At 32.2% G+C, this 144,179-nt stretch overlaps 11 protein-coding genes and 1 long non-coding RNA gene across 25 annotated transcripts in view; 4 read left to right on the top strand and 8 right to left on the bottom strand.

Moving 5' to 3' along the window:
* Nucleotides 1-1,021: 1,021 nt before the first annotated feature.
* Nucleotides 1,022-2,044, bottom strand: LOC146883374 (uncharacterized). The gene is made up of 3 exons (XR_014985034.1): nucleotides 1,633-2,044; nucleotides 1,324-1,376; nucleotides 1,022-1,239 (listed from the first exon to the last, which is right to left on the bottom strand). It is a non-coding gene; the product is annotated as an uncharacterized LOC146883374 (long non-coding RNA).
* A 1,123-nt stretch (nucleotides 2,045-3,167) lies between these two features.
* LOC114166661 (large ribosomal subunit protein uL18-like) lies at nucleotides 3,168-6,072 on the bottom strand. 2 transcript variants are annotated; one of them, XM_028051423.2, is made up of 9 exons: nucleotides 5,941-6,072; nucleotides 5,603-5,672; nucleotides 5,416-5,507; nucleotides 5,165-5,291; nucleotides 5,001-5,080; nucleotides 4,805-4,921; nucleotides 4,583-4,717; nucleotides 4,334-4,503; nucleotides 3,168-3,485 (listed from the first exon to the last, which is right to left on the bottom strand). In XM_028051423.2, the coding sequence occupies exons 1-9, from the start codon at nucleotides 5,941-5,943 to the stop codon at nucleotides 3,377-3,379; spliced, it is 903 nt and encodes a 300-aa protein (XP_027907224.1). In that variant the 5' UTR covers nucleotides 5,944-6,072; the 3' UTR covers nucleotides 3,168-3,376. The 2 variants fall into 2 exon arrangements, with proteins under 2 accessions (XP_027907224.1, XP_085524136.1); XM_085668010.1 differs by lacking the exons at nucleotides 4,583-4,717; nucleotides 4,805-4,921; nucleotides 5,001-5,080; ... (2 more) ...; nucleotides 5,603-5,672; nucleotides 5,941-6,072 and having other exon boundaries at nucleotides 4,334-4,524.
* Nucleotides 6,073-8,481: 2,409 nt separating this feature from the next.
* LOC114166658 (uncharacterized) lies at nucleotides 8,482-10,763 on the bottom strand. The gene is made up of 2 exons (XM_028051421.2): nucleotides 9,637-10,763; nucleotides 8,482-9,564 (listed from the first exon to the last, which is right to left on the bottom strand). Exons 1-2 carry the CDS (start codon nucleotides 10,628-10,630, stop codon nucleotides 8,633-8,635), a joined length of 1,926 nt encoding a protein of 641 aa, XP_027907222.2. The 5' UTR covers nucleotides 10,631-10,763; the 3' UTR covers nucleotides 8,482-8,632.
* Nucleotides 10,764-11,037: 274 nt separating this feature from the next.
* LOC114166660 (large ribosomal subunit protein uL18-like) lies at nucleotides 11,038-13,867 on the bottom strand. 2 transcript variants are annotated; one of them, XM_028051422.2, is made up of 9 exons: nucleotides 13,728-13,867; nucleotides 13,404-13,473; nucleotides 13,208-13,299; nucleotides 12,959-13,085; nucleotides 12,795-12,874; nucleotides 12,588-12,704; nucleotides 12,366-12,500; nucleotides 12,091-12,260; nucleotides 11,038-11,377 (listed from the first exon to the last, which is right to left on the bottom strand). In XM_028051422.2, exons 1-9 carry the CDS (start codon nucleotides 13,728-13,730, stop codon nucleotides 11,269-11,271), a joined length of 903 nt encoding a protein of 300 aa, XP_027907223.2. In that variant the 5' UTR covers nucleotides 13,731-13,867; the 3' UTR covers nucleotides 11,038-11,268. The 2 variants fall into 2 exon arrangements, with proteins under 2 accessions (XP_027907223.2, XP_085524137.1); XM_085668011.1 differs by lacking the exons at nucleotides 12,366-12,500; nucleotides 12,588-12,704; nucleotides 12,795-12,874; ... (2 more) ...; nucleotides 13,404-13,473; nucleotides 13,728-13,867 and having other exon boundaries at nucleotides 12,091-12,281.
* A 12,243-nt stretch (nucleotides 13,868-26,110) lies between these two features.
* On the top strand, nucleotides 26,111-39,178 carry SPPL4 (SIGNAL PEPTIDE PEPTIDASE-LIKE 4). The gene is made up of 14 exons (XM_028052075.2): nucleotides 26,111-26,412; nucleotides 27,358-27,516; nucleotides 27,651-27,762; nucleotides 28,019-28,138; nucleotides 28,311-28,462; nucleotides 28,766-28,948; nucleotides 30,028-30,062; nucleotides 30,623-30,785; nucleotides 31,744-31,797; nucleotides 32,003-32,095; nucleotides 32,208-32,350; nucleotides 32,542-32,612; nucleotides 33,328-33,411; nucleotides 38,438-39,178. The coding sequence occupies exons 1-14, from the start codon at nucleotides 26,278-26,280 to the stop codon at nucleotides 38,557-38,559; spliced, it is 1,626 nt and encodes a 541-aa protein (XP_027907876.2). The 5' UTR covers nucleotides 26,111-26,277; the 3' UTR covers nucleotides 38,560-39,178.
* A 1,571-nt stretch (nucleotides 39,179-40,749) lies between these two features.
* On the bottom strand, nucleotides 40,750-52,174 carry SK21 (SKP1-like 21). Of its 6 annotated transcripts, none has more exons than XR_014985418.1 (11): nucleotides 51,990-52,174; nucleotides 50,688-51,017; nucleotides 49,502-49,726; nucleotides 49,194-49,385; nucleotides 48,997-49,107; nucleotides 47,708-47,786; nucleotides 46,778-46,926; nucleotides 46,478-46,644; nucleotides 42,661-42,788; nucleotides 41,862-41,953; nucleotides 40,750-41,009 (listed from the first exon to the last, which is right to left on the bottom strand). XR_014985418.1 is itself a non-coding variant. In XM_085668193.1 (10 exons), coding segments are annotated over exons 2-10 (1,050 nt in total). In that variant the 5' UTR covers nucleotides 50,724-51,017; nucleotides 51,990-52,174; the 3' UTR covers nucleotides 41,652-41,951. The 6 variants fall into 6 exon arrangements, 4 of the variants coding, with proteins under 4 accessions (XP_085524319.1, XP_085524317.1, XP_027908447.2 ...); XR_014985417.1 differs by having other exon boundaries at nucleotides 40,750-41,125; XM_085668193.1 differs by lacking the exon at nucleotides 40,750-41,009 and having other exon boundaries at nucleotides 41,652-41,953; nucleotides 46,778-46,894; nucleotides 49,004-49,107.
* Nucleotides 52,175-60,955: 8,781 nt separating this feature from the next.
* On the top strand, nucleotides 60,956-64,788 carry LOC114167149 (putative glycerol-3-phosphate acyltransferase 8). Its single transcript, XM_028052125.2, has 3 exons — nucleotides 60,956-61,334; nucleotides 61,429-61,741; nucleotides 63,755-64,788. Exons 1-3 carry the CDS (start codon nucleotides 61,021-61,023, stop codon nucleotides 64,631-64,633), a joined length of 1,506 nt encoding a protein of 501 aa, XP_027907926.2. The 5' UTR covers nucleotides 60,956-61,020; the 3' UTR covers nucleotides 64,634-64,788.
* A 15,541-nt stretch (nucleotides 64,789-80,329) lies between these two features.
* On the top strand, nucleotides 80,330-87,544 carry LOC114166754 (ascorbate transporter, chloroplastic-like). Its single transcript, XM_028051546.2, has 11 exons — nucleotides 80,330-80,617; nucleotides 81,206-81,762; nucleotides 82,370-82,477; nucleotides 82,714-82,869; nucleotides 83,232-83,447; nucleotides 83,817-84,026; nucleotides 84,647-84,784; nucleotides 85,996-86,097; nucleotides 86,281-86,346; nucleotides 86,844-86,928; nucleotides 87,012-87,544. The coding sequence occupies exons 1-11, from the start codon at nucleotides 80,563-80,565 to the stop codon at nucleotides 87,107-87,109; spliced, it is 1,791 nt and encodes a 596-aa protein (XP_027907347.1). The 5' UTR covers nucleotides 80,330-80,562; the 3' UTR covers nucleotides 87,110-87,544.
* Nucleotides 87,545-87,633: 89 nt separating this feature from the next.
* Nucleotides 87,634-90,371, bottom strand: LOC114166755 (cytochrome P450 86A8-like). The gene has a single exon (XM_085667831.1). The coding sequence runs from the start codon at nucleotides 89,648-89,650 to the stop codon at nucleotides 88,052-88,054; it is 1,599 nt and encodes a 532-aa protein (XP_085523957.1). The 5' UTR covers nucleotides 89,651-90,371; the 3' UTR covers nucleotides 87,634-88,051.
* Nucleotides 90,372-110,920: 20,549 nt separating this feature from the next.
* LOC114166285 (chromatin remodeling ATPase BRAHMA-like) lies at nucleotides 110,921-123,310 on the top strand. 2 transcript variants are annotated; one of them, XM_085668255.1, is made up of 15 exons: nucleotides 111,529-111,634; nucleotides 112,191-112,242; nucleotides 112,920-114,239; nucleotides 114,375-115,706; nucleotides 115,869-115,981; nucleotides 116,215-116,302; nucleotides 116,405-116,491; nucleotides 116,705-116,797; nucleotides 116,882-116,965; nucleotides 117,035-117,238; nucleotides 118,437-118,679; nucleotides 118,758-120,308; nucleotides 120,416-120,937; nucleotides 121,353-121,586; nucleotides 122,393-123,310. In XM_085668255.1, the coding sequence occupies exons 3-15, from the start codon at nucleotides 113,031-113,033 to the stop codon at nucleotides 123,014-123,016; spliced, it is 6,384 nt and encodes a 2,127-aa protein (XP_085524381.1). In that variant the 5' UTR covers nucleotides 111,529-111,634; nucleotides 112,191-112,242; nucleotides 112,920-113,030; the 3' UTR covers nucleotides 123,017-123,310. The 2 variants fall into 2 exon arrangements, with proteins under 2 accessions (XP_027906801.2, XP_085524381.1); XM_028051000.2 differs by lacking the exon at nucleotides 112,191-112,242 and having other exon boundaries at nucleotides 110,921-111,634.
* A 4,127-nt stretch (nucleotides 123,311-127,437) lies between these two features.
* On the bottom strand, nucleotides 127,438-130,376 carry LOC114165836 (ubiquitin-conjugating enzyme E2-23 kDa-like). Of its 5 annotated transcripts, none has more exons than XM_028050435.2 (6): nucleotides 130,251-130,376; nucleotides 129,779-129,858; nucleotides 129,125-129,239; nucleotides 128,956-129,008; nucleotides 128,727-128,795; nucleotides 127,438-127,768 (listed from the first exon to the last, which is right to left on the bottom strand). In XM_028050435.2, the coding sequence occupies exons 2-6, from the start codon at nucleotides 129,855-129,857 to the stop codon at nucleotides 127,635-127,637; spliced, it is 450 nt and encodes a 149-aa protein (XP_027906236.1). In that variant the 5' UTR covers nucleotide 129,858; nucleotides 130,251-130,376; the 3' UTR covers nucleotides 127,438-127,634. The 5 variants fall into 5 exon arrangements, with proteins under 5 accessions (XP_027906236.1, XP_027906233.1, XP_027906235.1 ...); XM_028050432.2 differs by having other exon boundaries at nucleotides 128,727-128,855; nucleotides 130,251-130,363; XM_028050434.2 differs by having other exon boundaries at nucleotides 129,994-130,267.
* A 10,964-nt stretch (nucleotides 130,377-141,340) lies between these two features.
* LOC114167175 (AT-rich interactive domain-containing protein 1-like) overlaps nucleotides 141,341-144,179 on the bottom strand; it is a 4,816-nt gene continuing 1,977 nt past the window's right edge. For both annotated transcript variants that reach the window (XM_028052168.2, XM_028052167.2), the window contains one exon: nucleotides 141,341-142,794. In XM_028052168.2, the coding sequence (XP_027907969.2) occupies nucleotides 141,964-142,794 (831 nt within the window). In that variant the 3' untranslated portion in view covers nucleotides 141,341-141,963. The remainder of the gene's footprint in view (nucleotides 142,795-144,179) is intronic.

Here is a 144,179-nt window from a genome sequence, read left to right on the forward strand (position 1 = left end):
CTAAACGGATTTTGAAATCCATTTTGTTTTCTCTTGAAACGGATCATGAAATCCATTTCACATAATAAAAAGGAAAAAAAAATACAAAACTGATATTAACATTCCAACCATTCAAATCAAATTCCAAAACATTTTGGAAGGAAGATAACCTCCCAGCAGAGAAGACAAGAGGAGAGCTTTCCAAAAAAAATAATGAAACTAAACCTCGGATGCATGCTAGGTGTGTGCTGCTAGGTGTGTGTTGCGAGTAGAAAAGCGAGTGTGCACTGTGCATGTGTGTGTATACGTGAAAAGTTTTAGGTGTGAGTGTAATTTAATGTGTTCATGGTGAGTGAAATGTTGTGTGCACCATGAGCGTGAGTGAGTGAAAAAAATGTAAAATCGTGAGTGTTTTGTGCTTGAATTAGGTGAGTGAAGTGAGTGATGAGTGATTTAGGAAGGTGAGTGAATAGTAAGTGAAAAGGGTGAGTAAAGTGAGGTAGGAGAATGGAGTGTAGGTCCTACTACTGAATGTGAGGAGAAAAAGATCATTTTTAGGGGTACAGGAAAATTCTTTAGGGGTGCAAGGAGAACCCTCAGATATTATTAGGCTCAAAGAAAAGGTTAATGAAGGGGGCGCTTCTCCCTACACCTTCAAGACCTCTTCTGCACCCCCAAAATTTATTATTATGCCCTTCATTAATATATAGGTGAAAGTGGGTAGCGACGCAGTAAATTTCATTTACTGCGTCGCCAACTCCTCTGTACCCCAAAAAAAACAATACGGAATCTTTATGAAACGCATGCTGGCCTCCGTTTCACACCATTTTGAAATGGATTATGTAATCCGCTTCGGAAAAAAAATGAAAATTTTTTGGAAACGGAATACGAATTCCGTTTCATAAAAATGTGAAACGGATTCTGTAATCCGTTTCAAAAAAATTTGAATTTTTTTTTTGAAACGGATTACAGAATCCGTTTCACATTTTTATGAAACAAAATTCGTATTCCGTTTCCCAAAAATTTTCAATTTTTTCCCGAAACGGATTACGGCGTAAAGATGTAAAACGGAATTTGAATTCCGTTTCACCAAGTTCCATGTGCTTTTTTGTAAGTTTGCCATGCTAGACTTCTCTAAGTATTCTAAGTCAATTATTTGGCTTCCAATATTAAAAGATATTTTATTGCCAATGTCATCAACAGTCTCTCCTTCAACATAAACAATGTGTGGGTATCTCTATCAATGACAAGAAGATTAGACTAGCACAACACAAGGAACAAGAATTAGTCTCTGACACCAGTTAAAGTATTAAAGTAAACTATTATCAAATGGTTTTTCAATACCTTTGGAAGTTCATGTTGACGACGAATTGATGAGGTACGCCATCCTACCATATCTTAAAGACAAGTCAAGAAATAACTGAACAAGAAAATCATTTCTTTATCCTAGACAATTATCTGCAACATTGTGCCAATATACAGTTTCAGGTAAATTACTAATTAATGGAGAGTCGCTGTCTACAAGTTCTTTATAACAGCATGCAGACTGCTTCCGCTAACTTCTTCATAATGGCTAACTATAGATCCATTAGGCATAATCATCTATTGTCAAAGATGAATTGTTATTCAAAACCTAAATTTTAAAGAGGATACGGTCATAGTTTGCATTTGCATATGCCACTCGACGCTTAAAGGCACATAAAGCTGACCTACACCATCACAAACAATCTTTGACACACATGCTGCTCCTTTATACCTCTCTAAGTATTCTTTCTTTTTCCCATTTCATACACATGCTGCTCCAAATCAAGACTCACTCCTTAATTACATTCAACAACGTAAATCACCTGCTAAAACGGATTTCACACTCCGTTTCGATGAAAAACCAACAAAAAAAAAAAAAAACGGATTCCATATTCTGTTTCAGCGTCCTCCGACACGGATTCCAGAATCCGTTTCAGTAAAAAAAAAAAAAGAAACGGATTGTGTATTCCGTTTCAGCTTTCTGCGAAACGGATTTCACATTCCGTTTCGGACAAAAAAACAAAAAAAAAACTAAACGGAATGTGTGTTCCGTTTCACGCATGTTTGAAACGGATTTGGATAGCCGTTTCGGTGCACTCTTAAAACGAAGACCGTTTCTCAATTTTGATGAAACAGATCTTGTAATCTACTGTTAAAATCAATTAAAATATACAAACAACTATTCCTAAAATCAATTAAAATATAATAACATTACTTAACTGGGCAAATGGAGAAGATGGGGTCTGTGGAGTTGCACGAAAGGAGAAAACGAGAAAAGGGAGGTTGTAGATGCTGGGGAGAAGAACAGTGTGTGGACGGTCCGGAGAAGAAGAGTGGTTGTGTGCGAGAATGTGTGGGAGAAGAGCAGAATGTGGGAGAAGACGGATGAAGAGTGTGTGGAGGCTGTGGGAGAAGAGCAGAATGTAGGAGAAGAGACCTTCACGCGCAGCAGCTAGGTCAAAGATTCTTCTGATGGGGTGCAGGGAATCTGATTCTTATTGCTTTATTGGGGTGCGTTTTGGGGTGCAAAGGGTGAGGGCGGTTTTGGGGTGCAGGGGTATGCGGTGAAAAAGAGATAGTAACTATTATTTTTTACCATGGACAAATATGGAAATAAATTTGATTTTGGAGGTACAGGAGAGATTGTTGAAGAGGAGAGATTGTTGGAGGTGTAGGGAGAAGTCCCCTAATCAAGGCTCAGACTGAGTGCAATGGAAAAACAGTTCAAGTGGGCTTATTTGGCTAAATAGGTTCAAAACAAAAGTGGCCTAGATCATCTCAAAAGAACATCTAAAAACATGTTATGACAAAGAAAGTCGATGTAAGTTCTGAAACGTTAGAACAAAGGAAAAATTAAGCACCAAAAGAAACTTGAAAACAGATATTTAAAACTGCAGACAGTGAGAAAATTGGCAGAAAAGCAAAAATTTGAACCCAACTGGAATCACAAATTGTCCTCAATGTGCAGGGAGTGAACTGTTTATTTAAATTAACTGAGGAACGACATAGAAGTTATTACTGAGTCAACATCAACCTTTCCAACGATTAGTTTGAATTAAAAAAACCAAATCAAATAAGTTCGGATCACAATTTAATTTTCAAGATATCAAATTTAAATTTAAAATATCAAATAAGCTTTCCGTCATTTTCTGAACCTAAACAGATAAGTTCAATCCCCAATAATAATTTAGAATACCACGTAAACAAAGTCTGTTTATATTGTAACAAACCAAAATAAATACAACATATCAATCGATCCCGACCAAAAAATGAAAGGCTAACTCAACTCCAAAATTTGTGATCTCCAAATTATTGCTCATAATGACTACATAGAAGTTAAGACAGCTACTATTACAGCATCAATTATGACCTTTCACTCATCATCACTCTCATCGTCATCACCAGCAGCAGAGTTGAGAGCCTGTAAGCGTGCAACCAATTTAGCCTTTCTCTCCTCATAAGTGAGTTTCTTCAGATTGTACCTGCACAAAGACGCAAATATTCTCAGAAACATCATCCATACTAAAACCTAAATTACCAAAAATCAGAACCAAAAAAGGTTTAAAATGTCAACCAAGCCACAACTTGAAATATAGCAAAAATAGAGTACATAAGTTAAATACAAACAAACTACTATTATTGCGTAATTTTTATGAAGTTTAATAATACAGCAAATCATAATTTAATAATTATTATAATTGAAGCATTTTTTTATGAACTTATTGAATAATGTAAAATCGTAAGTCCATCCTGATATAAATTAATCAGGTCCATGAGTAGTAGGTATGACCATTTTTGTAAAAAACTATGAGTGAATTAAATTAGATCTACTTCATACAATCATAAATAAATATTTATAGGACTGATTAAAATTTTATGTAACTTAAAAAAGAAACATGTGATTCTTATTTCACAATCCCAACATTTCATAACAAGACTTAGTGATTCATAACCATAATAAATATTACTAACAAATAACATTAACATTAGATTTAATAAATTTCAATACTAAACCACACCTATATATCCACGAAATTACATATTTCACAAAACAATTAATGTCATACGGAACTAGTTGCAAAAAGAAGATGAACACAAGCCAGATAAATAGCAGAAACTAGATAAACAGCACAGAATTAGTTAAATATACAGTCAATCCAACAACAGCTCCAATTCAAAATGCCAGATATCAAATGAGAAGAGATATATGCATTTCACTAATTATAAAATTATATAGACATATACATTTTGCTAATTCTAGAATCTATATAGACATGCATTTCACTTATTCTACAATCTATATGCATTAAAAAAATTAACAGTGCTTTGCCTCTTGTGCTCCTTTGGCGCCTGCTTCTCAGATTGTTTGAAAGTAGGATCAGCTCGGATGGCAGCATGAACCTTCTTATACAAATCCTCCAAACCATCAGGCTCTATTCCCCGCTTAATAAAAGCACTAAAGTGTGACTGGTATTTCTCTGGCTCATCCTCATTCAATGTCTGCATAACACGTAAAATAGTCGTGATATAGTACTAAACATTTAAACACAATTGTACTAAATAAAACCTCTGTGCGTACCTTCATATAAGCAGCAACATGTCCACCAAAAACATATTTGCGATGAACATCAGCATCAAGCTCCTTCTTATCCTTATCAAAGCCAGCAAACCTTTTATCACTATGAGGTATATCCAAACCCCCATCGAGAGCTCCCTGTAAACACAGCAGAATTATCCAATTTGTCTATTAATAAACAAAAATCACACTAAATAGCACTGTATCGAAGAAAAAATAGAATACCTTAAGGGCACCAAAGACACGATTGCCTGTTGTGGTCCTAATAAGACCAACATCAAGGAGAGCACGGAATGGTCTCCTGGTATCCGCTGGTTCCACTGAATAATCCTCTCCGGTGGCCTGAAAAGGGAACATCCAAATAACTTAGAAAGATGTGACAAATAAATAAAAAAACAGAGCATAGCAAACTTATAGATACCTCGACATTTCCTTCATACTCCTCGTCCATTTCAAGCTTCTTAAGCACTCGACGGGCCAACAAGAGTCCAGTGCAATAAGCTGATGACAGAGCAAAACAGTAAAAAGATAGACACAAACCGTGGGTAACAAAATGGTTGGGAGCTAGATTTCTTCACAAAGTACCTGCAGCATAGTTTGTAAGGCCTACTTCGAGACCATAGCGTGGTAGCTCATGTGCATATGCTGCAGCAAGAACATTATCACCAGCAATGGTAGCAGATGTTATTTGGGCAATGATGTCCTTGTTAGTCTAATATCAGGTTAAGGTTTATGCCGACAGAAAAACATCAACTGAGTGAAGAAATTCAGTTATTCACATGACGAAACACAACAATTCAAGCACATATAACAAATTCTTCATAAAAGTAGGATACAAATCGAACCACAAATCGATATTTTGGTGTATTGTACTTGTTCTTATCCTGGTTTATCAACCGAATCCTGGCTCGGTAATCGGTTTTTCCCTCTGCAGTGAATAAAATCTCAATTACAAACGAAGATTGCAACGAACAAGACATACATTGAACACAATGAAACAAAACAAACAAACAAACAAAATACCTCTTCTTCTCTTGAACTTCACTTGATATCTCTTGAAGTAGGCCCTTGATTTCTGAGCCTTAACAAACGCCTTTAACATGCACCAAAATTAATGTTGATACAGATTATGTGAGAAAAAAAAAACGAATAAACATAAGAACATAAAGACTGATCCATTACAAGCTAAGCTTCCAAACGTAAAAACTCAACACAAAAACCAAAATGGGTGACACAGATAAAAATTTCGACTTTCCGCTAAGCTCACAAACTATATAAATGCATAACACGAGAACGTAGCTGAAACGAAACACGGATAATCAAAATTCAGAATCTGCAAAGTAATGAGGCGTGATACGCACCATTGTGAAGCTCGCTCCCTTCAAGCGACAGTGGCGGAAGAGGGTGCAGGAGATTAAAGGTTTGCTTATGAGACTTTTTTCAGATGGGTCGGGTCGTTATGGGTTTAGGGCTTTATTGGCCCAATGGTTTCGGTTTTATTATTAGCATGCGAAAGCATAATAATTAAGTTTTATGAACTTGTTTTTCAAGTGAAACCTGCATTATTATATTCTAATTTATTTTTTGATCGGCACAATTATATTCTAATATACTCTTCATTATTTTTTTCAACTGTGATGGGATAAAAAAATCGTACACATTGCATAGTTTATACTGTGTTAGGTAAAGAAGAAAGAATTAAGAATGAAAATAAAAATATATATGACAAAAAAATAAAAAAACTTTATTTTATAAAAAAGGAAATTTAAATTTTTATTATGATTTAACTTAGGAAAATAAGAACCATTACTATATTACCATTAATTTTGTTTAGTATTAATATTGCTTTCTTTAACTATATTTTAATCTGATAAATAGTTTTTCCCTCTGCATATTGTATCTTACTAAATAATCAATTTAACTTTTAAATTAGTTAAGATAATTCGTTATAAACAACATTATTCACTTTAAAATGCAGTTTTTGTTTTATCTATTTATAAGACAGGAGTATCTTTAGGTCTATCAAAGCAAAGTTTTTAAAATAATTACTTTATTTTTAATTTATTATAAACTACCGTACAGGTGTTTGCATTTTTCTTTTCAATGTTTTTTGTGATCATATAGTGTATATTGTTCATGGTGATTGCTTCATGTTTCTTGGCTATGCTGTATAAATTAATGTCATTTTGGTTTGTTGAAGTTCTGGTGGTTCTGTTTTGCATTCTACCACTTCCAACCTTTTTGCAAGTGGTAGAATTGTATGTTGTTTTACAATTTCAAAATTTGTGAATTTTAATTTGTACAGAATATGTGTCGTGTGTTAGAGTTTCTCGAAGAGGGGTTTTGGGATTTTGTGGTGCGATTTCAAGAACACGTAGAGCAGAGGTGTGTGTGTGTGTGTGCGGGAAGGGTTTTGTGGGGCGACGGTTTCGGGAAGAGGTCGAGCAGAGGTGGGTGTGTGTGCAGGAAGGGTTCTTGGCGGAAGAGGTTGAGTGTTCTGTGATGAGTGGCGGGGGAGGGTTGTGGGCACCTTTGGGGAAGCGGTGGAGGAGATAGTTTTTCGAAAACGAAAATAATTTGAACGGAATGTGATGAGTGACAAGTGGCTACACGCGCGAGTGCGTTACCAACCGCTTCACCACTGTCATTTAATTTTTTCAGCTTAAAAAAAAATTTAAATGAAATAACTGATGCCACATCAGGTGGTAACAAAAGTGATCAAATTTGGGTGTCAATGTATCATTTCTCTTTATATTTTCGTGCTTTTCTTATCATCATTTTGCATATTTTTTAAGGTCATGTTTCTTTGTGTAGATGTATTTGAAAGAGTATGTGAAGATGAATTTGTGTGGATTCAAATGAATAAATATGTGTGTTTTTTTGAGCGAATTTAGAAGGTAAAGTGAGTGAATTTGGAGATAAGTTTTATAAAAGTTGGTGAGAGATTTGATTGATATGATAGATAAAATAAAATGTAAAAATAGATAGAATTTGAAATTTACCAAAATACCCTTGATAAAAAAATAGAATAATTTTGTAATTTGATGTGGTAAAAAAAATTAAAATTAAATAATAAGAATTTAAAAACTATTATTTGATAAATTTTAATAAAAAATTAGTAAAAAGATAAATTATATTAATTTATTTTTTAAAATAATTACTATGATTTGAAATTATTATTAATAATTAATAATAATATTATTATTATTATTATTAATTTTATTATTTATTGTTATAATATATATATATATATATATTTATATATTATGTATTATTAATATTATTTAATTATATATTATTTAATATATTAATATTATATATATATATATACATTTAATTATTATTATACATATTTTTATATATTTATTATTATTATATAAACACACACATAGTCGTTGTTCCCTACACCAACATAATATCACACCCACGACACCGGATACATAACCGGTGTTGCTAACCGTATAAACCACTATCACCCATTCACAAAATTACACTCTCCCCTCATTCACAAAGTTGAATTCTCTCTCGTTCACACAACACTCACATGCAGAGGTATAATGGTGAAACCATTCTCCATCCATTCAAATCTCCTTAGTCACAAAAAGATGTGCTTTTCGTAATATATCTTAAATCCGTCTTGGCATTTATTCTTTAATTATAGCATTGGAACACGATTTAACCACAACATCCTTCGCATTTACTCTTTAATCATAATATTGGAACATGATTTAACCACAACATCCGTCACTCCAAATCATTGGGATTCCCCTCATGCGAACAGGCCCTAAGGAAGCTGCAATGTCTTAGATTGTAAGTGTTGCGCTCTGAACTTTTACAGACAAATTGGATTCAGAACGAAAATTAAATGGAAAAGATATTTAGTAAGCTACTTAAGCCTCGTATTTTAACTGAGCAAGGCATAACAAGATCGAACTGAACTCATTTGAGCTCAAGTTAAACTATTGAGTTCAGCTTCAGAAGAGCATATTTCATTCTGTACAGGAACATCCCCAAAATATGGCCCAACAAAAAAATAGTTACAGCAAAATCTTACTAGTAAGTAGCCCCTTCTACCTTGACGGGCTGAACTAGTTGTGTTGCGTCATCGTCAACAATCTCTGCAATGGGAATTAGCTTTCCCTTGTAAAAGTCTTTCCCCACGTCAAAGTTACCCTCGTTAAGGGGTATGTCATAGAAGAATTTCGCTTGGTTCAAGGCCTTCTGGAACCCGAGTTGATGCTGTTCGAATACAAAGCGCTGAGCGTCCTCTAACTCCTTCACCAACTCATCCCTCTCCTCTTTGTCCCTTTGGCGACCGAGGGTGTGATCATCAACACTCCTCTGAAGTCGGAGTACCTCGTCTTTCAACCTTTTCTCCTCAACCTTCAGTGAATCGATTTCAGAAGAAAGGAAAGTTTTGGTCTCAGCACAAGCAGCATGAGCAGAAACAGCCTCCTTAACTTGTGCATTCAGAATGGAGTTAGCCTTCAGAGCCTCCCCCAACTCATGTCGAGAATCCGCAAGTTCAGAATGCACTTTCTCACCATCCAAGCACAGTGTGCGGCATAGCAGAGCAGCACGTGCGTTTAACTCCATTATGGCTTCAACAGCCTCGCCAAAAGATAGCCCCTTGTAAAATTCTTTCTCAGCACCGTTAAGGTCAAATGATAACTTATTCCCCAGGCGTAACTCTACCCCGAAGATTCCACCACCAAGAGGGGCCGAAGTTTCACCACTGACCCTTTTAGGAGAAGATAACTTCTTACCATGATCATGATGACGACGAGAGGACTTGTCCTCTTTTCGTTTCTTGCCGTCACGAGGCGAGAGACCTGAACTTGCAGCGAACACTTGCTGGATAGGGATTGCCTCAGTTATCACCACAACAGGGCTCTCCTCGGCTTTCTCAGCTGAAGGCGGCACAAACTTCTGAAACATTTGCTTGAAGTAAGCCTTGCTATTCGGGTTCATTGACGTCATTATATCTGATATACAAACACAAACTTAGCCAAGTTAACAACCCCACGAAGCATCCTATACACAAGAAACAAACTTACCATACAATTCCTCCCGTAGACGAGGAGATTTATAAGCCTTGAGGAGTTTTCGAGTTGGAAGTTTTCGGGGTAGCCGATTAAGTGTATTTAAAGCTGAGACTTCTTCCGGAGACATCACCGAACGAGGCCAAGAAGTAAACTTGGTAGGACGGCAAGTCCAATACAAGGGGAACTTCGCCTTGTCGCCGTTGAAGAAATACTTTCGACCCTCATCTTTTATCATGACTTTGAAAAATTTGCCCTTGAAGTTTTTATACGACGAAGAAAAAAGACCAAAGAGACTACTCCAAGAGTTACTTATCAAAGAAAGCCACCCGACACGCTTGGTGGGACGGGTGCTGAAGTGATGCAAGAAAAGTGCAGGAGTGGGAGTTATGGCTAAACCTTTACATAAAATCCTGAAAGCTTGGAGCGCTGCCCAACTATTTGGATGGAGTTGCGTGGGTGCCACGTTTAACTCGGTTAGAACACCGGCGATAAAGGCATCAAATGGAAGGCGGATGTGTAAATCTTTGAAGAGACATGCGTAGACGTAGAAGAAGTCTTCCTTCATACCCTCTTGTCCGTGACAGACATTTTCGTTTTCTTTGCAAGCACGAAAACTAATCACGTTGTCTTCTATGTCCTCTTCGAGAACATTCACACTCTCGGCGAAAGATCCAACGGTTTCCCCCGAACGGTATTGAGTGAAATATTGCTTTACAGGAAAATCCACCCAATCATAGCCTGGGCGAACAGGCAAGTTCAACCCGGCACCTTCTTCTATAGCATTTATAGGAACGACATTGCCCTTGGACTGAACACTCCTGTCAGCTAAATGGCTACTCGACGACACTGAACCGCCACCGGTCCTATTTCCACCTCCACTGGCCGTGGTGGAGCCGCTGCGAACGGAAGTTGCGGACATGGACGACGACGTGGCGACATCAACATACCCTTTCCCCTTCCGAACCGAAAACTCCTCCGACGAAATGTTAATAGGGCTTGACATCATTACCTGTGCAGCAAACGACAGAAGAGAAGAGAAGTGAAAGCCTATCGCTGTATATAGGAAGAAAAACAGCCAGTCATCAAACCACTGCAGTCGAGGTCATATCATAACCTCCATTTTTTATATATATATATATTGGGAAAAGGTTTAATTGTAATTATAGTGTTAATAATTTATTTATGATTTTAAACCTGATATTTTGAATTGTTTTATTTAAATTAACATTGACTAAGGAAATGATCTACAATAGAAGTTATTAGTGTTCATATCAAATCACCCTTTCCAATGATCAGTTCGGATTAAAAAAACTAAATCTAATCATATAAGTTTGGATCACAATTTGAATTTCAAGATATCAAATTTAAATTTAAAACCATAAACAAGTTTTCCGCCATTTTCTGAACCCAAACTGATAAGTTCAATCCCCAATAATAATAATAATTTAGAATACCACGTAAACAAAGTCTGATTAAATTGTAAACAACATATCTGTAGTATGAAATAAAATATAACACATTAATCATCCCGCACAAAATGAAAGCCTAACTCAGCTCCAAAATTTGTGATCTACAAAATAAATGCTCATAATGGCTAAATACAAGCTAAGACAGCTCCTATTACAGCATGAATGATGAACTTTTTCACTCGTCATCCTCATCTTCATCATCACCAGCAGCAGAGTTGAGAGCCTGCAAGCGTGCAACCAATTTAGCCTTTCTCTCCTCATAAGTGAGTTTCTTAAGATTGTACCTGCATAAAGATGCAAATATTTTCAGAAACATCCTCCATACTAAAACTTAAATTACCAAAAATCAGAATCAAAAAATGTTCAAAATGTCAACCATGACACAACTTGAAATATAGCCAAAATAGAGTACATAGGTGAAATACAGACAAAACATTATGTGTAAATTTTATGAAGTTTTGACAACAATAATATAATGATAATTTAATAAATTACAATGGAAGCATTTTTTTTGTGAAGTTATTGAATAATGTAGAATGGTAAGTCCAAACTGATATAAATTAATCACATCCATGAGTAGTACACTTGGCTATAACCATTTTTATATAAAACTAAGAGTGAATTAAATTAAATATGCTTCATACAACCATAAATAAATAATTATAGGACTGATTAAAATGATTCTTATTTCACAATCCCAACCTTTCATAACAAGACATAATGATTCATATTTTTAACATAAAGAGAACATGTGCCTCATAAAATAAACTAAACCATAATATATATATATATATATATATAAAACAAGTAGCAAAAATAAGATGAACAAAAGCTAGATAAATAACAGAAACTGGATAAACAGCACAGGTTTACTTCAATATATAGCCAATCCAACAACAGCTCAAATTCAAATTCACAGAATTCAAATGACACAATAGATATATGCATTTCCTTAATTCTAGAATCTACATGCATTCAAAAAATATCAGCCACTTACCTCTTGTGCTCCTTTGGTGCCTGTTTCTCGGATGTCTTGAAAGTAGGGTCAGCTCGGATGGCAGCATGAACCTTCTTATACAGATCTTCCAAACCATCAGGCTCTATTCCCCGCTTGATACAAGCACTAAAGTGTGACTGGTATTTCTCTGGCTCATCCTCATTCAATGTCTGCATAATACATAAAATAGTTTGTCAGAACATATTTTCCTAAATAGTCGTATATAGTATTAAGCATTTCAACACAATTGTACTGAATAAAACCTCTGTCCGTACCTTCATATAAGCAGCAACATGTCCACCAAAGACATATTTGCGATGAACATCAGCATCAAGCTCCTTCTTATCCTTATCAAAGCCAGCAAACCTTTTATCACTATGAGGGATATCCAAACCCCCATCGAGAGCTCCCTAAGAGCACAACAGAATTATTCAATTTGCCTATTAATAAACAACAATCACACTAAATAGCACTGTATTGAAATTGAACTAGAATACCTTAAGAGCACCAAAGACGCGATTGCCTGTTGTGGTCCTAATAAGACCAACATCAAGGAGAGCACGGAATGGTCTCCTGGTGTCGGCTGGTTCCACTGAATAATCCTCTCCGGTGGCCTGAAAAGGGAACATCCAAATAACTCAGAAAGATGTGACAAATAAAAAGAAAAAAAAAAAAAAAACAGACCATAGCAACCATGTAGATACCTCAACATTTCCTTCATACTCCTCATCCATTTCAAGCTTCTTAAGGACTCGACGGGCCAACAAGAGTCCAGTGCAATAAGCTGATGACAGATAAAAAGAGTGAAAAGATAGACACAAACAGTGGGTCACAAAATGGTTGGGAGCTAGATTTCTTCACAAAGTACCTGCAGCATAGTTTGTAAGGCCTACTTCGAGACCATAGCGTGGTAGCTCATGTGCATATGCTGCAGCAAGAACATTATCACCAGCAATGGTAGCAGATGTTATTTGGGCAATGATGTCCTTGTTAGTCTAATTAAAGGTTAAGGTTTATGCTGACAAAAACATCAACTGAGTGAAGAAATTCAGTAATTCACATGACAAAACACAACAATTCAAGCACATATAACAAATTCTTCATAACAGTAGGATACAAATCGAACCACAAAGCGATATTTTGGTGTGTTGTACTTGTTCTTATCCTGGTTAATCAACCGGATCCTGGCTCGGTAATCGGTTTTCCCCTCTGCAGTGAATAAAATCCCAATTACAAACGATGATTGCAATGAACAAGACATACATTGAACACAATGAAACAAAACAAACAAACAAACAAACAAACAAAAATACCTCTTCTTCTCTTGAACTTCACTTGATATCTCTTGAAGTAGGCCCTTGATTTCTGAGCCTTAACAAACGCCTTTAACATGCACCCAAAAAATGTTGATACAGATAATGTAAGAAAAAAACATAAGAACGCAAAAACTGATTCATTACAAACTAAGCTACCAAACGGAAAAACTCAAAAGGAAAACTATAATGGGTAACAAAGATCAAAATTTCGCCTTTCCACTAAACTCAGAAACTGTAAATGTATAACATGAGAACATAGCTAAAACGAAATGTGGATAATCAAGATTCAGAATCTGCAAAATAAGGGGCCATGATACGCACCATTTTTGTGAAGCTCCCGCTAGCTTCAAACGAACTTGGGGGAAGAAAGTGCGGTAGAATAAGGGTTTGCTGATATGATATTTTTCAGATGGGTCGGGTCTCATGGGTTTAGGGCTTTGTCCGCCCAATTATTTGTGTTTTTAGGCTGTTGGGCTTATTGCTTTTGTTTTTGGTATTCTTAATTGGCTGCACTCCAAATATTACTAACTCAAACCCCAACAATAATACGAAAAGACTTAAACTCATTCCAGAGCCGCTTTCATCCTCAACACCTCGTTGCAGAGGAAATCTAAAATATAAGAAAACAATGACTTCTGGAAAAGACTCAAATACCCCAATTTCTTGATAGCTGTCTCATTTTTAGGTTTTTTGGTAAGTTTGCTTCTTCCGTGATCTGGCTATTTACATTTCCGTTTCTGACAAATGTACCCCTATGATCAAGCTTCGATTTCGTTCAATTGTGTGGTCAAAGAAGTCATTTTCAGTTTCCCGCCTTAGATGGAGGAGTACCGCATGATTTGATTGATGTGCATCCATTAATTAATGAGCTCAGTTTCTTTGCGATCAAACTTCATTGTTTTGTATTTTAAAAATTGTTTCAGCTGGATTCTTTCCTTCTTCCACAGTTTTTATTCTTCGTTCTGCAGTATCTTACCCCATCTTCTTAAGGTTTTCCATTTCTTTACTTTTTATGGTTGAGTCTTTAGTTTTTTTGTTTTCTGAGTTCGTTGTGGGTTTGGGATATTGGGATTATTTATGTTTGTTGTCTTTTTAGTTGGTTCAGTTTTGATTTTGTAGTTTCGTTCGCTTTTTTTTCCGGTTTTGTATGGTTTACCAAGTATGTATTCTGTGTTTTTGAGTTTCATGAGTTATGGTTTCCATTTCTTCTTTCCGTTTAAGAATTGTTGTTAGTTTTTTGTCAGATTCTGCAGTTGGTGTTATTTACGTTGTTTGTATGTTAATATTGGGTATTGGGCTCCCTTCCTATGTGGAGAAAAGGCCCAAAATTTGAGAAGCACATGTCTCACTTAACCTAGTGGAGAGGAGGCTATAAAATAAAGAGAGAGACAGAACAATAGAGTCAGAATACACTGAAAGCCCTAACACATAAAGGGAGAGGTAGAGGGAAAATTCTGTTCACGTTTTTCATAGAGCTGTCACAGTAAATTCAGCGCTGCGGATTCGTTCACCATTGGATCGGGCTGAAATTTTTACACCAGGTTTGGAACTCATTGCTCTTCATTCTGACCGGTCGGATCTTTGATACGAGGTCTAAGTTGGGAGATATTAATTTCGCACTGCAGCAGTGATTTGTAGAGGTTTTCCTCTCTTGTTCTTCTCTATTTGAAAGCTTTGTTGCTTTGTTATTTGGTTGGGTGTTGGCACTAATTTGTGCTATTGATTGAGACTCTTTTGTACTCTTGTTGATCATAGTGGAGCTATTTCTTTGGTCTGGACGACTCGTGGTTTTTACCCTTGATTTGAGGGGTTTTCCACGTTAAAAATCTTGGTGCCTTTATTTGTGCTTTTGGTGATTTATTATTGCTGCTCTTTGATTATTGCTCCTCATAGATTCTTGCAAGTTAGGGGAAATTATATCCGCTGCATTCTCTGGTATATTGTTTGTTGTTGTTTTCCCCATCAGAGTGGCATCAGAGCTCTTGGTTGGGTTATATTTACTTGCTTGAATGATGGAGGCAAATGCAAAGATGATTGCTTTGAATGGTACAAATTATCATTTGTGGAAGGGCAAGATGAAAGATTTATTATTTGTCAAGAAATTGCATCTTCCGGTCTTTACTACATAGAAGCCAGATTCTATGTCTGAAGAAGAATGGGACTTTGAGCACCAACAGGTATGTGGTTTTATTCGGCAATATGTTGAAGATAATGTTTATAATCATATTGCTAATGAGACACATGCCAGAGCTTTGTGGGAGAAGATTGAGTCTTTGTATGCTTCTAAGTCGGGCAATAATAAATTGTATTTGTTAAATTGCTTGATGAATTTGAGGTACAGGGAAAATTCTTCTATTTCTGATCACTTAAATGAGTTTCAAGGGCTCCTAGATCAATTGTCAGGAATGGGCATAAAGTTTGATGACGAAGTTATGGGATTATGGTTGCTTAATACTCTACCAGAGTCTTGGGAGGTATTTCGGGTTTCAATTACGAACTCTGCCTCGAATGGTGTTGTTTCTTTTCAGATGGCAAAGAGCGGTGCTCTTAATGAAGAGATGAGGAGGAAGGCACATGGTTCTTCATCTCAGTCTGAGATGCTTGTTACAGAAGTTAGGGGGAGAAGTCAGAAAAAGGAACATAAAGGTGGTAGAGAGAAGAGTAGGAGCAAGTCCAAGTCAAGATACAAGAATTTAGAGTGCCATTTTTGTCATAAAACTGGGCACATTCAGAAATACTGTTTTAAGTGGAAAAAGGAGAACAAAGACAAGAAGGGCAAACAGAGAGACAATGATCATGATGATGATGATCATGTCACTACTGCTACAGATGGTGATCTTGTTCTTCTTCGTGAGTTTGAGTCTGTTAATCTTGTATCCGATGAGAGCATGTGGATTATTGATAGTGGTGTTACACTGCATGTTACACCTAGGAAGGAGTTCTTCACATCTTACACTTCTGGTGATTTTGGAGTGTTGAAGATGGGTAATAATGGTGAGTCTAAAGTGATTGGTGTTGGTGATGTTTGCCTACAAACCAACATGGGAGTGCAGTTGTTGCTTAAAGGAGTCAAACATGCTCCAGATGTTCGTTTTAATTTAATCTCTGTGCAGTTGCTTGATGATTGTGATTATGACAATCACTTTGGTTCTAGTAAATGGAAGCTCACTAAAGGTAACTTGGTTATGGCCAGAGGGGAGAAACAATCTAAATTGTATTGGACTAAAGCTTTGGTTACTAAAGACAGTGTGAATACTATGTATATGGAGGCATCTTTGTGGCACCGGAGGCTTGGTCATATAAGTGAGAAAGGGCTTAACTGCTTAGCTAAAAAGGATGTGCTTATGGGATTGAGAAATGCAGAATTGGAGAAATGTTCTCATTGCATGGCTGGTAAACAAACCAGAGTATCTTTTAAGAAGCATCCTCCCTCAAGGAAGTCAGAATTGCTTGAATTGGTGCATTCTGATGTTTGTGGCCCATTAAAGGTAAAATCATTTAGTGGTGCACTTTACTTTGTTACTTTTATTGATGATTGTTCCAGGAAGCTATGGGTCTATGCTCTTCAGCGGAAAGGTCAAGTACTTGAAAAGTTCAAGGAATTTCATGCTATGGTTGAGAGGCAATCAGGCAAGAAGCTGAAATGCATCCGTAGTGATAATGGTGGTGAGTACCGTGGACCTTTTGATGTTTATTGCAGGCATCGTGGTATTAGACACGAGAAGACCCCTCCTAAAACTTCACAGTTGAATGGTCTAGCTGAGAGGATGAACAGGACCTTGGTTTAAAGGGTTACATGTATGCTTTCAGCAAAGTTGCCTAAGCACTTTTGGGGAGAGGCATTGCTTGCAGCTGTGCATGTTATTAATCTCAATCCCGCAGTTGCTTTGAATACTGAGGTGCCAGACAAAATTTGGTTTGGTAAAAATGTTAGCTATGATCATTTGCGTGTCTTTGGTTGCAGGGCATTTGTTCATGTTCCTAAGGATGAAAGATCCAAGTTAGATAAAAAGACAAGGCAATGTATCTTTATTGGCTATGGTGAGGATGAATTTGGCTACAGGTTTTATGATCCTGTTGAGAAGAAGCTTGTTAGAAGCCGTGATGTACAATTCATGGAAGACCAGACCATTGAAGACATTGATAAGGTGGAGAGGACCACACTCGAGAAAGATAGTAATCTCACTAATGGTAATCTGATGAGGTTGCCCGCTCACAATTTGGAGAATGTTGAAACGGAAGCTCAAGACAATGAGCAACATGGTGATGTTGATGATCAACAGGTTGGAAGTGGAGTAGAGGTTCCAATTGATGATGATCAAGAGGAACATGATGATGATGATGATCTTGGTGATATATCTGAATCACCTCAAGTCCAACTCAGGAGGTCTAATAGACAGAAACAACCGTCTACAAGGTATTCTTGTGATGAGTACATAACCTTGACTGACGGTGGAGAACCTGAGTGTTTTGAAGAGGCTTTGGATAGTGAAGAGAATAAACAGTGGCTGGATGCAATGCAAGATGAGATGAAATCTTTGCATGATAATCACACTTACGACTTAGTGAAATTGTCTAAGGGCAAAAGGGCATTGGAAACTAGGTGGATTTTCAGGGTGAAACAAGATTCAAATTCTACGCTTCCAAGGTACAAGGCCAGATTAGTGGTAAAAGGTTTCAGACAGAAAAAGGGTGTTGATTTCAATGAGATTTTCTCACCTGTGGTGAAAATGTCATCCATCAGAACTGTGCTAAGTTTAGCTGTTACTCTTGATTTGGAGGTTGAGCAGATGGATGTGAAGACAGCTTTCCTTCATGGTAATTTGGAGGAAGAGATATACATGAAGCAACATGATGGTTTTCTTGTTAAAGGCAAGGAAGATTATGTGTGTAGACTAAGGAAGAGTCTATACGGTTTGAAGCAGGCCCCAAGGCAGTGGTATAAGAAGTTTGAGTCTTTTATGTGTGAGCAAGGTTACAAGAAGACTACTTCTGATCATTGTGTCTTTGTTAAAAGTTTTTCTAATGATGACTTTATTATCCTGTTATTATATGTTGATGACATGCTTATTGTTGGAAAAGATATTTCCAAAATTGACAGGTTAAAGAAGACACTTGGCGAGTCTTTTGCCATGAAAGACTTGGGAGCTGCTAAAAGGATTCTTGGCATACATATCTCACGTGATAGGAGAGAAAAGAAGATTTATCTATCACAAGAGCAATACATTAGGAAGGTGTTGCAGAGATTCCAGATGGAAAATGCTAAAGTTGTGAGTACTCCTCTTGCTACTCATTTTAAACTGAGTGTTAAACAGAGTCCTTCAAATGAAGTTGAGAAGACCAATATGAGTAGAGTTCCTTATGCATCTGCGGTGGGCAGTTTGATGTATGCGATGGTGTGTACAAGACCAGATATTGCACATGTTGTTGGTACAGTTAGTCGATTTTTGTCAAACCTAGGTAGAGAGCATTGGAATGCTGTGAAATGGATTTTGAGGTATCTTCATGGTACAGTTGATATGAAGCTTTGTTTTGGAGGTGATAAACCTACTTTGATGGGTTACTCAGACTCAGATATGGCTGGGGATATTGATTCCAGAAAGTCCACTTCGGGCTATTTGATAAAGTTTGCAGGGAGAGTTGTGGCTTGGCAATCAAGACTACAGATGTGTGTAACGTTGTCTACTACAGAGGCAGAGTTCATTGCTATTACTGAAGCATGCAAGGAGTTGTTATGGTTGAAGAAATTCTTGCAGGAGCTTGGTTTTAGGCAAGATAACTATTCATTGTTCGTTGATAGCCAAAGTGCTATCCATCTTGGTAAGAATCCAACTTTTCATTCTAGATCCAAACATATTGTGAGGTATCATTGGATACGTGATGCTTTGGATGCTAAGTTGTTGGAGTTGGAAAAAGTTCATACAGATGATAATGGTGTTGATATGATGACTAAAGCATTGCCAAGAGGAAAGTTTGAAGTTTGTTGTGAGATCGCCGGTTTGGCGGTTATCTCCACATAGTTGTGAGGGGGAGATTTGTTGGGTATTGGGCTCCCTTCCTATGTGGAGAAAAGGCCCACAATGTGAGAAGCCCATGTCTCACTTAACCTAGTGGAGAGGAGGCTATAAAATAAAGAGAGAGGCAGAACAATAGAGTCAGAATACACTGAAAGCCCTAACACATAAAGGGAGAGGTAGAGAGAAAATTCTGTTCACGTTTTTCATAGAGCTGTCGCAGTAAATTCGGCGCTGCGGATTCGTTCACCGTTGGATCGGGCTGAAATTTTTACAGCAGGTTCGGAACTCATTGCTCTTCATTCTGACCGGTCGGATCTTTGATACGAGGTCTAAGTTGGGAGATATTAATTTCGCACTGCAGCAGTGATTTGTAGAGGTTTTCCTCTCTTGTTCTTCTCTATTTGAAAGCTTTGTTGCTTTGTTATTTGGTTGGGTGTTGGCACTAATTTGTGCTATTGATTGAGACTCTTTTGTACTCTTGTTGATCATAGTGGAGCTATTTCTTTGGTCTGGACGACTCGTGGTTTTTACCCTTGATTTGAGGGGTTTTCCACGTTAAAAATCTTGGTGCCTTTATTTGTGCTTTTGGTGATTTATTATTGCTGCTCTTTGATTATTGCTCCTCATAGATTCTTGCAAGTTAGGGGAAATTATATCCGCTGCATTCTCTGGTATATTGTTTGTTGTTGTTTTCCCCATCAGTTAACTTGGTGTAGGTTCTGTTTGTATCTTCTGATGGCAAGCAAACTTGATCTCATCAAAGATATTGATGACAAGAAAGAAAAAAACGTTGAAACTTGTTGTTAGAGTCAAAGATTTGTGGTTTGTTCAAAATCGGGATAACAGTCGTCATATGGAGTTGATTCTTTTGGATCAGAAGGTAATGCAATTGTATTGCTGTTTTATGTGTTGCTATTTTTATGCTTTTTTTTATGGGTGATATGATTCCTGCCATGGTAAAAAAGGAGGATTTATATTTGTGGGAAGAAAAAGTGGTAGAGGGTCACACCTATATATTGCATAACTTTAAGATATAGAAAAATAAAACCTATATCAGGGGCTGAGAAGGTGACCAAGTCTTCGAGCTCATCTGCTTCACCCCACGATATACCGGAACTGTATGAGGAGAAGGGTCAAAATTTGAGGGTCTTCTCCCTCTTAGAGCTCAAGCGTGCACCAAGTGATTTCAACATGCTTTTTAAGATAAGAGAAGGTGGATTTGGAAGTGTGTTTAAAGGTTCAGTGCAGCCTGCTGATGAGAATGGGAATCATGTTGTAGTTGCCATCAAAAGACTTAACAAGGATGCATTACAGGTATGAGATGAGACTCAACAATTTTCTTGGGATGTAATTGGTCAGAGACTTTTGCATACAAATTCTTATGTTTATGGTTCAAAGCATTTAGAGTCCAATGGTTACCATTTCACACGTGTTCTCCTTCAAGCTTCCATGACTTCTTCCTTTCGCGGGCTACACGGGATCCACTACTGTTAGCACAATGACGTTCGCAATCGGAGGCACCAATTCCCATTTAATTATTTTTGTTTTTTTCTGATTAGTTATTCTTCTTGATTTTGGGTTGTAACTCATGAGTGTTGTTATCACTATAATGAAAAGGGGGAAATGAGAATTTGCTTTTGCTTTTGGTTTTGCATAGTGTTGATTGATGGATGGGTGCGTAGGGAGAAGAAGAGGATGAAGGTTGAAAATGGATTATGAAATTTTGTTGTACGTAGTATTCGAGGATGAAGATTCTCTGTGTTGGTTTTGTGAAAATGAAGAAAATGTAGTGTGTTTTGGTGTTTATTGGCATTGATGGAAGAATATGTGGTTGTGTTGGGTGATGGAGACGAAGGGTGAAACTGGTATCAGACGGAGGAGATGTTTTGGAGGAAGGGGAAACAATATTGGAGATCTAGGTGGAGCTGCCCCACGTGTTTAAATAAGATCGTTGACGTAGAATACCGTTTGCCACGTTAAGAAAAATATAAACAGATTCTGAGGACTAATCCCATGAGTTTTGAAAGGATAGAGACCTAGTTAGAGCAAACTTTAGAAGATAGACTAAAATCAAAATCACTTAATAATTCAAAGACCAAAAATATAATTAACCCTTAAATTAGTAATATATATACCTCATTTTAATTTTTATTTTAAAATGTGAACCAATAATATTTTTTCAAAAAAAAAAAAACTATTGATTTTTACAATATTTATGTCTAGAAGTCATATTTAGAACTTTTTTTTATTTTTTAATTCATATACATACGTAACCACGAATATTTTTAAAATTAATATTTAATAGGAATTCACTTCAGGAAAAAATAGTTTTATTCAAAGGAACCATTATACAGTAAAAACTGATGTATAGGTCAAATATATATATATATATATATATATATATATATATATATATATATATATGAATATGAGGTTTTGAATTCACACCGAATATTTTAATTTTATTTAATATTATCATCATGAACATGAACTAATTAATTAAACTTATAATATAATTAATTCAATTACGTGTTTATTATAGTTTTGACAAATTAAAAATAGTTAAAAATTAAAACCTCGTATTAGAATTGATAATCATTACTAGTTTGAAGAGGAGAAGACTGGTTACGAGTGCAGTGAGTGCCATCTTAACTGTACGGTACATACGGCATTTGGAGACCTGTTGAGCCGGTAGCCGGTGACCTGACCGTGTTGTAATAAAAAAGTGGAGAACGAGGTTTTGTCGCAGACACGTGGCATGTGGTAAGTGGAAGAAGCACCGTACGAAAGCATAATAATTAAGCTTTATGAATTTGTTGTTTCATGTGGAACCTCCATTATTATATTCTGATTTATTTTTTAATGGCATTATTATATTCTAATCTAATCTTAACTATTTTTTTCAACTGTGATGTGATAGTGCATAGTGGAAAAGTCGTACTCATTGCATATTTTATACTGTGTTAGGTAGGGAAGAAACAATTCAGAAAAGGAAATAAAAAGTATATGGCAAAATCATAAAATAAACTTTATTTTATTAAAATATAAAATTTAAATTTTTTAATTATTTACGAAAATAAGAAACATTGTTATATTATCATTACTTTTATTTATTTAATATTATTTATTATTGATATTGTTTTCTTTTATTCTATTTTAATGCAATCAATATTTTTAAATAATATTTTTGTCGATATATTATATTTTGACAGATAATTATTTTGTTTCAACTTTAAATTGGCCAAGATAACATTTTTAAAATTTAAAAATATCTTATTCACTTAAAAATTTGGTAGTTTCATCGCAATTTTATCTTAATTATGAAATAGAAGAATTTATACATTGTTTTTAACATCAATTTCTAAATAGTATACATTTTTAAGACTGCTAAAGTAAAGTTTGTGAAAAAATTACTTGAAACTATCTTTTTACTTTCACATACTATCATGATGTTTTTCGATCGATAAAATAGCATTATTGAAGTCATTTATCGTATACAAGGTATTATTCAAAATTAAATGAGTCGGTCATAATTTTATCCTTAAAAATATCTCAAATTATAAAAGAATAAGTTTATAAATTATTTGTACCTTAAGGTTTTCCACGAAGATTTTACCAATTCATAATCCATATATATTTTTTTATTAAGACCACATACAACAATTTATTATACAATAATTATTTTATATTAAGTGATATGGTTGTTGATAGATTTTATACAGGGACGAGAACAGATGAGGTAAGTATAAGGTTTAAATTACTTTTGATCTTTGTATTTTTTAAGTAGGGTTAAATTGTTTTTTTTTTTTCAATTTGGTTCTTAATATTTTTTAATAATTCAATTTGGTCATTATTGTTAGTTTGACTAAACAAGGTTAAAGTTAATTTCATATGTTAATTTATGTTTTTTTTTTATGTTTTACACGTGTCACTTCACAGTTGTCACACTCAAAATTATTTAATTTGATCTCTATATTTATTTTAATTTCAATTTAGTCACAAATTTTGTAAAAATAGATCAATATTGTCCCTCATTGCATTGAGACTCAATTTACATTTTATATAAATCTTATGGTAATATTCTTATTGAATATTTGTAGAAATATTTTTAAACAAACTTTTTAGTTTTAGTTTTATTATTAAACAAAATTAAACCTCAAACCTAATTTTAATAATTAACCATTTTGTTATCATATATAAAGACATTAGTGTACCATATTATACAAACTTAGTAAATATTAAAAATCAAATAACTTGTCACACACAAGTTTATGAACTAAATTTAAAGTTCAAAACAAAAACATAGTTTAAAGTTTCGTATAAAATTTAAAGTTAATTTAAAAATATTTATAGAAATATTTAATAAAATTGTCAATTTTAGTAAGAATATCATCGTAAGATTTATAAATAAAGTAAATTGAGTCTTAATTTAAGAATGAACAATATTGTTTCATTTTTACTAAATTGAAACTAAAAACAAATATAGAAACAAAATTGAATCATGTTGACAAGTGACACAAATGTGAAGTGACATGTGTAAAAAAACAAAAAATAAACTAAAAAAATTTAAAGAATAAATAAATTGACACATGACGTTGACTTTAAGTCATTTTGTCAAAATTGACGACAATGACCAAATTAAATCATTCAAATAAAAAATAAGGACCCCAAATTGAGACAAAAAAAACCAAAAGACTAATTTGACATAACTTGACAAATAAAAAGACCTTAAATATAACTAGTATTTACCCATCGAATTAAAGATTAGAATCCTCCAAAAATATATATACCTATAGATAATTTCATATATATTAATTTTAAATAAAATTATCTAAAAACATATTTAAAATATAAATTTAGATAAAAAATATTTTTAACTACAATTCAAATTAAATTAATCAATAAAATATTATATACAAGTAAATTTCTTCATTCTAGAAAGTAGATTTAAAAAATGTCAAAATATAAATTTTTAAAAATTAATATTTTACAAAAATAACTTTAATTTAATAGATCTGAATAAAAATTATAAATACATGTGTTAAACCATTATTTCATTATTTATTTCTCTTTCACTAATAATTTTTATTTTAATCACTTAAATTAAAAAGAAACTCAAGTAAAATTTACTAATAATAATACTAATTATATGTAGGTTGCATATGTATTCGTGAGTCGTATACCATTATATCCTTGTCCATCCCATCAATATATACATATAATTAAATTTCGGTATCAATTGTCGGCGTGTATTTATTAAAAATATCCATGTTTAACAGTTAAACTTATTTACTCAAAAGTTAGTTAGTTTAAGATGCAACTTTTTATTTTTAATTTATTGTCAAATAATCACTTTATATTTTTCACTAAATTCTCGTATGCTTGTCGGTAGGTTTTATCTATTTTTTTTATTAATGGTTAAACTTAACTATTTAAAAATTGAGTTAGAATCTTCTAAGATGCAACATTTTTTTTTTCTAAATTCAGTGAATAGATTTAGTTGTTAGTTGTTCTCATATTTTTGGACTATATGAGTTTTTATTTTTATGAGGCTTTCAGTTTACATTTTTTCCATTTAAAGTCACAGCATTATCAGTAGAAAAGCGTTTTTCGTATTTAACTCTTAGTTTCTTTCATGTTAACAGTAGTATTAGGAATTATTTTTTAAACAGTAAATAACAAGTAAAAAATATTTGTATAACTAATATTTATGGTTTTTAATGGTTAATATGATCATTGATATATGTTTGAAGGAATTTTTGTTTAGATTAAAGAAGTATAGTAATTGAAACCATTACTAATAGTAAAAGAGAAAACATTTATCATGTATAATACTAAATATGGATTTGTTATAAATTAATACGTAACATGAGCTATAGTAATTTATGCTTATAATAATTGTTTTAAAAATTAATTGGACTGTTTGACATTAAACTTGTTGCGCGTAAAGGAAAAAAATTTAATTACTTACTTCTAAATCAAAACATAAAATAATTACATTGCAGATTTAATTTGGATTTTTTTCCAAAATTACAAAAAAATAAAATTATTGAACCAATACGTATAGTATAAAAATCAATTTTTTTTTATATCAGTCTAACTATATCAGTCAAGCTTTTTCTGATATATCAATCAACCATTTAAAATGTATTTCAAACCTATGTTAGAATATTCAAATGAACTTTTAGTTTTTATTAAATATTGCACTATATTTTTTACAAGTTTGGATTTTTATTAAATTTTCTCTATTATTCTTCTGCTCAGATTTCAAAATACATTTATTACCATTAATTTTAAAATTTTAAAATATAGTATAATTATCTTTAAAGTACTAAAATATTATGTTTTTACACTCTGTTTAAATTCATAAAATTTATCTCAAATTCAAAAGTATAATAAGATAGTTTTCTCTAAATTCAATGAAGATCAATTTAATTTAATTGAAATTAACTAGAATAACATAATCTACTATTGTGTCAGAGGTAAAAACGCCACGACCGAATCACAACACAGAACATGGCACCATGGTGGTCACACTCAACTTAGAACAATCAACATGGCAAGCAAGTTCTAGTTCAACAGTTCCACGCACTTTTTTAGTTTTTTTTTTTTCCTTAGTTTCCACAAACGACAAAACAGAAATTAAGAAAACAAACTGATAATAATGAATAAAATCTACTACCCTTTTCTTTCTCTCTCTTCTTTCTTCCTACCTCCACTTATTCTTCTCCATTTTCCTCTGTCTGTTCTTCATTTTCTATCTGAAAAACAGTAAAAAAGAACATTTTTTTGGCTTTCATTGATACCCCTTTTGTTTCTCTCTGAATTTTGCATCACGAGCCTTAGCTCTAAGCATGGTTTCAGTTGGAGCTGTTCATAGTGTGGTCTATGTGCTCCTGCTTTCAGTCACTCTGGTTTTGGGTGGGGACATAGTTCACCATGATGATGTTGCCCCCATAAGGCCTGGTTGTGACAACAACTTTGTTTTGGTACCAAGTTTTATCCTTTTTCGTGTTCTTCTCATGAATTGTAAAATTGGTTCCGGAATGTCATTCTCGGTGGTTTTCAACTTTTGTTCTTGGCCTTGATGCTTGCTTAGTGGGAAAGTTATACAGGAGGGTTTGGAAACATGGGAAATCCTTTTGTTTTTGGGGAACTGAAAATTGGAGAGTTGGGTTGGGTGGGTTTAATTTAGAAATTCAGAATTATATGTATGTTTGGTATTTGGTTTGAGTTTTCGTCGTGGAAAGATGATCTGTTCCTTCAATGGTGCTTTGGTGCTTGCTCAATGCTTGCTTAAGTTCTAGAGGTTGCGTGTTTAGTTTTTTTGAGTTTCCTTTTTTAGATTCCTTGCCACAGTGCTTAGTTGGGTACTGTAGTAATTAGTTTTTTTCCTCGTAAACATCTCATAGGTGGTGGGTTTCTAGCTTTTTCAGTAGAGATCTAAGTTTGTTATGTGGTGACAGATTGAGAGTTGCTAATTTTTGTGTAATACACTAACATCTTTTATTTGATATGTATGATTTTCTTTATCGTTTTTTTTTTCTGCATATGAGTTTGGTGCAGGGGGTGTTGTTTTTTAGATACTACTGAAAGACCTTAGTTTGTCTATGCTCTTCTTCAAGAGTTTTGTCCTGTAAAATTTCTGCAACTCAGTGCCTTTTTTTTTTTATTGACCTTCTTTGGTGGTTAGGCTAATGGTTATTTGAGTGTACCCAAAAATTAACTAAAACAAATTTGATGGTATGCAACAGATTGGGAGCTATATTTTAATATTGGACTAAGAACGAACTGATTCTGAAAAATCTTTTAGCTTTACGATTCTAGCACCTGCTTTGCAACCTAATTCTATTTTCTTGGGTTGTGTATTGCCATATATACATATGTATGCATTTTTTCAACAGCTTTGATTAATGGCTTCCTTTTTTTTCTAGGTAAAAGTCCCCGCTTGGATTGATGGTGTGGAAAAAAATGAGTATGTTGGTGTTGGTGCAAGATTTGGCCCTACGTTGGAATCAAAAGAAAAACGTGCCAATCTTACCAGAGTTGTCATGGCTGATCCTCCTGATTGTTGTACAAAGCCTAAGAATAAAGTATTTGAATTAATTATTAAGTTTATATCCTGCAAAATGCAACTTTACTTGCATGTGAAGCATAACTGTTCAGATCGAAAGCTCTATTTTTATACATTTACTAATTTATATTTTGTATTACTTTCCACCATTAGCTCACCAGCGAGATAATTTTGGTGCACCGAGGAAAATGCAGTTTCACTACAAAGGCGAATATTGCTGATGAAGCTGGTGCTTCAGCCATCCTCATTATAAACTACCGTACAGGTGTTTGCATTTTCTTTTCAATGCTTTTTGAGATCATATAGTGTATATCTGTTTCTTACTTGTCCATTAGTGGTTTTAATCAGAGGTGATCTTCGGGACATTAGTTGCTTAGATGTTAAATTTTGTTCCTTATTAGTTATCAGAGTATAAAAAAGAAAGTTGCAATGAGCAGTTGAAGTCAATATTTCTTTTATAAATACAAAAAGTATTATTCTGTGGTTGTTTTGATAAACTGTTGTATTTTCTTGCTGCACAGAACTTTTCAAGATGGTTTGTGAAGAAAATGAAACTGATGTTGATATAGGAATACCTGCTGTCATGCTTCCCCAAGATGCTGGATTGACTTTGGAAAGGCATATTAAAAATAACTCCAATGGTATGATTAACTCTCTGTGAGGTGTTTCTTATTATGTAACTAGTTACAACTTTTCTTTTTATGTAACTAGTTACAACTTATGAAATGATCACTTTATATTTTATACTTCTCTGGTAAATGTGTCTTACTTGATATCATTTGCACTGCTGCATGTACAATTCCTGGTCTCTAGTGTCCATACAGTTATACTCTCCATTGCGTCCATTGGTTGATGTTGCGGAAGTGTTTTTGTGGCTTATGGCTGTTGGTACCATTTTATGTGCTTCATATTGGTCTGCCTGGAGTGCTAGAGAAGCAGCTATTGAGCAAGAGAAGCTTTTAAAGGTTACCTAGTTCCATTTTTGTGCCAACTTTATTCAATAGTGAAAAAAACAGGAATACTAAGATGTGGAGGATAAGATCCTACTAACCAAATAGAGCCAAACAAAAAAGTGCAGAAAAGACAAGCACATTAAAACAATAAAGCTTTTGCTTTATTTGCTACCTGTCAAGGAGGCTATATAAAACAGGACTTTATTCTCTTTTAATGTCAGCATGTTTTTCCCCCTTTGTAACAAATTGTTTCCCTCATATTTGGAAATTCATTGATCTAGTTACTAATATATGGTTAAACTTACATACTTGCAGGATGCTTCAGATGACTATACTAATACAGAAAATGTTGGTTCCAGTGGTTATGTGGAAATTAGTACCATAGCAGCAATCTTATTCGTCGTGATTGCTTCATGTTTCTTGGTTATGCTGTATAAATTAATGTCATTCTGGTTTGTTGAAGTTCTGGTGGTTCTGTTTTGCATTGGCGGGGTAGAGGTGCGTTTTTCTTGTTTTTGTTTATCTGAGTATTGTTTCCTCTGATCTAGATTATAATCACTATACTGATGGACCATATTTCCTTGCTTTTGTTATCATTATTTTTCATCTTCTTTAAGGAAGCTGCCATGACTTAGATTGTAAGTGGGGGATCACTTGTGCTGAACTTTTAGTGACAAATTTCTTTCTATCGTGAAAGCAAAAGAAAGGGATTCTGAACTCAAATTAAAAGGAACTCAAGTGGGAGAATGCTATTTCTATAATGGAAAAGATATTTAGTAAGCTACTTTATGAGCTGGTTAAGCATTATCCACCTTATGCTTAAGCCTCATATTCTAATTGAGCTAGATATAACAGATCATACTGAGCTCATTTCATTGCAATCATTTTCCTCCTGCCAGGGACCTGATAATGTGTAGGTCTGAAAGTTACTGAACTTGAATGCTAAGGCTTCAATCTATTTGCTCTTCTAAGCTAATATGGGAAAAGTGGGTTTGATTATTTCATGTCCTGAAATTTATTTTGGTATGACTGGACAATTAACTTATAGCCTCTTTCTCCATTCACATGGACAATGTCGTTTAGAACCTCAATATCCCACATTTACTTCTACCTTTGTGTGATTGAATTCAAGCTTTCAAACTTGTCATTATTGGATGCAAACGAATCCCAACTTGAAAAAGATGGATCAGGGATGAAAATAGTTGTTTGAATTCTTTAGTTTAATATGGCCCACCTTCGCAATCCAAATTTCTAAGGCTACTATGATTAAGTCAAATCCTAGATCTTCAAGCTGAGACAAAAAGGTGTCCCTGGTTGTGGTTATATTGAGTCCTAAATAAGTCATATAACATTGACAACTACACAATATGATGTACAGTTAATCATGAATTCCCTTAGATTGGTGGACATTATTACTTTTGTTATGTAGATTAGAACTAAAATATTTTTTCACTCGTGAATTTTTAGTAATTTTTGCTTTAATTATTACTTGGAGTTAAAAGTATGGTGCTGCAATAACAGCATGATTGTTTAGCTGTCAAACAAGCTAAATCGTTGTATTCTTCATGTGCTTTCAGGGACTGCAAACTTGTTTGGTGGCCCTATTATCATGGTAAGTCTTTTATCCACAATCTGGCGATTTTTCTTTGGTTATGGATTTGTGATTGACCTGTTGGGTTATACATATGTTGTACTTCTAGTAATCAGCATTTTCAACATAACTGAAAGAGGATATAACTACAGATGTTATGGCCCAAAGATCATGTTGTGGTGGAGCATACCGTATTTGTGTTGTTAAATTGTGATTAATTGGTGTGATTATTGTTTATATAACTGGTGGCAAATAAGAGTAAGAATAGATTGACATAGCCAGCAAGTCTTTTTCCGTATACCTATTTCCCGAAAAGTATTAGCATTGAAGTGTTAAGAAACTGATTTTCTTAACCGAATGTAGCAAGACAGACATACAGCTCTGACTGAGAACATTGCTCAAAGATGTATTTTATGTAACTTTTGCATCAGCAAGGATTTTCGGCTTTCTTTTAGTATCAATATTGTCTGAAAAAGAAATTAGCTTAGCTTGAAGCTTGTGGCTTTTTAGATAACATGGTTCATTTTCATTCTATTACATTCTTTAGTTATGGCATGGAATTGACTGTACAATGCTTATAGTTTTAGATGGTTTCGCCAACCTGCCCAGACATTTGTGAAGATACCCTTCTTTGGAGCTGTCTCATATCTGACACTTGCTGTTACTCCATTCTGCATAGTGTTTGCTGTGGTTTGGGCGGTTTGTCGCCATGATTCATGGGCTTGGATCGGTCAGGATATCCTTGTAAGAATAGCTTTATCACTTTTTGCCTATCAAAATGATCTATTTACTTCGTTTCCTGGTTAAATTCTTTCTTTACATTTTCTAGTGTTTTGAACTAACTGGTTGGCATTTCTGATTAATTGTTAAAATAAAGAAAATTATGATACAATCATAAAAAATTCGCTTGCTGGATTTCTTAGATATTGTTTTGTGACATTGGAACATCACTAGTATAAAACTGAAAATATTCTTAAACTAGCATGAAATCCAGTACTTTTCCTTAGGTTGCAGCTGTGACTATAACAATGACTGTAGGATACCGCATCTGTCTCTTGAATTGTATTGTTTTGTTTAATATATGATATGGATCCAATTATAATTATTTATTACATTAACACTATTTGCTAGTATGGAGTCATGAACTGAGTACAAGGAGTACATTCTTTTGCTATTGGTCAATGAAAAAGATGTGAAGAACAATATCAATTTCCTAATCTCTGCTTTTTATATATGAAATTTGGCTGTCACTAGTCATCAAAATGCACCATGGTCTCCCACTCTCAGTACCCTTTAACACACACACACGCACACATATAGGATGTTGAGGTGATAGTTGCTTAATTTCGTTCTGATTCTATAGGTTTACACAAAATATTAATGGTAAATATTTTTTCAAACCTCATTATTTATTAAAAGCAAGAAAGACATTTAAGTAACTGGATGAAAACACTCACCCCCCTTTGATACATTTCTGGATATGACTCTGCTTGCTGTTAGTTTCCAATGCCATGATTTTTATTTTTGTGTGACAACAATATTTTTCCTTTGTTAGGTAAAAATTTTATTTCTCTTGATAATACTTGTTCCCATTCAATGTAGTTTTGGATAGAAATTTAAGTTCTGCCATTTAGGATTGTAAGCATTTATAAATCAAGAGGCTCATTAATATTTATTTATTTGTCTACCATCTATCATTCAGGGTATCACATTGATAATTACAGTTCTTCAGATTGTTCGCATACCAAATCTAAAGGTAATGATTCATTGTTGCTGTTTTCTTCCCACTGTTTTTGGTTTTTAAAATGGTTGTAAGTATCATCTCCTTATATACTTGTTTGTGATACTCTTAGTTTAAGAATAGGAGTCATAAATGGGGCATTTTTAAGAGATAGCTTTGCTGGATCCTGCTGAACTTTAACTATGAACAAAAACAACTTCATAACTTTTTTCTGTATCAGGTTGGGACTGTTCTTCTCAGTTGTGCATTCCTATATGACATCTTCTGGGTGTTTGTCTCTAAATGGTGGTTCCATGAGAGTGTGATGATAGTGGTCAGTCTTTTAAAGAAAGCTCTCCCTCTCCACCATTTTCTGCAAAGCTTGATTTTGGCTTCAATTTTCATTTTGCTTTCCCTTCAAATTAATACAACTTTTCTCTATACAGGTAGCTCGTGGTGATAAGAGTGGAGAAGATGGCATTCCCATGCTTCTCAAGATACCTCGTCTATTTGACCCTTGGGGTGGTTACAGTATCATTGGATTTGGTGACATAATCTTACCAGGACTTATAGTGGCATTTTCACTAAGGTTGAAATGGAATTCTTATGTTGATCATACTATACTTACCTCTTTTACTCTTCTTGTTTTACTGAATTCCTTTTTGTTGTAGAATGCACATGATTTCCACTGCAAAAGTGATTTAGATAGATGAAAAGGAGAATGGTCTTTTATTATGTAACAATTTCAGGAACTTATATTATTGATAACTAATGTTACAGGTATGATTGGTTGGCAAAGACGAACCTTCGTGCTGGATACTTCTTGTGGGCAATGACTGCTTATGGTTTAGGTATAGAATGTTTTTCTCTGGGAATAGTTTTCCAAATAAAATTTGAAAATATGTAGACCTGTTAACTGTAATGCTAGATTCCACTGATATTGTAATACACTTGGCTACTCTTTGATAGTATTATAATAATTTAACCACGGAAAATTCTAGATAACTGGTTAAAATTGCTTAACATTCTAAGTGCATCAAGTTAACAAAAGAAGAAGAGTTCATACGAAATTTTAATGGTGACACTCACAAAACTTTTGGCTTTCTCTCTGATGAAAAACAAAATGACAAGTTGCAAACTTCTAACTTAGGCATGTCTATGGATTTTGGTTGGTAGCGTAATAGGTGAAAGGGTTTAAAGAAAAGGTTTATAACTACTTAATTCTTGACGGTGATGACTTTGTTTTTATGTACAAGTGTTTTCTTAGAGAACTTGACGTGTCCTTTCCTATGTCGGACTTTGAGTGTAGTATGTTATCGGTGATGAATGTGTCTCTGAGTCAACTGCATATTATAGTGCATTGCTAGGCCTATGCATGCAGTGTGCCTCAATCTAATATGTTTTCAAGTTACTAATTGGAATTATAAAGAAGCTATGATACAACACTTTTGCAACATTAAGAATTTCACTATGGATTTGTTTGCTTGCTTCTTCTGTATATTCTTAGCTTCAAATGTGGAAGTGACTGTTTGCTTTGTTCATCATACCTTAAATTTTGATCTGCAGGTCTCCTCATCACATATGTGGCTTTGAACTTGATGGATGGGCATGGTCAGCCAGCTTTGCTTTATATAGTTCCATTTACACTTGGTAAGTACAAGATCCAATGATGGCATGTTGGTCTCTAGTCTTTTACATTTCATTCTTCCCTCTCCATCCACAAAAATGGCTCCTTGGTATCATACTTCAACCTATTCTATTAGCTTTTAAAGTTCCTTTGCTTAAATCATGCCAATTAGTATCACTTCATTTTTGAGCCAAAACTAAGTGAAAAAGGAATCATGTTATAATTTGAGTTTTATGGTGACTGCAAAAGGCCTATCACACAACCTTCTGCCTTTATCTGGGCTTGGGGCTTTCTATGAACTTTGGTCTTTAACCAAGCTGAATCACATCCTGTGTTCCATGTAGTCAAGCTCTCCTAGCTTGCTTGTTCATCTGATTTTGGTGCAAAATTTCATATGTGGATTGGACAAAGAAATAAAGATGATTTTATTGAGAATTGAATTCTGACCTTATGTGGCACGAATATTGAAATGGACACTGGACACCGGACACAACACAAACACAAACACTTTGACACTTGTAGTCTCCAAAATGTAGGACAGGGGACACGAATCAGTATTGTTGAGAATAAAGAAGATAGGGATTGAGATTAATCTCCCCTTGTGTATAAACCACACATAGGGTAATCTATTTATAATAGAGAGAGGTACAAGTAAAAAGAGTAACTGAAAATAAAAAGATTAAATAGAAGATATTGTTTGATATTGTGGTTATCAATATCTAACAATATCTTAATAATATCAAACTATATCTAACACTCCCCCTCAAGCTGGAGCATACAAATCGTATGTGCCAAGCTTGTTACAAATATAATCAATTCTAGGCCCCCGTAAAGACTTCGTAAAAATATCTGCTAACTGATCACTTGAGTTAACAAACTCAGTCTTGATGTCTCCAGACATAACCTTTTCCCGAACGAAATGACAATCAATCTCAATGTGTTTAGTCCTCTCATGAAAAACAGGATTAGAGCTAATATGAAGGGCAGTCTGATTGTCACATACAAGTGTCATTTGAGTAATATCTCCAAATTGTAACTCTTGAAGCAATTGCTTGAGCCAAACAAGTTCACATGCAGCTGAGGCCATAGCTCTATATTCTGCTTCTGCACTAGATCTTGCTACAACACTCTGTTTCTTACTTTTCCACGAGATCAAGTTACCACCAATGGAGACACAATACCCAGATGTAGATCTTCTATCAGAAGGAGATCCTGCCCAATCAGCATCTGAATAGCAAACAACTCTTGTATGGTTATTAGAACCATATAACAATCCTTTTCCAGGAGATTTTTTAATATACTTCAAGATGCGAATGACTGCATTCCAATGATCTTCACATGGAGAATTAAGAAATTGGCTTACCACACTGACTGCAAAGGAAATGTCAGGACGAGTAACGGTAAGATAATTCAATTTCCCAACCAATCGTCTATACTGCTCAGGATCAGATATAGGCTCCCCCTGATTTGGTAGAAGTTTAGTATTGGGATCCATGGGTGTATCAACAGACTTTGAACTCATAAATCCAGTTTCCTCCAGAATATCCATGGCATACTTTCTTTGAGATATAACAATACCATCATTGGACTGTGCCACCTCAATACCCAAGAAATATCTGAGTTTGCCAAGATCTTTGGTCTGAAAATGGTGACAGATATGTTGTTTCAACTGAGAGATGCCATGGTTGTTACTCCCTGTAAGAACGATGTCATCAACATATACTATCAAGTAAACACATCCAGCACTCGAGTGTTGATAAAAAACAGAATGATCTGTTTCACACCGAGTCATACCAAATTGTTGAACAACATTGCTAAACTTTCCAAACCAGGCCCTAGGAGATTGTTTTAGGCCATATAGTGATTTGCGAAGACGACATACCATCCCAGAAGACTCCCCCTGAGCAACAAACCCAGGAGGTTGCTCCATATAAATTTCCTCTTGCAAATCACCATTGAGGAAAGCATTCTTAACATCCAGTTGATAAAGAGGCCATTGTTTAAGAGCGGCCATGGCGATAAATAAACGAACAGAAGCCATCTTTGCCACGGGGGAAAAAGTATCTCCATAATCCAACCCAAAAATTTGAGTATAACCTTCGGCTACAAGACGAGCTTTGAGGCGATCAATAGTACCATCAGGTCCAACTTTGATAGCAAACACCCACCTGCAACCAACAACAGATTTTCCAGACGGCAACGGGACTAGTTCCCAAGTTCCACTATTATGAAGAGCACTTAATTCATCTGCCATGGCCTGACGCCAACCAGGATGGGCTAAAGCGTCACGGACAGTTTTTGGAATGGTCACAGAAGAAAGAGAGGAAAGACATGTATAAAAAGGTAATGACAAGCGATGATAACTCAAAGCAATATAATGGGGAGAGGGATTACGGGTAGAACGCATACCTTTTCGGAGGGCAATGGGAAGGTCAGACTCAGGTGTCAGAGCCGGAGGAGACAGAGTAGTTGGCACTGGAGTGGAGTCACATGGTGGTGGTTGTGATCGATTACGGCGACTATAAACCTGAAGAGGTGGTGGAGGAGCAGGTGACTGTGGAGCAGGAACCGAGGGTGAAGAAGACACAGTAAGAGGGTCACAAACAATAGGAACGTTAAAGGTATTAGAAGAGTTGTCAGGATTGGATGGAGTCAGAGGTGAAGATTGACTCTTAAAATAAAGGGAGAACTCATTAAAGGTGACATCTGCAGACACAAAATAACGGTTAAGAAAAGGAGAAAAACATTTGTATCCTCTTTGTGATCTTGTAAACCCTAAGAAAACACACTTATGTGATCTAGGAGAAAGCTTGTCAAGACCAGGACTAAAATTATGAACAAAACATGTAGACCCGAAAACTCTTAAAGGTAAGGGATGAAGAGGTTCATGAGGGAATAAAATGGAGTGAGGTATGTTATTCTTTAAAACCGAAGAAGGCATACGATTAATGAGATAACAGGCAGTAAGAATGGCATCACCCCAGAAATGTTCAGGAACCTCGCCATGAATTAAAAGAGTGCGAGTGGTTTCCATAAGATGTCTATTTTTACGTTCAGCTACACCATTTTGTTGAGGGGTATAAGCACAAGAAGTTTGATGCAGAATGCCGTGAGAAGCCATAAATTGTTTGAAAGAATGAGAAAGATATTCACGGCCATTATCACTACGCAAAACTCTAATAGAAACACCAAACTGAGTTTTAATTTCATTAAAAAAAGATTGAAAGATATGAAATAATTCCGAACGATGTTTCATTAGAAATAACCAAGTGCATCTGGAGTAATCATCAATGAAAATAACAAAGTATTGAAAACCTAAAGTAGACTTAACGCGGCTAGGACCCCAAATGTCAGAGTGAACCAAGGCAAAAGGGGACGAAGCATCACGTGTGACACTACGAGGAAAAGAAGTACGAGTATGCTTGCCTAATTGACACGACTCACAATCCAAACGAGACAACTTGGACAAGGCAGGGACAAGCTGTTGTAACTTGGCAAGGCTTGGATGACCAAATTGAGCATGAATAAGAGAGGGAGACTCCATAACTGCACCAATGTGTGTAGAGGGACGAAGATGATAAAGACCATGAGACTCATATCCTGTGCCAATCACCTGTTTCGAACTCCGATCCTGTAAACAGACAGAATTGTTGGTAAAAGAAACAACACAATCAAGAGAACGAGTTAGGCGACTGATGGACAACAGGTTAAAAGGAGACCCAGGGACATAAAGAACATTATCAATGGTTAAAGAAGGAAAAAGTTTAACAGTGCCAACACCATGAGATGAGACTCTAGAACCATCAGCGAGTGTAACAAAAGGTAAAGGATTAGTAGAGGATAAAGAAGAGAACAAAGATTTGTTACCAGTAATATGATCAGTGGCTCCTGAATCAAAAACCCAAGGACCAGGAGAAGAAGATTGAGTCAGACCAACAAAAGATGTACCTGTGTGAGCAACAGATGTAGTGGAACTAGAAAACTGTTGATCCTTATACCATTTGAGAAATTTGTTGTACATAACAAGTATATCGGATGAAACAAAAGAGAGTTCAGAACGGAAAGAGGCAGCGGAAGACGCCATAGAGGAACTGGAAGACACGCGGCTTCGAATGCGGCTTCGAATGGCGCGTGAGGGATGATCAAAACTGTATGGTCGCCGGTCGGAACTAACACTCCGGCGACGACAACGGTGGTGGCGACTTCGGCGGCGGCTCCGGCGACGGCTCCGGCAGCGGCTCCGGCAGCGTCTCCGGCGACGGCTCCGGCGACTACTCCGGCGGCAGTGGCGCCGGCGGCTCCGGTGGCAGCAGCGGCGGTGGCGACAGAGGTGGAGGCAGCGATAGCGGAAAAAAAAAAAAAACCTTAAGCTCTAGATACCATGTTGAGAATAAAGAAGATAGGGATTGAGATTAATCTCCCCTTGTGTATAAACCACACATAGGAATAAAAAGAGTAACTGAAAATAAAAAGATTAAATAGAAGATATTGTTTGATATTGTGGTTATCAATATCTAACAATATCTTAATAATATCAAACTATATCTAACAAGTCTATTAGATCATTATGTACCTACATACTCAAAATCATCTACAAACAAGATTAGTTAAATATAATAATTTAAACACATGGTCAGCTAGTAGAAAAATGAATCTTATTTATCTATCTAATATACAAAAAGCGAAAAGTAGTGATTATATTAGATTTGTTCCTTATTTCTATAATCATAATACAAACTTATATAATAAGTTTATAAGTTTATGGGTTTTTTAGAAAATCATTATATATATCATTATTGACATTGTGTTGGAACTAGGTCAAAATCATGTCAAAGACAAAAAAAGTGTATTTCGAATAGACATTTCAACGATACATGTCGTACGAGTGACATACGCTTGGTTGGTGTACACACCATTTATGAGACATGACCGATTCTGCAATAACATTGCGTAGATAAAACTTGATTGTTGTCTTCAGTAGACATTTAGTTACTTCATGATAAGATCTGGCCATTTTTCTGTAACCTTATTCTGGAATCACAAATGCAGGCACCTTTTTGTCATTGGGAAAAAAGAGAGGCGAACTCAAGATTTTATGGACAAGAGGGGAACCAGAAAGGCCTTGCTGTCATATCCAAGAGGATAATCAATCAACTAACAGCCACCATTGAACAGCAGCAGGCTTGTATCCTACTTGGTATATTAATCTATAGGAGAGTGGTAGAAACTCCTAGGACATTGTGTAACTTTGTTGTAACAATTTCAGCCAAATGGTATGATAGCATGCACTTAAATCCTCCTGAGAGATATCACCCAATTGTTCTGATATTGAAGAGGACCATGAATCTGTGTACTGTAACCTTATTTTTTGTGAGATAGCAGATGGAGAATCCATGAGGGTCTGAGCAAAACCATGCCTTTGCCAACCAAAATGTCAAGAAGCAAAGATACATGCATAGAAAATTCCGATCCAAGAGGGGAGGCACTGTTGGAAAGGCTGCTAACACTGAGAAGCTGCTGTCTACTATATAAGCATAACTTATGTTGTATTATTATCATCATTACTATTGTTAATGTTGTATTGTATGGGATTTGAAGTTGAAGTTAGCTAAATTTTTGTTCCTGTAAGATTTTTCATGTTACCAATTTCCTTAAATCTTTCGAGATGAAGAGGAAAGACATTGATCTGTCTAGTCTTTGGTGTTTTGTATATGCCAGTTCTTGCATGAAAAGTTGGCTAGATGAAGACGTGCCATTTATGAAAGTTAAATTAGTACAATTTTAAGTAAAGTTTAAGACATGTTACATAATACTTTGAAAATTGTATTCTCAGAACAATAGCAGAAGACAGTAATTTAATCAACTAAACTCAGTTTCTGAGTTGAATTTAGTTAAATTAAATTCAGTTCATAAACAATCTCATCAACGTATAATTGTAATCTCTAAATTCAAGATTTTGGTAATTGTTTATTTGAATTTAAATCTAATTGTCAGTAAGATCTCATAATATATAACCTAATTGATTTATTGACATTCCAATGGCTCCTTAAAGAGAGGAGCGTCGGTGGAAGAGAGGAAGAAGGGGTGAGGGATGCATTGGTGGAGGAGAGAGGAAGGGAGAAGAGGGCAAATAAGTCCTTTCACAGACCTATGGAGGTGCAGGAAGAAATCTATGAAAACTTAATTGTTATAAATCTTAATCAAACCTAAAAAAATTTAAATGCTTATTTCACTTCAAATTTTCTTGCCATAGTTATAATATAATAACAAGAAGTTGTCAGAAAACGAAATCTAGAGTTTATTAAAAAAATAAACCTTTGAATTACACTTTCCATAAACATTCTAAAAAAGGATAATTTGAAATGTTTGGATTCTATCTGATTATTATTTTTTGCAGGTTTTTCTTCTTTCTCCTCCATACTTTCTTCTGTCCTATAATCTAAAATAGTAGTTAAAACACCTTTATTACAGTATACTTCGAATATTCAAATAGCATAATGTGAGATAGAATTTCATAATCCAAAAAATGATTCTGGATCAAATTACCTAATCCAAAATAATATTTGTAGTTTCGTAATCTAATATAAAATTACTTAATCTAAAACAAGATTACATGTCATAAAACAAGAATATAAGATTCTGAATATGAGACATAATTCTGAATTAGAAAATCCAAAACGAGATAATTCTGAATCTGAGACATAATTTACAATATATTTTATTATGTAAAATGTGGGTCCACACAGGAATCATTTCTTCCTGCACCTCCATAATTTTGATCCACACCCATAAAATTTTATACTCTAAAACATGCCATTTAATATAATTTTTGTATTGTAAAATCTCAATTACAATTTTTTTATTTATTTTGAATTGTGTATTTTAAAATATAAAAAATTATATTTTAGATTATACATTCCAATTCCAAAATATAAATGAAAAAATATATTCTGAATTAGACATTTTGAAATATAAAATTTATATTTCAAATTGTAAAACTGAAATAAAAAATTTATGAATGTGCAAAATGAAAGAGGTATATGAAGCTGCTGTGCATGAGTGAGCAGATGAGTGAATGTTCATTACATGAGTGACCCAAGAAAATTTGTATAAATACCCAACTCTGTAAAATATATTTAAAATTATTTTGAAAATATTATTTTTTGATAAAAAATATATAATCAATCTAAAATAACTATAACTAAAAATTATGCATTGTGAAATTATCTTCCTGAAATACATTTGTCCAGTCGATGAACTTTTAATATAGTTCAGATGGTATCTGTTAGGAAGGGTTGAGATGTAAGGTTTTATTTGTTCAACAAGGGTGATATAAATTATATCAAGAAAATAGGGAAGGGTAAGAAGCAATTGTGAAGGAAGACATATTAATGAAATTCTTCTAAAAACCCTATTCCAGACAATCTGTAAACATATTTCATATGGAAACTAAAAAACTAACTACAACATACATACATCTTCAACCCACAACTCTTAAAAAGAATCTTCCAACACAGTGAACGGTAAAACTTTAAGATGGCACAAAGGTAGGTCTTAGTGTTGATATCAAGCATTAAGCAGTGTGGAGATGTAGGGAGAAGTCAATCTGGATAAGGGTATTCTGTCCATGAAGATGAGGATGCATGTTGAAGAATCAGTTGCCATTTGTATGTCATGAACAAAGATAAAGGATTTGGTTACTTCAAGCTTTCTTGTTCAATAAAATTGATAACAAATCTACATGCAGAAGAATATATTCACAAATAAAACTTAGGAAAAAGTAAAAACAAACACAATGGTGGCCAAATAGTTCAATTATTCAAAGTATTAACAAATTTACTGTCTTATTTCAATTAAGTAGTGTTTAATGACCGTAACAACACATAGATAACAAAATGGACAACTACATAATCAAGGAAAGTAAAACTAGATCCATTGTGAAATGAGATTGATTATGAGTAACCTTATAATATTTCATGTTTCTGATCTTTTCCTGTCCCAAACATTGCATTATTTACAAGGTATTTGAAACATTAATAATAAATCATATTTCAATATTTTCTTACTCACTAGATAAAAAGTTTTAAATGTTTTTTCACAGTTTCAAAGCATTAAATATAAATTTTCATTTAATTCTTATAAGAAGAAAATGTAAGAGAAGAATACATTAATGACAATCAACAGTTTCAAGATCACATGGTTGACTTGCTAAACCGAATTTCATGTAAGTGAATTTTACTCGAAATGAATTTAAGATTAGCTCTTATCCACACCAAAAATGTCTTGACAGAAAATCAATGTATTACAAATTAAAAGTACAAAACTGCGAAGGCTCAACAATAAAGATATACCATTCCATACAAACTATTATTTTTATTTGACAAAGTACAAGAGAGTCCCCAGAATAAAATTACCACCAAAAATGAACTGCAAAGAATAGAATAAAACAAAGGAAATGAAAAAAGGAACTGACATGCAAAACTTTTCTTGCGCTTGCCAGCATCTCTCAAAATTGTTGAAGCCTCTGGGAAGGATTCATTTCCATATTCCATTCTAAGTCCAGTCCTGAAGAGGGAAAGAGATTTAGTCAGTTGTGAATAAACACACGAGAAATGAAAAAAGGAATGAATTACGGGTAAATTTTCTTTTTCTTTCAAAAAGGAAAGAAACTATCTTGAAAAGTGATTTTTTTAAAGAAATTACAACATTAAACGTATCACTTAGCAATGCATCCTGGCAGTGATTTCTAACAAGCTTTTTATTTATTGATTTCTTAATCATTAGCAAAGCCCTATTCACAAACACTGAATGAATTCAAGCACAATTCATATAAAAACAACATTCAAAAACTATTAAACTCTCAAAAGTTGATATCAAGATTTATTAATTGATAGAATATGGCCTAATGCAATTGAGACCCAGCACCACAACGATTAGCTAAAAGAAAAAGAAGCATCACCAAGTATATGAATTGTGCTTGAACAAGAAAATAAATATTTGAAAACAGTGAAACTATAAAACTAAAATCATGCCACCAACACTAACAAAAATTGCAGAATATTCAAAAAGAAACAAGAGTGAAGTTCAAAACGAAAGGGAAATAGAGAGCTGAAGACGCAAAATACATATAAATGACCTAAGTTTCTAAGCAACTAAATAGAAGTGGAGAAAGGGAAAATAAAGGAAAATGTTTTAGCACAAATTATTTTTGAAGTTCAGCTCGGAAATATGGTGGATCAGAGAAAATACTGTAATAAAGGGTGAAATCATACAAGCATGTCGCCTTATAAAACCATCTGCAGTGAAAAGCACCGTCTTTCGTTCTTGACCTGATGATAAAAGTTCTTGCATTCTTTCTGGCCAGTCAGAATTTAATCTTCGGGCAAAATCTTCCACTTCCCTGCATCAAATGATACAATGCAGATAAATTTTAGTGTGCACATGTCATCATCTTAAAAGCACTCCATTGTAACAACCATTCGAACATCTCTTTACATTAAAGAGATATCGTAGGTTACTAAAATGGAATGTTAAAAAAACATGGAAGGTAAATATAAAGAGTGTCATAAACATTGGCAATAGGACTTCAGCGTTCAGAAATCATAGGTTTCACTCTCTTATGAAATTCCTAACAGAGGTAATCTCATTTGTATTCAAAAAGAAAAGGAAAATACAAAGATGAATAGGAGCACGGCTCCCCCAAGTCACAGAAGATCTTTGGACTCCAATCAATCATTTGCCCCCTGTAACAGAATTCTTATCCTCTAACTATCTCTCCAAAAGACTTCTCCCACCCTTTCTAAAATATGCCTTGTCCTCAAGGAAGAATGTGGAAAATTTATTTTGAATGGAAGTAGCAAGCTCCCTTGATGCTTCTTCCACTGGCAGGGACTGCCAAAAGATCAGACATTCCACCACTGTGGAACCATGGCTTCAAATCTCTCTAGTTGCTAAAATAGCCTCAGGGGTGGCAGGTTCCACTTCACCAACTCAACTCGTTGGGATTGAAGAAAAGTCAGCAAAAACCACTCTTCAAGGACTTTTTAAGCTGAGAAACATGGAATATGGAATGAATTCGAGCTGATGAATGTAACTGTAACTTATAGGCCACATTTCCAATGCCGGATACCATCTGGAAGAGGCCAGAGTAGTTTGGGAATAGCTTGGAACAGTTATGGCGAACAAATGATTGCTGCCTTTGGGGACTGACTTGCATACAATAGTTTGCTAGGCATGCTGCAAATGAAATTTCAATTGACTAAGAGCTGCGTCTCAGTCAAGCAACGCCTTTGCCCTCTTGTTACTGAATCATAAAATTTAGTTAACATAGAAATCCAAACAGAAGGGGGGGACAACATGAAACACCCGTTAAAAACAATCAACCCTCACACCAAACATAATTCACCATGGAAGTTGGATAGGGTTGTATCTCATTACAGATGCAAACCAACCTAGGATGTTCTATACCTCATCCCTTAGTTTCGGAAATCAACTCAACACAGACTAATGGAAATGGTATTAAGCTCAGTGATGAATGGTAGAGAGAGCATCCGCTACTTTATATTCTAGACTTGGTTTATAATTTACCTCGACTTCGAAGTCCATTAGTTTGGGTAACCAGCTATGAATGAAGCACAAACACAGACATGAACACAACACAGCATTACCTGTGATCTCCCAAATGAAGGTCACGACAGCACAGGTATACATACACATATATATACACATGCATACATAGATACCCACGCATACTAATCATCATTATGAATTATTTAATACATTCAAAATCATCTAAGAAAAACCCGGTCAAACATAATATTTTGAATACGTTGTTGCCTAAAACAGAAAAGGATACAATTCATTCGTCTAAAATCCAAAATGTGAAAAGAGGGTCTCATTTATTTAAGACATTTCAGCCTTTTGTCATCATTGAAAAAGACACCCTCTAGCTTAGGTTCATCTAAAGACAATTAGCAACTTCAAGAATTGCGTAATCATCAAATGAACCCAAATCATATCCGCCTATATCCACAATTTTGTTTCCTTTTGATAAATTGTGAAGTATTCCTTCAAAGAAGTTGAAGAACTACCAATTCGTCCACTCTATGTGATGCCATCATGTTTCTCTTGAGAGAATGGATAAATGAATAAGTACTCTAATTTCTTCCATAGCATGAAGATGAACAAGGTTGTGCAAGTAACTAAAGGGCAATATTTTGAAGTATAGAAGCACTAATACCATGAGCTAGCTACCTTGTTTTCGGATTCATGTTACCCCTATCACTCAATGAATCAATATCATCTAAAAATTCTCTTCCATATGATAAGTTAACAAACTCTATATTAACTCGTCTCTTGCATCCATATCGAGAAATAATGTCTTAAAACGTTTAGCAAATTCAATGTCTCGATGTGGAGGAACTCAATTACAATCTTCACTTAGCCATAGATGACTATAATACCTACAATTTATATATATATATATATATATATATATATATATATATATATATACACACACACATATATAGCATATCAAATATCATCCATTATGTAATCCTAAAACAATACGTATAAATAAAAGTTAATCACCTTGGATTTAAAGAATAATCTAAGCAATGACGGGCCACTCTTAGATTATCAATCAAATAATGTAGAATTAACCACTGCATAAAAGGTTGAACATTCACTTTCTTCCTTCCTCTCATAATCATATATGGCTCTCTTCACCTTTTCATTCATTGAATCTCACATTTCATACATTGGGTGAAGAGAAGACGCTTCCATATTAGTTCTTCGACAAACATCATAGAAAAGAATGTATGTGATCCACCTTATCCCACCAATTATCATATGGGTAAACAAAATTATTTTCTTTTTAATTCTTAGCTGCACATATGTTCTTCAAAGTAACATTTAGTGTATGAAATACACATGGAGTTCGATAAATAGATTGAAAGTGAGCTTCAATCATTAAACCTGCTACTTTACAAAAAGCTTCACCATCTGTCTTTTACCTAATTTGAACAGTCTATAACTTATAGAAACATATGTCCGTTCTCCATGACAGCCATGAAATTAATAAGGGATCTTTTCTTAGAATAACTCCATTCATCACTAGCAATGTTTTGGCTCCTTGAATTTTTAACTGGATGTAACAATTTCTCTACATGATTCCTCTCATTTTGAAGTAATGTCCCCCATTTACTATAGCTGGAAGGTTTGTAATCACTAAGATAATTGTTGGCAGCATAGAAAATGCTTTCTTTATAGCAAGGATTTCTTGCTAAATGAAATGGCAACCCTAAGAAGAGTGAAATGCTCTAGTAACTTCATGGTCAAGTTGTTCTCTACCTTGCATATTAAATACAACATCTATACTCTTGCTTTTTTCTGGATCAACGACACCAATTCTTTAATCCGTTGATGAGGTAACCGGAGGTAAGGAAATCAATGTTATTTTTGACATGTCCCTTTTCGATGTAGCCTATATTAAAGATCAGCACCTCAAAAGCAAGAAGTAGAAAGAAATGAAGTAAACACTGATGCATGTATTATTTTTATTAATGAAAGCAAAATACAATAGGATAACAAATCCAACTGCCCAAAGCTATGCTCCTCTAGAACAACCAACAGAATACAAATAGGATCTCCACTCCCCCTCCACAATTCATTTTTTTCTCACCAAAATGTTCTTTTCTCTCTCCTCCAACTGCTCTACCCTTAAGTCATGCCACCTCAACCATTCGATTCTTCTTTCTCATATACACTTTTTCCCATCGTGTCTTACTACCTTCATGGGCCAGTGGTTCCTGAAGCCCACTCATTCTAAATTGAGCTTCTTCCTATTAGATTTCTTGAAAACCCAAAAAGAGATAAGGAAAAAGTTCAATCACTCTGCAACCCTGTCCTCTGTATATGCAGTAGTTCATATAAGACATTCAGCAATGCGGATGACTAGGCAGAATAAAAGATATTGACTTGCAAGAGCAACAGAAAATATGCCAGGGATTATAATAACACCCATAAAAATACAATAGATTTTAAAAATAATACAGTAAACAACAATCAGTCAGAAAATAATCCCACCTGTCAATTTTTTCCTTTAAAGCAGGATCAATCTCATCATCTATATCACCATCATCAAACTCAGGCTTAGAAGTAAAAGCATCATCTTCTGCATAGTGTAAATAGGAGGTCTCACTAATTATCTCAGCTTCAGAACTTTGGTGTCTGATATCATGACCATTTACCTCCTATTGTAAGGCAATAAAATAAACACTTCAACATTTTGGTGAGCAGAGACCAAAACCTTTTTCATTCAAAATTGACATAGTGCTAAATGATTTAATGATGTGTAGGTTATATAGCAGAGCATTTCAAAACAACCTTCTTGTTCACTTCAGATGCCTCCTTCAGAGAAGAATTCTTCTGTTGCTCTTTTTTCCTCCTGTTCTTCTTTTTATTCTTTGAAGTTTTAACTCCCTTGGGATCTGTGACAAAATTCTTCACTTCCAGTAAGAAATTCAAAAGGGGAACTGAAGAAAAATATAAAAAGGCTATAGCTCTCAAATAATTCCTCCCTTAAAGCATCTCAAAATAATTTCAAAAAGCAATTAGTAACTACAAATACCAAAAACCATAAAAAATTCTCGTCCTAAATGTTACAAAATGTGCATTTTCACTACTTAATGAAATTTGGCACTAAGAAAATAAAAAAATACACCAATAAAGAAATAAGTTAATTCTGTCAATAGATAACTTCACTTATTTGTTTTTCTGATTAAAATTAGTCCAAAACAATATTCACAGCAATTTCAAAAACTTAAGTCAAAATTTGAAGCCATGTTTAAGTATTTCTTATATCAATTTAAATTAGATTTAGTTGAAGGGTAAAAAATGCTAGCCATGCTCATACAGAAAAAGAGACAGATATTAGCAGTCTTCTTGCCAATACTACTTCAGCTTGGCTGTCATAAATTTTGTTGGAGTAGCAATAATTTATCATCTAAAAAAGCTGCCTGGATATTCTCAAATATAGGGTGCCATCATATTTACGTACACCACAGACCACCCATACTTAACACTTATCTGTGCATCCTATCATTCAGAATTACATTGTCAACATGAAGAAACGTATGCCAAGTTGGATAATGGCCCAAACCAATTCATAAGCACATCTAATGGTTCAGAAGGGCCTTCTTACGACCAATGAGGTCCAAACCAATTAGTAATGAGATAAGTATCCATTTAATCAAGTAATAGACAAAATACATGAAGTGAAGAGAAAGATAAGGAGGATTAGTATGTTTAATTTACCTCCATCATTTCCATTGATAAAAGACAATAAGTCATCAACTGAACGATCATCCACATGTTCTTCTTCAACTTCAACATTCTGAAACATGAAAACAGATTATTTATATCAAACTTATCTACAATTTAGGAATAAAAAATTGAAGCAAGAACAAAAGCACCAGTGTTGTCAATGATTGGTGATGCATCTTTGAAATAAAAGAAACAAATGACATGTTACTCATCTTTCACAGCTTTAGTAGAGGAAAAAATTGTCACACTATGCAACCTATGCTCACTTCTATGGATTTGTTTGGAGAGTAACATCAATATTTTTAAATTTTAAGCTTACATGGCACAGCACTAGGCACAGGGCAAGATAAGGCAAGTGGTGCGGTTTGAACATCGCTGCACAGATTTTCCTTTTTCTTCATTGTTTTATGTTTAGTTGATGATGATAGTTTATTGTCCTTTCTCTTCATAATCTTGGGTTTAAATACAACTTTTATTCCTACAACTTTTAAGTCCCAATACTTCAAAAGTGTAGCTTAAGGTCTATAGTTTCAAAAGTTAGGTTACAGTTCAAACTTATAGCAATATGCCAAAACAACTTGCCCTACATGATGCACCATTTTAATCAATGTTTAATATATTAGATGAAGTAACACCCAAAGATAAAGTCATAGGGACCACTAATGTTTTTAAACCATAAATTTTCTGTTCATATTTATGAAAATCTTTTATCAAAATAAATTTACATTTCTCCAACATTGCTACCTTGCTTCAAAAATGATATTATGCAATCTCATAAAACTATGGAAGTTAATCAAATACACCACAGGCAACACTGATCAGCACTGTTCTGAAATAAAAGTTCAAACACAAATACCTAATTTAGGAATAGAGTTAAACACGTTTTCGGTACTTCCGAAGTTTTCTAGCGATTTTTATGCCTAAAATTTAATAAATATGTCAATTTGGTCCTGACATCAGCTTTGTTACTTTAAAATTAACAATGTTGGTGGTGTGTAATCATCTTAATCAAAAATTTGCAGGTATATTGACAAGTGACATTGCCAAAATTCACATGTTAACACCATTAATTCAAATGTAACACCGTAACTGCTAGGACCAAATTAACATATTTAATAAATGTTGGGTCTCAAAAACACTGAAAATTTTGAAACACCACTCCGATATGGGTCAATTTTGGAGGTACGAACAACTTATTTAACCCAAGGAATAAGGGACACAAGTGACATTGACAACATGACATAAAATGTGTTAAAGATAAAGAAACAATTTGGTGGCACCTTTAACCTTTCGCGCTCTTTTAATTCTTTTCTCTTTTTAGCATACAAACGGTTCAAAAGCCTGATCCTTGGGTCAGCAGTTATATTTCTCAATGGCTCCAGCTTTTCTTCCTGGGTCAATAGAATCTGTGAGAAATGAAAACAGAAAATCCAAGAAGATATAATTGGCATACAGAGTTCTCACAAGCACCAGACACCTCTGTAAGATCATCGGGCAAATGAAATATATCGCGTATCTCCTCTGGTGTCTTCCCTTCAATTATTCGAGCAAGTGCACGGCTGGTTAGATCAACTAATGGTTTTAACTGAAGGCTGTCTGCAGCAGACGTCAACTCACAAAGCCTCTCTGTGTCTATCCTAACAAATTTCTCATCATAAGATTTACGTTCCTATGTAAAAGAACAATCCCTAAGTCAAACACTTTTCACATTTATAGTTCAGACTGGGAATTGTCTTGTCAGGTATATACATAATAACTAAGAGCATTGAAAAAAAGGAGTCAAACCTTGTTTGACCGGCCTGGTACTTGATGAAAACGACAATAATCAAGAATTAAGCTCAACATGGCAGGACTGACTTGTTGAGGAAGACATATTGCACAATTCTTGGAAGATCCCATGCCTTTTTGTATTATTTCTTGACATATAAGTGGGCAAAACATTGCAATTTCTTGTTCCACTTGTTGGATTGAATCATCTGAAGTTTGAAGCCAAACATAAGGCTTCATCATCTGAAAATACAAAAACAGGTATCAGATTCAGTCTCAACTTAAGAAAGTAATCAATGCCAAGTTTTGATTCACTATTAGGGAAGTTTCACTTGATTAAACTAAAAAATACCATTTTTTATTCTCCAGACAAGAAAAGCACACAACTCAACATTAAAAAATCATAGAAAATTGGAATACAAAACCTATTAAAGAGACTATCAGCCCAAACTAAGTTAATTCAGTGATTCAAAGAGAAGATAACACACAGAATTGAATAAGCCACATGCAAGACTAATGCTTTCAAAGAAGTTTAAAAAACATCTCGAAAGAGGGATTCACCCTTGAAACTCCGTTATTTAATTGATGGGTGATGCATGCACATGCTGTTCAATTTTGAATCGGCAGCCCTTTCCTTACAATCTCCATTGTCAAAGAGATTGAGGAGAAAACTAAACCAGAGTCATTTCAAATGCTAAAACAACTCATTAAAACTGAAAACTAAAAGGCAGCTTGTATTCACATAATCAAAATTTCATATCAAATAAACACATAATTCCAGATGCAATGATGGAGGGTGTTGGGATTCAGCTACGTAGAGAAAAAATTGGCAGTTAACTTATAAAAACGGCATGTATGTTTTGAAAAAAGTAACTTAAAAGAGAAAAAACCTCTGTATTGATTATTTTGATGAAGTTACAAGCTTCGTTACAGCATCCATACATAGACTACAGAAACTAAGTTGCTAAAACCTATTGAAATTATTGAACATAGAGTAATTTCAATAATGTATTAAGTATTACAGGAAAAATAGAAATGGATTAACAAATCGTACAGAAGATAGCTGATAAATAAAGGTCAAAGGAATAGGTTAACAATTCAACCAAAAGCAAACAGGCAGCAGTACAACTCAAATGAAACATTGGGCCACAACTTAAATGGTTGAACCAAAAATATATATTCCCTTATACACAAGAAAGCATACCTCAGGTTTAATAACTGCCAAGTCAGTTTCTGACATCTGCCAACAATTTGAAAAGCAACAGGGACACTTGAAGTTTTTTACAATGCAAGGACCTCCTGATTTTAGAAATAAACTACAAACCCAAACAACAACCTAATATCTCCCCCTGTCAAAGGAATTCTTCAAACAGGATGTTGTTACTCGAGCAACATTATTCAAATGCACAAGATCCATGGGAGACTCGGCAGTGTTACGCGGATCTCCATCACAAAAGTCAACCAGTAAGTAAAATAGGTGTGAACTTGCCAAATAGCACAAGCCCAGATTGATGTCTCAAATTCAAGATGAAAGCTGCAATGTTATGGATAAGAAATCAATAACTGCAGCAGTTGACAATATAGAAATGAAGGGCAGACAAATATACTATTCCAATATTAAGCATTGCCAAAATACAAGCATTAGCATACTGTATACGTTAAGACTACATAAATTGAAGCAAATAATAGACTTTCTCCAACTTTATTTTGTACTTAAAATTTTGTAATCGAAGTAAGTCAACAACATAGCTTTGTACAGATACACCAAATGCATACAAAATACAATTGTTTAATTCCATAAACATGTAATAGTCTAGAATTGAGTAATTTTTCTTAAATCAACATCAAATCTCAAGTAAGGTTTTCACTTCTCAGAATACCCTCTAGCAAACTACTTAAAACTAAATAGCTAGTTCCTGCTTTAAAGAACTCAACAAATGCTAGATTAGAAGTATAAGCTTTTCTTTACCTTGTTTATAAACCCACTTCACTGATGACAACCAGTACCAAACCAGCTCTAACACTTACTTTCATGGCATTATCCAACAAATATTCTTTTAAATTCACAACCAAAAAGAGAAAAGAAGTTAAAAAAAAATCAAGGGATAAATCAACTGTAATTCTATTATTTTAAAACATTACTAGCCTAAATATTGAGTGATTTCATCATTATTTTTCAAAGCAAATCAAAAAACAAAAATATATTTTTCGGGGCGTGCAAGACATCCCAGCACACCATAGTACCACAATCAGTCCTGCGCATTCCCAAGCTCATTTCTGAGGTGAGAAATAACTCAACTTTATTATTTCAGAAACCTCCTAATCCTCACACAGATTTCACAGCCAAGCAGAACAAATTAAAGGGACAACAACAGAACAACATAAGAGTGTAAAGCATGTCTTTTTATTGAGAAAAAACACATTCTGAAGAAAACCCACAATTCTCTAGAACAAACTTAGGGGAATGAAACGCTCAAATCAAATGTAAGAATGAATCCGTGTGTACCTGGGAAATGGATTTGCAGAGTGACAAGACAAAGAGAAATATAGACAAGGAGAAAAAGGGAGTTAAGAAATTTTTTGTGACTGAGAAATTTTTCACTTTAGTGGTCTGTAGTTGGAATCGTTGTCAATGTCAATGACAAAGTGAATACGAACGATAGGGAGAAGCAAACGACACCGTTCCCAACTGAACCCGATTAGGTTTGGTTTTGGGATGTCGTGTGAGATCCATGACGAAGGAGAAGTATCCCCTTTCCTCCTGCACCCCTATGATTTTTCTATGCACCTTCAAGTTTTTTTAAAAAGACACATGGTACCCCTCTTTGTTGTACACTAATTAGAGCTTCTCCCTCTTTGATGGTGGATTACATATCTAAGTGTGGATAAGTGTTTTTTCAGAATGTTTTGAAACAAGTTTGGCAGTTATTGAATGTTTTTTCAGAATGTATTTTTTGTATTTACAGATGGTGTGATGTAAAACACAAAATACTGTTTTGAATGGTATAATTTGTAATTATATATAATTACATTTTTCAAATTATATTATTAAAGAAGAAGTATCCATTATTAGTATTATGGACCACTCAGAAAGTATAGTTATTAATTATATCAGTACAGTGCATGTGTGTGTATGGTTTTTTAAATATTTATAAATTTTAAAAGTAGTAAAATATAAAAGGTGTATATAGTTGTAGACATTATAATTAATATTGTGTAAATAATATTAAGTAATTATTTAAATTTGAAAAAGTAGTAACTAAAACTGACATAAATAACTATTTTATAATAAGTAATTATTTGAATTAAAAAAATTATATTCCAGAGGATGAAAAAGATGATGATGATACAAAAGAGTTGTATCTTGTAGATAACATATTACATATTAGGTAAATGCTATGTCTAATCATTATGAAACATGCAATTTTGAAGCGTTGATTTAAAATTACTTTTTGTAAATTTTAAAATGTTTCGAACAATGTGTTTTAAGATATATTATAAATTTTCTTTATATATGTCATATTGTATTTAGAGAGGATGCATAATTCTCTTGGTATTTATGTATGATAATTCGAAAGAAAAAGAGAAACTTTCGAATCAATTATTAAATAAATTTGATATTTTTCCGTATGGATGATTACAAGGTGATCAATTGTCAATTATGATTTAATTATTAATTAAATAATTAAAAAGATGTTAAATTAACGTGTTTACAACATATAAGGTAATACATATTTTTATATTTTTTTTTGTTTTTTCCAAAAAGAGGAGAAGTTATACATAGTTATATTTAAATGTATAGTTATATTTAAATGTAGTTGGATAATTCTTATTATTTACACATGATGACTAACTGGAATAAGATAAATGGATTGTTTAAGTTTCGATTTGTCCTTGTCACGGTGAGATTGGATATAAACATATATGTGGTTAGGTTGCAAAAAAGATGAACAAGTCAACACATGAAAATGTATAAACAACTTATACTAGATTGAGAAAATGTAATTACTCCTTTAGATCTTGAAGAAAACTGGTGAACAATGATAGAGGATGGACTGTGAAGTCATTTTATAAATATCAAAATCATGACTTGGAAAATATATTGGTAGGTTTATACATATGTGGACATGTTAACACTTAACGAGAAGTCGATACTTATGGTTATTTTGATATTTGTTTTGATTTCTACTTAAATTTGTCTGGCAGTTGAAACAACCACCATGTTCTTGAAGTATTGTCCGCTTTGGAGCGTTAAGCTCTGTCATGGTTTTGTTCTTAAAAGACACCTCTAAAGGTAGAGAAAGGTAGAAATATTTAAACTTCGCTTAACCTCGACTCCTAAGCGATATGAGACTTATTGGATGTAGCGGAACAAACCCCCCAATTGAGGGCAAGGGAAATTGAAGGGAAGTTGTCAGTCCCCTGGTGAGCACCAATATTTCGATTCCGACCTGATGAAACAATATTTAAAGAACATGATGAAAAAAGTATGACAACCATAAAATTGTTGTACAAATACAAGGTATGCACATTGAAGAACAAAAAGAGGTCTTAGTACTAGAACAGAACATCTAATAAAGTTACTTAAGCATGACATATATATCCATTGACATATATCAACTAAGAGCTCGGAACATATTTAGATTTAATGAAATTACTCAATGTATTTAACATAGTATTGTTGAAGCATGAGGCATACAAAATTAACCAATATATATTGTCTTTATTTAAGATTGTTGATGTGACTTCCATTATAATGACTTTCTACACTGCGCTTTGTGTTATTAAGATTTGAATGTGAAAATATTTATGTATGGACACTTTGACCTATTTCTAAAAGTTAATTCAATCCTATGTGTTTTGGTCACTAATATGAACTTGGCTTAACAATTGTGTTTCCTGCAGTGTGCAGTATTCTATCTTGTTTTTGTACAAACAAAAATGTTAAAAGCAAAACGTAAATGATTATGAACTCATGGGATGGTGTTATGGCTTGTCCTAGGTGTAGGTTATTTGAAAATCATGTAATTACTATTAAAATTGTTTGTTCATTATGGCTTCTATTTGTTAATTATGTGAGTGATATGTGGGTAATGTAAAATAAAATGACATATGTTGATTTAAAAAGGTATTTGTATAATATTTTAATATGATATGGTTTTATATGATATTTGTTCTCATTTTTCTATTATACTACTTGTGCATGATTTTTTCTAAATATCACTTAAATAAATGGAGGCGCCAAATTACCTAAACATGGTGATCATTACAATTTTTAACAAAACAAGTTGGAACATAAATACTACTGACAATTCCATAACATTTCAAGGGGCGAGTCTTTCGATCCTTGTCCTTGGTTTAGTCATGGATGCCCATGTTATACTAGAAAAAATAATTATAGTCACTTTTTACACGTCTCTCACTTTATATGCTAACTCTCTTATTAATGTGTTCTCAACAATTATATAAGAATACATAATAATATTAGTAAAGGAAGGAATAATAGATAAACTAGATTTCTTTTATTTCTCTAAGGAATAAGAAGAACTTAAAACAAGGAAATAAAATGTAATATATATATATATATATTCTTAAGTTTATATATCTCTTTTATTAGTATTAAATAGAAATTAATTAGCTCTCAAAATATAATTAAATTAAAAAATTAAATTGTGTCATATTTAAAGGGATGTCAATTGGATTTTATGAGAGCAATATTTTATGTGAAAATTGTGAGATGTGTTCATCATGAGATTTTTATTAGTAGTAACTTATGCACTTCCAAATGGGATATGATAAGAAGAAGAATGAATTTATTAAAGCATTACAACATATCAAAGACATGGTTGTTACTTTATCAAGGAACCAAAGACCTGAATGAACCATTGAGTCATAAGGTTTAGTTGAATTTAGGAGAAACAAGCGTCCACAGTTTTCGAAGGTTATAATCCAAACAACTATTTTGAGTTATGAATTATTCTAACAACAAAAAGGTAAATTACGTTGTTAGGAGAGGTTGAATTTAGAAGATTACTAAAAGGAGGAAGAATAACCATTAATTGGAAAGTGTTTAAAACAAAATTTGTATACAAATATTTTCATAATGATATTAGGAGAGAAAAAACAAATAGTTTATGCAATTGAAACAAGGGAATATGATAGTAGGGTAATAAGCTTTTAAGTTTGAAGACTGAAAAATATTCTACCTTTTTTTATCATGTAGAGAAGAGGATGAAGGGTATAAAGTTTGAGAATATACTTAGGTATGAATTTATAAAAGCTATGATGCACCAATACTTCAATTTGAGCTACATACTTGTGTCCGATATTTTAGGATCTTTACCGATACTTATTAATGAAATATCTAATCTATAAAGCAGTAGTAATTTTATGATTGACAAAAAATTATAATTTTTTATGTTGACAACTTTGATGTATGTGATTTTAATCTACATTCACACAATAATAATCATATATTTATCATGTTTTTAAGAATTATTATATATTTTTTAATATGCATATATTATATATTGTGTCTTATTATTTTCAAAATAAATGTATCGACATATCAGATATGTGTTGTATTCAATACATATATCATATCCGTATATCATTGGATAAAAGTAATGGAAATATTGAAAATTTCGATTTTTCCTACACTTATTATTCATGAGTGTAAATTTCTGAAAGATTTTGAAAAAAACTTAAATACAGTAAACTAAATTATTTCATACCTCAGACAAAATTGGATTGACAACTTGGTATAAAAGAATAAAACTTAAGATACATTTAATATATGTTGATATGCTCTCTCAACTATTGAGTTTTATTGAGATCTATCCACATAAGGAAATTGGTGTAGAATGCATTGTTTTGACAAGAGATCAGGAAGAGCAAATTGTTGTATTGTCAAACCTAAAACATTAACATTAGGTTCAAACTAATATAAAATCATTTGAAATAAAAATGTTTTATGATATCATTAGTTTCATATTTGTGTGTGATAAAAGAAATATCCAAGCAAAAGAACTACAATCATCATTCAAGGTTAGAAAAAAATAGTTTATAAGTAGATTTATCATAAGAATATAGTGTCACAATGTAATAGATAATGATTGTGACACCTTGTTGAGTAAAATAGATGATAATCTTTTAAGTCATAACAATAGAATAAACTTGAGAATTAAAAGTAGAAAAATACGTAGAATATAAAAAATAATTTAGTTACTTAAAAGTTTAAGAACTTTATCAAAGACATGTTCAAATCCACAATGTCAAGTAGAAGTAGAAGCATGATTACAAGGATCAATATTTGAAGAGAAAAAATAGTATTTGTACTAAAATTAAAGGAAAAAGAATTACAATCATTATGTGAGAAAAGATGAAGGAGACAACACTACAATCCTTCAATAAGATATTTAATATCTTAATATAGGGAAGCATCTTCAAGATAAAAAATAAAAATAAAAAGTTATTTTTAGGAACACTATCAAACAAGCACAAACAAACAACAAATTCGAATTGAATTGAGGTGGATAGAAAACATAATAAAACACTAACATATGAGAAAGTTGAACAATGTCAATGACTACTACAGGAATAACAAAATTATTGAATAATACAATACTTTTATTTCTGACATACATGTAAGATTGAAAATTACCAGAAATGAGTAACATGAATACTAACACTTGAATCCATGACTTAACTCTAAACAAAGGATTGATATAAATAACATAAAAAGGTTAACATGTAAAGTAGACATAATCGTACAATTAGGAGCAATCAACACAATGGAGTTTTCATCTATGACATCAGTGAACAAAAAAAATATATTAGGATGAAAGTGAAAAAACTCACTTTTGATGTCGTACCAAGAAGAAGACTTTATATTTAACCTAATCTTATAAAGTCATACAATTATATATTTATCAATAAACCTAATAAACTTCACTATAATACTCTAATGCAAAGAAAATATAATTTATTGAAATAAGATGAATTTTACTTATAAGAGAATATTATATATAATAAAAATTTTCTAACAAACTGAATAATAAAAGAAAAATAAATAAAATGTATAATATCTAGAATATATAAAAATAAAATAATTAGTAATATACAATATATGTAATATCAAATTATATTTTATTATATTAAGTAATATAATAAAAGGATCATGCAAAGTTAAAATATTCCATTAGCGTTCTTCTATTTTGTTTTTATAATCTAAATAAAGTATGAAATCTAAGTTTACAAGTACTATTTAATTACTTAAATAAAAAAAGTTAATATATTAAGTTAAAAGATCTATATTAATCGATTGGTGATATTTATATTCTATATAAAATAGTTATATTTCTACCAATTTGTATTCATATACCATAGATATGTCAAAAATTAAACATAATGTAACGTCCACATTATCAAGTGCATTTTATATTCATTCGAACAAACCAGTGTTCTTCTTCTACCATACCATGTGCTATCACTTCATATTTCACGCGTAAATATTAAAGCACCACTAAAAATAGTCAAACATTAATTGAATTTGTATTTAGTACTTAGTATTTTTTAAACGAAAAATTTAGTATTTTATATCCTCTTATTCGGCCATTAATTATTCGGCTACAACACAGGAACTTGTTGCATGCCATCAATGAATATGTCTCATTACATGTTTTTTCTTTTCCAAATAGCATTAAATATATCTTACGTCACTGGATAATTTATAATATATCACCTCTTTTATTCATATATATTGAAATATTTTCTTAATATTTACAAATAAAACTTTTTCAAGCGAAAGAGATACCAATAATTAAATAGATTTAACTCGATTAAACAATAATTCTGGCTAAAAAATGTTTGTATTATAGCCATAAAGTAATAGAAAATAATTTTGTGCGTATTAATAGTAGTACTATTGAATTAATGATTTGTAGTCTATTTAATTTTGTTTATCACGTCTAAAGTTAGAGCTATATTGTCTGTATCTTTTGAGAAATTGAAATATGTCTTTACTTCAAATTTTAATACATTTTCATTTTTAAATTCTAAAATAAATAAATATAATATATTTAATCAACAATATTAATTTTTTAGTCTACTAAACAATAGACTTACATTTATATCGAAAGGTATTGATATGGTGTAAACAATTAAGAAGTCATCTTAAAATGTATTTAACAAGTAAAAAAATAAAAATTAATATAGTTAGATTATAAGAACAATATTTATTAATGTATAAAATTTGAAAACATTAAATTTTGAGATATAAATAAATTATAATTTCGATATTAAAAACATATTTAACTCTTAAATATATATTATGGTTTGTATTATAGAATATATATATATATATATATAAAGGACGTAATAGATAGGGTTGAATTTCATCTTGTTTGCATTCAAAGTTAGATATGGCATTTAAGATTGAAGTTAATTATTCCACGCACTTTATCATTCTGGTTGGTAGATAGATGCACCACCCAAAACAACCTATTATTCTTCTCAAAATTTCAAGTTCTTCAACGACCAATGTGTATCGAAGAAAATTAATAACAATATATTAATAGTCTAATTTTTTTATGTATATATTTTCATGCACAATAACTTTGATTTTGTTAAAACACAAAATTATAATGTTGCTAAAACACAAAATTAATTTATACAACAAACTAACAAACTTGAGTTAGTCTATAAAAAATTTTCAAACCAAATTCACATAAGAGTACGTTAAGTTTAATTAAATTAAGACAATGTTGTGCTAAATTGGGTCATCTAGTTCATAAAAAACAACTCAAACTATTGTGACATTGACGTAGATGTTTTCTTCCTTGTGTGGGAGAAGTAAACATGGAGAGAAATCTTCAGAAAGGTGTGAAATAAAAAAAAATAATGTTTAATGTTTTGCATTATCTTGACACGTTCATGAAGACTTCAACTACTCCAACTAACAAAATTTCAATTGTATCTTACCATTCCCTCATAGTGACCCTATAATATTTAATATTTTATACATGTACGTTTATCTTCACATGGGTGGTTTATTTGGTACACACCACTGTATTTTTTTTATACTTAACCATTCTCTTGTATTTTAATTTTTAAAGGAACCCTGTGCAAGTTATGAAGTAAAAGAGTAATTTTTATATATTAGGAAAAAAAACACTTTATTCAAAAACAAGGTTCCAATTATATTAACACATGATCATCTTTTAAATTGCAGCAGCTTCTGGTTGAAGAAAATATGAGAAACCCAATATCTTAGAGTAAAAACAAAGAAAATATATATTCAGAGAAACAAAGTTTAATAGTTAAAATTGTAGTACATATACTAACATGTTTTTAAGAATTTAATTTATATTTTTCTTAAATAATGTCTATAAAGATAAAAGTCGGATAATATATGTGTAAAAAAAAGTCAATTCATCAGGAATACCTGTTGTTTATTAAGAAAATCACAAAAGAGAAAGTAAATAATTTTTCTAAAACAAATATTTGTATAATAGAAGAAAACAATAAACGGATATGTAAATGGTTCTCCTCTCTTAATACGTTTATCTCTTTTTTGTATGTCTTTCCATTTTAAAGCGTTTGAATTTCGTCACAATTTTGTTTTTAAAAAATAGAATAAAAAGTAAAAGATAGAAAAATGTAGGAGTATTTAAATTTCGTTTAATCTCAACTCTTAAGTGATGTAAGATTTATTGAATATACCAAAAAATATTATTTTCCTTCAAATTGTGCCATATGCAAATTATACTTTTCATTTAATTTATTATTCTTATTTGCTTATTGTGACATGAAATTAGGATATGGTATTTGACAAAAGCAAGATGAAACAACGATTTTCAGTTGAAACCGACCAACTAATGATGGAACGTAATAAAGATTTGGCTGGTCATCCAACACGAACCACAATTTATACTATATTACTTTTGTGGCCCCATCACAACACAGGAGCTACTTCAACCACATTTTATAAAATAAAATACTTTCGTTTAAATCATTTAAAACATAACAATGAAATAGTTATTTATTTTAAAATAATTTACCTTTAATAAATTTACCATAAACGTGAGGACTACACTGTAAACTTTGTAAAGTATATGTAAAATAAACTTTTTGTTTTACTTATTAATTAAAGAAATACTTTGAAGAGGAAAAAATATTAAGATGAAAAGTTTTAGTTTTAATTATGTCAATATAATTTAATGAAAAGATTTTATAAGCACTCGATATTAAATTTATAATCTATGAAAAAACAATACATGTATTTAGTATATGAAACAGTTTTTTTCTTATAATTTCTTAGGTATCATATTCAATAAGTTGAATTATATTTTAAATTAGAAAAATGTAAATACATTTAATTCGTCTTTTTTAACAAGTGATTAATATGAGATATACTCAAGGATATATTCGTAATTCAACGCTGCAAAATCAACATTTAAAACTCAGCGTTACCCACTCTTCGTCATCGTTCTCTCTGCAACTGCAATATTCATTCACAGCTGTCACGCGTAACGAAAATGGCGACAGCAAGACGAAACTTCCCGTCGATAACAGAATGCAACGGGACCAAGTCGTCGCCGCCGGAGTCCGTTGCCGCTGACCTCGACGGCACGCTCCTCATCTCCCGCAGTTCATTCCCGTACTTCATGATGGTCGCCGTCGAGGCCGGCAGCCTCCTCCGCGGCTTCATCCTCCTCCTCGCCGTTCCGCTCATCATCTTCGCGTACCTCTTCATATCCGAATCCCTCGGCATCCAGATCCTCATCTACATCTCCTACTCCGGACTCAAGATCCGTGACATCGAACTCGTCTCACGTGCGGTCCTCCCTAGGTAACAAACTCAGTCACTCATTTGCTCGCATTCTCTGCTTCTCTTCACACGAAGTTCCATCGTGTTGTGTTCTTACGTGTGTGCATGCGTGTAGGTTTTATGCTGCGGACGTGAGAAAGGAGAGCTTCGAGATGTTCGACCGGTGCAAGAGGAAGGTCGTGGTGACGGCGAATCCAACGGTGATGGTGGAGCCGTTCGTGAAGGACTTTCTTGGTGGAGACAAGGTGCTGGGAACGGAGATCGAAGTGAATCCGAAGACGAAGAAGGCTACCGGATTCGTGAAGAAGCCTGGCGTGCTCGTCGGAAAGTGGAAGCGTCTTGCGGTTGCAAAAGAGTTTGGCGAGGAGTCGCCGGATATTGGACTCGGAGATCGTAAAACTGACTTCGATTTCATGTCCATTTGCAAGGTTTGTTTTCTACTTATTATTATTACTTTTGTTTTTTCTTTTACACATTAAAATTTGTTTGTTGGCGATTAATTAGTAGTAGTGTACATGTATATATGCAAATATATATACACAGATATGTGATAATGTTGTATTGAAAATTAATTAATTATATATTATTTTTTTGTTAAAAAATATCGAAAATAATTCTTATGTTTTTAATATAGTTATTTTTACATAAAATATTTAAAAACTAAGAGTGATAATATGTGAGACATCATATTAGGTTTCTTCTTAAATAAAATATGTCTATTTTTTTACAACAACTATACAAACTTATTATACTATTTTATTTGTATTTATTATTATTATTATCTTAATTAATATAATATTTTATTAATAAAACCATTGTAGAGTATATGTTTTGTGAACAAAAGTATATAAATATTCCTCAGATGGAAATGAAAATTTTCCGATATATAAACTGTACTGCCAGTCTCTTATGAGACAAGGCACAAAATATAAAGCAAGGAGATAAAGAAAAAGAAGGAGAAGACTTATTGTCAATTCAGTCAAGTAAAAACTAAAAATAGGAGAGAAGAAAAGAACTGCAAACATTTTTATGTTAAACGAGTAGAAAGAAGAAAGTGAAAGAAATTTTATGACGATAATAGTAAGTAGATGGAGATGGATTGATCCATCATTGAATAATGATGTAGTAGGGTCATTACTTAAAAAGCCTCCCTTTGATTTATTTATGGCGCACCCAAATTATGCTTTAATTACTTGCTTGTTAAGTAAAGGATAACGTAGTTGCAGAAGTTAACGACGTCACGTCGTGTGGTCATGTAATGTTTGTCACCATTAACCTATTAGTTTGGTTTCCTTCCTATAAAACATATAGATCAATTTATTTACATTACGCTACCTAAGAACACTAAGCAGATTCTTTCTTCTCTTGTGTATAATCTATATTTACTGGGTTAACCATGGAGTTGGTGAACCTTGTATAGGCAATGACATATTGGGTGGGATGAGTTAGCATTTGTGGGGGAATATGAAGCCATGCATTTACCTTTATTTTTACAGTTGAGTGTGAGTGTAAATACATGCCATTTTATTCCGGTTCCAGACCCAGTGGGACCCATCGCATTAAGTATTAACCATTCCCAAACAACCACCAATAATGCTTTTTGTGGTCCAGTGACTCAATTCACACTCTCAAAGCATGATGCTTTGCTACAGCCATGATCCAACCATACTGTTTCCCTCTTAACTACTACCTAAAACTTTCTTCTCCATTAATGCAGTAGTCATTCACCGCCCCACCCGCCACTGTTCCCTTAGACCATCTGTATTAAAAGAGGGGGTCTTACATTTAAATTTAAGATTTAGGTTTTATATAAAACAGGAACCATTTAATTGTAAATTAAATCAATTTTTTTAAGTTGTAAAAACCTAAAATATAAATTAAAATGATAAAAGTGCATTTTACAAAATAAAATATGATTTATTAAAAATGTACTGTAAAATTGTTACACTAAAAACACTCTTGTGGATTGAACAAATACATTCTCACTTTCTATTACAGTGAAGTTACCATTTCTGTTGTACGTCTCGTTATCTTATTACTTTTTTCTGTTATTTTCCTTGTTTCTTTCTTAATGTAAAACAGAAGTATAGAAATAAATAATCTAGCGATGTAGTAGAAAAAGGACACTGAATTTATATTTGAGAAACCAGAAAGATGTGAATGATATTATAGGTGGTTTATAGTCTTCAATGGGTGATTAATTTCGTACCATATATATAGTAGGTAGTTATTGTACATTTAATCAAGTGTATATAGATAGTTGGTGAAATGTTGTTATGCAATTATTAAAGGATGTGAGATTGAAAAAGAAAATATATTAAATAATGCTAAATAAGGTTATCATGAATGCATTTATTATCAGCAGATGCAATTTCTCTCGTTTTTCTGAAAAAAAAAAAATACAACTGATCTAACCACAATCAACGAATGATGAATAACAGGAAGGTTACATGGTGCCTCCGAGCAAATCAGCAAAACCAGTCCCACAGGAGCGACTGAAGAGCAGGCTCATCTTCCACGACGGTCGTTTCGTGCAGAAGCCAGACCCACTCAACGCTCTCATCACCTTCCTATGGCTTCCCTTTGGTTTTATCCTCTCCATTATACGGGTCTACTTCAACCTTCCCCTCCCCGAACGCATCGTGCGCTACACCTACGAAATGCTCGGCATCAAGCTCGTCATCCGCGGCCACCGCCCTCCACCACCGTCTCCTGGCACCCCCGGCAACCTCTACGTCTGCAACCACCGCACCGCCCTTGACCCCATCGTCATCGCCATCGCCCTCGGCCGCAAGGTCTCCTGCGTCACCTACAGCGTCAGCAAGCTCTCCCGCTTCCTTTCGCCCATCCCCGCCGTCGCCCTCACTCGCGACCGCGCTGCCGACGCCGCCCGCATCACCGAGATCCTCCAGAAGGGTGACCTGGTGGTCTGCCCCGAAGGCACCACGTGTCGCGAGCCCTTTTTGCTTCGGTTCAGCGCCCTCTTCGCCGAACTGAGCGACAGAATCGTTCCCGTGGCTGTGGACTGCAAGCAGAGCATGTTCTTTGGAACGACTGTTCGTGGTATAAAATTCTGGGATCCTTACTTCTTCTTCATGAACCCTAGGCCAGTTTACGAGGTTACCTTCCTGGACCCATTGCCGGAGGAGATGTCGGTAAAGGCAGGGGGGAAGAGCTCAATTGAGGTGGCGAATCATGTGCAGAAGGTGTTGGGGGATGTGTTAGGGTTCGAGTGCACGGGGTTGACTAGGAAGGATAAGTATATGCTGTTGGGTGGGAATGATGGGAAGGTGGAGTCTCTGTATGGTTCGAAGAAGTGAAAGATGAATGGCATAAGATTTTAGGAGTTAATGTGGTTTGATTCATATAGAAAAAGGTTAGCTAGCAAGCAAATAGCCATTACTACTTTATTATTTTTCCTCATCTTTTCACATGGGATTTTGGCATGGATTTCAGTGTTTTCAGTCTTTTTCAATCTTTCTCCATGTCATTTTTTTTTTTCTGTATTAATGATTTCTTTGAACCATGTTTTGAACCTTGGATAATAGCAAAACGGATATACTACTTATAACTACATCAAATGGAAAACGATGTTAAGACAAATAGAAATAAAAGGGAAAATTATTCTTTTAAGAAAATAATACATTCCACGTTATTAACGGCCAAAATATGCTCTTCACTCTATTTTTTAGCAATTTATTATTTTTATCTTTCTTATATTATAATTTTTTTAAGTAATGCCTCAAATGCAATTTTTATCTTAAACTACTAAAGAAAAAAAAAAAATATATATATATATATATATATATATATATGTCAATTGTTTACAACTTCTTTTACAGATTTTATTGACTGTTATGGTGCGACTCGCTTTATCGAAAATTTCATGGTCACTTAGGAGTGAACTTGTTGAGTATTTTTTTTCTTACAAAAACATTGTCGGAAGTATATGTTTCTACTAGAATATATTTAATTCTTCGGATATGTTTTTGATGGGGTGAAAATTTAAGAAAGAGTGAATGAATGAATTTGAGGAAGAAAGAAAAAAGATTGTGGTGTTGTTTTTATTATGAGAAAAATGATATGATTTAAATAGATTTAAGACAAAAGTTTGTGAAAACTTATGTATAAATATGATATGTATGATAAATTAAAAAAAATATATTTTAATGAATAAAATTAGATGATTACCCTTTTACCTTTATGAATAAATGTGATAAATTTAAATATCATAATAATAATTATTATTATAGAACAATTTTCTAATTTCTTATTGTTTAAACATGAATTTGAAAATTTATTGAATATTGAGCACTCCATTTGTTCTCCCATTTCCGGTGGATTTAATTTTATTAGAGTATAGTGTCAACACCCAATCTTGTCCGGATAAATGCATTTGTTTTGTTAAAAATATAAAAATATAATATATATATATATATATATAATAAAATAAAAAATATGTTTTTTGATTGATCGTAGGTTTTTAATTTTAATTATATTATAAAAAAAAGAGAAGGGAGAATCTAATTTGTTATCACACTTTTGCATGGACGTAAATGTTTAATACATATTTTCACCCCATGTTTGTTGTTTACACGCCAGCCATGACATATAAGTAAAAGACATTTTATAATCTCTGCTTTTTAGAGAAGGGTACGATTTTAATAATTGGAAGAAAATATTTTTGTTATAATTAAAATAATTTATATGAATGATATGTTATGATTTGACAAGGATCTTCATGTATCAGAGAATATATGATTCTAGTAGTTACAGGCAATATTTGGTTAATAATTATAATCAATACCCTGGATATTATGCAACGATCTAATTAGGGATGGCAACGGGTAGGGTCGGGCACGGATAGTATGATACCCGTACCCGACCCGCTAAAAAAAAATCCGCCCGTTACCAGCCCGTTTACCCGCCGGGTATCCGCTTAAAAAATATCCGCGGATATTTTTAAAACCCGCGGGTACCTGTGGATACCCGATACCCGCAAATATTTTAAAAAAAATATGTATTTTATAAATTTTTTAATATAAAATTATAAAAATAAAATATAAATTAAATTAAATTATAATTATAATTAAATTTGACATGATAAAATATATTGTTACTTCTAATTTTAATCAAATTTAGCTTAATAAAATATAAATTAAATTTTAATTTTAATTTTTTGCGGGTAACGGGTACCCGCGGGTACGGATAGTATGATACCCGTACCCGACCCGTTTATAAGCGGATATTAAAATACCCGCTATCCGCTACCCGCGGGTAATAAATACCCGCGGGTAGTAACTATCCGTTACGGATTTTATCTGCGGATATCCGCGGGCACGGGTATTTTTGCTATCCCTAGATCTAATTTCAATAATATGTTTTATTGGGACGAATTCCTTCCTCATATATTTTATTATAATTAAATACTAGGAGTTTAGTGGTATCACAAAGTGTCTATATAAGCACAAAACCTGTCCAATGCAAGACACGAAAAAAAATTCGAAAAACCTCTCTTCTTTTTTATTACCATATCACACACGCAAAAGGGGTCACTTTACTATCCTTTCCGTCGGTTTTTGCTCTATTCGTGACGACCCTGAAAGATAAATTCTCTATGTTCCTAATGTTATTCATGTACTGCTCAGACTTTCTTATAACATCAAATGTATGATTGATTAACCTGTTGTAAGGCTAAATATGTTTGGGATTTGAACGTTAGGTGATTTTTGGGTTTGGGTTCGTCATTGATATGCTTAACCCTTCTGTTTCCTTTTATTTGGGATGCCATTATTTTGGTAATTAGAAAGGTTTTTCGTAGGATTTAATTCTTTTTTTTAAAAAATAATAAAAAAATTATGTTATTTCTTTTATATAAGTATCGAATACCATGTCAAGTCTCATACTTGTTTGATAATCAAAGCACTCCTTCATAGGTTTTTAATTCTTTTTTTTAAATAATAATAATAATAATAATAATAATAATAATAATAATAATAATAATAATAATAATAATAATGTTCCGGTCTCGAATCTTAGGGAGACAAAAACCAAGAATAAATTACCCCTCTGCTCTTACAATGATAGATATGTGTTTTCCCTTGTTTGGAGTTCATTAGTTCTGGTTCCAAAAAAGGTCCCTTATCTCTTCCTCTCTTCTCTTTATATAGGGCTCCTACCTACCTGATTCGTAGGAAGACGTGTTAGTGTGGCAAAATATCAGTAACTAATTCCCATTTTTTCGCTGGATATTAAATCCCTTCCTTTTAGGAACGAACTAACCACCTTGACCCAAATCTCGCTCGGTCCAAATCCTGTTCGGCCCACATCGTACTTGGTTCAAATCTTGCTTGGCTCAAATGCTCGTCACCTCGGCCACCTCGGTCCAAATGCTCGTCACCTCGGCCCGTGACTGAAACTCGTTTTATGATAAATATTTATCGAGTCGAAATTGAAATGATCATGTCGAGGTCGGCCATTCTCCGAACGGTACAAATAATAATAATAATAAATAAAAATTGTAAAATTATTTTTTGAATATCATGTCAAGTCTAAGATTTGCTTGATAACTAAATCTTTTATCACGTGGAATATCAGATTCTCTTGATATTAATTATATATATATATATATATATATATAAATTTTATTTGTGTATACTTAATTAAAGAGGGAACCGTCTTAAGACGTGCGTTGTGGGGTGTTAATATCTTTCCCACATGTAACCGACTCCCGGACCCAAATTTGGTTTCGAAGACTATTCTATTTTAAGGTTTTTCTATAGTTTTCCATAATAAACTATGGTGTCGACTCCTCTGTTTTTTTTTAAATTATTTTCGCCGTCTCGCTGCGATCTTGGTTGCGACATAGTAATTGAATTCTTTAGCTTGATTATCAAATATTTTAATTAAACACAATATCTTCTCATAGAAACACAATATGTTGTTCTCTTTCAGTTTCTTTGTTGCAATCACCTATCACCACTGCATCCCACAACAATCCCCACCAGTACATCATTATCATTATACTTAGAAGTGCTACCCTAAGGACCAAGAGATGTTTCCACCATCACATGTCCACCACAACTAGCACTACACACCACTCTCGATTTCCTAGTATGTGATAATTAAAAAAAGAAAAAAAGAAAATGGACAAGTACTTAAAATGATATTGATGAATATGATTTTCCTTCTTATATCCTCGTATATGTGAGGATCATTTGTCCACTCTCTTCCACAAATCCACTATTGCATATCACTTAAATTTGCTCAAGCAAACAAGTGACGCACTCATTTGTAATAGAAAAAAATATAAAAGGGGCAAATAAGGAAAAACAAATAGAAGAATCATGAAATGTGATGACTAATGAACATGTGGCAATAGATGAGCATAACCAACAAAAGAGAGTAAGTGAGAGAATTAAAACAATCAATCCACGTTTCAAGGATTACGTGTGGGCAGGGTCCAATATATAGTCTTTCTGCTATGGAGAAAGGATGTGGAAAATCTGATTGGAAATCTTTTTTCTGTTGCTAAGCCATGGGTCTATTCTAGATCTTTTATTTTTTTCCTCTGTTTTCATGTGTATGCTACTCTGGTAGCCATCTTTACCATTGTAAGAAATTCATACTTAACATAATAGTGATGAACATATAATATATATATATATATATATAGGTATATTTATGCATTAGTTTAGGGCATTTTTATTCATTTGTGCATTATTGGACTAATTTCATCATGCATTATCTAGTTTCGTATCATACATTTGGATTGATGCATTGTTTGTGTAAATAGGTCTGAAGGGAATTAGACACAATACAGCATGTTCCACAAGTGCCTGGTGGAGTCTTCCATGACTTGTGGATTTGGCTTTAAAGATGCGAGTTTCAAAATAGCTTGTTCCTCAGGTCCTGGTGGATTTTTCCACGACTTGTGGATTTTTTTAACGACCTGTGGTTTTTGCAGCAAATTGGAGGATACAAAACAATGTGTTCCACAGGTGCCTGGTGGGTCTTTCCACGACCTGTGGAATTTGCTTCAGAAGATCATGCGCAAAATAGCGTGTTCCACAGGTGACTTGTGGATTTTTTCACAACATGTGGATTTTTCAGCGAGAAATCTAAAGATTACGTGGACTGACAAAGATTTAAAAGGAAAACAAAATGTAAAGAGGAGAGATAGGGGGAAACAATTAGAGGAGAAAGAAAATCACCTCAGTAAAGGAGAGAACGTGGAAAACATAAAGAGTGTGTTCACATTTTTTCACAATATCCTACTTTTTTTTCACAATTATAAACTAGTGAGAACATAGGCGCGATAGAAGCCTGTGTGTTCGCATTTTTTAATTTTCATAGAAATTTGAATTAAGATAAATAAGAAATATATAACTAATTTTTAAAATAGTTGTTAATAATAACCTCCAGTAAAATACAATATACCAGAGGTTTTAAAAACCCCAGTTAAGTACCAGAGGTTTTTTAAAGAACCCTCGTAAAATTTAAATTTTAATTAATTTTTTCATTTTCATTTTCTTTTGTAAGTTTTAATGTTTTAGAAACACTGTCTCAGGAGGTGTCTGTCGCGTGGTCGTGTTCTTCAGCGGTGGTCGTGTTCTTCAGTAGAGGAGATTGTTTAAAGGTCTCAGGAATCGTCCTCCACCACTGTTGCACATCCTTCTCCACCGTTCTTCCTCATTGTCTCATGGAAACTTCTATGTAATGAAGCTTGAGGTAACAAAGATTGCTCTCCCTTGCTTCCAATTTCGTTTTCATACTTCATCTCCCTATTTCGTCTTTCGATTTTTCTCTTTGGATCTCCCGATTTCATCTTCCAACATTTCAATCTCGGTTTTGTTTTCATTTCATTTGCTACTGTGTTCAATTTTTTCTTTCGATTTTGTCCTAATTTCGTTTCTCTTTTCGATTTTGTCTTTGCGTGTGATTTTGCCACCACCAAGTAATCGTGCCATAGCCATTGCAATTGGAGTGCGTTCGATTTTGCCACTGCCAAGCAATCGTGCCATTGCTACTTTCGTGCTCCTCTTTTCATGTCAGGTTTTCTGCTCTTTCAATATTTTCTTTTTCTACTATTTGCGTATTTCATTGTGCGTGGTAATGTTAATGAGAAGGGTGAAGGGAAGAAGGGGTTTAAAATGATCAGTTTGATAGAGGTTTAATTGTAGGGTGAAGGATTTGTTTGAGATTTTGTGGATGAGAATAGGTGTATGGGTTTTTGTAAGGATTTCACACATAGTAATGCGAAGATTAGCAAGGAGGTTGGGGTGAATTTAGTATTTTTGATGGGTCTGTGACTGGAAGAAATTTGGAGTTGTAGAAAGGGAAGTTGATTATGCAGAGGTGGAGGTTTAGGAGCTGGCTTGAAGGGATTCAATCCACGATCAGGATTGTGTTTGAGGATCCAGAAGGAGGAGTCATAGTTGTTCACGCATAGTGATGTGTCTGAAGAAGACATAGTTGTTCACGCATAGTGAGGAGTTATAGAAATTCAATCCACGATCATAGTGATGTGTTTGATGAATTTTCAATGTGGTCATTCAGTTAAGAAAATTACCGCTGATTAAATTAAATGGTTTTGGTGTATTTAGTTGAAGCAGAAGGCATGCATGCATTCATCTTAAAGGAAACCTCCTTGCCACTAAATTGTTAACGGGAACAATATACAACTGCATTTATGTTATGATTTTCTCTTTAGTTAATGCCCGAATCAGTAAGTTCATGAATTAAAAAAATATTTGCAGACTCTTACAACAAAGATTATAAAGCTACACAAGTAGCTTGCTCTACATGGAACATAAACAGTTGCAGACTGTTATAATTTTTGCACTAAATACACAATAAGAGTAGGTCTAGCAGTAGTTATACATTATTATGCACGACCCACTTAGTTTAGGACTAAAGATTTTGGAAGAATGCCTTAGGTCTTAATAAACAACACATGTTCATATTCACATTACCTTTGTTATGATTTTATCAATCCTATTCTCCTTTATAAAGCTACACAAGTAGCTTGCTCTACATGGAACATAAACAGTTGCAGACTGTTATAATTTTTGCACTAAATACACAATAAGAGTAGGTCTAGCAGTAGTTATACATTATTATGCACGACCCACTTAGTTTAGACTAAAGATTTTGGAAGACTGCCTTAGGTCTTAATAAACAACACATGTTCATATTCACATTACCTTTGTTATGATTTTATCAATCCTATTCTCCTTTGTAATGTATGTTATTCTTGTCTTGAAATAATGTATCAATTAATTAACTTGAACATACCTCATTCTCAATGGACAAATCTTGGATAGAGATGCCTAGAAATACACCTCAACATATAGAAGGATTGAACACATTTTTGGACTTTTCATTTGCCAATAGCAGTGTGAGAGGGGAGATAGTATGTCTGTGTCCGAAATGCAACTTTAACAAGTGGCAATGTCGTGAAATAGTGTATGAACATTTGATTCTCAAACCTTTTCCAAAAGGATATACAATGTGGCTTCTACATGGGGAGAGAAGAGGAACAAATGTGCCAGATGAAATACATGTAATGTCGCAAGAAAACAATGAAGTAATTCCTGCTAATAATCCAATGTGTGACATGATTAATGATGCATTTGGGTATCATCAATACAATGATGACATGGTGGATGATAAGGAAACGGGTGCAGAGTCAAGCCATAATATAAATGATGATCTTGGAGATTTTTTTCAGTTGATGCAAGAAGGTTAAGAGAGTTTATATGAAGGGTGTGATAAATATTCTAAACTTTCTTTCTTGATCAAGTTGTATCACATCAAATGTATGTGCAAAATAACTAACAAGGCAATGTCCATGATACTAGAGTTGTTAGCCGATGCTTTTGAAAATGCTAAAATACCACGCTCATTCTATGAGGCGAAGAAAATCATTAACAAGCTTGGTCTTCATTACACAAAAATCGGTGCTTGTCCAAATGATTGCATGTTGTACTTAGGAGAAGATGCAAATAGGGACTTTTGTAAGAAATGTAAAACATCTAGATGGAAGGCAAAAAAGAAAGGTACAAGTGATAGTGGTACAAGTAATAAAAGAAAAAGGATTCCTACAAAGGTTTTAAGGTATTTTCCTTTCAAGCCACGCTTACAAAGGATGTTTATGTCTTCTAAAATAGCTGAGCATATGTGATGGCATGCATCAAAAAGTACAAATGAAGGCATCTTAAGGTATCCAAGAGATTCTAAGGCATGGAAGACATTTGACCTTAAACATCCTGAATTTGCCTTAAACCCTCGAAATGTGAGACTTGGTTTGGCTACTGATGGGTTTAATCCATATGGCAATCTAAGCACTAGTCATAATATTTGGCCAGTTGTACTCATACCGTACAACCTTCCTCCTTGGATGTGTATGAAACAAAGTTCCTTTATTCTCTCTATGATCATTTCAGGAAAGCGAGCTCCAGGAAATGATATTGATGTATATTTACAACCACTAATAGAAGTGTTGAAAGAGTTATGGAGCACGGAGATCAAAACTTTTGACTCATATGGAAATGAAGTGTTTGATATGCATGCAGCCGTATTGTGGACTATCAATGATTTTCTAGGTCTAGGAACCCTATCTGGATGGAACACACATATTGGGTTGGCATGTCCTAGATGTAATTTTAACACAACTCCTAAGAAGCTTCTTAAAGGTGGTAAATTTTATTTCATGAGTCCTCGTCATTGGTTAGATGGAAGGCATAGATTTAGACTGGCCCGCATGAGATTTGATGGAACTATAGAAAATAGAAATCCACTTGTGGTAGTGTCAAGATATGATGTCTTACAACAAGTTGAAAATTTCAATGTTGAATTTGGGAAAGAACCGGTACTTGAAGAACGAGCAAGACAACGGGGAGTTAATTAAGGTAAGTTAGACACTCAACAATGGCGAAAAAAGAGTATACTTTTTGAACTTCCTTATTGGGTAGACAACTTATTACATCACAATTTGGATGTTATGCATATTGAAAAAAATGTATGTGATAATGTGGTGTTTACCTTGTTGAATGGTAGTTCAAAATGTAAAGACAATCTAAAAGCACGAAAGGATTTACAGCTTTGGGGTATTAGACCTGAACTTTGGCCTGATGAGAATGGTAGATATCTCCCTGTTATATATACATTGACAAATGCAAATAGTGATACCTTTCTCAAAACTTTGAAGAACATGATTGTTCCAAATGGTTACTCTAGTAACATTAGTAGATGCATTGATGTCAAACAACGCAAGCTTGATGGATTAAAAAGTCATGACTCACATGTTTTGATGGAGCAACTTTAACCTTTGGCAATGAGACATACACTTCCTAAAGAAGTATGCTCTATCTTGATTGATTTGTGTATGCTTTTTAGACAATTATGCAATAAAGTTTTAAGAAAGGATGAACTTGACCAACTACAAAGTAGAGTTGTCCTCACATTGTGCCACATGGAGATGTTATTTCCTCCTTCTTTCTTTACAGTCATGATTCATTTAATTGTGCATTTGGTAGAAGATGTCAAGCTTGGAGGACCCGTCCAATATCGATGGATGTATCCCATTAGAGGTATCTAAGAAAGTTAAAGTCTTATGTTCGTAATAAGGCACAAGCATAAGGGTCAATAATTGAAGGATACAATTGTTTTGAAAAGTAAAAACATCAATAAATAATGAATTGCATTACAGGGGTAAATGAAGGACTTTTAGTACTATTACACAGTATAAAGGATTTAAAATTGCATACAAGGAGGAAATACCAGGGATTCCAAAACCGCAGATAGATACTATGGGTTTCAAAACTGCTGGTAATTACCAGGGGTTTCAAAACTGCTGGTAATTACCAGGGGTTTTACAATCGCAGGCAAATACCAGGGGTTTCAAAATCGTAGGTAATTACCAAGGGTTTAAAAACCTCCAGTAAATACCAGGGGTTTGAAACTGCCGGTAAATACCAGGGGTTTCAAAACTGCCGATAAGTGTTATTTTACCAGGGGTTAATCAAAATCACCGGTAATCTATTAACGACGCTACTTTTTCTAGGGGAAAAACAAACCACCGGTAACTCCATTAATGGGGGTTAAAACTCATAAATAACCTATGGTAAAAATTATTTTTTTTGTAATGAAAATTGGAATATTGAAATATGGACACAAAAGAGGGTATATGTTTATACATTGTTATATTATAAAGAGGATACCCTATTTCGTGTCCACATTTCATATTTCCACTTTTATTCTTAATTATTATTTTAAAAATTAATTATTTTATAAATAGTTTATTTTTAACTGTCATTCTAAAAAACTCTTCTCAACCGTTATTTTAAAAACCTCTTTATCTTTAACAATTATTTTAAAAACTTCTTTTATGTATATATTTTATTTTTCTAATTAGCATCAAACAATTACTTTAAAAATTATTTAAATATTATTCATTTTAAAAAAATGCAAACACACAAGCGTGACAGCACAAATCGAATTGAAGCGGACCGGACCGAACCAAACGGGAACGAACTGAATCGTATCGGACCGAACCGAATCGAACCGAACTGAATCGAATCGAATCGGACTGGACTGGATCGGATCAGAACGAACCGTATTGTAACGGATCGGACCGAACCGAACCGAACCGAATAGAATCGAACCAAACTAGACCAGACCTAATTGAACCGAACTAAACCGAACTAAACCGAATCAGACCATGTCGGATCAGGTCGAATTGAATCTGATCGGACCAAAGCGAACCAAACTGAATTGAACCGAATCAGACTGGAGCAGACAGGACTGGACCAGACCTAACCGGACCGAATCAAACCGCACTTGGCCTGACCGAACCAAACTGAACGTAACTGAATTGAACTAAACCGAACCAAATTGAACCGAATCAATCTGAACCAGTCCGTACCATACCAGACTGGATCATACGGAACCAGACCGAGCTGAATCAAACCGAACCGAACCAAACTGCACCGGACAAAACAGAACCAAACTAAACAAAACATAACCGAATCAAACTGAACCGAACTGAACAAAACTGAACTGAACTACTCTTTAGATGTGCTGAATTTTAAAACACCTAGAATAAAAGGAAGAGAAAATTTAAAGGGAAACTTTACAGTTTCATAATTAATTAATATAGAACAATAGGAAAGTCGCTTTGTAATGTGTGTAAAAAAGTCACACCCAAAAGTTTTTTCAGCACCAACACCACAATTGTAAGGCCGTTTTAAAGTAATTGAAACATAATGTTTTTCCCCAAATTAAATATAGCAAGTGTATAAACAATAACATAAACAAACTATGTACTTTCAATAAAAGAACATCAAATGGACGAACTTGAATTGATTTGTATCAACCTTTCACATAAATAACTATTTTGTCAAAGTGGAGAACATAGAGTTCCGAAATTGGTAAAAGTCTAAATATTTAAGAAAAATATTATAAGAAGATGAGAAAAAAAAAAGGTCAAATGGGAGTAATGAAGCATTGAGTGTAAAAAAATGAGAAGAATGAAAAATAAATATAAGAGAAGGATAAAATGTTAGTTAGGGTTAAAATTCAAAAAAAGACATACCAGTTGGGTGGGGTGTGAGATGTTAGAATTGTAGTGAAGGTGATAAGATGGGACGATGAGAGCAAGGGGGAAAGGGTGGCATGGCCTTATATAGTAGTGACGGGGATGAAAAGTTCACAATCAATGTCTCAATGGTGGTGATTGAATTAAAAAATGGAGTGTGCGCTTTGTTTAGCATAATAAGCAATTGAAGTAAAAGGAGAAAATAAAATACATAATTTAATTAATGAGTAGTTAACCAAAAAACAAATCAGTTTTTGAAAAATAAACGAGAAAACAATATTGTTTAATTTTTATTATAAATATATATTTTTACTTTAATATTTAATGTTTATTATAAATAATTTAGTTTTTTTGTTACTTTAATATAATAAAGATAATTTTAGTTAAATTTAGTTAGATTAATTCTGTTCATCCTTAAAAGACAAAATAATTTTATAAAAATGAAATATTCTTAAATATAAAGAGAAAATAGAATAAACAAAAAATTATAAGAAAAAAATAACAGAAATAACGGAAGATATCAAAGATATTCATGACCTATCGTTATTATATTGGTTAAGTCAATTTTACCAATATTTTTTTTTAAAACAACAAATGCTTCCTTTTAATATATATATTTTTTTAATTCCTAGATTATTTTTTAGCCTTTCATTACTTTTCATTTTATTTCAAAAGGTCCAAATTGAACTTTTTATAATTTTGATTTATCTTAATAATTACTTTTAAGAATACATTTTTATATGATTAGGCGTTCACATAATTTCATGCTATAATAAAAGTAATCAAGCCTACTACTACGAGAGATATTAATCTATATCCCAATGCATAAGTTAAATTTTGTCTAAAATAACTACAAATCTCTTCTATAGTGACAAAATATTAAGGATAAAGATCTAAAATTTAGAAATCATTTTGAAAATTTCATTTAACACATCAACTAAATAATCAAATCAGAGAGATGAAGAAGCACATGACAAAGGTTATTTTTTTTATTAGCAAGCATGTGACAAAGTAAATGCAATAAGTACGAAGGAAGGAAATCTCTAATACATTTAAAGGTTAGTCAACCAGTAATTATAAAATATTTACAAGAAGAAATAAAAAAATACATTTTCCACTGTATTAAAATAACATAAATATGATTGATTGTGTCTATTCTTTATACATTGTTATAGATGAATGGATAAGACTTTTTTTTCTGCGGTCCTATGATTTCTAACAACAGTCTCATGTTTCAAAACAACCTTCTACTTCCTAAAGGGACTTCAAGATTACCTATTCAACATGATTTTTGGAACAAGCTTTATGAAATTCTAAGAACATGATTTCCAAAATAGGGTTTTTGGAAGAAGAAATTTGAAATAGAATTTCTGAAACATATGAAATACATTTTATAAAGAGCTTTCTATACCAAAATTTTCAAAATAAGCTTTCCAAAACATATGAGTACTTTTTTAGATGAATTTTTCAGAATAAACTTTTCAAAACTTATAAGATGCATTATGGAATAGGATTTTAAGAACAAAATTTTCGAAACAAATTATTCAGAACAAGTTTTCTTGAACAAGCTTCCTAAAAATCATCACTCGTTTACACTCTCTCTTATTGCTTCCTCTCAAAAGGACTGTAACAACAATGGAGAACAAAGGTGCAGTGACAATGACGACGGATGCGAAGGCGTGGTAGCTACAGTGGCATGGTTCAACGATGAAAGATATTTTAATATTTTTGCTTTTAGCATAGGAGTTAAACTTAACTCAAATTTCTATAAAATATTAAAAGATGCGAACACATTCGCTAGTATATATAATAGTAATAATAATATTAAATAATAAATAATAATAATAATAATATTTAATAATAGTAATAACAATATTAAATAATAATAGTATGTTAATTTTAACTATGAGGGTAAAATAATAATTTTATATTTTAGTCTATTAAAATATGTTTTTTATTTATCATATCACTCACAAGCTTTCATAAATTTCACTCTCAAACTTACTTTACCTTCAAATCCTATAAGAGAAACAACTAAAATTCATTCACTAAAATTCATCCAAATCCATTCAAATCCACTCATTCACCCTCCCTTAAATTCATCCTCTCAAACAAACACATCCTTAATGTTTTGTAACCTTTCGGTGTGCCAAAAGTCGTATAGAGATTTGTATATCCTCAAGTGTGAACTTGTTCCCTTTACAAATCTAATTAGTGGTTATAGGTAGGGTTGAATATAGCTCGTAGGAATATTGAGCTTTAGGAAGGTTGACTAATACAATTCATTAGTCGAGCTTCCTTAGTTAATTAGAATTTTGTTAACGTTTTAGTTAACTATGACAGTTCTGACCACAACTAAATTGTCTTAATCATGATCATGGAATACAAACAACTTTGTCTAAGAAGGAAATGGTTAGTAATGACCAAATAAAAACTGACTTATTGAATTAATAAATTAAATTTTGTGTTCTCAACATATTTTTGCCCATAGAGACCAAAATAATTTTTAAATATTCATTTAAGTGACAATTTTATTGTTCGACAAACTAGATAGTCAGTAAAACAAAATATATAAATATCATTATATAAAAAAAAAAAAAAAGAACTCAACATTTTTTTCAAGAACAAAATTTTTCAAATTAACACGTTCAAAATTTGTTGAACTACAAAAATAAACATTAATTATACCAATTCAAACGACTGCATCACATTAATTATACCAATTCAAGCAACTACATCAAAATTAAACTATTCCATCCACACATTAATAAATAAAAAATTTCACAGATGTATCAATCACATATACCAAAAATGAAAATATGAAATTAACACGAAAAAAAAAACTTTAAAAATATATTTGTAAAAGTATATTTTTTTAAGTAACAGATTAATTGTAACATGTTTCTCACAAAATATATTTTTTACACTAATCATGTGTTATTTTTTGTAGTTGTTTAAGTTATATAAAATTACAATTATGAAATTTTCTTCTTTAAATATTATAAACAAATATAAAAAGTAGTAACCACATGTTAAATTGAAAGTTTACTTCAATTGATTCATGTAAAGATTTTTCTATCTATTAGTTGATTCCCAAAATTGATGTAAGATGAAGAACAATTCAGGGTTAATAATTAAAAACTGCACCATTTCAAAAATACACAAGTCAACAAAACTACCGAAGGACATTCATTGTTTATTTACTATAATTTTTGTTATTAAGATTATCGGTATTCAACATTTTATATTCGTGTAATTATCTTATTAAATGGTTGATAAATATCAATCACAAAAATAAATAACTTAATTATGCAGTTTTTTTTATAAAGTATATAAAACTATAAATGAAGAATATTACAAAAATTCAAGCTACAAATAGACAAATCTCTTCCTTTCACTTCAAGAAGCTAATGACAAAGGACTTTTTGACATTTTATACAAATATCAGTGACCAGCAGAATATTCTAAGCATGACTATGAAAATATCACTATTTTCTAATCACACTAAAAAACTAATAATCACACTCATGGAATAATTATTATGTTAATATTTTCAATTTAATTAGTATTAGCAGTAAAAATTTATATGCACTATCTGTAATTTTTTTATAATAATAAAAATATATTTGTAATTAGAAAATTAATAATATCTTAATTATTAATTGAAAATAATATATGAAAATATTTTTTAATGTTGTAATTACTAAATAAGAATATCTTATTTTTTATTTACTATTAAATTAATAAAATTAGTTTTGTTTAGTGTAAAGGAATTGTACATTAGAAAATGGTTTTACAAAAATGTTGTAGACTAAGACAAAAATAAAAGCTGAAAACTTTCTTCAACCCTACAATATCCTATGTCCAGAGGGTATCTTAGCAATTTCCTCTAACTAATATTTTCTTGACATCATCACATTCCACGTGTAACGCTCTCGACCCTTTCTCTTTTGTTTATTTATTATTAGTATTATTATATTACTTTATTTTATTAAAATAATTACATTGCGTTCTAATCAACACTATATTAAACAGGATTTCAATTTTCACGCCCTTTTACAAGTTAAGTTTTTGGTATACATTTCTATTATTAGATATTTGAATTTTTCTCATATTCACCACATAAGAATCGCAATAACATTTTCTCCAAACACTTTGGGATGAACGATGTCCTTTTAAAAATTATGTCAAATTAGATACATAAGAAAGTACGTGTAAATATATAGCATAATCTCAAAATATTCTTATTTTAAAATTAATAAAAAAGAATAAATGAAGTTATATGAATGGATGCTATAGAGTGAATTAATATTTAATATTCTTACAATATTATCATAATTGGTCGATAAAATGTGTAATAATAATTTAATACTTGGTCGATAAAATGTATAATAATAGCTTAACAAAGTAAAATAAAAGGTGAAGATAGTTGACAGTTGCAAATAGGAACAGAGGAACGTTCTGCGCCGTTGCATCTTCCTTCGCTTATCCTCTCCGCGAGAGGAAGCAGCAAAACAGAGCATAACAGAGCAGAGTTTGTTTGTCTCTACTCGATACGACGACGTTCTGCATCGCTTCGAACTTTCATATCTCTCATGCTTTAACCGTAACACCAACCTTATCTCTCTACAGCTTCACCAAAGTACGATAATGACTATGAGTGGCTTAATTTCAAATCGCAACTTCGGTTCCTTCGTTGCATCAGGTTCACGCTCACTTGATTTCTCATTTCTCAAATTTCGCTGCATTTTCTCAATTGCTTATTTTCTTATATGATTTCGTTAGATTTGTTGCCAATTCTGGATTCATAGTACGGTTGAGAATTTCCTAGTCAGTCTGAATGAGTGCATTTTAGTGGAATCTGGAATTTCATTCAGTTAACTATTATTCTAATTTTCGCTATTTATTCATTTTTTTTTTTGTATTATTTTGCTTGAACATAGCTTGTGAACACTAATAAATCTCGATTATATACATGTGTTGTGTGTGTATGTCCATATCTGTATGTATATAATGAATTTAATTTGAAATGCAGTGATATTGACAGCGATTTTAATACTATATGTAATCACAGATAAGATAACAATGTAGATAACTCTGTTGATTTTGTAATAGTCACCTTATAAGTAATTTTAATGATACTGTAGATTTTTTACGCATGAAAATCAAACTTGTGTATTTTAGTTTAGTTCCATGTATGTTTGGTTTTCTTGAGAGCCGCTAAGCTTGGATTATGTTGATGATGACTGTTGTAAAATATGAGGAAGTTTTAGCCATTGTTTGATATTTGCAGGAAATGTATATAGATCGGGGACGGATATATCCGTTCAAAGAGGGGGTGTTTCGATTTCTGGTGTATCGGTTGCACAGGATCCCTTTTCAAGATGGCAGCATAAGATGCATTTGCCGTCGGAAGAGAGAATTAGGAAACCAATGCGAAAATCTCACTACAAAGGGGAGCTTTGTTCTCTCGTGTCTGGGCAATCCAGTCCGTGCTTAAACTTTAAACTACAGGCTAGCGGAAGAAATGGTTGTTCCTTCGTTTCGTCTGCTCCTTATAGAAGTAACAATGTTGAACAAAGGGAAGTGTATGGTCTTGGTTTGAGCAGAAGGAAGCATGCACAACCTGAGGTTGCAAAAGCAAATAAATTCCGTGTTAGTTATAAGTCTGAGGAATACAACATTTCAGAAACAAAGATAGATCCACTGCAATCAACTGAAGGGACTGGGGAAGCCATTCTTCTGGAAGGAAATCTGCAGCAAGTATCACCTTGGTGGCAGCAGTTTCCTAAGCGCTGGGTTATTGTACTGCTGTGTTTTTCAGCCTTTTTGCTGTGTAACATGGATCGTGTAAGTAATTTTTGTGGTATTTATACTATAAATTATGATCTAGTTTATACATTCATGTTTTCCGTGTCTCATTCCAATTGGTATATTCGTTCTGTCATATTCAATTGATTGTCATCGAAGGGTTTTGCTAGAATAAATCAAAATGTCTTAATTTATCCTCTAGGATTAGTTTTCCTATTTTCTCTTTATGTCTTTGGATTGGTTACCATATTTTCATATGTTTTCATGATTCGTTTCCACTGTCAGTTGGGATCATGACTAATATAAATAAGGGCTAGTGCTCTAGGTTTTATGAACATGTCAGACAAATTAACAGTGTCTAACACTTATCATTGATCCTAGTAGTACACCTTAGTTTGTTTCTTGTTACTTTCAACAAACTAAAAATAGAAAAGATCATATGATATCTTGTAGAAACTTCATCATTGTTTTGCAGAACTTATTTGTTTTTTTAATTTGATAAACTGTTTTGTAGAAATTACTATTAAGCTTTTTCCTCAATGATGTCAATTATTTACTTTAAATTTGATTTCCATATTTTTTGTAACAAAATGTTACTGATGTTCCGTGATTATTATATCCATTATGTTTTCATTATATTTTATAGGTAAATATGAGCATAGCAATACTACCGATGTCTCAAGAATTCAACTGGAACAGTGCAACAGTTGGCCTAATCCAGTCATCTTTTTTCTGGGGCTATCTACTTACTCAGGTGTGGCTGATATGTGCAAAATATGTTTGCATAACAAGAAATTGCTTCATATACTAATCTTCATGTGCGCATTTAAACACCACTGCTGGTTGAACATGCCATAACATGTACTGTTCTTAATAGTGTATGTTAGCAATCTAGCATGATCTTCACACTGTGTTTTCATTACATCCAGTGTGCACAAAAGATTATAGTTACATTCCTTTCATATTGACTGAATGCCTTTTTTGTTTTAGATTGTTGGTGGAATATGGGCAGACAAAATTGGTGGGAAGCTAGTACTAGGTTTTGGAGTTGTCTGGTGGTCAATTGCAACAGTTTTAACACCTATTGCTGCAAAACTTGGGTTGCCATTTCTTCTTATAATGCGTGCCTTTATGGGAATTGGCGAGGTTGGTCTATTCTATAGCCATACTATTATTTCATCGTCTATTTAGTGTCTTTATCATATTGTCACTTGGTACACAAAATAAACTTCCAGTTTTTACCAGGAATTTCAAGTAATCAAGAGTATTAAAAAAAGCTTATATCATTCTAACCATTAAGCAAGAAGAAAAGCCTGAAAAATAATCTGACATCATAGAAAGATGCATATTTGTGATATAGTATCTTTCTCCTTCATTATATTTGCTTTGATCAATGATACAGTAAAATGAAATATATTTTCTCGTTAGAGTAGTCAAGTCCATGCCTAGATTAGAGATGATTTTACCTTCTCCAATTTGCCAACAATTTATGCTGATTTTATTTTCAGGGTGTTGCAATGCCCGCAATGAATAATATACTTTCCAAATGGATTCCAGTATCAGAGAGAAGCAGATCACTTGCGCTAGTATATAGTGGCATGTACCTTGGTTCTGTCACAGGCTTGGCATTCTCACCTGTGCTAATCCAGAAATTTGGGTGGCCATCGGTGTTTTACTCATTTGGATCCCTAGGAAGTATCTGGTTTGTTTTATGGTTGAGTAAAGTAAGCCATCTTTTTAATAAATTCAGTGAAATCTGGTTTATATATCTTTTCCTGATTGTAAAATTGTTGAGAGGAGGCCTTTCTACCTTTCCAACCTGCGGCATGTTTTGTGCTCATTTTTTAGGGGACTCTCATGAAGTGTGGCATAACATGACTTCGTTATTATGATTCTGCAAGAAACAATAAATCAATATTGCATTGACTTGATACAGGAGTAATTTAGTTTTCTAACGGAATATCTTGGGAATTTTATCTTGTAGCAACACCTTAGCTTTGACCATCACATTTATAAATTCGAAGGGGGAACTTTGTAATTCCTTCTGAGAAACTATTCTCATATCTTTTACCTTTTGTCGGGCCCCTTTTCAGGCTTACAGCTCACCTAAAGAAGACCCAGATCTCGGGGTAGAAGAGAAGAAGCTCATACTAGGAGGCAATGTATCAAAAGAACCTGTATCAGTTATTCCTTGGAAATTAATTTTATCAAAGGCACCTGTTTGGGCTTTAATAATCTCTCACTTCTGCCACAACTGGGGGACATTTATTCTTTTAACCTGGATGCCTACATACTACAATCAGGTGCTTTGCTTACTGTTTATTATAAGTTTCTTTTTCCAGAATTCATAATTGCCTTCCGGCTTTTTAGAATGTATGTCCTTGACAAATACTGTATAATATCACAAATCTTTGTGAGAAAGAATGGGATCATATTTATAAATTGGAGTTTTTTTTATCTGTAGATCTATTGCATCATATAATTTTTTCAGATATGGATGTGGGGATCCCATCAAAAACTGTCCACATAACGCTGGTCTTTTTTGCATGAAACTTTTAGGATTTGTATATTGCATTGCCCCATAGTTTTATCAAGTTGTACTTTAATGATTGACTTCTTGATTGTGTCTAAGGATAATGGAACTTCTTGATGTTAAAGTACGTCTTAATATTTACCTGCAACTAAGTTAAACTCAAGTCTTGTGCAGACAACTACTTTTATTTTTTGGTAATTACTATAAAACAAGTGAACTAAATTTTGTTTCTCTCTAACTTCTGATATTATCAAATACATCTGAAATGTGATTGTTGTCTTGATCTGTAGCTTGAATGTTAGGGGATACAATGGAAAATAACTGATGAAGAAAAGATTGCATGAAATATTATGTCCATTGAATGAATTTACTAACAGTTCGTTTTCTCAGGTTCTGAAGTTCAATCTCACTGAATCTGGGCTATTTTGTGTCCTGCCATGGTTAACCATGGCTATTTTTGCAAATATAGGAGGCTGGATTGCTGATACACTTGTGAGCAAAGGCCTTTCCATAACATCCGTTCGAAAGGTAAACAAGCCATGAATTGATAATAAAGCTAATATTGATTAATAATTGCTTTTCGTTGGAACTAGAGGTAAGGTCTAGGGTTGATAAAGTGGGACGGTCGAGTAGGCCGGCCTGCATTATCTATGACCCGCACGGAGCGGGCCAGCCGGCGGCCCTTATACATGAACTTTTTCATATATATATAACTGTGTATGTCCGCAGTGCTAGTTCTCGTCCGTGGGCCTCTTCTAGCGGGTGATGCTGCAAAGTTATCCCTCTACAAACATTAGTCATTTGCTCCATGTGGCAAACAAGTTACGTGTACAGTCAGGCTAATGAAATTCACTTGTGATTATTTGGAGGTCCCAAGCAACGCCATCCAGAATTTGGTGTAAATTAATGTTAGGAAAATTAAAATGATATATTTTGGAATATAAACATATATATTTAAAAACATCAAATTTGACATTGAAAATCAATTCCATAAAACGTAGGCACAGCGTTATCACATGTTTGTGTTTCTCCTGTTCGAGTAGAAACGTAGGCGGTGTGTTATCATAGGAAATTTTGAAAAAAAAATTGTGGGCCGACTTGCAGGCCCAAGGGCCAGGATTTATGGGGCAGGCCAGACTATTGAGTGGACACTCTTCAAAGTAGACCGGTCAGTTCGGTTAGTATTTGGCCAAGTACGGTTTACTTAAAACTGATTTTGTAAAGTTGAGTTAAGCTTAAAGTCCACTTTTTAAGATGGTATTTGAAGCCATGGATTAGAGTTTATCCTAATCAAATCTGTTAGACTTAAAGTTATGGGTGATCCGATAACGGGTGGAATGATTTGTCCAACAAACAATAAATCCGCTAGAATAATCTCTCATCCATGGTTGAAATACCATGTTAAGAGAGGAATTTAAGCCTAATTCAACCTTACAAAACCGGTTTGTAGAGTGAGGTTTACATTCACTTATATTCACTAAACCAACCTTATTATTAGGCAATGTGGGACTTCCAACACTCTTTAATGAAACTTTTAAATCAAATAACAGTACACGAGCATTCATTACCGTAACCAGTATCGACAAATTTATTATGAGAATTTTCAAGTACGTGTCTCGGATAATTAAATAATACTCTGATTAAAACATTGAGTAAAGAAATCGAGACCTGGACTAATTCATTTTCCTTTCTTTAACCTTTAAAATGATTTCGCTTTTTAAAAATGTCTCTTTTGACAGATTATGCAATCAATCGGGTTTCTAGGTCCTGCATTTTTTCTTACACAGCTAAGCCATGTGAGAACACCCGCCATGGCAGTACTTTGCATGGCTTGCAGTCAGGTTTGAGCTAGATTCATATATATCTTCCCCAATTTTAGATTCTTCCCTTCTTCAATTAATTTTGATGCTCTGTTTAAGCTTCATTACTGATTTATAAACCAAATTTGTCTATAGAACATGTCTGTAAGTTTTGAATGTAGGCAAAGTTGATTAATATAAAATAATTTGTTATTTCTTTTACAGGGATCTGATGCATTCTCACAGTCTGGCCTATATTCCAATCATCAAGACATTGGTCCACGCTATGCTGTGAGTTACTGCTATTTTAGTTTCCGTGTACTAAGATCAACAAACTGTCAAGTATAGCTTAAGAGTGTTTGGACTTTTCATACATTTTTTATATAACAAAAGAGATCAGCAAGCCAATAAACTGGTTGATCATTACAGAGAAAAGACTGTTAACTATCTTCTTTGCTTGAATTGTTCTTGGTGCGACATATTGTGAACTGAAACTCAGAATTTTTGGATTATAATTAGCAGAACTGATGCTAAAATTGTTCTACTGTAAGTACCAGGAAGAAACTGTCAAATCACTTCGACGATCTGTGGCAGCTCTAATTTTTTTTTTTTCACGACTAAGTCATTCATGAGTACTGTTAAGTTATTGATCGTCAGTACCCTATACAACTACATTGCCAATATATTTATCTATTGATTTGATATGCTTTCTGTTATACTGCTTTCTACTCGTGTAGATGTTTTATTTAAGATGTTTCCATAAGAATGTTGACTATTTTAAATTTCAGGGAGTATTGCTGGGACTATCAAATACTGCAGGAGTGCTAGCTGGTGTCTTTGGTACAGCTGCAACTGGATACATACTCCAAAGAGGTAAGAATACTACACTTGCACTCTAAAGTCTAAGCCATTTTTTTATGATTATTCACTCATGCCATCCTTTGACTGTTGCACAGGTTCTTGGGATGATGTATTTAAGGTTGCTGTCGTATTGTACATAATTGGCACATTAGTCTGGAATATCTTTTCAACTGGAGAGAAAATTCTTGACTGAAGAATGTAGTGATGTCAATGAAGGAAGGAGTAGGCTATATAAGCCATTGAGTTTACAAGAAAAAGAAAAGAGGGAGGAAAATTAAAGATGAATTTCTCAAGCACTTGGGAGCATAAAAGAAGCCTGCAGAAACCAAAGAGAGCCACCATCGCAATTTTCGATCAAATAGAGGGAATTCTATGTTTTCTCTTGAAATCTTGGATTAACTTGGCACCTTTTGCAAATGCCATGTACCATGATCTAAATGTTTCTGTATAGGAGATAGAGAATAATTTCCACTTCATACTACTTATACTTCAAAGACCTGTTTTATGATCAACTCTGCTTCATCATCATACTGGGCTGAGAAGATTGGTTGTAGTATTCTTTCTGATTCAATGTCCTTAACAAAACACATTAATTATCAATATATCTACTTTTTTACTCTTGATTCAATTCGTACATTTCAACTTCCATTGTCAAGCAATGATCTGAGAACCTACGAAACAGAATCTAAAAGTTTTTAGCTTATCACACAAGCATCATTATAACAGCCAGGGCAGTAAAAACCCGATCATTTATACTTTCATAAAACTTAGGACATTCTTTTATGAACATCGACATTGAACATTGTGAAATGTGAGTTTAGATCTCACTACCAGTAAAATCAAATAGAAACATCAAAACCAACAAGAAATAAAGAATAGGATGAATATTTGCAAGGATTCTACAAGGAAGATGGACTGAGAAAGCAATAATCCACCCCACGACCCTGGAAAAAGAATCCATCCACAATTACCATATGAATGATAAATACTTTGAATATACCCTTTTTCTGAAAAGGAAATTCTGTTCTCTTCCTCTATAAAGCTAAAGCTCCAATGTCTGAATTTTCCTCCTCTGAACTTGATTCCACATTCTGAACCCTCCAACACACTCTGCTCCATCTACTGAAACAACGAACTAACTTTCATTACTTCTAAAACCACCATCTCCCTCCTTTTCTTTTTGTATACCTATAATAACCCCTCTCAAGTCCCTCTCATGCACATTCACCTTCAGTCCATTTTTCATGAACAAAGTGAGTGACATCTTTTGCTCCACCAGGTGTCCCGGCACCAGCACAAGGCGGTGCCGGAGCAGCACCGCCGCAGCAATGGACTTCATCTGAAGGTAAGCCAAATCCTTCCCCAAACATATCCTTGGACCAGCATTGAAAGCAACAAACTTGAAAGAATCATGCATGATGAACCTTGTCCCATCCAACGACAACCACCTCTCAGGTCTAAACTCCATGCAATCCTCACCCCACGTCGACTTCATCCTCCCCGCGGAATAAATCGAATACGTCACCGACGACCCCGCCGGCACAAACGTGCCGTCCGGCAGAACGTCATCGGCCACCACATGTTTCGAATCCTCCGGCACAGAAGGGTACAACCTCAGTGTCTCCGACAACGCTGCCTTCAGATAAACCAAACGGTCAACCTCCTCAAAGGCCAACGGCTCACCCAACCACTCTGCCATGTCATCGCCACGTGTCTCCATCAAGACTGTACAAATTTCGCGTAGAATTTTCTCCTCCACTTTGGGATTCTGCATCACCAACCAGAAAAACCAGCACAGAGCCACCGATGACGTGTCACGTCCAGCGAGGATAAAATTCAACGACACCTGTTGTAGAAACTTGTCTGTGTACGATTCTTTCTTCCTCATAAACCTAGTCAACAAGTCATCGTGAAGAGTCCCATCTTTCTGCTGACTCAGCAATTCCACCTTGCGTTTCTCAATAACATTCGACAAATGGTCGTCCACGTGGACAAGGCTTCGGCTCAAGCTCACCTCCATTCCAAGCCGCAGCCATTTCTTCACTTTCCACAACACCTCAGGCAAAATGAACCTCTGAAGTGAGGCTTCGGTGGCTCGGTCAAAAGCGGTTGCAAAACGGTTATCAGGCAAACCCGACACACATGTTTGTGGGTCTCGTCCAAAAGCTAACCCACAAATGTTGTCGAAAGTAAGACGAAGCATTAGGTCCTGCAGATCAATGGGTTCAGCTTGATCGTGAGCTTTCTTCAGGATGAAGCAGAGGCGGCTGATAGCTCCGCTCACCCATCGAGCCATGGCTTGACGCAATGTCCTGGTGGTGAATTCCAGCGCTGCGGTCTTGCGCTGGAACAGCCACGTGTCGCCGTCGGAGTTAAAGATCCCATCACCCAGAAGATCATGAAAGACAGCATGCCACGTGGGGCCTTTGGGGTAATTGTCGAAACGGGTCTTCAGTATGTGCTCCAAGTTCCTCGGGTCGCATGTCACAGTCACGAGACCTTGCTTCTTGGCGAGGAAAGGGATTGCGCAGATGCAAGTCTGGTAAGTGCCGCCACACGCGCGTAGGTTGTCGCAGATCCAGTCATGCATGCGGTCACAGTTGTCTATGAGGCCCGGGAGGCTGCCCAATAAGGCCCAGACACGTGGACCCTTCAGCGACCGAGAGATGAACGTGAACCATATCAAGTAAGCCGTGACCGCCGTTAACAACAATAGAGCCGTGAAAGTTTCCATATTGCAGAAACCCACCAACCCAAGCTAGAATAATCAAAATGCTGAAAAGCCACGGCAAAAAAAGCAACAAACTTGGCCTTTTGTAGAAGATGGGGTGGCTGGAAAACGAGTAAAAACAGTACCTTTCAGTGAAGGGTGTGTCCAAATAGGAGCATTTTTTATGCAGAGATTTGAGAGTGTGCAAGAGAGGAAAATGGAGGAGTGAAAGAAGAGGGAAGAGGTTGTGTTTATGTAAGAAGAAAGAGAAGTGAGTGTGGTGCAATGAGGGTAGAGAGTGTAATGGTGGAGAGAGATTTATAGGTGAAGTGGTTTAGTGCAGAGTTATTATGGCCAGACTGGTTTTTTGACATTGCACCACCTTCTTCTCTCTCTCACTAAACATGTGAGATGCACCATTATAAATGCTCTCTCAGGGGTTGGTGAAGCTTTTAAAGGTGAAGACAACCACCTGTCTCTCTCTCACTCTACAAGAAGAAACCACACACAATAGACCTTCTTCTTCTTCTATCTCTCTCTTACAGGGTGTTGGCAATAAAGGAAGAGAAATAAATGAGAGTGGTTGAGGAACATGGATAGAAGAAGGAGGAGCCAGAGAAAAATCATCAAACACACAAGGAAAAAACTGTTTTTTCTGTTCACAACTCCCACACCTTTTTCAGTAAATGAGGTTGTTTTTTACAAACCAAGCTGCTACCTAGCTCCTCAACTATATACTAGTATCAGAATTATGCACTACTTGTTGTGTTGTAAGAGAAAGAAAAAGAAAAAAAAACCAGTGTTGCCAAGTGGGGTTTGGTTATGGTTTTGGTGAACAACCTACCAACGATTTATAACATTTATGTTGGGTGAACTGTATTCTTATATATCCCTCATCATCCAATAACCTGCAACATAATTCAGTAAAAAAAAAAAACACATGAAAAGCTTACAAAAGCATGCAAAACAACCATAACAACATCATAGACAATTCTAGGATTCATCACAGTAGCAGAGTTGACCTACCTCTCATTTATGATCGAATTTGAACGACAATAATTATTATTATATACATGGCTGAGCTTCTTTTAAACAAAAGTCAAACAACCTTGGCAGAATATCGAACAACACAAAACCGCATGAGTTTTGAGAGCTCCAACGTCTTCTTCTCTGTCAAATGTTTCTTTTTTTTTCTTTTGCTTTAGCTTTATTTTTTTCACACTCATAAATGGATCATATTCATACTCCTTGACAAATGTAGGTGAGAGCAGGAGGAGAAAGAAAACAAGGGTAGCTCAAGTTAGATTCTGCATCTACTGCTATAATCTATTTAGAGTAATATTTGTAAGCAAAGTTTGTTTATAATTATTATTACCATTTATTGTTTGTTAATTGGAGAAATCTTATTGGAGCATGCAAAATATTGCTATTATTGATTGTACTATGTCAGATCAACTATTATAACTTTATACAAACTTTAGAATAATTGAAAAATGGTGACTGCAAAATGTGTGCTAATGGTACGAACTGCAGAATTAGTCTCAAACTTCACTCTATGTAAGTAACTAAGCACGTGAGTGAGTTACTCATAGTTGAATCTCTACATTATAATGAAATAATATACCTAAATTGTATAGGTGTTTTTGTAGTACCATTTTTAATCAGAACTGAAGTTATTTGTATAGAAAAAACAGGTTTAATGTAAAATATTGTAGTTAAAAAGAAATGACAGAAGATACATATATAATTAGTGCAACTAGGGTTTGTTCATAAGTCATGGTTTTTGCTTCAGAAGTGGAGATTTTGATCCATATTTTGCAAGGACATGGGTTTTTATCTGATAGGATATTGTGGTGAAGTTTAAGTTAAAAATGGGAAATTGTCAAACGCGGAAAGAAGGGTACAGAAATTGATGGATTGAGTAAAACTTAAAAGGGTTGAATTTTGAAGAGATATCTGACCTCAGGAACCAAAGAAAGTCAATGGAGTAATCAGGGAAATGACAGAGACAACTCTGCTGAGAAATTAATACATTTGAGGAAGTGACGGTGAAGATGCTTATCAAATTACACAATTCTTTCATTTTTCAAAAAGAAAAATCATGAAATCATAAATATACTCTTTTTAAAAATAAAAAAAAACTTCACCTTAAAAGGCATTAGCGATACTATGAAAATTTACTATTAAGCCACCACAAACTTCATTTTTAGATGATCTATTACTTTCATATACACAACAAAAAGTGGATGAATATAATATTTTTAACCTAATTTTGTTAATTTTTTTTTTTAGGTTTCAAACGCATTTCTCAATAAATATAGAGTCGGTAATATGTCAAACGGCGTAAACAATTTCAATATTAACATTAAACACTTTCGACATGTTAAAAAAAGTCAACGTAATTGGATTAAAAGGGCTATATTCATTCAATTTTAAAATTTAGAAACCAAAATTTATCAAAATTTTGACCAAAAACAAATTTCAATTTTTGACCAAAATTGAGGAACTAAACGTACTTAACCCATATATATATATATATATATATATATATATATATATATATATATATATATATATATATATATATATATATATATATATATATATTTATATGGTATATGAGACTTGGGACTTAGACATAATTATATTTTGTAATGAAAGGGTTTGATTTCTTAACTCTTTCAGAAAAGATTAATAGATGCTTGTATTTGTCTGAGGTGATACTTCTTGATAATAAAAAATGTTTGATTAAGAGAAGTTTCATTTTAAATGCATAGATAAAAAATAAAGTTGAAACATCTAAGCAATCAATGTGCAGTTATGAGATACGAAAAAATATAGCTTATAAAAGATTAAAAAAAAATGAGTGAAACTATAAAGTGTAGTAACTAATTTTCACATGGTATATGAGTGATAATATAAAGAGAAAAACATACATAAAAGTATAGGTTTTAAATACATTTATATGTTATTTTCTTTATAAATATTGAAAGTATGCATTTTATCATAGAATGTAGGGTTTCTCTTATGATTTTCATCCATTTCCTGAAAATGAAAATGTGACAAAGCAGATTAATTTCAAATATGGTTTATTTTACAATTTTACAATGTAAAACAAATTAAAATTGTTGTAATATAAAAAAAGTCTTAGTGACACTATTTCTCAAATGATAATTTATTGTCACTCTCGATCAAAATTCACCATTAATATCTTCCTTTAAAGGTTGTTTTGAAAGGCATATAGAATGATTGTGACTTTATTCACATCAATTGGGTGCGAAATGCAATGTTTTATTGGTTGTTAGAATGTTGTTAGTCATTTTCAAGATTTATTGTTATGTTTTAGGAAGTATATATGTTGACAATAATTAAGTTTATTATTAATATATATAATTACTTAAAGGAAAAATAACCCAATCGAAATACTTAAGGTTGTTTGATTATGCATGATGAATTTCATTGTCTATCCTTTTGTAATTTTAAAAAATCCTTATATATTAGTATGTGTGAAAGTGAATAAATAGATGTAACAAAATTATGTTGAAAAGTCAAAAATTGAATAATTTATAGTTATATATTGGAAGAGTATAAAAGAGAGTTTTAAAGTTGGGTAGGTTAGTAGGTGAAAACTTGATGAATAATGTAGTTGGAAGTTGTTATTTTTCTCCTAATCATTTCTTGCCCATAACTTTTTTCATCATTTTACCACACTAATATATATAAAGAAAAAAAAAATCATAATGTTAGGCTCCTTAAATAAATTTATTTTTAGGGACTAAAAGTGATTATTAAAAGACATTTTAATTTATTTTCAAATTTAGTAGTTAGAAACTAATAAAAATGTATTATTTTAAATGTAGAGAAATAAAATGTTTTTTTTTAAGTATAATTAAGTGATTTTACATCTTGATGTTGATTTGAGTGAATCAACAAAAAGTAAATAAAACAAGAATAAAAAAAGTCTTAAAACTTAAACATAAAATGAATTAATTCCAAAGGTTATTGATCATTGATTCATATATAACACAGAATTATTTAATTTTGCATGCAACAAAGATATGATTGAATTAGATTGTGACAAGCCATATTAATGAATGATATATTATAAGCATAATTGTGTTCATGCGATCTCAATCTATATATATCACTCCAATTAATTAATATAATTAATATTGAAGTAGATATCACATGGGTTCATTTGGTCAACGATCACATACCTATATTCTTTTCTTTCTTTTTCTTTTTCTTTTTATGCATTTAATTATGTCAACTGGTGGATTCACAAGACATCTCATGTATGCATTGTGTGAAGTAGGTTAATTAATATATTCTCAACCCTAAAACCCCGTGACATATATCGTATTCAAAATTAATTCAAATTTCTATTTTACATTTTTAATTAATTTAATTGGTTAGTTAAATTTGTTTTGACAATAAACAAAAACACAATACTTAATCAATGTCATATTTTAGAACTAAACTATTTCTATTTCTAAAATTTACCATTTAAGTTTTTTACATGTCATAATTGAAATTTTTAACAAAATAATAATGATAGAGAATTAGTCAAAAATATTTGACACATATGAAACATATATCCATTTGTTAGTTTTAATCAATTTACGTTTTAAACTAATATTTAAATTTTCACTAACGAACAAGTAATTTTTTTTTATATATATCATACCTTTTTTAAAACATTGTCGCCATGAATTTCTTTTATTCTTCTTAATTTTTTTTTCATAATTCACATCATTTCATCCAAACTTTGACGAATTTAAAAAAAAAAATGTGTAGAAATTGAAATAGTTGAAAATGACATATATAAAATAAAAATTTTGAAAAATAATAGTGATAATAAAATTATTGAACTGTTTTCTACACCACAAAGAAAGGATAATCTTTAATACGGAAATACACTACATTTTATACTTCAACCATATATATTGTTTTCCCAACACATAAGGGTCAACAAGAAATACTCTTTGACTTTGGGATCTACTTATTCATAACCCTTCGATTTTAAAATGTGACGTTAGAGTTTGGAGTACACAATAAAAGTTTGAAAAGATCTTTACATAATATATTCACCTTTAAAGAACAATTATATTTATTGAGAATGTATAAAATATTACATTCTAAAGAAACAACACTAAAAAATAAATACATTACTAATAAATACTACTAAATACATTAGTAATAAATACTACTATATGCGTTATGCGTATACCACTTCTTTTTACTATGGTCAAAGCTTTAGTAAATTATAAAATAATTTTTAATTTAGGAAATAAAAATAATAATAAATTTTAAAATATTTTTTATAAAAAATCAATTATAAAATTAAATAAATTTTATAATTTTATTAGAGGTAATACTTATATTGTTTAATGGTTTTATATCATAAATAATTATTTTAATTTTAAAAAAGTAGTTATTAAAATGGTAATACAATAAAACTGAAAAAGAAAATGTGTAAATCTAAACGTGAGTACCTTTACAATTAATAACATAAATTATTTAAATTTAAAAACAATAATTCCTAAAAGGGTAAAACTGTAAAAGAAAATGTACACTAAAATTCCGTTATTAATAGTATAGGGCTTTTTTTCTCAGAAAAAATATATATAATAAAGATACTACCTCCAACACTTGGGCAACCTACTATAAACAACAGAGAATAAATTATTCAAGTAATCTATATTTTTATTCATTAATTATCTGTTTGCTTAGTCATATATATATATATATATATATATATATATATATATATATATTGAATTTATGCTTAAATATATTTTATCTGTTCAATATTGTAAACTAATAGATAATTTTGTTATATCTTAAATGTTTAGGGAGAGATATTCATATTTTAGTCAGAGTTTAAGGAAGATGTTTGTTAAAAAAATCAACTTATTAAATAAATCTCAGTATTTTATTGATTAGTCATTGACTTTAATTTGAATCATATGATTGGACAGTTGTCATCTTGGTTTGCTAATAAAAAACTAACATTTATTTATAACAAATATTTTAACTTCTACACTATAAAGGGTAAATGAGTTAAAAGAAATATGGTGTCAAAATAGATAGAGAAATATATAAAAAGAAAAGTGTTGAAAAATAATAGTTTAAAATATCAGATCAAACTACTGAATGCATATCCTCTTTCTTGAATTAATTAAGCAAAACATATAAATAGTTTTATGTGATTCCAATGCTTTCTATATATTGCATAAGAATGAAATATTTATCAGATAGAAAGTAACTTCAAATTCTCTTCTTTTAATTACAAAAAGAAAACTTCTTCATATAATTTTAGACACATGAATGAAACATTTTCCATAATTAGATACAAAAATACACTATATCTATATGTCTATGTAGTGTAGGTATGTATGATGGTAATTCAATCACTGATATATGTGATGATAATTAAAATCAACACATGCATGGCTATAAAAGGGTGCATATATATCATCATCACTATATACCATTTTTAATTTTGTTGTTAACCTAGTGGAATCTTTCACTGAGAGAAAATTTCAGTGTAGATGGTGAAACTAGTGGAATCTCAGCACAAATCATTGCTTCTTTTTCTGCTTCTGCTACTGCTCAGAGAATATCAGAACTTCACCATATGATTTTCTGCAACTAACCTACCATTAATTTGTCTTTATATTTCTGAGTTTTTCTGTTTTCCATTATTGTTCTTATAGTGTTTTTTTTATTCTTCTCAGTTCAACCCTCTAATTTTCATTATATATATATATATATATATATATATATATATATATATATATATATATATATATATATATATGTGTGTGTGTGTAACAACATCATTAAGATATCTGAATTTTGTTTATTGGTAGTTTGCCAGTATTTCTACAAATAATATTTTCGGTTTGGAAGTCTTATTGTAGTAATTGATTTTATGTTTAATTAATATTCTTTTTCATCCACTCTTTAAATGATCTAATTTAAACTTCTACTCAAAAAATTATATTAAAAGTATTTCAAATTTTATTAGTCTCGTCTCAATTTCTAAATTACTTTAGAATTGATACAAATAATTCCCATCTCATTCAAAAGTCAAGACTAGTTTCTAATGAAAAATATATATATATATATATATTAAGGAGGTTTATGCTAAGTATTGTTTGGTTTAAAATAGTGTAAAAGTTTTACATCAATTAGAGATAAGATGAATTTACAGTATATAAATAGATATTTTGACATCTGAAAGTAATTTTGAAAATGTGATGTTCATAATTTTAATTAAATGGTCAAAAGTTTTTTTTTTTTGGATTTAAAGGAATTTCGGAGGTGAAGAAAAAATTTTAGAAGTACAGTAAAAAAAATCCAAATAATTATCATTCTCAAGTTTAAAGGGGTGTTTCTTCCTGCACCCCAGTTAAATCTTCATGCACCCACATAAAATGTGAAGTTACTAAATTATTCCCATGAAAATTATAATAAAAATTAGTATACCTCCTTTTTTAAAAGTATTTTTGGTATTGAATATTCTGAAAAGTATTTCTAAATTTGAAAATGCATTCTGAAATATTTAATTTGGAAGATATAAAAATATATTCTAAGTGTTTCAAAAAGTATTTTAAGATTCAAAAATGTCTTTCGAAATACTTTTATGGATTTCTTTTATATTTCCAAAATATTTTTTGGAATATAAAAGAATTCCAAACCGAAATATTTTTCGTATAGTTGTTCCATAAAGAAGCGGAAGTAGAAGTCATTTTGTTACGCAAATTACAATTGTTCGTAGGACATTTCGCGACGAAAGGAATGCGAAATTAAAGTTCTAGGATTTTTAATATTTTTTTAATAGAGTAAAATGGAAATATTATAATTTATGGGGTGCAGGAAGAAAAAATAAGAGCGCAAAAAGTAGCAGCCAGCTTCAATATGATCAATAGCCCAATTAGTTTAAAAAGAAAATATTCTCTCTGGCATCCATAAAAAAAATTGTTTTTGTTCTTCTATGTAATTTAAAATAAAACTATTTTTTCAAAATGTAATATAAAAAAGTTCATATTATATAATTTCAAAATTATTAACTTTCATATTACACAATTCGAAAGGAAAAAGTAACTTCCAAAATTTATGGAGGATTAAGAAAAAAATTCAATGTTAACCATCCAAAAATGTTTAACTTTTGAATGTTATTTGATTTTCAAATTATATAATTCGAAACTTTTTAATTTTTAAATTATACAGTCTAAATTAATAAAAAACTGAATTATATAGTAAAAAAGATTTACTTTTAACCTGTGAATTGATAATTCGAAAATGAAAAAAAAAATACTTTTATAAGACTGTATAGAGAGAAATTTATGGAAATGCAGGAAGAAATGAAAATATTTTATTTACTCTCTTTCATTCTAGGAGGAATATTAATGAAAGAAAATAATGAATAAATAAAAATTATAATATATAGAAGGTTGGGTCCCACATTTTACTCTAAGTTTTTGACTTTTTCTTTGGCTAGACTCATCATAAAATTAAAATCAATTCTTGGGGACCCATTTTTTTATTATCGATAGCATATATTAATCTTATGAAACAGTTCACTTCCTATAAATATATTTTTTGTCTCTCATCATGACATGATGTATGTTATTTCACTTACACTTCTCTACAGGGCCATAAAATACACTGCACCTACCCTTAACATGTAGGAACATTTCAAAATTTTGTAAAGAATTTTCAATTTTTCAAATGTGTTGTGCAATTTACTCTCCCTATTCTATTCTACCCTGTATTATGTCTTCAAAGAATTATCATTTAAATAATAAAAAACAAATTAAATATATTTGTAATCATAAACTTATACACAAAACTAAAATTTATTTATGATTCAAATTTCAATATATTTCGGTGTTCAAACTTAGAAGAAATAAATATATATATATATATATATATATATATATATATATAATTTTTTTAACTCAATGACATCAATTTTTTTATTTGTTACATGATATTTTAGGATGTAACTTGAAGTTAAATGTATTAAATTATATAAACAAAATATCAATATGAAGCGTTGTTTGACACAACACGTAAAAAAATTTTACACAATTGAATTAAAAAAATTATATTTATTTGAGGACCAGTTAGTATAAAAGATCACCACAAATTTTAATTTTGGGTTCAAATTTTAAAATAAAAAACATATTTAATCCATAATAATAATAATAATATAATTTCTATAATATCATAATTAATATGTTATAAATGTCAATCCTAAAATTAAGATATATAGTTATAAAATAATTAAGCTATCTAATAATAACACAATTTTAACTGTAAAATTATAAAGAATTTTGTATTAGTAATATATGTAATTTATTAAAAAAAATTAAATATTTGACTAAATTAAATATGTTCAGATACCTTTTAATTCATTTTTTGATAGAGTGGATAGGTATATGGAATTGAATTTTCCTCGTATATAAGTCTTAAATTTGAACATGATTAACAAAGGAACAAAATAGGTCATTTAGAAAAATAATTTTTTGAGGTGATTGTAATGATTACTTGCGTTTAGTTTCAATATTTGCAATTAGTGTTAGGATAATAAGAAAGTATGTTAAATTGATTGCTAATTGTTATCATTTAGTGGACCCCATGCAACATTTATTTTCTTCTCAAAGTTGATGTCCAATTTATATTCTCAGAACAAAAGATTAGTGACTCATACACATAAAACAATTATAGTTATAAAATAGCATGTATTATAAAAAAATTTCAAGAGATAGAAATGAAAATAATGAATTTTTACTATGTACACTCAGTTTATCATAAATATGGAAATCAATGAATTATCATCATATTGTGTGAATCAAGTTATATCACTTTTTTTCTCTCTTTATAAAATAAAATGTAAAATAATGAATCGACTTAACAAAAATAATGCATATAAGATTTTTATTATTAATTTGAATATATATTTTTTAATGTGAAAGATAGAGTAAATGGAAAAAGAAACACTAAACTGAATTTTGTTTGCAAATTTGTTATCTATGAGAAAATATTTGAGTGCATTTACAATAATTTTGGGTATTTGTGTTATTATTATGTCAAAGAATATCAAGTTATTGTTTTTGATGATGTCCAAGTGCTAGAAAATATGTATTTGGAAATTAGAATTATCATTAGAATCTTAATCATGTGCATAATCTATTATGACTAAAAGTTAGCACGAATGTTTTGAAAGATTTGTTGAAAAACTGATATACTAATCAACTAGGTAATTAATCTAGTTGATTAAAGACATAACCAATTAGGTCACTAGTTTAGTTGATTAGAAACATAATCAATTAGGAAATTAATGTAGTTGATTAATTTTATCAATAGAGTCATTTAAACCTAAAATCTATCTAGCATTATGCTTTTTAGGTTTCAGGCAATTGAATTCTGATCCTCTAAAAAAAGATTGAGAAGGCTTTCTTGGAGCATTTTGGAAGATTCATTTGAATTTCTTTAAGATTCATCAAGATTGGTTTCTACAACATGGATCTTGGCTTGGTAAGATGAAGGAAATTCAGAATTGAACAAAAGTGTATTCAATCTGATTTCTAAGTTATAATTTTGTATACTATTATAGGTTGCAAGTTACTTTGTATGGTATTGTGTTTGAAGCAAATGTATAGTATAGCCTTGCTTGTATTTTTTCTTGTCTTAGAGTTAAGATTTTCTAAATGTTTTGATAAATCTTGTAAGCCTTTGAGATATAGTGAGAGAGATTCTCTAAATATGGTTTGGTAGGAAAAACTGGATGTAGATTCCAAGGGATCGAACCGGTATAAACTCTTGAGTGTTTTATCTTTCCTTCATTATATTTACTATTTCTTTCATATTAAAGTCTATTTATTGGTGATTGATTAGTTTTTTAAATTGTGCATCAGTCATCTAACTTGTTAATATTAAAGAAGTTTTTCTCCCTCTTGGTTATAAAATATCGACTCATGAATTATAACAATTTGTTTTGAATGATTTAAGTGATTTTTGAAAAAAGAAGAAGTTAAGAGTGAAAAAATTATGTATGAAATGGAGATAAAGGGAGGATTTGTGGGTAATGTGTGTAAACAATTCATTTTCATTTTCAAAAATATTTTGTCTAGTTTATATTTTAAATTATATATTATTCATACCATGTCCAATAGTCTCACATCGTTTAAGAGTAGAGGCCAAAGACAAATTAAATATTTATTTTTCCTTTTATTATAAGGTACCTTTTAGAGACAAAACTATGACGGATCACATACTCAAAAGCGGATAATACCTCAAATGATATATAATTGACCCCATAATCTCTTTCATATTTAAACATACCTTAGTGTTCTTGGTATTAAAGACAACATATTTAGTGAATCAATTCCTCAAATAGAATAACTAGGTAATGGAAGTTAGTGTTGATATATGTATTATTGTTTCATATGGTATGAACTGATTATTTAGTAATTGTGATTTGAATTGATGAATTGAAATGAAATTTGAAGTGTTATTAGTATATGATAGAACTTAATTGTTAAATGTTGATTTGTGAATTCGAACTTTAAATGGATATGAGTATTTGGGTTCAAGTAATGGAAATGGTGCCTGTTTTGTGTTCTGCTACCTTCTTTGTGATTGTGTTTATAATCTTAACATTATCACTGTGAAATTAAATACATTTAAATGTAATGATGAGATAATTATTCCTAGAATAGGAATACTACAATAAGTTAAATAAATCTTTAAATATTGAAAAACATCTATTAAGATATTTTAGGTATTAAAATATATTCAAACTACAATTCGTACACTAAATCATAATTATTTTAGTTTATATAAGATGACAAATTTGTAATAAGATTTTATATTTGAAGGTTTTAAATGAAATTGTTTAATTGTCCTATTAAATCCATCAAAACTCACAAATTTTAAACACATTTTACGCAATAATAACAAGAACAAAAGAAAACACAGGAGAAAAAACAAAAACAAAAACAAAAGAAAAGAAGACAATTGAGAACAAATTTGGAACTGAGACAGAGTAATGAACAAACGGAATCGCAGAAAATATTGAATTTCCTTTTGAAAATTGTCGTCCTTAGCCTTTTTCTTTTTCCATTGCACATGCAATGATGCAACCAATAATTGACCCAACATCTGTGTAAATTTACGAATATACCAACAAATAGTTGAGACTTCATTAACTACTAAGTAATATCATATTTTATTTTTATATAGAAAGTAAAATTGTTAATTCATAACTTTTGAAGATTTTTAAAATGTTGAATTCAATAAACTTTAATGTGTGGTAAGTAGTACTACATAAGCTAAAATGAAATTATAAATTTACTTATGAGGAAGTTACTTTCTACAAAGATTTTGGAGGATAAAAATTTAAACTAGTAGAACTTTTTTTTCTAAGACTGAAAATCTTACTGAAATCAATAAAACTAAATACTTTTTTATTTTATTATCATATTATTCTATACTAAATTTATCATAAATATTTTTTTCGTCAAACCTTAAACCATGCACTACAAAAAATCATGTATATTATGACATTTTTAATATGACGTTTATTTGAAAATGTCACTTTTTGCAATATAATACAACGTTTATGGAACTGTCATAATTTACATGCAATATATGACGTTTTTAGGTGTCGTATTATTAAATGTCATATTATTATTAAAAATTATGACATTTTATAAATATCATTCTATAATAAAAATTTTTTTTCTTGTCTAAAATTTCTTGCAACCTTTAATTTTCAAGTCTCGGAAAGTTTTTGTTTAAAATTTTGAGAACCTTTTTTATCAAATTTCTTTCCCCCTCCCCTAAACCCCAACTCAATGTTCTTATTCAAATTCCTCCTTCTAAACCCTAATTTTCTTCAATTTCTCCCACCGCAGTCACTCCTCGCAAAAACTTCACCACCATTGCACCTCTCCTTACCAACACCGCCACCTTCACATACCTCATATCCACCGTAGATGGACCTTCTCCGACTCTACTTGGAGCTCAACGTGGGTATCACACTTATACCTCATTGCGTGTCATCACACTTGTACCTCACCACATGTCGGCTCTCTTACGATCCTTTCACACCAACACCATTGAAGCTCACCAAAACCACCCGAAACCGTCCACCCTCATCGAAATCGCTCATCCTAATGAAGCTCACCAAAACCACCCCAAATCGCCCACCCTCATCGGAATCGCTCATCCTAAACCCTCACTCTAGTGAGTCTTTGCTTGGAATCCACTTTTCACCCTCCAATCCTATTAACGTATATACATTTGGTACCTCCCAAATTCTAGCTTCTCGATTTCTCGATTTCTTAGTTTTTCCAGCTAAACCGTTTTAATCTTACTTCTATTGTGAGCCAGTGGTTTTTTCTTGAAATTAGGTTTCCCACTTTTTGTTTTGTGCTTTGATTTGTGCATCTCACTGATCGTTCTTCTATTTCGTGTCTCTTACCTATTTCGTGTTTCTTCTATTGCATTGGTGTGACGTTGTTTGTTGTTGTGACTATCTCTTACCTTTTGTCTTTTCTTTTTTTATTGAATTGGCGCTTCATTTTTGGGATACTTTGATTATGTTTCTTTTTTTATTTCAGATTTTTGGTGTTGGGTAAAAATTAAATCTTGATTTTTTTTAAATGTTTGGGTTTAGCTTTGTATGAGGTGCTTTCAGGATTTTCCCTTCATTAGAAAGCCTTGTAATCTAGTCAAGCAGAATCATTTGTTCATCTGGTTGCGTGAGATCAATTACTCTCCTTTCAGACGCCACTTCTACCACAAAAATTCCCAACACTAAAGACATCAGATTTGGAGGTAGCATTGCTTGGTTTCTGCAAGCTTTCAAGAGGAAGATACCATATTGTGCCCCCTACTCTTGATGTCTCTCCCAATCTTAAATGGTCACTTTTGATTGATGTTGTTTTCTTGTTCTTATACCTATACTCAGACTCAATCTCATGCTCTAGCTACCTTCCGATGCCAAATTCACCCAACTGAGGTATTTAAACATGAATATTGAACTTGGTATTGAAGTAGATATTAAGGAGATTCTCTAGTATTTGATAATGACATTTAATTGTTATTGGCTTGTTGCTATGAACATACTCCTGATGAGGTTTGTGTTTTCTTCTTTTCTGTTCATGTTCTTAACTCTGCAGTTTTTGGTTTTAACTTATAATTTTGTTGTTGCAGTTGGAAATTGAGGATGGTGAACAAATTGATGTCATGCTTCATCATACTGGAAGCTATGTATTCTAAAGGGTTTCATCCTTAAGGAATTATAGAATTAGTTTAACATAAAGAATGTGATTGAGATTCTTTCTAATTATTATTGCAACAACAATCGGAGTATCACTTCCTTTCTTGATTGGTTCAATCTTCCATCATAAAATTGAGGTACATGTGACTTGAGATTAAGTTTATATTCGTCTTCATGTGTTTGCCTCACATGTGCTAATTAATCAAGACTCGGCATTCCTTGATTATTTGCAGGAATGGTTAGAAAAGTATGCAAAGAAAGCTTCTTTGCTAAGATCTGCTGTAGGGGAAATCCAACCCTTTGTTGATTGCTACTATTGTTTATTATTTTCTTATTAGTATTATTATTTGAGATATGACATCACATTCTTTCTATCACACTAGTATTTACTAAAATTTATCCATGACTAAAGTTTCATCTAATATATAACTATTTTTCAATAATATATTATAACATATAGTTGTACCATCACCTACATACACGTGTTTCTTTTAACAATGCTAAGCATCATTTATCAGTTTTATAGATAAGCATCAATCTCTGTCATATTTCTTTGCCACTTTTTATTTAGATTTTCTACTTAAGAAAAAATCTAGATAATTTACTTAAGAAAATTTCTTAAACTTATTGTTTTGTTATTTTAAAATTATTCAAATACTTATATTATTTATTCATTCCGTGGACAGATGATGTTCAAAGTGAGGTATCGTCTCCCAATGATGAAGCATGATCAAATGGAGGAGCAAAATAGGAGGAAAAAAATAGTTTAGGATTAGGTTTAAGTATAAAAATGTATTATGACTTGATAATATCTTTTAATATTATCTATTTTATGTTTGTATATTTGAATTCTTGGTGGGTACTTGTAATTTTTAAACAATCAATGAAATAAAAAAATTGTCATTTCTTTTGTATATTTTCATTTTATTTTTACAGGTTTTTATATAATTTAAATTGTTATTATTAAAAAAATATTATATTGAATTAAAAAATTATAAATATAAGTGGATAATAATAAATAATAAAATATTTTATTTAAGAATTATTTATAATAGGAACATTTATAAATGTAATAATACAATGTGAATTATGACATTTATAAGTGTCGTTCTTTTCATTGGATTTGTTTTTCAGTAAGTAAATAACGTCATTTTTAACTGTCATTAATTACTTCTTAAAAACGTCATTTTATACAACATATAAAATGGCGTTTGTTGCGGCGTTTCACTTTAAAACGCCATATTATATTTTGTGACGGCAAGAATTACGACGTTTTCAGAAAACGCCGTGCGCGTAAATAACGACGTTTAAAAACGTCGTAATATACAAAAATAAACGTCACAACTTACACGATTTTTTATAGTGATGTTATTATAAGTAATTATCTTCTTTCACTTTTTTCTATTTTTTAAAAAATAAGTTCATTTGAAGTGCATAACTTATTTAAGATGGTCAAATTTGTACCATATATGAATGAATCAAGGGTTTATTTATAAATATTCTATCTGGAGTAAAGTATAAGTAAAACATTTATGGCTACTAGTAACAACACATGCATGTGTTCACTTTTTAAACTTTTTAACATAAAATAGATAATTTTTGTAATTTTTATTATAATTATTTTTTTAGATAATTTTTTTTATGAAAGATACTCATTTTAGGTTTAAAATGATTAATTTAAAAAATTTGAAAATAGTTAAAACATTTATTTTAATTTAAAAAATAGTTACTATTAAATGGTAAAATTGAAAATAGAATTATGGACACCAAAATGGATGAGGTATTCCCTTATACAAATTTTTAATTTTTATAGAAATTTAAGAAGATCAATAATATTTATTTTCAAAATATGTAATTAATTTTTGAAATAGTTTCTAAATAAAATAATTGTTAAAAGTAAAAATAGTTTTTTAAAATAATGATTAAAAATAAATTATTTATAAAGTAATTAATTTTTAAAATAATAATAAAGTTAATTTTTAGAATAATAAATAAACAAAGTAGGTTTTTCAAATAACTGCAAGATTTTAAAATAACGCTAAATTATTTATAAAATAATAATTAAGGATAAAACTGAAAAAACATATTATTTACAGAAAAAAGAGAAACTCATACATAACTGTTTTTTATGAATATAATTAACAAATTAATCTTCAAAACTTTTAGCTGGGAATAAGTTTAACTGAAAAGATTAATCATATGTTAATAATAATAAATAGTATTTTTTACTGAAAAAATTAGTCATAAACATGTTAATAATAATCAATGCATAAAAGAATTTTAAACTTCTTAAACATTTTTTCAAAGATTTTCTTTATTCTTTTTAAATAATATAATTTTAAGACAATAGAGGTTATGATCTCATCCGATCGTGTTTTTGTTTTAGAATAAAATTTTCTTTCTTTAGATTTTAAAGTTCTCTATCTCTGCATAGTTTTATGAGGTGATTATAAATCTTGTATGTTAGATCGAAGCCAATTATATTAATATTTGTTAGTTCATATTTGTAATGATATGTTGTCTTTTGTAAATGAAGTTCTCTATGAGCAAGTTTTGATGTCTCTAACTTATCTTAGTTTTGAAAAAAAATTTCTTGAGAAGAGAAAAGAGGAGTTAATGTATTTAATTCATGTTAGTTAATTTGTTTTGGAATTAAGGTGCAAATAGAGACTACATGAATCTTGTGAATACTCACTGTGTTTTTTTATAATGAAAATAATGTTTTAGGGATCTTTAGTTGAAATTGATATTTATTCGATTAAGTTGTTTTAGTTTGAAATGTGATTATGTTGTTTTCAAATTTTGAGATGGATAATGATATTTTAACCCACTTTTTTTGACCCATTTTCAACCTATCATTCTCATCACTCTTAGATCATCATATCACATCACTACAAAAAATTAAAAAATAAATGATCTAAGGATGATGAGAATGGTGGGTTAAAAGTGGGTCAAAAAAAATTGGTTAAAATATCATTTTCCTTTGGAGACATACTAGTCATTAAATGAAACTAAAGGTTTTATGATTAATTGCGAAATTACGAAAGCTTTTAGATTATGAGATTTTTGAGTAAAATCCTTTGTTTTTAATGATAGAGCCATATTGGTGTTTATGAACAAAATTATTTGTTTGTGATATGTTGGTATTTAAAATTAAAGTAGAGATTACTTCAGTTTATAAAGTTTGTGAACTTAATTTAAGACATGTTTATTTAGTGAAGAATTATCACTGATGTAAAAATGTAGAGATTGTTTCTGTTTATAAAGTTTATGAACTTAATTTCAAGACATTTTCACTTAGTGAAGAATTATCAATAATGTAAAAATGTGGGCAAAAAAAGTTGTTTTTCTTAACAATATTTTTATTTGAACAATTATTGGTTGTTTGCTTTAAATTTCAAATAAGAATAATTTTTTCTTTTAGTAGATCGAGAGTAAGACAAAATATTTATCTCGTTTGATTTTTGCTTAAGTGAAAATATATAAAGTGATAAAAAAAATGAGGAATTTATGTTCATATAATTGTGAGAAATTGTATATAACATTTATGGTGTATTCTTGTGTTGCATGATAATGCGATATACGATTGCATAATATATATATATATATATATATATATATATATATATATATATATATATATATATATATATATATATATATATATATATATATATATATATATATATATATATATATATATATATATATATATATTGTTAGATCACAACTACTATTACACTAAGATATAACTACACATAAGGAAAGACAGAAACATAAAACACTTTCTTCATTCATCGCCCTAATATCACTGTACAATGTACACAATGATATAAATACTGGGAAGGATTGCAGTACAATTGGCCCCCAAAGTTGGGCTATAAAAACAACCCAAACATTTTCTAACAATAAAAATCTTTCATCCAATTTGGTTTATGGATTTTTCGTTTAGTGGGCTTGTGACCCGTAACAGAAGTATGTTACATTTGGATACATAATGATGTATTGTGATCCTTTATGTGTATGTTGCCCGTTAAAATGGTGTGTGATGGGAATACCTGTGATGATATTACACAATATTAAACTTGGAATTGACTATGGAGCGGGGATATTTGGATTTTATTGATGATGTAAATTACATAGATATTAAAGGTTTTATAGTGAGTGACACAATAGATCCAACAAACCTTACTAAGATATACTATGATATCATATTAGGAAGTGAATTTAAGCATAATTCATTCTTATAAAAACAATTTGTAAGGTAAAAATTACCCCTCACTCTTAAAATGTAAATTGACCTTATTTTTAGATCTCTAACAGATAAGACATAAGGTGGTAAGAAACTAAAGAAAAATCTTATTATAATAGATGCAAGCAATCACCTTAACATAAAATTTTGTGGTTGATTTTCAATCGATAGGTGACTCTAATGGATCAAGTTAACGTCTTTTGTGTAATATACTTAATACGAGTCATTTGAAAGACGTTGAGTGTGACAAATTATTTTGAATCATTGAATATGTTTAAAGATTCATGTATGTTAGATAAAAGTGGTTTAAGAGCATTTTCTCATATTTTTTTTCTAATGTGAGAATGCATATGACACATGTTAGAGATGTATATTTGTTAAATTAATTTGAGATATGTGTACGTGGTTAAATGATTTTATATTATGGAGAATATGAAATAAAATAAATGCATTAAAATTTATATTTATTATTTTATCTCACAATACAATATAGAAGAACATGTAGCTCCACAAATGATAATATAAAAATGAGATAGAATTAGGAGAAAATAATTACTATTTTACGAGTATTTCTTTAGCGTTTTATATATATTACTCGAGAATTCACTTATAAAGTAAAAAATATTTTAACAAGGAAATAAATTGATAAATTGATAAAATGTATTTAATGTCTTTTAATATATATTGGTAACATTTTATATCCTCATTATGATACACTATCGTAACATCTTGTAACAATTATCTTTTTACAGATAATTATATATAAACACTTATAAACATGAAACACATATAATAGAAAATTACCTATTTATATCTTTGTTCAATATTTAAGCTTTGAAAATTTGTCTTTTGTAGTGTTTTGACTTTGAAACATAAACTCCTATTTGATACTTGTTTATTTTAAATATTTTGGATCATAGCATTTTTTTATTATTTCTTAAAAGTTTTTAAAGTTAAAAAAAGACTATTGTCATAAGAATAGTTAAAGTGATTGCTTGGATAAGGAAAATAATATCTAGTTTTTGAAAAAATAAATATAATAAATATTTGTTGTAAAAGTAGTTAGCACCAAAACATTAGAGAGCTTAATACAAAAACATCTTATTTTTTTCTTGGAGAAAAAGTTTTGTATCTTTTAAAATATTTTCAAGAAAAATAAAAAAAGGCTTAAGTGTGACTTTTTTTTTTTCGAAAGAATCATTTGTCTCGTAGCACTTTCTCTGCTAATACTTTTTCAATTAAAAAAAATATTTATTTTTAAAGTTGGGACGAAAATCATTAAAGTTTTGAATAGAAATAGATTTTAATTTCATATTCAAACTTATAAATTAAAATTATATTTAACCCTAAAATTTATAACAATAAAATAATTTAAATTCATGTTAAAATTTTAACTTGTTTTGAAACAGATTTTACTACTTCGATGCAATGGTTAATAACAACCATTTTAAACCATATCATTATTTTATGAAACTAAATAGGAATCACATAAAGGAAAAAATAGTTGATTTGATTCCACTGCCTAAATAACACAATCCCTTATTTTTCTTCTTCATTTTAGTTGTTGTGAGATAGTTACTTACAAAGACATTCAAATGTTTAAGTAAATAATTTTCTAAATATAATAAATAAAGATAATAATAAATGAGTGGATAATTTTATCTCACAAATAGAGATGTCAAAATAGGTTTTAACATGTGAATCAACCTAACTCGCCACGGGTTTGAGCCGGGTTGGGTTGAGAAAAATCTAGATTTTTCAAAGATGGTTGAACTCAATCCGGTTCACTTAACCCACAGGTTAAACGAGTTCGAGCCAAGTTGATGATGAGTTGATACTTTAATATTTAACTATAATCTTTATAGTAAATTATTCAAGTAACCGTCTTATCAACAATTTTTTCTAAATTAGCATGACAAAAATGTGTAGCTTTTTTATTTATATTTTGTTGAATAGCATCACAAAAAATGTGTAATATTATATGTTTTGTTGGACCATATGAACACTTTTTTGAAACAATTCATCATATATTGGTAGTAAGCATGGTATTGTCATCTCATGCGTTGTTTAAAAAATTATTTAAATATTTGAATACTTATAAATAAATAAATAAATGATTTTTTTAATGTGGGTTGGTGAGTCAATCCACTTAACACACCAACCTCTGATGAGTTAAGCTAGATTGCAAAATTTATGGCTCACCATAAAATGAGCCGGATTGGATTCATTGATTTTTAATCCGACTCGTGATGAGTCACCCGTGTGAACCGGTTGATTTACTTTTATATGTCTACTCGCAAATAATACATCTTTATATATATATATATATATATATATATATATATATATATATATATATATATATATATATATATATATATATATATATATATATATATATATATATATATATATATATCATGAGTCTTAGACATTTGTCAAATATATTAAATTCATTTTAAAACTATTTAGGTTGTCCTAACCTAAATATTTAAGACATTTATTTACAATTTGTCTTTTTTGATTACCTCATTAAATTTTCCAAACGAACTACCACTTTAGAATTTAAAGAGTAAATAAGTAGATTATTAGTTTTTAAACTTAAATCCAAAGAAAGCAAAAGGGTTGTGTTGTAGTTTTGAGAAAAAGCAAGGGCCAATCTGAAGGGATACCTTCCGTAAAAGAGTCACCGCAGGGAACACGACCCTACAAACCTTGTTTTTGGCGCACACTCAACACACCCTTCTCTCACTCTGTAAACTACAAAACCTAACCCAAAAAAAAAAAAAAACACACCCAACACACTTTTTTTATAAAAAAAAGAAAAAATGGTTAGGGTTTGACCCGAAATCGCACAATCGCGTGCGACCCACACAGTGGAATCCCACACACCGATCCGGACAACAACAGCAGCAGCAGTATCATCATCATCATCATCATCATCATCATCATCGACTTCTTCGTTTCACTCCTCTTTCTCTCCGGGTTTTTCCGATCCACGTTCGCGATTTTATAGAGAGAGAAAAACCGAGGCCACTTAGAGAGAGAAAGAAATGGTGGATGCACGCTGAGGCGTTTTTACGCGGAGGGAAAACCGAAAGATTCTCTTATTCTCTGTGTTGCTTGAATTTTGGAGGGATTTGGGGTTTTCTTTTTTCCTTTTGTGGGGTCTCCTTTTTTTTCTCTTTCTTTTTTTCCCAAAATTGAATTGGGTTTATTTTATTCTGGGATTTTGTAGTGAGAGTGATCTGATTTGGGGGGGTTTTTTCGCTGGCACGTGTGTCATTGAAATTGTGAGAGAGTTTGCATGCAGTCCGGTGGGGGCCCCGGCCGGAACCCCGGAGTGGGGCGGGCGGTGACGTCGTCGGCCGCGGCGTCGCCGACTTCTTCGTCTTCGGCCTCGCAGTTGGGGTTGGACTCTATGCAGCAGCAACAGCAGATGGGTTCTAGGCAGGTGTGGATTTTGGGTTTTAGCGAATTTCGTTGAATATTGTGGAGAACATGTTACTGTGACGAGTGATGTTGGTGCTTAGTGTTGTGTGTGTGTGAAAAGGTGATGTTAGTTTGTGGGTTTTTGATTTGAACTTTGTTGACTTGACATGGCTGATGTGGGGTTTTGGGAATGGGGAGTGCCGTGCATGTTGGAAATTGTGTTGTAGTGAGATTTTGTGTGTGTGTTTGTTGTTATTAACAACCTCGTACTTGTCTGACCTGGTTTGTCGGGTTTGTGGTTGTTTATTTCAAGAGCATTTATTTTTTGAGGTGTACAAGAGGAGTCAAACTAGGCATGTTTTAATTTTGGAGAATGTGCTGGAAAGAGCAGTGAACTTGGTTGCGAATGAGTGTTGCTGACTTTGTCACTTTTTTCAGTCAAGTTTCCTTTCTATCGCAGTAATGTCTGAACCTTGGCGTGCTGTTTGGATTTTTTAACTATTCCTTTTGCATTTATTTTATGTTCTCGTGTGACGTTTACTTATTGGCGAACTTAACTATATTCTGTGGATTCCTAGATTTGCCTTTTAGAACGAGGGTTATGAAAACATCTGGGTAGTAAAACTTGAGGTACGTATTTTGGTTTAAACCCAACAACCCCTTTAAGGTGCTACATTGTTGTAGTTTTTTCTTAAAGACCGTTGATGTATATTACAACAAGACAGGCTCAAGTTGCAATTGTTAAAAGTGTTTTGTTGTCAGCTTCTGCACTATTAATATTAGCCTTAATTGTTTCTGCTGCCTATCACTTACGGTTATGAGTAGTGAAACCTTAGTGATGTCTTACATTTAAAATTGTCTGTTTCTTGTGGCTCTTAGTTTCGTATCTAATGGGAAATTTGTCATTATAACGATTTATTTCTCAAAATATTGTGATAATTGTTATATGCCTGATTTTCTGCATGTTTTGTGCTAATGGTGGTTAGGGATTTGTCAGAAGAAGTCATAATCATGGTCTTGTTTCTATTTCATGTTTGGTTTTTTCTTATGCGTTGTAAATAGCCTACTTAAAATTCCATGATTTTTTCTTTCCAACCTTTGTTCTTTAAAACCATAATCTGTGTATATGATTGTGAATCCTGTAACCGATGGGCTTGTTGTGCTTAAGAATTTCTTTGTATTCTTCTCTGTTTTGGCATCAATAAACTTTGCATTATGATTTTATATTTGTTGTTTTTAATGCGATCTTTTCACCTCGTGATTGGTGTTAATAATCATGACTTTTACATAACTGTGTACATGCGCAGTCATTTCAACAGCAACTGCTCAGAAAACCCGAAGGGAATGAAGCATTTTTAGCTTATCAAGCAGGGCTTCAAGGGGTATTTGGGAGTAACAATTTCTCATCTCCTAATGCCATGCAACTGCCTCAGCAGTCTCGGAAATTGCATCTTGGTTCCAACCAAGAAACCCAGCTAAGGGGTCAAGGTATTGAGCAGCAAATGCTAAATCCTGTCCATCAAGCATACCTTCAATATGCACTCCAGGCTGCACAACAAAAGTCTACTCTGGGAATTCAGTCACAGCAGCAAACTAAAATGGGAATGTTGGGCTCTGCATCTCAGAAGGAACAGGAGATGCGAATGGGAAATTTGAAAATGCAGGAAATTCTGTCTATGCAGGCCGCGAATCAAGCTCAAGGATCATCCTCCAGGAATTCATCTGAGCTTGTTTCTCGTGGGGACAAGCAAATGGATCAAGGACAGCAAATAGCACCTGATCAGAAGAGTGAAGGAAAGCCTTCAACCCAGGGACCACCAACTGTTGGAAATTTAATTCCAGGGAATATGATAAGACCCATGCAAACACCAGAAGCACAGCAGGGCATCCAAAATGTTGTAAACACTCAGATTGCAGTATCTGCACAATTGCAGGCTATGCAGGCATGGGCACGGGAGCGTAATATTGATTTATCACATCCTGCAAATGCGCACCTAATGGCACAGCTCATTCCACTGATGCAGTCAAGGATGGTCTCACAATCTAAGGTCAATGAGAGCAACATTGGTACTCAGTCATCACCTGTTCCAGTTTCAAAGCAGCAGGTTACTTCTCCAGCAGTTGCAAGCGAGAGTTCAGCACATGCCAATTCATCGAGTGACATGTCTGGGCAGTCAGGTTCTTCAAAAGCCAGGCAGACAGTTCCACCCAGCCATCTTGGCTCAACAACAAATGCTGGTATGGCTGGTAACTCCAGTGACATGGCAACACAACCATTCAGTGTTCACGGTAGAGAGTCTCAAACCCCTCTAAGGCAGCCAGTAGCAGCTGGATCTCGAATGCCCGCTATGCATTCTCAGCAGTCTTCTGCCAACACGAACTTAGGTGCAGACCATCCATTGAATGGAAAAACTTCATCATCTGGTCCAGAACCTCCTCAAATGCAGTACATCAGGCAGTTAAACCAAGGTGCTTCTCAGGCTGGAGGTCCATCAAATGAAGGGGGTTCAGGAAATTTTGCCAAATCTCAAGGACCACCAGCTCAGATGCCTCAGCAACGAACTGGTTTTACAAAACAGCAGCTGCATGTGCTAAAAGCTCAGATACTAGCATTTAGGCGGCTGAAGGTCAAATCTTTTTCTTGTCTCTTATTTCGCCTTGTCTGTGTGCATCTTTCTGCCTTATGTCTATGTGTTCTATGTCTGTGGTCCTTGAAAGGATGTCCTTTGCATAATGAATTTCCTTTTTCTGTTGGTTTGTAGAAAGGGGAAGGTACGTTGCCTCAAGAACTTCTAAGGGCTATTGTTCCTCCATCTCTTGAGACACAGGCGCAACAGCTTAGTCATGCTGCAGGAGGACAGAACCAAGATAAATCTACTGGAAATATTGTGGCAGAACAAGCAAGCCACATTGAATCCAATGCCAAGGAGTCGCAGTCAGTCCCTGCTATTAATGGTCAAAGTTCTTTAAAGCAGGAATCATTTGCCAGAGATGAGAAATCCACTCTACACCCAGTTCATGTTCAAGCTGTTGCACCACCTGTGTCAAAGGAATCTGTCCCAACATTATCTGCTGGAAAGGAAGAGCAGAAATCAGTTGGATCCTCTGTTAAGTCAAACCAGGACAGTGAACGTGGAAACAACACTACTCCTGTTAGAAACGAGTTAGCATTGGATAGGGGGAAGGCTATTGTGTCACAGGCTCCTGTATCTGAGACAATGCAAATTAAGAAACCTGCACAAACTAGCACTGTTTCTCAGCCAAAGGATGCGGCATCAACTAGAAAATATCATGGACCTTTATTCGATTTTCCTTTCTTTACTAGAAAACATGATTCTTTTGGTTCATCAATGATGCTAAATAACAATAATCTGTCACTGGCATATGATGTCAAGGATCTTCTCTTTGAGGAGGGAATGGAAGTACTTAATAAGAAAAGGACAGAAAATTTAAAGAAGATTGAAGGTTTATTGGCAGTAAACTTAGAGAGGAAAAGAATTAGGCCAGATCTTGTTTTGAGGCTTCAAATCGAGGAGAAAAAGCTTCGCCTTGTAGATCTTCAGGCACGTTTAAGGGATGAGATTGACCAACAGCAACAAGAGATAATGGCAATGCCAGATAGGCCATATCGAAAGTTTGTTAGGCTGTGTGAACGTCAGCGCATGGAGCTTGCCAGACAAGTGCAGGCATCTCAGAAAGCAGTAAGGGAGAAGCAACTAAAATCAATATTTCAGTGGCGCAAGAAGCTGCTTGAGGCTCACTGGACCATTCGCGATGCCCGCACTGCCCGCAACAGGGGGGTTGCAAAATATCATGAGAAGATGTTGCGGGAGTTCTCAAAACGGAAAGATGATGACAGAAACAAAAGGCTGGAAGCCTTAAAAAACAATGATGTTGACAGATATAGGGAGATGTTGCTGGAGCAGCAAACTAGCATCCCTGGTGATGCTGCAGAGAGATACGCTGTTCTTTCAACTTTCTTAAGCCAGACTGAAGAGTATCTACACAAGTTAGGAAGTAAGATAACGGCTGCTAAAAATCAACAGGAAGTGGAAGAAGCAGCAAAATCTGCTGCAGCTGCTGCGAGAGTGCAGGCATGCTTCTTAAGTCACTTCCTCCTCTACTTCCTATGTTTTATGAAAAGTCTCCCAGTTTGTTTACATGGTTTTTCTATAAAATTGTGTTTGAAGGGTGTCTGAACACACTCTTTTGGAGTTTTTACATGGCTCTGATCCATATTTTGTTTTTGACAAAAGGGTCTCTCTGAAGAAGAAGTCAGAGCAGCTGCAGCTTGTGCTGGAGAGGAAGTCATGATTAGAAATCGCTTTCTGGAGATGAATGCTCCTAGAGAGAGTTCTTCTGTTAACAAGTGTGTTTTTGTTAGTCTATTTTTAGTTTCCTGTCTTAACTTTTTGTGTACATTCGTGAGGGTAGGTGTACTTTTGTGAGCCTTGTTTGCTTGAAATGTGTTTGTGATCTTTTTATATTAGCTTATGGTCTTGAATTTATTTTTTTGTAATTATTATTTTAAAACTTTATTCTATTGGTTTGTACAATTATGCATGTGATGTTTGAATGATAAACATTTTGGCGACTTTTCAGATATTACAACCTTGCTCATGCTGTAAGTGAAACAGTCATAAGACAACCATCAATGTTACGAGCTGGAACATTGAGAGACTATCAGCTTGTAGGTTGCTACATTATATGAAGCAGTTACTCTTAAAATTAATTTCTCTAAAATGTCTTCCTGAGCAAGTTTCCAAGACTTTGATACATTATTCTTTTCAAGGTTGGTTTGCAATGGATGCTTTCTTTGTATAACAACAAGTTAAATGGAATTTTGGCGGATGAGATGGGTCTTGGCAAAACTGTACAGGTTAGTACTATTTTTTTTCTTTTTTTTGTTTCTCTTGCTTAGATTGGGAAGAACATTTTATCATTATTATTATTGTTTTTGCTGTTAATTGACTTCACAGTTCATTGTTAAGTTTGTTATGTCATTACATGGGATAGATTAGATGTTTATTTGTATTTGTATGGGTAATATTAATTATCCCCCTTTCGATAACTTGTATTTTTTTCTCACCAGGTTATGGCTTTGATTGCTTACTTGATGGAGTTTAAAGGAAACTATGGCCCCCATCTTATAATAGTACCAAATGCTGTTCTGGTTAACTGGAAGGTGAACTTTCAATGAATTCATTCGGTGGATATTTCTTTTTGTGTGATCGTATTTTTAACATGGAAATTTATGTTCATTATGCAGAGTGAGTTTTATAATTGGTTGCCGTCTGTTTCTTGCATATTTTATGTTGGGAGCAAGGATCACCGGTCAAAATTATTTTCCCAAGTTAGTGTGCTTTAACTAATTACTTAACATGTTTAAAGTGTTGTTAGTCATTGATGAATTTTCTTTTAGGAGGTTTGTGCTATGAAATTTAATGTCCTTGTGACTACTTACGAGTTCATCATGTATGACCGGTCAAAACTATCAAAAATCGACTGGAAGTATATCATAATTGACGAAGCACAGAGAATGAAGGATAGAGATTCTGTTTTAGCTCGTGATCTTGATAGATATCGTTGTCAAAGACGTCTGCTTTTGACAGGAACACCATTACAGGTCAGATTTGCTTTAACACCATATGCCTTATAGTAAAAGGTAATGTCTGTATTATATGTATTCATTCATTTCTAATTTTTATTGTTTTCCAGTTAGACCAAACTCTACCAGTTCGATCATCACGTCCAAAGTTTATTTTTTCGTTCAGCTTGTGCTTCCTTTTATAAAAAAAAGTTCCATTACCTTTTCTAAATACACTCACTTTAGTAATTACTGTTTTACTTGCTGAACTAGTACTTATGAGTTGACCTGCATTGGGACCTATACTAGTTAGATTCTTATTTAGATATCCTCAAGATATGTTTTTACATCATTCCATATATGAGAGATTATGTTCAGGAGTTCCCCTTCTAGGTGATTGAGGACAGGTAAGGCATTGGGGAAAAAAAATATATCGAACCATTTTAAAAACCAATGTTAAGAATATTTTGATCCCATAACGTGGCAGCAATTTTCAATTTAATCATTCTACAAGAAAAAAAGAAATTCAGTTCCAGTGTGTACAACTGTTTTCCATATTCGGAAGGGTCTATGTTTAGCAAATTAAAGAGTGTCCCATATATGGACCAGCGATATTTTATTTTTTATCCCATTTCATGGCCGTTATTTTCAATTCAGTGGGCGTTTGCATCTTTTGCTGTAGCTTCGTACCAATCTCACTGTGTTAAGACATGAAATTGAAATTTGAAATTTAGTGTTAGAAATAAGGACCAGACATATATTTAAGTAAGCCAAAAATTAAAATACGCTCCAGTTGTGTTTGTTGCCAATTAGGAATAGTGCACTTGATGACACGGCTAGATTTAGTTTTAACAAAGCTAGTAGTCTGAGTTTTGTCTTGAGTTGTGCATACCTGATAAATGAGGCTAAGCATGGTACTAGGCCAATTAACTGTTGTATTTTGTTCATGTAGTTCTTTTCCGTCCCAATTTAGTTATCATGTGAGATACTATTATGATATATGTCTGTATTTTAATTTTAATTACAATCAAAAGTGTGAATAAGTTTTCCTGTCAATTTGTTTCTGATTATGTTAGTTGTGCCTCTTTAGCCACTAAGGTAATGAGGTAAAAGTTTAGAGCATTGAAGTGTATGTTCTACATGACTATATAGTGTCAAGTTGATGCCAATGAACAAATCATTTAGATCCATGACACAGTTGATCAAATTATAAATGGTGTGTTTTATGTCTCTGCAGAATGATTTGAAAGAACTCTGGTCTCTCTTAAATTTACTTCTTCCTGAAGTTTTCGATAATAGGAAAGCCTTTCATGATTGGTTCTCTAAACCATTTCAAAAGGAAGGTCCCTCACAAAATGTAGAGGATGATTGGCTTGAGACAGAGAAGAAAGTTATTATTATCCATCGACTTCATCAGATTCTTGAGCCTTTCATGCTCAGGCGTCGTGTTGAAGATGTTGAAGGTTCACTTCCGCCAAAGGTGTGATTATAGCCCCCAAACTTATGCACTTGCTCATAATCTGGCTTCTTAATGCTAATACTGAATCCTTCCTTGCAGGTTTCCATAGTTTTAAAATGTAAAATGTCAGCTGTCCAAAGTGCCATTTATGACTGGGTCAAATCGACGGGTACCCTTCGTCTTGATCCTGAGGATGAGAAACGCAAGCTTCATAGGAATCCAGCTTATCAGGTGAAGCAATATAAAACTTTAAACAACAGATGCATGGAGCTGCGTAAGACTTGCAATCATCCATTGCTTAATTATCCATTCTTCAGTGACCTATCCAAGGATTTCATTGTAAGATCTTGTGGAAAATTGTGGATCCTGGATAGGATTCTCATAAAACTTCAGAGAACTGGGCATCGAGTTCTACTTTTCAGTACCATGACCAAACTTCTAGACATCTTGGAAGAATATCTACAGTGGCGAAGACTTGTTTACAGAAGAATTGATGGCACGACAAGTTTGGAAGACCGGGAATCAGCTATAGTGGACTTCAATAGCCCTGATTCCGATTGTTTCATCTTTCTGCTTAGTATTCGAGCTGCTGGACGAGGGCTTAACCTTCAGTCTGCTGACACGGTTGTCATCTATGATCCTGATCCAAACCCTAAAAACGAGGAGCAAGCTGTGGCCAGAGCTCATCGTATTGGACAGACAAGAGAAGTCAAAGTTATATACATGGAAGCTGTTGTTGACAAAATCTCTAGTCATCAGAAGGAGGATGAGGTGAGAAGTGGAGGCACTGTTGATATGGAGGATGAACTTGCAGGTAAGGATCGCTATATTGGGTCCATTGAGAGCCTCATTAGGAACAATATTCAACAATATAAGATAGATATGGCTGATGAGGTTATTAATGCTGGACGGTTTGATCAAAGAACAACACATGAAGAGAGGCGATTGACACTGGAGACATTATTACATGATGAAGAAAGGTATCAAGAAACTGTTCATGATGTTCCCTCACTACAGGAGGTTAATCGCATGATTGCCAGAAGTAAAGAGGAAATTGAGCTGTTTGATCAGATGGATGATGAATTCGATTGGATTGAAGAGATGACACGATATGATAATGTGCCTAAGTGGCTTCGAGCCAATTCAAGGGAAGTAAATGCTGCTATTGCTGCCCTATCAAAAAGACCATCAAAAAACACTTTATTGGGTGGTAATATTGCCATGGAATCAAGTGAAATTGGTTCTGAAAGGAAAAGGGGACGACCCAAGGGAAAAAAACATCCTAATTATAAAGAGTTGGATGATGAAATTTTGGAATACTCTGAAGTAAGCTCTGATGAAAGAAATGGATATGCACATGAAGAAGGGGAAATAGGAGAATTTGATGATGACGGGTATAGTGTGGCTGATGGTGCTCAGACTATTGATAAAGATCATTTGGAAGATGGTTTGCTTGGTGATGCTAGATTTGAATTTCCTCAATCCTTAGATAGCAACAGAAATAATCAGATGGTTGAAGAAGCTGGTTCCTCGGGGTCATCGTCAGACAGTCAAAGATTGACGCAGGTAGTGTCACCATCAGTCTCCTCTCAGAAATTTGGTTCCCTCTCTGCATTAGATGCCCGACCAGGTTCCATTTCAAAAAGGATGGTATGTGGCTAATGGCTATACTTGGGATGCTGATATTTTTTTGTTTTTACCGATTCTTTTATGCTATCTCATTATTATTGAATATTTTATAATGATTTTTAAAACAGACAGATGAGTTAGAAGAAGGGGAAATTGCAGTATCTGGTGATTCTCATATGGACCATCAACAGTCTGGAAGTTGGATTCATGATCGTGAGGAAGGTGAGGATGAACAAGTACTGCAAAAACCAAAGATTAAACGCAAACGCAGTCTTCGTGTTCGACCCCGTCATCCCACTGAAAGACCTGAAGAAAAATCTGGTGGTGAAATGGCATCTCACTTGGCAGTTCAAGCAGACCACAAATATCAAGCGCAGCTTAGGACTGACCCAGAATCCAAAGCACTTGGTGACTCAAATGCCAGCAGGCATGAACAAAACACACCATCATTAAAAAATAAACGAACTTTGCCTTCACGGAGAGTAGCCAATACATCTAAATTACATGGATCACCGAAGTCTAGTCGATTGAATTGCATGTCTTTACCTCCACAAGATGGTGGTGAGCACTCCAGAGAAAGCTTGGAAGGCAAACCTATTTGTGGATCTTCAGGTCATGGCACTAAGATGACTGAAATTATCCAGAGAAGGGTATGCATCTTGAATTGATTAATCTTGTGTCTTTTTCAACAAAGGTCATGTTTGCTTGTGGAGTGGATCATAAGGCTTCGATACAGTGAGAACAACCAGAAACTTATTAGTTTTTCTTAATTTACAGCAGTAATATAATAATAAACATAATGTATGGTTGCCGACAAAGGTTTGTCCACACTGTTGAATTAAGAGGGTTGTCTTCAGTCCTTACACGTATCGGTTGATCATTTTTAAGTACTAGTATAAGTCCTTGTTGAGTCTTATGGCATGCCCTAACCTAGTATTGAGGAAACTTCCCCTTCCCCCTTCATTTCCACTTTTTGACTAGACTTATTTGCATGCTATAAAAGTTTATTCTCAATATTCATGTACTAAAAAGTATTTAAAACTAATTTTATTTCTGTTCTGGCAGTGCAAAAATGTAATTAGCAAGCTCCAAAGGAGAATAGACAAGGAAGGCCATGAGATTGTACCTTTGTTAACGGATTTGTGGAAGAGGATTGAAAATTCTGGAAACAGCCTATTAGATCTAAGAAAAATTGATCAACGAATTGATAAATTTGAGTATAATGGAGCAACAGAGCTTGTATTTGATGTGCAGTTCATGTTGAAGAGTGCAATGCATTTTTATGGTTTTTCACATGAGGTTAGGTTCCTTACCTGTATCTGTACTTTATTGGCTTTTTGATGGAAGCTGTTGCATTAACTTGGCCTCTCGAGATGGAAATTAATCGGTTCCCTGAAACTACTTGGTATATTTGATTCAATGATTTGTATATATGCATAAAATATTTTAAAAATGATAGAAGTTAATTCAAAATTGATAACATTCATAGTTAACAATAAAAAGTCATAGGTATAATAAGTCAACCAGCAAATGGCAAATACAAGTTTCCTAGATTGGAATAGTCAGTCATCATCTTCTAATTAGTCATTGGTACATCTATAGAATTCAAGTTGGGAAATTAAAATCCCACAAATAATCCTCTAGAAAAGCCTTAATGTTCTAAGTCATTCCTAAAGATTTGTTGTATTGTAGCTACCCTATTCTTCTAGTTGAGCCAAAGTTGAAAACAAAAGTCTAAAACATTAAAGAAGTCCAAAGATTAATCGGTCACTCTTATCTTCCTTTTACATCTTGTCCTATCTTGGCTTTAAGATAAGGCTTTTGTGTCTGTACTATTCGATGATAGTTGTCTAAAGAGTTTCACCACACTGACATGTTTGTGATGGATTTCCATGCGTTTAGCTTAAACCAATCGAATCGTTTATGTTTCTATATCGAGCAAAGGACAAAATCTATCGAAATGAAGAATCCTGGTTCTGACTCTCAATATGCCGAAGATTACTGCTGTAGATAATGTGATTAAGATTATATGATCGCTGCTGATTCCCAGTAGAATTTATACAAAACACATTTGGTGAATGTTAACTAGTATTTATTTTTCGCAGGTAAGAACTGAAGCAAGGAAGGTTCACGATCTCTTTTTTGATATCTTGAAAATTGCCTTTCCTGATACGGACTTTCGAGATGCAAGAAGTGCACTTTCTTTCTCTGGTCAAGCTGCAACCGGTACAGTAGCATCCCCAAGGCAAGCGCCTGTTAGCCAAAGCAAGAGGCACAGGCTGATAAATGAGATGGAAACCGAGTCACACCCTTCACAGAAGTCACTGCAACGTGGATCAGCTTCCAGTGGGGAAAACAGCAGGATCAAAGTCCATTTGCCACCGAGGGAATCAAGAACCGGAAGCGGCGGCGGCAGCACCAGGGAGCAACCTCAGCAGGAGGATTCTTCACTGCTGGCTCATCCAGGTGAACTGGTTGTATGCAAAAAGAGAAGAAATGACAGGGAGAAATCTCTGGCAAAACCCAAGACTGGTCCTGTTTCACCATCTAGCATGAGAAGTCCAGGGTCATTGAAAGATGCTAGATTAACCCAACAAGCTTCCCATGCACAAGGATGGGCTGGGCAGCCATCTCAACAACCGAATGGCTCTGGTGGCTCAGTTAGCTGGGCAAACCCTGTAAAGAGGCTAAGAACAGATTCTGGGAAGAGAAGACCAAGCCACACGTAAGGTTTTTCAGTGATACAAGGATGGTAAATAATGGACATATTTCTACTACTAGTTTCTGGGAATATTTTAGTTGCCCTTTCATAGATTTTTACCTACCCCCTTACTGTTAATATAGATTAGGCCTTAAAAAAGTGTATTTTACGGTTAAAATGTAAGTTCTCCAATTTTTTTTTTTTTTCTTTTGGATATCTGCATCTTGTAGCTGTTGAAGCTTTCCTTAGATGATAGCTGAAACTTTTGTATAGTAAGTCCATAAAATGCATCTCTGGTAGGTCCTGTTTCCCTTTGTGCCAATTCATCCACAACCATGTTTACATGAAAGATGCTACGATCCTTTAATTTGTCTCAAAAGAACACAAATAAGAAAAGAAGAACGAAAGTGTAACTCATCAAGATTAAAATGACATTTCATAAAGCTAAAACATCACTCAGAATATATCAAATGCCCAGAGCTCTGCTATGGTTATTTTAGAAGTATATCACAATCAGGCAATGCAATCATACTCCATATTATTTTCATTTTGATATGTATTATATTTTGACTTTGGGTGAAAACTTGCAACATCTTACATATGATACTATACAATACATAGTGTTGTCTTTTCAATTATATTTAAAATTAGTTTGATAATAATATCAACAGTGTTTTTTTCATTTAGGTATTATTTCAAAATTATCCTTATCATATTTAAATATAAAGTAGTCGAGTATTTATATTTCCATATCAAATTAAGAGAGAAAAAAATATTTATTGGTTCCAATTTTTATATTTGTTTAGTATACAAATTTCAAGTAACTAAGTTTTTAGGAAAAATATATTGAATGCATTATTGAATTACAAACTGGTCTTATGAATGACGAACTTACATAAGTTAAGTACGTTTATTTTTTAAAAAATTAACGGTTTGTTTGGAACACAATAATAAAAGGGTAGAATATACCCATATATAGAATAAAAATGTCACTTTTATAATCCTTCTGAATTTGAAAAGAAAAAAAAAACTGGTCTAAACATGTATTTATGATGTGTTCAAAATCAAACAAAAAGACATATAAAGTCTTCGTTTCTTTTCCTTTTCCCTTGTCTTTCATAAACTAAAAAAATCATCCCCAAAATCTAAAAGTAGAGTCGGTGAATAGTCATTTCATTTGCTTTTACGAGAGGAGGAAATCATATAAAAAAATTGAAGATGCTATTATCAATCTGTGTTGGAGAAAAAAACATATCTAGCTTGTAATATTACTTTTCTTCATTTCATGCACTTTTTCCAAAATACATCTGACAAAAACTGAAAAGGAATATCCACAACAATCATTTTGCCATAAAAATGAAACACAGTGCAGCCTTTGCAAATTGCAATCTTGGTACAATGTATAGTGCATTTGCATTGTTCTTATTCTGATGAAAAACACTTTTCTACTTTCAATGAAGAGATTATGTGATCACAAATATTAAGAATACATTTCCTAACACATTATTTTGAATAAATATATATATTTTTTGGTTGAAATTTATTAGAACAAGTATAAATGTGAAACTAATGTTATTTAATGATTCTCTCCTTTTGATTATGCAGTCTTTTAATAAGTCTCATTAAAATTTTAGATTAAAAGTGATATTACGATATCCTATATGTATTTATTTATATTTCATTAATTTAAATCTGATTGTATTTCTTCTGAAAAACTTTACCATGAAATCAGGGTCTTAAAAAATCTAAAATTTAAAATTTAAGAGTTACTTGTTCTCCCTATGAAATCATAGTTTAGTGAAAAAGAAAAGTTTTTTTGAATGATGTTATTGTAATTTTGTTGTGGTCTGGGTCACAAAGCATAACCTGATTTTCATTTGTCATTTTCCTGAATAATATTTGGCAGAAAAGCACTCACTAAGTCACTAAGCAGCATTAGTTTTTTGGTTTAAAAATAATAACATCACATCACATCATTATGAGCATGAATAAAATATGTTGTATGTAACATCATGACTCCATTATGATGAACTAATAGCTTTTCTTTGTCATGGAAGAATCGCTTTCATTGCCGAATTTAAAGGATTTAGATTCTGTCAAATCTACTTTCTCTGCAAGGACACACCAACATCAGTTACTGCATTTTTTATTTCTCTTATGTAAATATATTAAGAATTTAAGTGTAACTCAAAATTAACTATGGATACTAATACAAAGTTGAATATCATATAAAAAAAATTTATAAATTTATTATTTTAGGTCGAGAATGATATTAATATTTTATGTGAATTAGACTGTATTACATTTATGTGATCTATTTTTAATAAATTTTTCATCAAAAAACCTATTTTTGATATCACATGTAATATATAACCAATTTAGACCGTTGTGATAAAAATAATAACACAACAATATTACCACCACTACAACAACAGCATAAATAAAAGTCAAGATGAAGATGAAAAAGTTAAGTACGGTTAGAATATATTTACAATATTATTTTTTTTCTTTATTATATCTTTTGTGACTGACAATAGTGATTTTGATTCACTATTAGGTTCTATATAATATTGAATTTGTGCTCTCTCCTTTAAAGGAAATATATTATATATCATGTAAGTACTATATTTATTTCCTTTCTAATAAACACTATATAAAAAAATTTCATAAATGTTAATTTTTTATATAAGTTGAACTCAAATCACATCTTTAAATAATCGTTAATGTTTATGTAATATTATTTGAGTAATTATTCTCAAACTCTGTACAAAAATAGGTTAACTATTGTATCCATTTCATAATTTCTTGATTTATTTATCTCTATAGTAACACTGCTATTATTCAATATAGGTTCATGTTTCAACCATGATCTAGCACCACATGTTGATCCCGCGTTATCAACTGAATAAGCCCAGCCACATGATCAAATTTTGTAACCTTTGTCACTTCATGGAAACCACACAACTAGAAATCCAGAAGGAACATGAGTGTTCCTATGTCACTACATATATATCAGAAAACATAAACATCTCAGAAATAATATGATTGGAGTGACAATAGAAAAAAACCCTAAACTTCTATTTCATTTTCGAAATGAAAAACATAAAAAATGAAAATCTTGGTCCCTTTTAAAAGGATAAATATATAATGCTTACCCACTAAAGAAATTTGATGTTTTAAATAAGGTTTGGTAGTTGTAATGAAAGTTTGTTCGACTGAGACTAAAACTAGAAAGTTCAATATAATTTATTTATTTATTCTTTCTTTCTTTCACTCTTGAAAATCAACCATCCTTGTAATGTTTCATTTTTATTTTTACATCAAGGTATCCTCAAATTTTAGAATTATAATACATTCAACATTTTCGATCCAATGATTATGGATTTAGTTATGATTTCTCAGGCCACCATCCTATCATATCTATCTATTTAAATGGATATGTAAAATTTTATTTTAGAATTAAATGTTTTTTTTCTTAAACTATTATGAAATATTGTATTTTATCTCTAAACTAAATTTTAAAGTATTTAATTTTATACTTCATAAAAGTTATGTAAAACATTAACATAACTTTCATAATATGTGAGGACAAAATATTTTATAATTTAATTTAGGAACATAATACAATTTTTTAATCATATTTAATCCTTTATTTTTATATATAAGTACATAACATTATCTATTTTAATATAGGTTAGTGGTCATGAAAATTGTTAACCAGGAAAAGAAGAAAAAGTGTGTGCTTGAAAAGATAGAAAGAGGGAAATTGTTTTAAAAAGAAACAGTCATAGTTATATTAAATAAGATTTTAGGAAGTAAAATTTATCCAACAGATAGTTTTAAATAAGAAATTTTCCAATTTAAAATTAAAGTTATTTTTATTTCCTCTTATCCAGGTAATTTGAATTCTGTTTTCTTTTAAATGCTTGAAATGCATACAAAATGCTAACTAGTAATACCACTATGTGTTGGAAATAAAATTGAACTAAAAGCATATTGTTACTAAAAAACAAAAAGGGCCCACCATCATGAAAAAATTGACAACTCATTCCAAAGTTGAAGGAATTGATCTCATTTGAGATTGTAATCTTAATTAACATTATGCGATTTAAGCAGTATCTTATTCACTTTCCATTCTTTCTCCTATCAGAAAAGGACTTTTCCATTATTGCCATTGCCTTAATTATACGAAATAGTGAAGAATAGCTTCATCCTAATTATTTTATATATCATATAGACAAAGTATATTTAAAGTATCGGATACGGGGATACGGATATATATTGGACACAGATATATAACCCAAATTGGACACAAATATATAATCCAAATTGAAGTATCGGTTCTTCTTCATAGGTCTTAACCAAGATTCTCTCATTAAGAGGTATCCATGGCAGTAGAGGAGGAAATTGATTTTGATGTGCAGCCAAACAAGCACTTAATCCATTCAATTAGAGAAGAGTAAGAATAAATAAGATTGCACGAGGAAATGAATGGTACATTATTTACAGTGAAACTGTGAAAGAGTAACCAACTAAGAAGGAGAATTTTCCACTATCCACAACCAAGTACATTACATTTAATGAGGTGAATTAACATGACTAGAACATCATGTACAAGTAAGATAAAATGAGAAGAACATGCAAGACTAGGGGTCTGCCTTACCAGCAACCTGTTCATCACTAGAATCATCATCTTCATCTTCAGTTAGCTCCTCATCACTAGATTGCTCTTCTGTTGCAGCTCCTATGTCCTCAGGTTTAGCATACTTCTCACAGTATTCTGAAATTTCAAGTAAAACACACACAACTTAATGTTACATTTAGAAATCAATGCTCCTTGAAAATCATATAGAATTTTTTTTTGCAGCAATCCAAGCCCAGAGAAACAAATCAGACTCAAAAGAAGTTCAGAAAATCATATAGAAATTGTTTTTTGCAGCAATCCAAGCCCAGAGAAACAGATCAGACTCAAAAGAAGTTCAGATTCACTACTGAGTTTTTGGGTGCTGTTCTCTTTTGAGTATGAGTATAGAAAACACACTGATGTTGGTAAATTAATTTTTCTAATATACTTTAAAACATCGGTGTAACAGAAAAAAAAAAATCCAGCAGAGAACCCAAATTCACTCAAGAGGGGTACTTTCTACAAGTTAGCCTTCATAAAAGTCAACAAAAGACAAGTAATTCTGAATTTTCATATGAATGATATATATACAAGAAAGGTAAGAACTTGAGTGAACCTTGAGTTGTGAACTAGACCCACAGATTGATATAGGTAACATTGGCAAAACAAAATGATGCAGTGGTATCTCATAATTAAAAGTCAATGATCAAATTATCTCCATGGACAGACTCAATGGAAGGTTTATTTCCTTACTTTTCTGTTTAGGATTAGGAGAAAGTGTCAAAGCGGTGGTAGAGATTGAGGTAAAATCAACTCTGCTGGCAGATGATAGCTATAGATAGTAGAGTTTATGATGCACTCAATGGAAGAAACAGAAGCAAAAGATTTTCTGATAGCAATTGGATAACAATAGGAGAATCTGAATTATCAGTAAATTGTTATAACTGTTTGTGAGAGTGTGCAGGTCAATGTGTATTGCATAGTAGTTCATGGTCCATAACTCACTATTTTGAGGTCAAGAAATTGATCAAGCATCACTCATTATTTAGAGTTTACATAAACTTAAATAAGGAAGAACAAGACAAAGCTTCAGATATAACTTATCAATCAGTACCTTTAACCTTTTGTTCATAACTGGCTCGATCGCGCATCAGTAATGCTGCAGCTTCTCCATTTAAGGGGTCTGATGGATTGGGATACAGAAGAAGTTGTGGTAAAAACACCTCAAACACATTGACAAGATCTGAAGGAATGCATATACTTTAGACAGAACACAATAAACCAGAAAATTTCTGAATATGAAACCAAATATTTTCTCAGAGGGTTTAGAGAAAGAACATTACCAAACATGGGACTCCAGGTTTGATTGATAACATCAAGACAAACTGATCCAGACCTGAAGTTATCATTATCCATTGTGATCACTTAACTATTCTTAAAATTTCTTAAAATCAACAAAAAGGTCAATTACTTAACGTATATAGTTTCATAGCAATAGTTCAAGGTTCTTACATCTCATCAACATTTGGGTGATAGATTCTATTGATAAAGCCTATGGAAGGAGATTTATAGGGATAAGCATCTGGCAGCTCAACTCTTACTTTCCACACACCTCCATGATAAGGACCTGCAAGGAACCATCACAAGTATGAATCGAAGGATTATGAAAAATCAAAAGTCCATAATTGAGTAACAACAACTTTCAAAACCAAACAATAGATCTCAGTTCAATGTCTAGAACCAGGGACAGAACAATAAACAAAAGTAAGAAAAAAAGAAAACAGCAACTATCATGTACATAAATATTCCTAGTAACAAAAAACCATCTCAATCTTTTTCTGGTAAAAGATTGTTGTCCTATTAAGACTTAGAAAGCCACAATATGAAGAGGAGAAACCAGTAAGAAAATAAATATAAATTGCTTTGTGCAATAACTCTGCAGAATGTACACGGAGCAATCAACTCATGAAAGAAAACAAGAATTACAAGGAGACGAGTTCTATATGAGAATCTTGATGTTGCCGACAAAATCTAAATCTAGAACCACCGAAGTCAATATAGGGTTAATCACCACATATCCAGAATAGCCACCAACCCTTTTTCATCCAAAACAATTCACAAAAAGCAGCAAAACTAGTAACAAAGATAAGAGAAAGGAGAATTTACTCTCATTGGGTCCATGGAAATGCACATAAAACTCTTGCATTCCATCATTAATCATCTCCACCTTGTAGTCACTCATCATCCTAACAATTGAAGAGAAAAAACCCAAAATCAAGAGAAGAATCCGGAGTCAAACTCAGACACCCAATTGGAAAAAGACTGTAACTTGAATCAAAACAAAAGCATAAACCAAAAAACAAAAAATGATGTGTATTAACAGTTTCATCAAGTCCATCTCTCGCCGCTTGCTTGGAGAAGACATGGTGTTTGATTTTTTCTTTTCCTTAGTTACTTGCTTTTCAGGGATTAAGAGAGAGAATGAGAGAGGTGTTTGGGAAGAAGAGAAAGAAGAGGTTTGTGGGAGACCTTTGCTTGTGCAAATGGAAGAAGAAAATTGGTTCAGACAGCAATCACCAAAAACTGGGACTTACATAGTAACAATAATCACAAAAATAAAAATACTTTTATCAAATACCTTGTTTACATAAGCAGTGTGTTACAAAAACTAAATTTGCTAAAAAAGAATCCACAGCTTTGGCTTTTGTTGAATAATCAAGAACAAAATAAAAAAAGTTAAACAAAAATAGAAAATAAAATAAACTTGTGAATAGAAAATAGACATTGAAGTAATAGCCTACCCTTTTACATGCCTTACAAGATTCCTTCCAACCTAATTCCCATTTCCCATGTTGCAACTTTTCACCGTCTAAGTTAAAATATTCCAGCTTTAATATTTTAGTAAATTAAATAATTCAAGATTTGGTCACGTACGCTTCATTTTGTTCCCACGTCATAAACCCTTACCTAGATTCACATGTCAAATTTAACACAAAAATCCATTTCAATTGTATATAATAATAATTATTATTATTCCACTTTACTATGTGATATGTTAAAGAAATTGTTCACGTATTTTAAAGCAGATAATCCATTCAATTGCTTTTGTAATACATGATTTAGAGCTTAGTTTTCATTGTTCTTATCCTTTTAAAGATAAAACGTGTGGGAGCATCATCCATATCTCACATTATTCTGCACCGGAACAAACAAAAAACATTAAATTTAAAGTCACGATGTTAAAAAATAAAACTGTCACATATTTTTTTTTACTATACTAAAAGCTAATATTTTTTTTATGTAAACAAGCATTTGTAAGCAACACTTCAAAATCTTCCTATTAAAATCCATTTACCTATACTGCACTGGTTTGAACAATCAATACAACAAACCAACCATAATTTATGATACTATTAATAAAAAAGTTCATAAAATATCAGACTCTTTTTACATATATAATTTCTTTCTAATAAATATCTATGATGTAGATTTATTTATTTATTAGGTGGTATTTGTAAAATGATAAAATTATGGCACATGGTTCCTTACTACAGGTGTTAGTTTCGTAGGTTATCCTAATTACAGTGTGTGAGTGTTGTCATGTATAGACAAAAACATGAGTCCATTATCTTGATGATTCATTGTTTCAACTTTGTTGGACGGTGGTGAAGCTTTTTCTTTGGACATGCAAGGACAAAACGTGTAAAAGTGAATTTCAGATGCATTTCACTTCAGTGTTGGAATGGATAGATACAAAATTTTAATTACAAATATAGAGAAGAAAAAAAAAACAAGTGGGTGTGATTATTTGAGGTGAGAAGAATTATTTATTAATATTATTTGTTATTTGCTTTCCGACATTGGAAAATCAGAATAAAGTAATGGTGATGAGTCATGGAGAGGAGAAAGATATGGGGAATTTGGTTCCCTCTATGTTTCCTATTGCTGAAGTCAAATTCAACTATTGCAGGTTTATTTATGTGTTATCATCATTACATACTTTTTATCTAGTATCCAAAAGATGATAATATGCTTTAAATATGTTGTATATTTATTTTTTATATTGGTGATATTAATTTAAATTTCTTTCTCTGTAATTTTATAATTTGTTTGAACTAAAAAGAAGAATGTAAGACAGGTGAATATACAAAAAAGAAAGTTGTTTTATTAATGCACAATAATGCATATTGATGCACACAAATACACGATCATAGTAGATGTTTATAAAATTATAAAACGGATTAAAGTAATTATACATAATCTACTACATTTTTAACCATAATGACAATCATCGAATCAAATCGTAAATGAATATGATGTTAATAGTTTAAGTGATGTGAATGAATATGTATATCTATATATTACATGAAGATGTATTATTATTCTTTTAGGTGGGATAACAGAAACATATACAACATATCTAAAAAAGTTAAATTAAAAATACTATATTATTGACAAAAGAAAAATATTTATAATAATTTGTTGGACTAATGCAAATTAATCTTATAATATGCAAAATTGTATATATTTACATAGTTATTGGAGGATTTATTCTCACAATTATTATTAATGATTTTATAAGTTAATTTTTGTGTGATATATTTAAAAGATGGATGATAAGTGATAGATTATATGAAATTTTGACATATTCTAATTTATAAAGAAGAGTTTAATATTGTAATTAATGTAAAACCCATTTTCTATTTTTAAGTTTTGGATTTAGCCTTACTGAAGGGTCCAAGCCAACCACTTATTTTCCCACCTTCAGTTTTTCCTCCTCAATTTCACATTTAGTTTTCTCTATTTCACTCATAACAATTCTCACTCTTACTTTCCTTGAACAGAATCTGAGCTATGACTTGAACTAAGTCTTCCTCTAAACTAACGGAACGTACTCTACTTCAAGTAAGTCGAATCCTAATTTCTGTTTTTCTCTCTTCTTCCAACTCTATAATATTGGATTTGTCTTGGGGTTTTCCTTAGGGTCTCATTTCGTCTACTTGTGTGATTTTTTCCAACTCTTTAAGTCGTAAGTCTTGGTGTTCCTTCCACTAAGGGCTTTCTCCTCTCAAGTCTAACTCTTAGTCAAGGTAAGGGAAGCTAGGATTTTTTTCTACATTTTTGAAGCATCTTGCCTGTTTTTGGTTCTGTTTCATATTTAAAATGCTTGGTTGACGTTTGTGCTTGTATGAGAATGAACTGACTGTGATTTGATATTAATTTTTTTTTTGCATGCGTGAGCAGGGAAGAAATTTGTTGTTTTCGCCTAAGCGAGCAACCCTCGCCTAAGTGAAAATAGTAGAAAACTCACTCAGGTTCTGCTCAAGTTGTCACTCAGGCAAGAAGCTTCAGTTTTGAGCAAAGAACAATCTCGCTCAGGCGATAAGGTCTAGTTTAAGCGAGAACTCGCAGAACCTCACAATGCTTATTGTTCGAGCTCTCGCCCAGACGAGAATGCCTAGCTTAAGCGAGAAAACTTCTATTGCTTAAGCGAAGGCTTTTAGCTTGAACGAGACTGGTACATGGATGTGTTTCATTATTTGATTTCTTTTATTATATGTTGTTTTACTTCTCAAGAGTATTATGTATAATGTTGTGCCTGTATTATGAGATATTTTGAACTGAAATTGATATGTTTGGTATGAAATAAGCATGTATGTGTGAGAATATGTATACGGTATATGTTTGATGTGTATGTATTGAAATAAAGATTCAAGCAAGGCTGCATCCTGACACTCTAATGAATCAGTCAGACTCACATAGAGTAAACTGGTTCAAGTGGTTAGAGTAGCAGGAGGTACTAATCTTTGGCAGGATAATGGTCTTAGATGATCATGGACTAACCTTGTGTGTGGTAGGGTGAAACTCATTGGCATTGGCTCTGTAGAGCAGTAGAGGCCACCACAGGTGCAAACATTAGTGAATCTGATCTCATTACATGTATTCATCTAGATAGTCGAGTTAGAGGGTATTTGAATTGTTTACTATCACATGTTGTTTGAATATAATAATATGCTTATTTATTTATATGATAAAAATTATTTTTCTCTAGCTTACCCTTTCTTTTTGTGTTTGTTTCCTGTTTGGCTTTCCTTTTTGCAATGATCACCAAATATTTGGTGTGAGCAGATATGGAAATTCCAAGAGATCTTTCATACAGCGATGATGTTGTTGTCTAGTTTAGGCGTATTAGTTAATGCTCTTTTGAGCATCTTTTGATGAATTGTTTATTTAGTAATTCCTTGCTATGTGAGCAATCTTTTTGGACAATTGTTGTATGTTTAAGTTATGTTTAGTGGCATTGTTTTGTGTCTTAGTATTCCTTTCCATTATAATTTAGGATAACTGTAATGACAAATTCTTTATACTTGATGTTGTGTGCTCTACTTTATATTATGATTATGTGATGTTTTGTATATCATTGCTCATCTACTAAATGGGACTAGATATGCATTAATAGTATATTGGACTAGATATGCATTAATAGTAAAATGAAAACAAATAGTTTAATAATCATTCTCATTTATTAATAAATCAATCTTATTTATTATAACGGTAAGAGTTAAATATATTTTTGGTTCCTTAACTTATAGTAAAAATTGGAATTAGTTTTTTTTTAAACTTTTAATAATAATCAATTAGACTATAGTAAAGTGTTTAGTGAAACTGTGTACTAAAGCATTCAATTAGATTTTTTTTTTCTAGAGGTTTGTTCTTAATTTATAGTTGTCTTATCTCACTAGGATTTTTCCATTTGGTTAGCTTAATCAAGGATTCAGAACCCTGAAATCTCACTGGGATTAATGAAGAAATTGAAAGGATTTGATGGACTTGCAATATCAATAGGGAATTGCAATGCTACTCGAAGAAATTCATTATATTTGTAATAAGTTGTTTTAAATTTGTTTTAATTTGTATATGGTTTAAATATACATTTGGTCTCTATTTTTGTTGATTTTATTTAATTTGGTCCCTATTTTCGTTTTATGTTCAATTAGGTCCTCATTTTCGTCAAATTGTGGTCAATTTGGTCATTTTCACTAACGGTGTTTAAATAGTTAACGTTTTTGAACAGTACATGTCATGTGTCACTCTTGGTTTTTCTGATTTTTTTTTTATTTTTTTTAATTTTTTTAGTTTCAAAAAATGATCCACGTGTCAAGTCACAATTGTGCCACGTGTCAATGCTAGTGTCACGTGTCAGTTTGTGGTAGTATTATTTTTTTTGTTCAATTTAGTCCCTATATTCTTTATTTTTGTTCAATTTAGTCCCAATTTTTATTAAAATAAATCAATTTTGTCCTTTTCAAATTGACACTAAATTTAATATCTTTTATACAAATTATATTAATATCTTTTCTAAAATTTACCTTTAAATTTATTATTTAAATTATAAATTATTAAATTTAATTATAAATTGAATAAATTCTTATATTTAATTTCTAAATAGAATATAATTATTTAAAATATTATAAGAATATAATTATTAATGTTTTTTCTAATATTTATATTCTAAAATATTTTTAAAATTGATATATAAAGATATTTTAAATATTCAAAATATTTTAGAAAAATAAACTAATATTTGTAAAATTAACATTTACATATAAAATATTTTAGATTTTAATATCTAAAATGCAATAAAAATATTAAATATTTTAAATTTAAATGTAAATTTTACAAATGTTAATATATATTTTTAAAATTTTAATAATTATATTTTAATTATATTTAAATAATTATATTCTATTTAACAATTGAATCTAAAAATTATATTCAATTAATAATTAAATATTATAATTTATAATTAAATTTAAAAAATAAGTAATAATAATGTCAATTTTAAAAATTAAATGGTTTTATTTTAACAAAATTTGGGACTAAATTAAACAAAAATAACGAATATAAAGACTGAATTGAACAAAAATAACGAATATAGGGACTAAATTGAACAAAAAAAATAATACTACCAGAAACTGACACGTGGCACAATTGTGACTTAACACGTGGACACTTTTTTTGAAATTAAAAAAAATTAAAAAAAAATTAAAAAAAATTAAAAAAAAAATTAAAAAAAACCAGGAGCTGACATGTGGCATGTACTGTTCAAAAACGTTAACTATTTAAACACCATTAGTAAAAAGGACCAAATTGGCCACAATTTGACGAAAATGAGGGCCTAATTAAACATAAAACGAAAATAGGGACCAAATTGAATAAAATCAACAAAAATAGGGACCAAATGTATATTTAAGTCTTTGTATATTTGAACCGAGAATTTATTTTATATGATTAATTAGAAGAATAACTTAGAGTGCTTGGGTGGGTTTTTTCTTTTTATTCAATTTTTTCTATCTACTACCAATATCAAACTTAAGACAATGTTTGAAAGATGTGCACCAATTTAATCTTAATTAAATACATAAGAAAGAAGTTAGACTTAAAGTATACTCAACCACACAAACATGCACAAGAAAGGAGTTTAGCTACCGTCAAAGTATACACCAAAGCAATTTTATCTTAACACACCTCATCCATATCAAAAGACACCCCAGTTTGTTGAAGCAAGAAATTTTAGTCTTCGTAATGCCGGATACCTCAACTATGCTTCCTTGATCGGACTTCATTGCCTACAACTAAATAAAAGATTAATTAAAAGATAAGCATCACTAAAATTAAATGGCTTCCAAAACTCTATGGAAATTTTACTTAAGAATAACTAATCCTATGTAGACAATAACTCTCTTTACTCTTATGAAAAAACTTGATTCACCTCTTACAATTTATATACTCACATTTCCTTATCGTTGTACTCAAAATGGCTATAAATGACTAACACATTCACTATCTAGGCTCCAACAGCTAGTACATTAACTACCATCAATAGCTAATTACTTATAACGACTAATTACCCACAGCTAATACATTTAAGTTTATTACAAAAACCCAACAAAACTCACCTGTAAATTTAAATGTTTCTTTTATTCTTCATCTCAATTCTTCAATTCTTCATTATGATGTCCATGTATAATGACTCTTCTCACGTGATTAACTAGGTTCTTCACTATCTTGGTGGCCAACTTGTTCTTTGCTTTGGTTGACTTCTTGTTAACTTTGGTCGGCTTGTCCCTAACTGGATTCTTTATTATCTCTATGGTCGGCTTGTCATTATACAAGTTCTTGTTAATAGGTTCAACTCCTTTTCAGAGTTGGCCCACACCCATGTATTATTGCGTTCAATCACATCAATTTCCTCAGCCATTTAAAGTCGTCACTTTTCATCTTACACCTACAATGCAGCTCTCAAATCCTTCTCGGCCTGTAACTCTTCTTGCGATCTTAAAACTTCTTGTTCAAATTCCAACCATTGCTTATGCAAAACGTGCTTTCTTCTCTCTAAGCTTGCTTGTAACTATGCATTGCCTCTAACCTCTTTTCAATTTTATGTTGTTGCAAAACACTTTTTTCAAGTTCTAGCCTTTGAATACGAAGCTCATCTCTGCACACATCCATGCTATCCAAGTTGTACGGATGCACCATTAAGCTTTCCAGATGCCTCACTAAGCTATCCGAGCTTTCCACTTGCTCCACCGACTTATCTGAGCTATCTACATGCTCCATTAAGATACCTAGGCTCCCCACCGAGCTTTCTAAGATGTTCACTTGCTCCACCGAGCTACTCAAGCTTTTCATATGTTTCACCACGCTGTCTAGACTATTTGCATATCTTATCGACCTCTCCTTGTTACTCGTATGTCTTTTTGAGTTGTCCTTGCTACTCAATTGTCTTTCTGAGTTCTCCATTCTACTGTGTTGTCTTGTCGAGCTCTCCACTTGCTTGTGCTTAACCTTCGAGCTACGTGCCATAATCAATAACATCGCTTTTTCTTCAACTTCTTATGTGATGTTGGTTCTCTTTTCTATTCCATTCTCAAATTGAAAATCTTTTGCAAAATGTCCAATCTTACCACAACTAAAACACTTATCCGAGTAGTACTCCTTTGCATAAAGGTCATACTTGCCACGCTTAAAACATTCAATGTTTGAGTTGCTTGACCGATCTCCTCTCTTTGGATCTTGTCCTCTTCCGTGCTAATTTTGTTGGTTGGATTGTTCTTTCACCTCTTCTTGTCCTTGGCTTCTACCACCAGGACCGCTTCTTACATCTCATCGGTATCGTCCTTTACTTTGAGTGTTCTAACCACCTCCCTTCATTTGGAGTAGATGATTAAGTGGCTATGCCTTCTTCTTCTTTCGCTTATCATACACCTTAAAGGAGTCGACAAACTCTTCAATCGTGAGATTTGATAGGTCATTGGATTCCTCAATTGCGCACACCATGTTCACAAAGTCATCTATCAAGAACCTCAAGATTTTCTTTAACACTCTGTTAACGAGCAACGTCTCTCCATTTCTACTAAGTTGGTTTATCACAATTTCAACCTGAGTTATGTATTCGGCTATTCCTTCTATCTCATTCATCCTCATGCTTTATAACTCGCCCCTAGGTGTTTCAAGTCTCATTTGTTTCACTCGCTCATCCCCCTTATATGTCTTCTTCAAAATGTTTGATGCTTCTTTTGAAGATTTTGCACTTGTAATCTTCTCAAAGCCATAATAATCATCAGCTTAGTACAATATGTACAAGGTGCCTTGTCCTTCATGTGTGCTGCTTTCAACACATTCAATTGAGCATTCAACCAATTCATGGTGTTTTCTGGCTCTTTGAGACCATTTTAATATTTTAATGTTTCAAATGTCGAAAGTATGCATAATTAATATATAGGATTAAAAAATTAGGTGTAACTATTATATGTGAAGAATATAATAGATGTATTAAAAATGGGTGACATTTTTATATTGTACACTTTAAAAATAGTTAGATGGTTTTCTTTAGTAGTACAAGGATATTTTAATGGTTTAAAGTTAAATATTAAAATCAAATGATGCTTTGTGTTAGCAATTTAAAGAATAAAATATATTAATGACATGAATATAAATATTAAAGATTTTTAAGGAAAAGAAACGTGTCAAATTTTTCATGTCATATATTATCTCAAAATCTTATAAAAGAAAACTGATTTAATAAGACTGTACTTGTTATTATTATTATCTAGAGTCACAGTTAGTTTAAAATTAAAATGAAAATTTTAAAAGTAGATTGTAACATTATTGGTTTAAAATTTTCAAAGATTAAAAATCACATATCATTTTTACAATTTTAAGAGATTAAAAAGGGGTATAACACCATCACTTTATGTGATTTTTAATCCCTTTAAGATTTTAAATCAATTATGTTAGTCTTTATTTTCAAAATTTTCATTCTAATATTAGACCAACTATAATCATAAAAAAAAATTATTTAATAAAAATATCAGTATAACATTTATATAAAAATTAAAATTAGTCTCAATTTGGAGAATAACAAAATTTTTCTATTTTAAAAAAATTGGAACTAAATTAAACAAAAATAATAATTATAGGAACCAATTTGAATATGAAATATTGACTGTGACACGTGTAATTGACTTGACATGCAAGTATGATTATGACTTTACACATTAACCTAAAAATATAAAAATAAAAATAAAAAATAAAAAAACAAAAAACCACAAACTAGCATATGACAAACACATATTACTATCCATTAATTATTTAAAGGACTTAAAAAAATCAAATTAAATAAAATCGATAAAAAATGTAAGTAAATCAAAAAAAAAAATTAAATTAAATAGACTCGATAAAAATAGAGAATAAATTAGTACATGTAGATTTTTAACACATATTCCTAACTTGAGGATTGAAACGATATTTGGATGAGTGGCTTCTAACAAACTAGATGATAAATTTTTATATTAATGTTTAGATATAATTGATTTGTAAAGTGAAGTGTACAATCATCAATAAATTATTTTTAGGCATATATCTAGTGAACTTGAGATCTTCAATAATCATAAAAAAATTACAAAAAAAAAAAACAATTAAAATGAAAAACATAATAAAAAATTTTTTGGTCAATAGTTTATTTCTGTTGTATAAGCGAAAAAAAGTTAGTTAAAATCATTCGAAAGGTAGAACAGATAATATATATATATATATATATATATATATATATATATATATATATATATATAATGTTTACCAAAATCTATCTGTTATTAATTATTATACATCATTATATTAACATTGTATTGTTTAAAATGCTTGGTTTTAGTATGCTTAACTGTTGTCTTCTGCAAACATTTTCCAGCTGTAAGGAAAATGAAAGGAATCTGAAGGCTTATAAAATATCATTCACCTCCATCACACATATGTATATAGTAACTTCATTATATAATGACAATTAATAAATTAACCTTAATCATTCAAGTTATTTGATTTCATTTATTTAATGTTCCGAATTTAACTTTAAACTTTGAATGTTAATGAAGCATTTATTTTCCAATTTTATTCCAGTAATAAATAGTTAATTAATAGTAATAATATTAATATTAGAGTATTTTATTGTAATATTTTAATTTTTCATTATATTTTATTGAATTAATTTATTATTTAATTATTTTAAACAATTTTTTTGCACTCTTTATTTTTTACGAGTTCAGTTTCAAAACCAATCACAAATCTAAGAAAAAATCTAATGGCAAACAAGATAATTTTTGCGATCACTCAAGCGCAAATATGCATTAGCTATAATTGCACTTAAGGACAGAACTATTTGAAAAATATTAAACATAAATTTTATCCTTAATAGAGTTGGATACAAAAATTGAAATAAAAAGAACAACATTTAAAAATGGTAAAATAAATTTGCATGATTACGAATACTATGCGGTCGGTAATCCAAGTAGGAGTTCAACATCCATAATTATAGAAATGAGAAAAATATTCATCTCTACAGATATTCTCAAATAAAAATCTGAGTAAAATATAGATATTTCAATTAGATACCTCAATTAGATATATGCAGATAATAGATAATGGATAGTACTGTTTATAAAAAGTCAGATATAAATATTATATATTAGTCGTACAATGTATTACTAGTAAAATATTAAAATTTAATTTAGATTTTATTAAGTTAAATTTAATTAAAATTAAAATTTAATTTATATTTTTCAATTTTATTTTAAATATATATATATATATATGAATAAATTTAAGTTTAATTTAATTTTATAACATTGATAAGATTAAGTTTGCACCTTATTTTTAGTCAATGTAAAACTTCTAACATATTCTTTTATGTCGAAGTATATACATTTTATGTGTGATATTAAAAATAGATAATTCGTTAACAGTTTGATAACAGGTGAAACGATATGTCTAAGAAATCTCGTCAGAATATATTTTTTAATTATGATTCTAATACCATGTTAAAAAATAAATTTAAGTCTAACTCAACTCTGTCTCACTCTGCCTCACGACAATAGGGAACTTCCAACATTATATAACATATTCTTAAAAAACTCAAAGATATCTTTTAAATGGATGTTCAAGGAATGAAACAAGTAACAAGTAGGATTTCTCTTGCGAATCGGATAGGATTATCTACTTCACCAATTGTCATCCCTCAGTACATCTTCAAGGCCAACAAAATAAAAGTAACAATAAAAACAATCATGGGTAACAATCGAAAACGACGACAGATATACCAAAAAAACAACAGAATACGACAAAGTAAATAAATCCATACAAGTATTTAAAAAGAAAGCAGAACAAAGTACAATCTCTGAAATGTGGAGATGATGTAATTTGGTATAGTATGAATAGAACAGAAGAGAAGTTACTTAGCATAAAAAGAACATTGAAAGGCACCAAAATGAGACTATCTTGCCAAAACAAATTCTATACCACTTTGAGAAAAGGAAGAAGCATCAAAACAAAATATAAAGTTGCATCAAATGGAAGCTACAAGTTGAATTGCACTTTGGCGTATTTGTTCATGACCCTCTACAGTAAAATGTGGACCTATATTCCCTAAGACTTCTGTTTCAAGTAACCCTTGTAGTCAAAACCAACTCTTTTTAAGAAAAAAAAAATGTGCAGTAGCCATGTATCATCTCTGGACAGACAAAAGAAGATGCAGCTCAAAATCGGAAGCATGTGATTTGTAATCAACTTCTAAGCTTGTCCAAAATTTTCCCACTTCCACCACCAAATACACCATCTCTTTTAAATTGAACCCTCCACAACCAATATTTAAGCTCCAAAGTTCTACTTCTCAACCAATGATTTACCTTCCAAACAAGGAGAGAAAGATCCTTAGATGTTGAGTGCAGGTAAACATGCACAAATTTGTAAAATTTTGCATCCTTGACAATGCTCCTAACATTTTTACAAACATTCACCAGCTATTTTCCCTTTTTATGTGACTTTTTGGGGGTTAACAAGATGGAGCCTCGCGAACTCTGCATCTGATGTCCAAAAACATTCCTCAATGGTCCAGCTTCGTCGTCATTGTCATCACTATCAATGTCATCGGGAGTGTGCCTATTCTGGTATCCTCTGCGCTGCAACATAAAGACATTGAAGTAGTAGCTAACTAAATCTGCCCTGCTTTTATCAGGAAATGCCCTAAAAATATAGTCCCAGTAATATTTCTCAAGTGATGGAGGGTTTGACCGAACCACATCCTCAAATTTTTTCTCTTCTTCTTTTGTCCACATTAGTCTAACATCTTCACCAACCCGATCAAAGTCCCAGTCATAAAATGCATCACCCAATTCCAGCTGAACTTTGGCCCTTTTCTCTGAAATGTGGAATCTTACACACTCAATAGAACCTTCTTCTGAGCAGCCACATGAACCTTGTCTCCCCTTTCCTATGGGGTCCCTTTCAATAAGTCCTGTATTTACTATTTGCTGTGGCCATATTCGAGTCCCTAACCACTTAGAATCACTTTCAGAAGTCACACCAGTCCATTCTGGTAGTTCGGCTTGATGATTTGTCCCCAGAGGAATGCGTACTGTTGAACATTTGTCAAGACCTGAATTTGCGTCTGAGGAATCAAGCAACTCAGATTGACCTTCAGTGTGAGAACTTGGTGTTCTGTTCTCAGTTCCCAAAGATGAATCAGAAGAGCTTCGCAATGATTGTAGCTTCTTGTCACATTTCAACCTGTCTCTGAGATTGTAGTTTGTCACAACTTGATCTTCATACAAGCAAGGGTGCATCTTCTGATTCTATAAAATGACATTAGGCTTGAGTATGATATCAAAAGAATATGAAATTTGTTTACTCGAATATATAAAATGGCAGCATTAGGACAAAGATTCGAGAATCTACAGAACAAGCTATTAAAAAGAACAAGACATTTATTATCCAAAAGCATTCAACTAAACCAAGAACTTGTCTATAGATGGTAATTATATACTTGACACTTATTATATAAACTAACTTCAACTGATCTCTGCTTTTATAGTTTTATTTTTAATATGCAATTTGGTGTATATCCTCCATTATGGAGGCACAAATACACAAGTTACCCATGTCTAAGTAATCAAAGTAGCCCCCAACAACTTTATTAATCCAAAAACACACTTACTTTCAAGATTAATAGTACACATATACAAAGTTTTTCTTCCTTGTTTATTGAGCCCCTTTTCATATATATTATAGATTATAGAAGAAAGAGTCTATGTCAATAGATTTGATTTCCATGCAAAAATGACACAATAATCCGAGTATTTAAAATATGGAAGATATGAAAATAGAATTTATTCACACCATAATTTACAGATAGATAAGTAAAGTCTATAGTTTACGTAAATTCAACTTCTAAAAATGACTCGGAAACTCCTAAGAGTTTAGGTAATAGAAAAAATAATATTAAAAAATCTATTACTGACAACTAAGCTGAACAAAATACTAATAGAACAATAATACTTAATTTTCAACTTCATAATAAAGCAAAATATAGAATTACAAAAAGAAAATTTTATTAGCACATAGTAATAAAAAATATTAAATTATATAAATAACCAAATTATATATAAATTAATAAAAATACAAGCTATTAAAGAGAACTTTTACAAAGCAGTTTAATTCTTCAAATCATTCGAGTCACGATAAAACTTTGTCATTTAGAGTAAATGGGAGGAAACTTACATTTGATTTCAAACTCGTTGTCTCCCTACTAACTCAAGAGTTTATGTAATTTTATGTTAATTTGACAAATCTACCCAAAAAACTGTTTGATAGAGTGTTGGCATATTCTGTTTATCTAGAATTGTAAAATCATCAGTGAAGAGTTAACTTTAGTTTGACATCCACAGATGCATGCACAAGCTCAAAACAAACAAGACTAATGATATGAATATACAGTTTCAGCACAAAAACAATGTTATGCAGTCCAACATTATAGTTCATACTTCATCGGTGATCTGCATGGCAAACAAAATATTTATTTCCCCCAAATAAAAAGGGTAAGGAAGCTGACAATAAAAGTAGGGATCAAAAGAATAACGAAGTTCAAAGTAACCAGTGCAAACAAAGATTATTACACATTCATGAACAAATACACTTGAGGAAAGGAAAAGCCAGGTGTGCTTGATTAGTCAACAAATAA

The sequence above is a fragment of the Vigna unguiculata genome, chromosome 10 (genome assembly GCF_037176805.1).
Source record: "Vigna unguiculata cultivar grain cowpea cultivar isolate G323 ecotype 2 chromosome 10, ASM3717680v1, whole genome shotgun sequence".
In the NCBI taxonomy this organism is placed as follows: domain Eukaryota; kingdom Viridiplantae; phylum Streptophyta; class Magnoliopsida; order Fabales; family Fabaceae; genus Vigna; species Vigna unguiculata.

What these genes read in the sequence shown, in the direction of transcription:
- LOC114166755 (XM_085667831.1), bottom strand. Translation starts at nt 89,650, where the DNA reads ATGGAAACTTTCACGGCTCTATTGTTGTTAACGGCGGTCACGGCTTAC.
- LOC114166754 (XM_028051546.2), top strand. Translation starts at nt 80,563, where the DNA reads ATGACTATGAGTGGCTTAATTTCAAATCGCAACTTCGGTTCCTTCGTT. An exon ending in GGGGCTATCTACTTACTCAG is followed by an intron (nt 82,478 to 82,713) that starts GTGTGGCTGATA and finishes TTTTTGTTTTAG; the next exon opens with ATTGTTGGTGGAATATGGGC. An exon ending in ACATTGGTCCACGCTATGCT is followed by an intron (nt 86,347 to 86,843) that starts GTGAGTTACTGC and finishes TTTAAATTTCAG; the next exon opens with GGAGTATTGCTGGGACTATC.
- SK21 (XM_085668191.1), bottom strand. Translation starts at nt 50,723, where the DNA reads ATGTCAGAAACTGACTTGGCAGTTATTAAACCTGAG. An exon ending in TGGCAGTTATTAAACCTGAG is followed by an intron (nt 49,727 to 50,687) that starts GTATGCTTTCTT and finishes TTGTATTTTCAG; the next exon opens with ATGATGAAGCCTTATGTTTG. An exon ending in TTAAAGGAAAAAATTGACAG is followed by an intron (nt 42,789 to 46,477) that starts GTGGGATTATTT and finishes CATTTGATGCAG; the next exon opens with GGAAGTGGAAGATTTTGCCC.
- LOC114165836 (XM_028050431.2), bottom strand. Translation starts at nt 130,037, where the DNA reads ATGTCTTCTCCAAGCAAGCGGCGAGAGATGGACTTGATGAAACT. An exon ending in AACCTGGAGTCCCATGTTTG is followed by an intron (nt 128,856 to 128,955) that starts GTAATGTTCTTT and finishes GCATTCCTTCAG; the next exon opens with ATCTTGTCAATGTGTTTGAG. An exon ending in TTATGAACAAAAGGTTAAAG is followed by an intron (nt 127,769 to 128,726) that starts GTACTGATTGAT and finishes TTGAAATTTCAG; the next exon opens with AATACTGTGAGAAGTATGCT.
- LOC114166658 (XM_028051421.2), bottom strand. Translation starts at nt 10,630, where the DNA reads ATGATGTCAAGCCCTATTAACATTTCGTCGGAGGAGTTTTCGGTTCGG. An exon ending in TCTACGGGAGGAATTGTATG is followed by an intron (nt 9,565 to 9,636) that starts GTAAGTTTGTTT and finishes TTTGTATATCAG; the next exon opens with ATATAATGACGTCAATGAAC.
- SPPL4 (XM_028052075.2), top strand. Translation starts at nt 26,278, where the DNA reads ATGGTTTCAGTTGGAGCTGTTCATAGTGTGGTCTATGTGCTCCTGCTT. An exon ending in GTGACAACAACTTTGTTTTG is followed by an intron (nt 26,413 to 27,357) that starts GTACCAAGTTTT and finishes TTTTTTTTCTAG; the next exon opens with GTAAAAGTCCCCGCTTGGAT. An exon ending in TATTAAAAATAACTCCAATG is followed by an intron (nt 28,139 to 28,310) that starts GTATGATTAACT and finishes CCTGGTCTCTAG; the next exon opens with TGTCCATACAGTTATACTCT.
- LOC114166660 (XM_028051422.2), bottom strand. An exon ending in GAAGTTCAAGAGAAGAAGAG is followed by an intron (nt 13,300 to 13,403) that starts GTATTTTTGTTT and finishes TATTCACTGCAG; the next exon opens with AGGGGAAAACCGATTACCGA. An exon ending in ATCGCTTTGTGGTTCGATTT is followed by an intron (nt 13,086 to 13,207) that starts GTATCCTACTGT and finishes ACCTTTAATTAG; the next exon opens with ACTAACAAGGACATCATTGC.
- LOC114167149 (XM_028052125.2), top strand. Translation starts at nt 61,021, where the DNA reads ATGGCGACAGCAAGACGAAACTTCCCGTCGATAACAGAATGCAACGGG. An exon ending in TCACGTGCGGTCCTCCCTAG is followed by an intron (nt 61,335 to 61,428) that starts GTAACAAACTCA and finishes GCATGCGTGTAG; the next exon opens with GTTTTATGCTGCGGACGTGA. An exon ending in ATTTCATGTCCATTTGCAAG is followed by an intron (nt 61,742 to 63,754) that starts GTTTGTTTTCTA and finishes GATGAATAACAG; the next exon opens with GAAGGTTACATGGTGCCTCC.
- LOC114166661 (XM_028051423.2), bottom strand. An exon ending in ATGTTGCTGCTTATATGAAG is followed by an intron (nt 4,504 to 4,582) that starts GTACGCACAGAG and finishes CGTGTTATGCAG; the next exon opens with ACATTGAATGAGGATGAGCC. An exon ending in GCGCCAAAGGAGCACAAGAG is followed by an intron (nt 3,486 to 4,333) that starts GCAAAGCACTGT and finishes GTCTTTGTGCAG; the next exon opens with GTACAATCTGAAGAAACTCA.
- LOC114166285 (XM_028051000.2), top strand. Translation starts at nt 111,488, where the DNA reads ATGCAGTCCGGTGGGGGCCCCGGCCGGAACCCCGGAGTGGGGCGGGCG. An exon ending in CAGCTGCTGCGAGAGTGCAG is followed by an intron (nt 115,707 to 115,868) that starts GCATGCTTCTTA and finishes TTTTGACAAAAG; the next exon opens with GGTCTCTCTGAAGAAGAAGT. An exon ending in CTGAAATTATCCAGAGAAGG is followed by an intron (nt 120,938 to 121,352) that starts GTATGCATCTTG and finishes CTGTTCTGGCAG; the next exon opens with TGCAAAAATGTAATTAGCAA.